The sequence below is a fragment of the Citrus sinensis genome, chromosome 7 (genome assembly GCF_022201045.2).
Source record: "Citrus sinensis cultivar Valencia sweet orange chromosome 7, DVS_A1.0, whole genome shotgun sequence".
In the NCBI taxonomy this organism is placed as follows: Eukaryota; Viridiplantae; Streptophyta; class Magnoliopsida; order Sapindales; family Rutaceae; genus Citrus; species Citrus sinensis.
Window position 1 is genome coordinate 15,594,799 of NC_068562.1, and position 116,353 is coordinate 15,711,151.

At 32.9% G+C, this 116,353-nt stretch overlaps 10 protein-coding genes and 1 long non-coding RNA gene across 24 annotated transcripts; 6 read left to right on the forward strand and 5 right to left on the reverse strand.

Annotated features, from left to right (window-relative positions):
• Window positions 1-6,522: 6,522 nt before the first annotated feature.
• Window positions 6,523-10,417, reverse strand: LOC102622138 (tubby-like protein 8). Of its 2 annotated transcripts, none has more exons than XM_006493392.3 (9): window positions 9,727-10,416; window positions 9,541-9,646; window positions 8,111-8,287; window positions 7,977-8,032; window positions 7,763-7,883; window positions 7,537-7,623; window positions 7,340-7,432; window positions 7,062-7,129; window positions 6,523-6,895 (listed from the first exon to the last, which is right to left on the reverse strand). In XM_006493392.3, exons 1-9 carry the CDS (start codon window positions 10,266-10,268, stop codon window positions 6,820-6,822), a joined length of 1,326 nt encoding a protein of 441 aa, XP_006493455.2. In that variant the 5' UTR covers window positions 10,269-10,416; the 3' UTR covers window positions 6,523-6,819. The 2 variants fall into 2 exon arrangements, with proteins under 2 accessions (XP_006493455.2, XP_006493454.2); XM_006493391.3 differs by having other exon boundaries at window positions 6,574-6,895; window positions 7,537-7,626; window positions 9,727-10,417.
• A 2,223-nt stretch (window positions 10,418-12,640) lies between these two features.
• LOC127898741 (uncharacterized) lies at window positions 12,641-13,840 on the reverse strand. The gene is made up of 3 exons (XM_052431232.1): window positions 13,460-13,840; window positions 13,281-13,338; window positions 12,641-13,175 (listed from the first exon to the last, which is right to left on the reverse strand). Exons 1-3 carry the CDS (start codon window positions 13,684-13,686, stop codon window positions 13,146-13,148), a joined length of 315 nt encoding a protein of 104 aa, XP_052287192.1. The 5' UTR covers window positions 13,687-13,840; the 3' UTR covers window positions 12,641-13,145.
• A 2,764-nt stretch (window positions 13,841-16,604) lies between these two features.
• Window positions 16,605-19,338, forward strand: LOC102621850 (uncharacterized). The gene is made up of 5 exons (XM_006493390.4): window positions 16,605-17,060; window positions 17,370-17,587; window positions 17,753-17,881; window positions 18,798-18,929; window positions 19,017-19,338. The coding sequence occupies exons 1-5, from the start codon at window positions 16,727-16,729 to the stop codon at window positions 19,128-19,130; spliced, it is 927 nt and encodes a 308-aa protein (XP_006493453.2). The 5' UTR covers window positions 16,605-16,726; the 3' UTR covers window positions 19,131-19,338.
• An 894-nt stretch (window positions 19,339-20,232) lies between these two features.
• LOC102621548 (nudix hydrolase 3) lies at window positions 20,233-33,240 on the reverse strand. Its single transcript, XM_006493389.4, has 21 exons — window positions 32,972-33,240; window positions 32,557-32,736; window positions 31,236-31,313; window positions 30,187-30,283; window positions 29,459-29,592; window positions 29,058-29,139; window positions 28,666-28,752; window positions 28,001-28,107; window positions 27,638-27,809; window positions 27,288-27,541; window positions 27,104-27,185; window positions 25,602-25,667; window positions 24,766-24,843; window positions 24,584-24,679; window positions 24,010-24,116; window positions 23,731-23,899; window positions 21,974-22,057; window positions 21,365-21,459; window positions 21,179-21,269; window positions 20,948-21,094; window positions 20,233-20,605 (listed from the first exon to the last, which is right to left on the reverse strand). The coding sequence occupies exons 1-21, from the start codon at window positions 33,049-33,051 to the stop codon at window positions 20,552-20,554; spliced, it is 2,340 nt and encodes a 779-aa protein (XP_006493452.2). The 5' UTR covers window positions 33,052-33,240; the 3' UTR covers window positions 20,233-20,551.
• A 2,135-nt stretch (window positions 33,241-35,375) lies between these two features.
• Window positions 35,376-38,525, reverse strand: LOC102621267 (hypothetical protein). 3 transcript variants are annotated; one of them, XM_025093527.2, is made up of 2 exons: window positions 38,286-38,525; window positions 35,376-36,045 (listed from the first exon to the last, which is right to left on the reverse strand). In XM_025093527.2, the coding sequence occupies exon 2, from the start codon at window positions 35,956-35,958 to the stop codon at window positions 35,674-35,676; it is 285 nt and encodes a 94-aa protein (XP_024949295.1). In that variant the 5' UTR covers window positions 35,959-36,045; window positions 38,286-38,525; the 3' UTR covers window positions 35,376-35,673. The 3 variants fall into 3 exon arrangements, with proteins under 3 accessions (XP_024949295.1, XP_024949294.1, XP_052287170.1); XM_025093526.2 differs by having other exon boundaries at window positions 35,376-36,010; window positions 38,286-38,516; XM_052431210.1 differs by lacking the exon at window positions 38,286-38,525 and adding an exon at window positions 37,187-38,279 and having other exon boundaries at window positions 35,376-36,010.
• Window positions 38,526-46,740: 8,215 nt separating this feature from the next.
• Window positions 46,741-51,144, forward strand: LOC102620987 (uncharacterized). Its single transcript, XM_006493387.3, has 7 exons — window positions 46,741-46,912; window positions 47,166-47,367; window positions 48,131-48,370; window positions 48,571-48,682; window positions 48,836-49,010; window positions 50,113-50,353; window positions 50,699-51,144. Exons 2-7 carry the CDS (start codon window positions 47,184-47,186, stop codon window positions 50,986-50,988), a joined length of 1,242 nt encoding a protein of 413 aa, XP_006493450.2. The 5' UTR covers window positions 46,741-46,912; window positions 47,166-47,183; the 3' UTR covers window positions 50,989-51,144.
• Window positions 51,145-52,410: 1,266 nt separating this feature from the next.
• On the reverse strand, window positions 52,411-57,192 carry LOC102620700 (ubiquitin receptor RAD23b). Its single transcript, XM_006493386.4, has 12 exons — window positions 56,988-57,192; window positions 56,616-56,777; window positions 55,256-55,294; window positions 55,080-55,156; window positions 54,945-55,001; window positions 54,427-54,604; window positions 54,188-54,322; window positions 54,041-54,106; window positions 53,627-53,674; window positions 53,405-53,514; window positions 52,899-52,977; window positions 52,411-52,796 (listed from the first exon to the last, which is right to left on the reverse strand). Exons 1-12 carry the CDS (start codon window positions 57,051-57,053, stop codon window positions 52,680-52,682), a joined length of 1,134 nt encoding a protein of 377 aa, XP_006493449.2. The 5' UTR covers window positions 57,054-57,192; the 3' UTR covers window positions 52,411-52,679.
• An 8,440-nt stretch (window positions 57,193-65,632) lies between these two features.
• LOC102627630 (serine/threonine-protein kinase BLUS1) lies at window positions 65,633-77,628 on the forward strand. 10 transcript variants are annotated; one of them, XM_052431644.1, is made up of 22 exons: window positions 65,633-65,892; window positions 65,995-66,213; window positions 67,490-67,744; window positions 68,720-68,844; window positions 69,003-69,047; window positions 69,142-69,223; window positions 69,314-69,382; window positions 69,474-69,644; window positions 69,738-69,803; window positions 71,256-71,324; window positions 71,408-71,515; window positions 71,631-71,701; window positions 71,929-72,138; window positions 73,512-73,624; window positions 73,776-73,870; window positions 73,953-74,006; window positions 75,719-75,841; window positions 75,931-75,979; window positions 76,061-76,122; window positions 77,000-77,061; window positions 77,181-77,232; window positions 77,305-77,628. In XM_052431644.1, exons 2-22 carry the CDS (start codon window positions 66,055-66,057, stop codon window positions 77,308-77,310), a joined length of 2,046 nt encoding a protein of 681 aa, XP_052287604.1. In that variant the 5' UTR covers window positions 65,633-65,892; window positions 65,995-66,054; the 3' UTR covers window positions 77,311-77,628. The 10 variants fall into 10 exon arrangements, 5 of the variants coding, with proteins under 5 accessions (XP_052287604.1, XP_052287606.1, XP_052287605.1 ...); XM_052431645.1 differs by having other exon boundaries at window positions 65,634-65,892; window positions 73,953-73,991; XM_052431646.1 differs by lacking the exon at window positions 75,719-75,841 and having other exon boundaries at window positions 73,953-73,991.
• An 11,314-nt stretch (window positions 77,629-88,942) lies between these two features.
• On the forward strand, window positions 88,943-91,392 carry LOC102620427 (pentatricopeptide repeat-containing protein At3g46790, chloroplastic). Its single transcript, XM_006493385.3, has one exon. It carries the CDS (start codon window positions 89,148-89,150, stop codon window positions 91,134-91,136), a length of 1,989 nt encoding a protein of 662 aa, XP_006493448.2. The 5' UTR covers window positions 88,943-89,147; the 3' UTR covers window positions 91,137-91,392.
• A 5,094-nt stretch (window positions 91,393-96,486) lies between these two features.
• On the forward strand, window positions 96,487-102,261 carry LOC102620138 (putative glucose-6-phosphate 1-epimerase). The gene is made up of 9 exons (XM_006493384.4): window positions 96,487-96,786; window positions 97,247-97,321; window positions 98,390-98,446; window positions 98,531-98,691; window positions 99,299-99,439; window positions 100,665-100,767; window positions 100,856-100,955; window positions 101,378-101,626; window positions 101,906-102,261. Exons 1-8 carry the CDS (start codon window positions 96,535-96,537, stop codon window positions 101,590-101,592), a joined length of 1,104 nt encoding a protein of 367 aa, XP_006493447.2. The 5' UTR covers window positions 96,487-96,534; the 3' UTR covers window positions 101,593-101,626; window positions 101,906-102,261.
• Window positions 102,262-105,677: 3,416 nt separating this feature from the next.
• On the forward strand, window positions 105,678-108,383 carry LOC102618229 (uncharacterized). Of its 2 annotated transcripts, none has more exons than XR_372928.4 (3): window positions 105,678-106,094; window positions 106,514-106,598; window positions 108,011-108,383. It is a non-coding gene; the product is annotated as an uncharacterized LOC102618229 (long non-coding RNA). The 2 variants fall into 2 exon arrangements; XR_001506932.3 differs by having other exon boundaries at window positions 105,680-106,073.
• The last annotated feature ends 7,970 nt before the right edge of the window (window positions 108,384-116,353 follow it).

Consider the following 116,353-nt stretch of genomic DNA (forward strand, 5'->3'; position numbering starts at 1 on the left):
TTGTGTGGTTGGATGGGGTTAGGGTGTGTGGATTGGAAAAAAAAAATTACTCGGTCTTTTCTTTTAATTGAAGCAAAATTTTGTGAACCAATTTTAAATAAACTAGCATTACTCTTTATTTATCTGTATAAATTTTATGAAATGAAACATTGTAAATCTTGAATCAAAATTAGATTATAATAAACTATATTGAAAAGGGAGATTACTAGTTTCTTCTTTCTTGAAATTAATAAATACTACTTATTCCCTATTATTTTCATGATAGCTAATATCTAACGAAGTGAAAATGTTAAAAATTGAAAAATGAACGAAACAAAGGTTTTTTTAATAATGATGTTTATTAGAATAAGTTTGAATTAACAGCCTAGAGTTTTAGACTTTTTTATATAATAACCCTAAATATCGTGAATTTACTAAAATAGATCTGAAATATTATTTTATAATAAAATTTTCTAAAATAACCGATCTAAATCGATTTATGTTCAATTTTTTATTGAGTTTAGTTCTTATTCGAAAAAACCGAACCAAAACAATCTAAAAAGATTCGTTTATGTTCAGTTTTTTATTGAGTTCAGTTCTTATTCGGTTCTTTTTATAAAATAACCGATTTAAATCGATTCTGCTTAATTTCAATCCGAACCGTGCCCACCCCTAATTAATAAACCAAAAGCACTAATTCGTGGAAAGCAAATGGCCAAAGAAAGACAAACGTAAAAAAAAAAAAAAACAAACAAACAAACAAACAAATGAAGCCAACGCATGCAAACAGAAAAGTTTTTTTTTTTCTTTTGGTGTTAACCTAAAACATGCTTCGAAGCAAAATTAAATCAATCAAAGTTAAACTAATTTTCCAAACAATCCCCCGGCACTGTGCTAAAAATTCATTGTGTAAATTTTAATAAACTCGCAAGTATAGACTAGAGTAACAAAGTCGAACTCACAAAGACTGTCAATTTTTAAGAAAGTAAAATTTTATCTAAACTGATTATAACTCTACCATAGTTGAAAAGAAAATATTTTGTATAAATAGATTTAAACTAAAGATGCAATCAAATTAAAGACAAGTAAATTAATACGAGAATTCAAGATATTAAAGTTACCAGGGTTTCAAAATCTACCAAAGTTTAACTTAATAATTATCTAATTACCAATCAATTTCCAGTTTTAGAGAAAAAATTTGGAACTAATCTATATCTACTCATAAATATAACAATTAAGCCCAATTAAAATTAATTTTGTGTAGGTTCTTTTTCTACTTAATAGCATGATATCTAAGTATCTACGTAAACATATTTAATAACAAAAAGTTAAAATTTTTCCTAATCAATTTGTGTAAATAATTTAATGAAGGACACTGAATCAATGATAATCACATATAAACTTTATAAATCCAAAAATTGATTAAATCAAATATAAATCCTAACAATCAATAATGCATGATAGAATTGGTGAAATGATTTAACAACATTCAGATAATCATGTGAAACAAGAATCATAAACTTTAAAGCACACAAGTAGGGAATTAACTGAATAAAAAAAAATTTATTTCATTGATAAGAGTTTTATCCTTAACTTTAATATAGAAAATTTAATTATACAAAATTAATTTGGAAATAAAAGAGTACATAAAACCAGTCATGAAGATTAATTCAAGCGGTTGGCTCTTCTCTTTTTTTTTTTTTTTTCTTTTTTTGAGGACCTTGCCCTTTAAATTAAAAAATGCCAGAAGGAAAGGCTTTTATTTATCTTTCCCACGCGCGTGCTTATTTGGAAAAGAAATTGATAATGGCCCTGCTTCTATAATGTGCCCGTCAGGTAAAAATCCAGTAACTTCAATTTTTTCCCATCTTAATTATTTTAAGTAATTTTATTCCCTAATCTTTAATTTATATTTTCAAGAAAAGTAAATTAATTAACAAAAACAATTAAATAAAAATAATAATAAATAAACAATTAGAGGTTAAATATGTTAATAAATTATGCTTATCACATGCAGGCCAGCATACACCTATATTAGTTACCAAGGCCATGGTGTGTCAAGCCCTCACGGAACAAGCAATATAACTCATAATGTGGATGACACTGATAATGAATCTAGGCCTAGCCAGTAGCCATGGAGAAGGTCATGGTGTATCAAGCAGTCCTGGAGCAGGCAATGAATTTGTTAATGGGGGAGACAATTATATCGATGAATCAAGGGCAAGCCCTAGAGAGAGCCCGGTTTGTCGAGCCCTATGGGAACTATCAATGCAATTCATAATGAGAAAAACATAGATGATGAATCTGGGCCAAGTCTTGGAGAAGGTCACAATCCACTAAGCCCTTCTTGACGCTTCGGACAAGGATTAAAACACATGCTTAGTACATCTATTTTGTGGTTGAAGTAAATGTTTTCTACTAATACTTAAATTAAAGAATCACTTATTAATTTATTTGTTTCCTTTTTCCTTTTGTTTTTTTTGTTTTTACTCTATTGTTTGGCTTAATTGTAACTTTATCCCTTACACACTCATGTGAGTAGAGTTCGATCTCTAAATCTCTTACTTTTAATACAAGATTTTTACCATCTCAAATAGATTATATATGTCTTTAGTTGTTTATCCAATAACAGAAGTAATTATATTTCTCGTGTGGAGTAATGCTACATACAACATATCTTAAAAATTATTATGAAGGATTCGTTCTATATTATATGTGAAGGGTAGTCCTTATATGAATTATATGCAGAAGAAGTAAGACCACACGATTGAATCCTCAATAATGAATAATTTATTTCAATCTAAAAGCCTTAGGCTTCAATAACTAAAAAAGAAAAAAAAGACTTGGGAGCAGTTTTAGAGAAATAATTTACCTTCCTTCACTTTTTTCACACCATTTCCTTCACTTAATGATCCACCAAGTTAAATACTTGCACTAATCGATTGGCCAATGTCATGTGGCTTTGGAGAGGTACCAAAATTCACAGTTAAATGATTTGATATATATGGTCAAAAAGCTTGCAATAATATATATAGTGATCAGTAAAATAACACTAATGTAATCAGTAACCTTTTTTTTGGGTACAAAAACGAGCCTATCTAAAGGCTAAGCCAAAACAGTGCGAGGGTATGAAACCCCAGTACAATCATGCAGAAGCCATAAATCAGCCCCTGGAGGAGGAGAATTAAAAATGTGCAGACCAACAGGTAAGGATAGAGCAGAGTTTGCCAGGAAGTCAGCTGCAAAATTAGTTTCTCTGTAGGCATGTTTGATCTGCACTTGCCAGCCTCTGTTCAACAGATCCTTGATGCTCCTGATAAGTGATGCATACGCATTTGGCCTAACACTGTCATTAGCCACCAATTGAGTAACGCAAAGACTGTCAACATCAACTTGAAGCTTTCGAATTCCTATATTCCACGCCAAGCATAATCCCTGGTAAAGGCCCCATAGCTCAGCTCCAGTTATGGAACCAACACCAATATTCATGCCAAAACCAATTATCCATTCTCCATCGCAGTTTCGAATTAAGCCCCCAGCACTAGATAAACCAGAACTTTTATGGCTTCCATCTGTATTAAGTTTAAACCATGGCCAGCTTGGGGCCACCCATCCAAAATGTTTTTCAACCTTCATGTCAGCAGGAACAAATAAGCTCTGGTTAATCTTCTGAATTTCCTCAGTACGACACTTAATACCTATCACTATGTGGCTCGTGCTGTTGGTTACACCATTGTGAAGGTTTTGATTACGCCAAAACCAAAGCCTCCAGATTGAAATAAACAGTAACCTTTAGTTTATGCATTAACAGGACTTTAGACATAGCAGCCATAATAAAAAAGTATCGTAAGTACATTTGAAATAAACAAAATTGAGACCCTTGCAAAGCTGCAGTTAGTGTAATAGTGTGTTTTGAGTTTTTGGTAGTTTACAAAATAACTCAAATATTTGTTTGAGCCTGTTATGTCAAAAATCATTTGAAAAGTAAAAAAAAAATTAATTTTAGTGTCAAGGAAATTTTGTTAAAAGTCACTTGTGGTAAAACTACTCGATACTACAGCAGATTTTGAAAGGTAGAAAGAGAGTAACTTTTCAAAATTGAATTTTGAGAATTAATTTTATAATTAATATAATTCTATATATATCCTCACATATATTATAAAAATTTAAAATTATCTTTATTCAAGTAAAATGATTAAATTTAAAGAGATTATTATCATCACCAATTATATTGAGATAAAAAAATCAAGTTAAAATTAATAAAATAAAAATATTTATTTTAGTTATCAATTATCATATATGCATAATAAAAAAAATTATATATACATGTTTTTATAGCAATAATAGTAAAATTTATCGAATACATACATCCACTTTTAAAACTTATAGCACATTTAAAAATAAATTGAGTGAGACTATTTGAACCTATATTTATACTCTTCACACTTATTTTATAATAAAATTTTATATCACAAAAATATCCTCATATATAATTACGAAACCATTCTCTTTCTATTTCTTATCTCTCTTGTATTTGCTTTGTGTGTATATTTCTCATTAAATTGATTTTGGTTAAGGTAGAAGAATGCTATTTCTATTCCATGAAATTATATAATTTATTAATACCTAATTCAATTTTAGATGCTCTTGAAATTAAAAATGGTCTCTTGGTTACCATAAGAAAATCAATTTTTCCTAGAAAGCAATTATGCACAACCGTTCCTTTCCGTTCCAAAATATTTGCCGGTGAACTAATACTTTTCAAGGCGCCAGTTTCATATTTTAAAAATGTTTGCAATTGATCAACTCATTAACTTTCCTGTTGGGGTAAAAAAAAAATTATCAAAATAGTTATCTTTGTAACTTATATCCATTGTTGTATTTGGGAAGATATTTGCTATATTTATTATTTTTTGGGTTAGATTAGGAAGAGAATTTTTCCCCCCCACTCCAAAAGTACTAGAATTTTGGGCAAAATTCTTGCTGGTTGCTGCAATTTCATATTTAGTTTGTACTTTTGTGGAAACATTTTTTTGGAAACAAATGCATAGGAGAAGAAGATGAATGGAGAATGGTTAGTTTTGGAACATGAGAGGGTTTTGTTGAGTAAAAATGGATGTTTTCAATTATAATGATGGAATAAGGTCATCTCCAATGTGACACCAAAACTAACACCAAATCACCTTTTACACCATTTTTGATGTAAAATACTTCTCCAATGTAACACTAAGGCCATCTCCAATGCATAACACCATTTTGGTGTAACACCAACACCAAAAATGTATTTTTTTTTCACACCAAAGTACTATTTCATATCCAACTTATTTACACCAAAAAGAATATTCTTATTTTTATTCCTTTAATTCTCAAGAATTAATTCAATTAACACAATAAATATTACTATTAATATAGATAATTAAGTAATAAGTAATTTTATATCGATTAACAAAAAAATATAGAAAATTATTAAATTTGCATTTAATTAACTAAATTAGTACATTATGAAAATTAAACATTACATTAATATAGAAAAATACAATACAATAACAATAATATTCTAATTATTCGAATTACTAAATTCATCCCATAAATGATCAATTAGTGCATTTCGGAGTGCAATGTGAGCCTCTTTATCCTTGATTTGTTTGTGTCGAGCAAGAAATTCTCGAAATTAATGTTATTGACATTTTATTTTTATTATTAAATTTTGTGTTGAATTTTTTTATTTAAAATATTAGTATAATATTCAAAAATTAAAAAATGAAATTAAAAAATAACAAAAATAATAATAATAACTTAAAATATTATATAAAATAGGACATATATGTAAATAAGATAAAATAATAAGGATATTTGGAACTTTTTTTTCCTAGCACCAAATATGGTGTAATGAATAGTGTTGCACCATATTTGGTGCAACACTATTCATTAGACCATTTTGGTGTTACATTGGAGAAGCATTTCACACCAAAAATTTTACTATTCTTTTTTGTGTAAAATTTGGTGTAAATGAGTTAGAGCTGAAATAGTAATTGGGTGTAAAAAATGTACATTTTTTGTGTTAAGCATTGGAGATGTCCTAAAGAAGAACGGTTTAAAGAGTAAAAATTGGGTTCAAATAGCCTCACCCAAATAAATTTTACTAAATGATTAAATAATTTTCTTCTTGCCGTTACCAGAATTGACCCTTGCTCAAGTCATTAACACAGTCCCACAATATATGATGCCCCATGCACGTCAGACATTAAATTTTAATTTTTTTTTATATACAAAAAGGAATTCAATTGACTTACAGATGTCGCGAAATCAATGATTCACTATCACCTAAGAATATTGTATGATCTTTAAAGTACTAATGATAGTGGATTAAGGTGCTCAAAAACGCAAATCATGATGCTCTTTGGTTTATTTACAATTTCAATACTGGTAACATAAAGTCACATAATTTTACCATGAGTCCAAATGCTTACCATATATCGGCCACTAGGGCTCATTAGATCAATTTTTTGTCTTGTGGGTACCTAAATTGTAAGGCAGTATTCTGTTGGATGAGATGCAAATGAAAAATGAAAAATGAAAAACCGATTATTAAACAACAAAAGTCAATTTCTTGCCGTTTTAGCCTCGGCTAAACACAAAAGGAGGAGTCATTTTTCAGCTCGTTTTAATAGAAGCACCGGCAGCCATGCACCAAGATACAGATAGAAGGCAAAAGCTTGATTTCAGAGTTTGAACTCCAAGAAGGTTGCCATAATTTACTCAAAAGCTTTGTTCCAATGGAATTAGCAGGCAAAATATTGAGTTCAGAGGTTGAACTTGGAGAAGATCACCATAAATTGATCATATTGTGCAACACAGCTTTGAATCAATCGAAGCCAAGCAAATGCTGAATGCTTGGTAACCAGTCAAAGGATATCTGCAGAGGGTAAGATGTATTCTTAGTACTAGTTTTATATTCCCACAGAAATTCATGCATAATTTATTGATATTACCACAGAAGTTCATGCATAATTTATTGTTCATTGCCATGAGCTGTTTGATCAATGTGACTGAGAAATGGTTAATGGTTAGGCTATAGTTACCTGAAATCCATCACATATTTTGACTTCCCCACCCGACCAAGCTGCAAAATCGTCTGCTTCCCATTCTCCTAAGGAAAGCATATAAAGTCAGCCATCACAAACCAAAATCTTTTCTCAATTCACTATATTAGGGCAACCCACTATCTGCAAAAAGATAATTCTTCTATATTCAAGGCCTTGGAAGCCAATATTTTCCACGAGTCCTACTGTATACATGTGTGTAAACATGACTGCATATGTCTGCATGAATGAACTTTAAACAGAAAATTGCAATATACCTCCAGCATAAGCTGAAAATTCTTTACTGAACTTTGGATTCTTAGTCCAGCTCTTCCCCTGTCTCTAAAGTCCAACTCATACTGCTTTGAAATCTGAAGAAGAAAAACAAATAATTTACAATGAAAAAAGAGGAATTTCAAGGAGGAAGAGACAAATGAAGGCTGAAAGACTCTGCTATTGTCTTAATTGAACTTACATTATTATAATGAGGAATCCTCGAAGAAAGCTTGTGAACTTTATCCACTTTTCCCTGCCAATCCTTGGGCAGTCCGTTAATATGTGGCTGCTAACATGGAAGAAAATAGATGCAAGTATCATTCTGACTGGACTTGAGGCTATGGAAAACAGTAGACCAAGGAAACTACTATAAAAATTTTCAATAGTTGTAATCATTTACTTCATGGTTTGACGACTTATGATACCTTAGAATCTGTTGAGCTGATCTGGGTAGTATTATTCTTCAATAGCATGGACTGATGCTTGGGTATATATGCCCGCATACTTCTGTAGCTTCCTGTCCAAGTGGCTATCGTAGGAATGAATCTGTTGAAACAAATTTTTTTTAAAAAAAAAAACTTAGACTATGTGAAAGCAAAAATACACACACAGCACACACACAGTTGGTGATTGGCTTACGTTACAACAGCAAGGAGCGGATTAGATTGCTTTTTAATTGAACTGAGACGGCTACTCTGCAATCAAAATACATGTTAGTAAAATTATTGACAAAATATTCACAATAAAAATACAAAATATTTACAGCATTGAACCTGATCCCTTATAAGGTATTTCGAACCCATGAGATTTGAGGTCACCATCCCAATGAAACTATCATCTGAATTCGACTTTATTCCCCTTGTATTCTGAGCTATTGTAAACTCTGACTTTCCCTTACACCGCTTGTGCTGAGCTACAGCTAGTTTTCTGTTCTGTCGTCCCTGACCTTCCTGCAAAATTTAAATGTTGAGTCAAAAGATCCGAGAAGAAATTGGCTTGTGTAAACTGAAATTGTGCACAATTTATAGCCTTAAATCATTAATTGTAGTTCCTTCAACAGAAAACATTAGTCCATCTATACACTGACAAACACATTGGCAAATGGGTATTGAAGGAGACTAGAGCCTAGGATGAGGCCAAGAAAAATCCAATAAGCCATCAAACTACAAGGTTTACTAAGCCATGGGAACCACAAAATTTAATTAGAACAGAAATTACTCTCATGCGATTACAGCATGTGTACCCCCCCCCCCCCCCCCCCCCCCCCCCCCCATAGAAATGACTGCATCCTGTGGCAACTTGTTTAAACAACAAATTTTTAGCTGGCCATTTCAGTAGTAGATAAAAAAACGAACAACTGGAGTCGTTAAGACACTGATGCCTTCAAGAAGACTGATGAAAAGTGGAAGAGTATCGTCTCAAAGTACACAACTTGCAAATAATTCAAACATCTACCCTAATGACATTTGAATTCATCCTTCAACAATTGAGTAACTTAGATAATAACCTAAAAGAAAAAGAGTCAATATTTTGAATAAACAAGAATGAAAGAATTTAACCATCTCATCAAATGCCTCCAATGAAAGAAAAATCAGTGTAAACCTTAAGAAGGCAGTTAGCATAATATTAAAACATTTTGTAGAAGGAATTAAAGCACCACATATTAAAACATGTGAAACATCATTGCTGGCTTTGAACTGTGGCTCAGTCATATGCATTTCTGGGTGTCAGGTCCATTAGATTTGTTAGCATTGTATTAAGAACTTGGCTTCAACAGTATTTGGTATCAAAAAAAGATGTGTTCCGTATATCACATGAACAAGCATTGGTTCCATTCTACATATCTTCAGTACAAACTATGAAATATGCATCCTATCAGCAGAAAACAGAACAGCAGGCATGCCCTACTGATCATCAAAATAGTCCAATACAAATTAACTTGCTATCATTTATCAATGCTTATTAAGTCATGGTCAATTAACACTCAGTAACCAGAATATCACACCCTAACATCAATTTATGTTAGGTCCTTTAAGTTAAATTCTTCTCCACAAATGCTGTAAAATTCAAACTATATCCAGTAGTGAAAAATCAAAACACAGCAAGTAAATTAAACATCATTATAGCATAAACAGCGACGGTTGCATGCAATTCTTCTAAAAAAATCCAAGATAAAATTATTTACAAATTAGTAAAATCTCACGTAAGTGTAAAGTGAGTAAAGAAAACCCCCATGTGGAGATGCTTCCTTCACAATTACACAAGTACATCTCCCAATGTCCAATGGCAATGGCCTGGACAACAATGCCCTGCAACAACACCACCACCACCAAATCAAGAAAATGGTTTCGTAACCATTAGTAATCAAAAGTGTATTTAAAATGTGTACCTATTAGGAAGTGTAGACCAAGAAGAAGCAGGGGCTGCCTCAGAATCAGAGTAGTCCCAAATATTCAAAGAACTCGAATTCTCAGACTCAGTAGGATCCCAAACTCTGGACCCAAAAGCCTTATCGGGCTCATTCATTTGCATGCAAAACTCAAGAGATGAAGGCTTCAAGATTCTCTCAGTAGATAAAGACTTGAAATGTGAAACCTGTCTGATGGGCACATCAGCACCAGACCACCGGTTCGTGGACAAGGATTTCAGAGCTAACCCATTTTTGGGAGCAGCATTTTCTCTGTCACCCCCATCTTTATTAAAGATACTGTTGTCGATATGCTTATGATTGTTGTTATTATTGTTAACATTCTGCTTCTTGTTTGGCTCTGCATTTTCTTTGTTGTCGCTGAAAACGGCCGACTCTTCTCCTCCTCCTCCAGCTCCACCTTCACAGCAGCTGCGATTGTGTTTTAGTTCAGTGAAGGGATTAACATAGAGGGGATTGTACGAAGATTGATGTGGAACTGTGGGTTTCTTGAAGCCTGTCATTTTGCAGCATGCAAGAGAAGGAAAAATGAAAGGAAACGCAAAGTGTTGCTGTTTTCAACCGTTGGGTTGTTTCCAGGAAACATTTTATATTCTTGGGAAAGATTTAAATTTGCTTCGGGAACTGGTAAATTTTTGTGTTTATATTACTCCCAATTTACAAAGCAATTTGACCCTTCCTATGATTCTGCCACGTCAGTAAAATTATAGGGGAAAAGTAAAAAAAAAAAAAAATTAAGTGAACTAAAACACTGTTATATTAGGGGATCTACTATTACTCATATTATTTTTATCGATTTTTTTTTTTCAAATAGTGGTGTATGGAAAAGTTTCCGATTAAGCATTACGGTACCAATTAGATTTTGCCACGTGCCATCGGTGCTATCGTGGTGGGGCTCACGGACTGTGGGTGTATGACGCGGAGGCGAGATCAGTCAGTAGTTGTTTTGGGTTGGTGCAATTTATGAGACCAAGGTGAGGTGAGTTATTTGAATTTGAAAAGCGCATAGGAAAATGCGTTTGGTGGAACCAACGGTGTCGTTTAGTGTGTTGTTCGAGCTTTGGCCAACGGAAAGACTCACGTGGCCGAGAAGCGGGAACTGTGTTTGATTTGAATACATAACGGTGTCGTTTAGTCCGCGGTTTTAGCTTTGGCTAACGGAATGATTTGTGTGGCCGAGAAGCGGGATCTGTGTTTGATTTGTGTAACTCGTGAGTTGTGAGTTTTGCGGTAATGTATGAATCATGAATATCATAATTACACCTTTTTGTTTTGTTTTTTTTTTCCCCTCACTTTTATCTTTTATCGTTTCGTGGCCGTTAAAAGTCACACACTTTGCAACTACTCGCTTAAAGTGATCTGATCTAGTGCAAACAGCTGTACGCAAGATCAAATACCCTCACTTAATTTTAAAAAAAAATGTGACATTGTCCTCAAAACGTCGACGTTTCCAAACATCCTTTTCGATATTTGGCTGCATCAACAAACCGCTACTCTACACACTGACCACCAACAAAATGCCAAGAGACGATGCAAGCTCTTTCACCAATCTTCAACAACAATTATGTTTTCATGGTCATACAAATTTACCTTAATGCTCCTGTATCTGCCTTTCTCCTCTATCCACCTCATTAATCTCTTTATCTCCCACCCATTCCATAAAGCCATTGGGCAGATTGATCTGTCTCTACATAGTCCCCCCATATACAATCGAATTAAAGAACAACATATGTTGTAAGAATTAAAAAAAAAAAAAAGCAAATAAATAAGGACCTGCGTCTTACTATTAATTAAAAATTTGACTAGAAATATCATTACCATACGTCCAATGATAAGCTAACTGTTGTGTATTCAGTGAATCAAATCAAAGAGGATGAAACGACAGAGTTAGCTTGCGTTTTGTGATGCTCGATAACTTCAGTAAAACGACACTTAAAGACTGCGTTTTATGAAGTAAATGTTTTGCTTGCTACAACGACATACAGTCTTGCCGTTTTGAAGTTAATAGAACACGAGCAGAACACGTGCATACAAAAGGTTGTTAAAGGGCCGTTATTGCACATGGTCCTCACGTGCGTTTCTGGGAAGCCTCTGAGGTGGTTTATAAGCTGTGATGCTCAGCTGGAAACGGTGTGTGTGTTGGTTGAGAGAGAGAGCATTGTAACGAGAGAAAGAAAGCTTGAGACTGAGAGTTTTCTTGTTCCTGTTGAGTGCTTGTTAATCTCTGTAATCAAGTCTTGAAGTCATATCAATGAAGCTGTTAAGTTTGTTCCCCCGTGGATGTAAGTCAGTGCAAATTGACTGAACCACGTTACATAGTTGTGTTCTGTGATTTCTTGATTTCAATTCGTTTCTTTGTTTGTTTCTAAACACAATCCTAGTCTTAGTAATAGGTCATTAATCCATTAAGCTTTCTGGTTGTCTTTGGGAGGCATCTTGATTGATTCTAATCCAAGATCCTTTGGGAAGTGTTCTGTAAAGCTTCTGTTTTCAGCTTATCAGAATCTTCACTAACCTAATTACAGTTATAAGAAACAGATAGATATGCATTACAGTAAGGGAAAAACTGATAAGTTAATAATGAAATCCTCCTTTTTTAAACAAACTTTCTGCCCTCCAATGACGTTCAGTCCTTCACCCGCAACATTCATAATGAATTATGTCATTATTAAATTCAAACATAGATTACACAAAATTGCACAACTGAATCAGGATATACAAATCAAATAGACATAGAGATTTTTCAAACCCATAAAATTAAGATTCATGAAATAATTGGAATGAGTTTTTAGCCACCATTATCTCAAGATTGTTTTCCTTATACCTTGTAATACCCTGAATTAATCTATCAAAGCAAAATACCGTCCAATTCATCTTACTTATACACTTTATATCCTTCAAAGAAAATAAGAATACGTGCAGTAAACAACATAAATATAATTTTAAACTCATGGTCAATTTTGCCTGAATTATACAAAATATCGGTTAATGTCTCAATGTTAATTCCACTAATTTTGCATTAAACTTTAATGTTAATTCCACAAGATGTTGCATTAAACTTTTATAAATATGTGGCTACATGTGACCCATTCTAACCGAAGCAGCATTCCGTCATCCTTCACTCTAATTATGCATCCAAAAATTCAATTGTATTACCCTCCTAGCTGTGTCAATCCTCTAAGCTAATCAACAACATAGTTTTCTCGTCACCCTTCTATAATTGAGCTCAATGAGGTTGCCCAGTCCCATTTCCGAAACAGCTTGTCTTTGTTCATCTGTTAGGTGCGCACCTAGTGAGGAATTTGGCCTCCTCAACTACACTTTTGTCTACTCTACTTAACTAAAATTCGTATTTCTCTTTTTTGTCTGGCGACGAGTTCTTAAAACTCCAACCCTATTTCCTTGCGCACCTGGGGAAGTAAAAAAAAATAAATAAATAAACTAAGTTAAATTTCCAGCTATCTTGTCTCACAAGCATAATAATATTACAAGAATAATTTTCCATTTTTCCTAACCTCTCTTGTACTGCTTGCCGTGCCATCCAAGGCCTTCATCCCACGTACAGCTTCCCCACTAAAATTTTAGAAGAAAGAAACAAAATTCATTAGCCTCACACGACAACAGTCCTCTTGGGAATAAACAATGAAATTTTATTTATCACGAATTGGTTTCTAGGCAGCATCAGCAAACTTACAAGAACGTTACGAATCCATAGTTGCATTGTCTGCCTCCATTTCCTTCAGCATTAAGCACTTCTGAAGATTTGTTACAGCGTTTAGAATCCGTCGTCTTCCGATTACGAATTGCCCCCAACTTCATTCCTGTAATCACAACATTTTGTCCATAATTATGAAGGCAGACAAATGGTATTGATAACGATATATCAAAAGAAAGGCTCCCCCAATCTGCCCTCATTTGCATGAAATAATGGGATAATTTCTTTTTCTAGAATCACAATGGACTTCATTGATAATTTTCTGCCATAATAACATTAGCAACCCACTAAGTAGCAAGTCAGCCAAAACCACCACAACTTAGCACTAAGTCATCCATAGGACAAAATAACTCAACCCAGCACTACTACATATTTCTTCGATATAATTTATTTAATAGCTATAAATATTTATTTAATTTTATAAATTCTTTTCAAAAAATTTTGGTTTCACTTTAAAAAAGAGTGAAGTGAAGAAGACTTGAAGAAAGAGACCATTTCTTTTTTGTTTTATATATTTATTTGGTTTTGTCTGATGTGTTGGGGTTTCCATGGTTGAAAAGAAAACACATTTCACTCCCGAAAGAGTTCAATCTTGATTTCTAGGAAATTCTCACCAAAGTCACTTTCTTTATCACTGGCAGACTCTTGTCCATTCTGTGATAGCATGTTAATGCAAGCATACAACATAATTACATCATCACTCACGTAAGTATCAAAAGGGGCAATCAAAAAAAAAAAAAAAACCTTGAGCAAAATAATATTAAATCAAAGTTTGAGGAATCATATAATACTACACATTCATAATTGAAATAAATTATTTTGTATCCAATTAATGGAAGAAACTACATAAATAATTTTGCATTAAGGAAACGTTTGGGATTGCTTTCCGAAGGCTCAAAAATAATTTTGACAAATTAAAAATTAATTTTAGTATTTGATAAATTTTTTAAAAATCACTTTTGACAAAATCACTCTGTTTTATAATAGATTTTGAAAAGTAAGGAAGAAGTAGTTTTTTAACTGATTTTGATAATCAGTTTTATACTTAATACAATTCTATATATATTCTCATAAATATTATAAAATTTTAAAATTATCCTTAGTAATTAAAATTAAAATCATTAACGTTAAATAAATTATTATTATTACCAATTATGTTGAGATAACAAAATAAAAAATAAAATTAATAATATAAATATTTATTTTAGTTATAAATTGTTATGTATACACAATAAAAATATATTTTTATATGCATGTTTATAAATGTGTAAATAAATTTTATTTAACATTATGACCAATTCAGTTATTTGCATTCTGACAATAGTTTAACGGTAATATTTATCAAACATGACTGCTTTTTAAATTTATAGCAATTTAAAAAATAAATTTTACCAATTGTTTAACTAATTCTTTTCGCAACTGATTATTTCTACATTTCTGCCAAGAATAATTACTTTAAAAGTTATAATATTACCAAATTACCCCTGAGATAATAATTTTTGGTACGTGAGGTCATCACACGCTCTTACTTTACATTCTTTATTATGTGATTGTATTAACTATTAACTAGCTAATTAAAAATCAGAAGAAATTCTACGAAATTCCTCACATTCCTTTTGGGGAAAAAAAAAGAGTGAAGAATTTTTTTTGGTGGTTTTTTTTTTTTTTCCAAAAAGGATGAAGTGGTATGGTATATTCAGAAAATGAGTGGCTATTTTCACTCTGGAAAAACACTAAATGAAACAAAACAAAATTGGCCAAACCGAATCCTCAGCAGATTTTGTGATAGCTAGCATGCTAATAGTGCTATTGCTGGCGTATAACATGCCATGCCTTTTCATACTATCTTCTTGGCCAAAAAAAAAAAAAAGAAAAATAGAAAATGACGTTTTAGTAAGTTAACTAATTAGTTTGAATTTGTAGAAGCCTACAATTGAATATGGCAATAAGATTAAACCACAGACAAGACAATTATGACTCAAATTCAATCCGTATAATAATAATCATGTTAATTTGACCAACTCAAACCCTTTTTTTTTTTTTGTCGTGCCAAAAATTACTAACTTTATCTAAGATAATCTGTTTTTATGTAGAAATTTTATATTTATCAATCAACTATGTAACTTTTCTGTTATTATTTTAACATAAGAGATAAATTAGTTATTTAAAAAAAAAATTCACTTTCTTAGTCGGCTAGCGAGTGGCGATGAACTCATAATCTCATAACAAGGGTCAGTTCAAAGCCCCTGGTACTCTTTTTTTTTTTTTTTTTTTTCTACTCCCCAAGGTCAGTACGGGAGTAGAGATTTTCCACTTCTGTATTCTACAGATTTTTGTGATGGACTATGAATATATGTATCTAGATTTTAATTGAATTAAAATTGTATTTGTGGAGTTGTTATCTAGAAAAGATTCCTTATTTTACCATGATAAGAGAGAAGCTAAAAAAAAAAAAAGACATAAATTAACCGAGTAGTGGTTGCAGCTCTCCCAGTTTTGAGTTCCCTTAAAGGAGGCTCACGTGTCTTTTTAAAATAAAATTTTGGTGGAGATAAATCAATAATATTAGAGATTTTAACATTTGAGTTCCAATACTATTAGTTACTTATATAGTAAATGATAGATTTCATAACTAGTAAAATTACTTAACCACATCCAATAAATAAATATTATATTAGTTGAAACTTAAATTAAGACTTAGATATTGAAATATTTAGCATTACTCGGAGATAAAATATCTCCTCACTTGACAATAAGACGTAATTGGTCATGAAAATATTAGCAAACCTTTGATTATGCATGCCATACATATTAGTAATTCAAAAAACAATTTATCTTGTATTTTAATAAGATAAGGATTTTTCATTAAAAATTACTATCTATTTATAAACAGAAAATTCTTATAATATTGAAGTTAAGGACAAAATAAAATATAAAAAATAGAAATTTTAATGTGATAAATATATTGTTTTAGAGTATATATTTTTTAATTTTTTGTTTTAACTCAGATTTTAATATGGTCAGATCCTTCGTTTGATAATTTTTCATATTTAAAATAACATAAAAAAATTTTAAAAATGAAAAAGTGAAAATGATATGTCAGTTTGCGCGAAGTGTTGGATGTCCATTCGCTGGCAAAGGACCCTCTTCTCTTCCGTACCCTCTCCCTCTAAAACCAACCAACAAAAATGCCCGAAACCAAATCCTCACAACTCACCACCAAACTCGTCAAAAAATTTCACAAACATGCCAGCCAACGCATTAACAAGGCAGCTTAGCTCCACTTCAACTCTTTGGCCTCCACTCAAAAAACCCACTTTTTCCAAACCAAAATTTGCTAAGCCCACGCCTGTTTCTGCATTTGCTATGGCCAGTTTCACAACTACCCAGGTGGCCCCCGCCGCCATCGTTGGCGGTGGACGTGTCGGAACGGCCTTAAAGGAAATGGGTAAGGGTCAGGATTTGTTGGTAAAGCGAGGAGAGCTTGTGCCGCTTGATTTTGAGGGCCCCATATTCGTTTGCACCAGAAATGATGATCTTGAGGCTGTTCTTGAGGCCGCTCCTCGATCAAGATGGAATGGTACCAATTCCTAATTGTAGTACTTCTTTTGTTTGCGGAATATTCGATAGCATTAGTAGCATGTTGTAAATTTAGTAATAAAATGTTGTGCTTTGATGATAACTTTGTATTGGTATTGTATTGCATTGCAGTGTAAGGATCCTATATTGTCTGTAGAGATGCTTTATTTTTGTGTGTTATTCAAGTAGTAAGAGTAATTCTGTTAAATTATTTGGTTTTGTGAATGATTGGAGCTGATGTTTTGAATTTGTTTTTTGGCAATATATTTCAACAATCTGATTGATTGGATGGATGTACACGATCAAGCAGATTTGGTATTTTTCCAGAATGGGATGATAGAACCATGGCTCGAAAGTAAAGGACTAAGGGATGCAAACCAAGTGTTGGCTTATTTTGCTGTATCGAAGCTTGGAGAACGTCCTATTGATGGTAAGACTGATACGAATCCTGAAGGACTGACAGCAGCTTATGGGAAATGGGCTTCTGTAGTTGCTGAAAGATTAAGTGTTGGAGGCCTCTCTTGCAAGGTAAAAAAAGAAAACTCCGTTTCTTTACAAGAGAATTTAGGCTGGAAGTTGAAACTCTCTAGTCAATTGTATGACTAAGGTTGGGAGCTTTAGTTTTTGTTTAAACTTCAAACTATCTTACTTGGTCATTCATTTCTTATATATGATTTATGCAATCTAAACCAGGTTCTTGACAAGGAAGCATTCCAGAAACAAATGTTAGAGAAATTGATATGGATATCAGCATTCATGCTTGTTGGAGCTCGCCATCCTGGTGCAACTGTAGGTGTTGTGGAAAAGGAATACCGCTCTGAGGTGAGAACACCATTATCAAAAGATTGCTATACTTGATTGGTCCACTCACTTTACTTTAAGCTTGTTAAGTGCTTTATTGCGTCTTATGCTTCTTGAAGTGTTGTTAGATTTTTGTTAGTTTCATTTAAAAACATCACAGACTGATGCCGTAGGGGATAATGATGCGAATAGATAGAAAGGAGATTGTACCATGATTCTCTTCTTTTCTTATGTGCATGCACGTGCGTTCTTACAAATGTTCATGCTTAAGAAATTTGGTCTATTATCTTTTTGCTTTATGGGTTCTTTCTAAAAGTAGCACGCCTCTAAGCTATTATGCTTTATGTCAATAATTCTACATTAAGCCTTTATACTAGGATGCTTCATATAGTCAAACTCTTGCATTTGCATAATTGTCATACCTTGTAGCAATTACCTTTTATTGAACACTTTGTTCTTTGTGGCTGACACATAGCATAATTACAGAGAGGTGACATTTGTGTGAAGTATTTGCTCATGTAATATTTCTAGTGGTACTTTTGCCTCGAGAGATGTTGATAGTTACTATGGAGTAAAAGTTTGCTGGACATTAGATGGGGGCAAATGACAGCTTTTAAGGTTGCTAATTGCTTGTGGATAGAGATAACCTTACCTGAGTTGGTATGTGCTTGCTATGATTTGACAGTCACAGTCATGCTTGACCTACAATGCTGCTTAATGTCACTTTCAATAAGGGTTTCTATTTGCTTGGTGGATAGAAATAAGTTAGAAGAGTCAAATTGGTATTTGCTTGCTGTGATTTCATTTGGGCTGCGTTCAAGCTCGGTCACTCGAATTCATGGTCATGCTTGGCCTATTCTGCTGCTTTATGTCACTTTCAGTTTAGTAACTCCAGCTATTATGAATCAAATTAACTGATCAGAAATTGTGCTTTCAGGTTTCTGCTCTCATTGCTGAACTTGCATTGGCAGCTGCTGCGGAGAAAGGAATAACATTTGATCCCGCAATGGAGGACAGATTATGTGCTTATTCACGAGCTGTTGCACACTTCCCAACTGCAGTTAAAGAGGTAAGGGATGTAACTCACAGCAGTAACGTTAATCACACCCGACTTTATGAACTTAAACTCACTGGTAAATTTGCAAAATTTTTGCAGTTTAAATGGAGAAATGGTTGGTTCTATTCTCTCTCTGAGAAGGCGAGTGCAGAAGGGAAACCTGATCCATGCCCCCTACATACAGCATGGCTGAAAGAGATAAAAGTTGTGTAGCAATTTGAATTAGTTTCTGTTTGATATAGATTCTTCCCCTAGAGCTTAGTTATAGCTTCTTCCGAGTAGAGCTGTTTCAAGTACATAGCCCTGGTAGGTTTTTTATGAGTAAAGCTTATAACAAAAGTTGATTAGTAGTCAATCATAATTTACGTGTAAACCAAGTATTATTAAGTTTGTATTATTAGAGTAAGGAAGTAAAGTAGTTGTTAAAATCAAGTGAGGCTATTGTTGATTAAAGTGGCGTGGAATTATATTTTTGGCGTGGAATTATATTTTTTTAACAATGGGCCAATATTACTTATTGAGTGGGACATATTATTTTTGGAAAGCAGTAACCATTACACTTTTAAGGTTTATAGATCATATGCACTAGAAGATAGGTGTGTTCAGAATTTAATATGATCCATTTAATCCGTCGAATCTGTAAAAATTCAATCTATGGATTAGTGAATTGGATTGGATTGCAGATTTAAAAATCTGCTGTCGGTGAATTGGATTGAAAATTTAAAAATCCGTAATCGGTAGATTGGATATGCCTTTATTTTTGTAAATTCGTAAAATTTTGCGAATCTGCCAAAAATAAAAAATAATTATTTAATAAAAAATAAAACTTGCAAGTATAACATTATATTTACTAATAAGTTAAAATATAATTATATTAATACTATATTATATCTTATATGATAATAATATAAAATAAAAATAAGCTTTTTAAGTAGTTAATTTTCATATATAGGTTTAAACGGATGAGTTTTTTATGTTATATTTTAAAGTTTTGAATATATTTTCTAATTTTATTTAAACAATTAATTTATTTAAATCTTATTTAATTTTAAATTTGATCGGTAGTACAATCATTTTTATATTAATTTTTTTATTTAGTTAGTTTGTGGGTAGGACATGATTTAAAAATTTTTAACCCACAAATCAATCCGTAAAATGGTGAATTGAATATGGATTGAGTCAAATCCGCATTCGATCCGCAGGCATATAAATTGGATTTGGATTGAATTTCACCAATTTGTGGATTAAATTGGATTAAAAATTTATATTTCGTAAAATCGTAGATAAGATATGGATTGATGTCCAATCCGCAAAATTCGATCCGCGAACACTCCTACTAGAAGAGTTGTGAGCTTATTCTTCATTATTGTATTAACAAGAATGCAAACCAGTCTGAATCACATCAGTTTGAAAATTACAAAACAAAGAGTTACATTATAAAAACATAAAAAAATAATCATAAGCATTCTGTTGAAATCAAACAAGAAATTATTCAAGCTTTAATGATATACAGATTTTCCTGCCTTTAAAATGATTCAAGCTTTAAGAAGGCATTATTCAACTATCTGCTATTCGATCAGGACTTGATTGGTGAAAAAGTTCCTTTTTAATCATCACATTCCATGTAGTTTCCTTTACTGCAGCAATTTGTTGACTGCAGTGAATGTGGGAGCTATATCCACAGGAACCTGAAGACATAAGAGAATTAATCATGTACTTTAGAATATCAAAGTACGCGAAGAACATGCAACGGAAACTCCAACTTGCAACTACAACATACATTATGCCACCAATTCTAGCAATCAAGAATCAGAACCTACTACAGCACAATTCGATTCTATGCTTTGACTTGATTTTGTTCAGTTTTGGTTTTAAAAAGCGAATCTCAATTGGTTCAGAACCATCCTAAACCAGACCAAATTGGAAATTGAAATAGCTAAATCATGTGTATTTGCAAGAAATATTTCACAGGAGTGCCCTCAGAGGTTCAAGTGCAAGTCAACATGAATAGATAACAGGACAGGTTATACCTGAACGTTCTCCAATTTTTGTAATGCAACTTTTAGTGGCTGTGTCATTGTACAATATTTCTGAAGAAGCAAACTTGCAGCCTCTTTGTCACCTCTTGCCTGTATGGTGAGTATTTCTGTACTCAGGCTTTCGACTGCACCTTCAACCTTTCAAATGAAAAAAAAGCTCATTAGAGGTTTTATTTCTCAGTAAATCCATGAAAGGAGAGGAAATTAATTCAAAGGCTTTACCTTGTCAAAATCAACAGAAAAGGTATCATCTGAATGCAGAATAAAGGCTTCTTTCTCAAACAACCAGTTAAACTGCAGTGCTTGTCCTTTTCTGTCAATAATTATTAGATATAGAATAAGCCGCACAATAATTAGAGAAATTAACACCAAGGAGTGGATTAAAAGAAGTATGAATATCTCCCTTACCCATGAGATTCCTCTAAGCCAAATCGCACTGAACGGAAACACCCCGCCAGGAAAGAGACATACATGGATTTCACCAAACTCTTTGGAAGCAAATCCTGCTCTCCATGGAGGGTGCAGGCAATGAGATAGAAAGGGAAGAAGGACATAGATTATTAGACATTGCACTGACAATATTATGAACAGAATTCGCAAATTATTCATCAGTTTCTGCAACTGTTTCAAAGCTCTCTATCTTGCATACTCTATCTTTACTTGCAAACCTTAAGCCTGGGAGAAAACTGAAAAGGCCAAATAATATGTGAAATCTAAGACGCCCCTCACATGTAAAACTGAATTATACTCACACTGTTGTCAAGTTGATCCATGCACTTAATTAACAACTTAAGACACCTCTTGGTCAACTAGGTCCTTACCATGCTGTGTAGCCAACATTCATGAAAGTTTAAGCATACAGAAAAGGGCCTAACAATGATATTCAAAATCTTAACACATCAATTGATATTTTTTCCTAAGAAATTGCTACATAAATCAATTGGGCATCCTAGTTCTTCATACATCACTAATAGACCTGAAATCATACCACAGTTGAAACGTAGTATTCTTTCTTACCCTGCCGATTAGAAACTTCAGTGCCCAAAGGCCAACAATGTCAGCTTTTGCTTCTTCCATAGCTGAGTGAAGTTCTTGCAGTTCCTGAATCCAAAATATAAGTAAGAGAAATCAGAGAAGATGTTCTTTTATGACTGAAACAATGATGACAAAAAATGGAGAATTCTAAAACGGTCTTCTTAAGGCTATGTCAGGAGTGAACAGAGAAGCAGAAAATGACTTCATATACATTTTGTAGAGAAAGATGACTTTTCTCATAAAGAGAGAGAAAGATCAAATAAAAATATCTCATAAAATGCTAAAAACGAAATCAGCACACCTATAGCAGTAAGTCAAAGAACTACTGAATTTAGACTGGAGCAGTTGCCAGCTCAAGTCTCTCAGTGACTTGCAATTGCAGTGACTATTTTTCTTGGGCATTTAACTTTTCACTTCTCATCATACTGTTTAGAAGAATCCATGCCATTAAAATATAGTACCTCTAAGTCACAGAAATGGAATTTTGGTGCAGTGATGGAGCATTTTCCCTCCAAGTTAAAAGATGTTTAGTTTTTCTAAGAGCTTAGGGCATCTCCAATGTAGCACTAAACTTAACACCAAATCACATTTTACACCATTTTTGGTGTAAAATACTTCTCCAATGTAACACTAAAATCAACACCAAAATGGTGTAATGAATAGTATTGCACCAAATATGGTGCAACACTATTCATTACACCATATTTGGTGCTAGGGAAAAAAAGTCCCAAATATCCTTATTACTTTATCTTATTGACGTATATATCCTATTTTATATAATATTTTAAGTTATTATTATTATTTTTGTTATTTTTTAATTTTTGAATATTATACTAATATTTTAAATAAAAAATATTCAACACAAAAATTAATAATAAAAGTATTCACTAGAGTATTATTGTTATTGTATTGTATTTTTCTATATTATTGTTGTTATTTATTGTTATTGTATTTTTCTATATTAATGTAATGTTTAATTTTCATAATGCACTTATTATTGTTATTGTAATTTTCTATATTAATGTACTGTTTAATTTTCATAATGTACTAATTTAGTTAATTAAATGTAAATTTAATAATTTTCTATATTTTTTTTGTTAATCGATATAAAATTACTTATTACTTAATTATCTATATTAATAGTAATATTTATTGTGTTAATTGAATTAATTCTTGAGAATTAAAGGAAGAAAAAGAAGAATATTCTTTTTGGTGTAAAATTTGGTGTAAATGGGTTGGAGATGAAATAGTAATTTGGTGTGAAAAAGGTACATTTTTAGTGTTGGTGTTACACCAAAATAGTGTTATGCATTGGAGATGGCTTTATGCTGAAGTGATTGGGTTCGTTTGAGTACTCCGTTCGAATAGTAATCTAATTTGAAGAGTTATTATAGCTTAGACCAAACTCTTGAGCACCAGGTAAGAAACTGAATGGACGAGTTTACTCAATTTAGGTAATGTATCCTCCCGCAATAAGAATAGAGAAGGCCAATAAACTCAAATATGGTAGCATTGCTGATGTAATACGACAAGGATAAAGATAAAATATATCTGCATTGCTAAGTATCATTCTATTATAGAAGACAATGTAAAAACATATTGACACATTAAAACTCAGAAATCATAGTATGTGAACCGGACATGAAGTGACAAATATGTAAAGTATGCAGAAAAGTATGTGAACCTGACATGAAGTAACACATATAAAGTATGCAGAAAAGGAAATCAATACAACTAACCAATCTCACTGTAGACTGTCGACCATCTGGAAGTGTGATGCTATGAGGCCCAATACCATGGCAGCACTCATGGCAGATGTTGTGAGTGAAGAAAGAATCAAAATCTACAAGTTCCTGCTGTTCCTTTCTGATACATACATCAGCTATGGGCCGAAGAATATTCTTGAACCTGGATAGAAAACAGTCATATATTTTAAAAGAAGATTCAGATTATAATTTTACCAGAAGAGAACAACTTAAAACATGATAATTAAGAAATTTAAAGGTAATGAATTGTACTTTGCTTCTGAAACATTTTTAAGCATAACCATTGATGTTCCTCGATCTTTTACTATACGCTCATCATTAGGCAAATTGAAAGCAACAGTCTGAGGACCTTTCACATCCTGATGTAAAGTCAAATTCATAAAACTTAGCTATTTACCCAAAAAATAATAAAATGCATGTAAAGAAATACAAAAAATGATACCCGTAAAGATACAGCTGGCAGTAATGTTCTGAACTATATATTCCTTATTATAATAATAGATTGTAATTTGGTTCAAAATCTTAATCCCAATTGACTAGACGATGCAATGACCCGTCTGATCTAGAACTGGTTGGTTCAAATCTAATCCAGATGAACTAATCAGAATAAGATCAGACTCAAATGCAGAAATAAAATATTGGTTGAAAATTTGAGCTTGGGGAGAGCACACGAGTGTGTGTGCACAACACGTGGAGAGGGAGAGCCAGAGAAGGATTCAAAATAATGCTGTTAAAAGATAAAATAACTGAGTGTTTAGATTCCAATCCACTGTTGATCAAGTAGAAGCAATAATCATCATGCGGGTATTTTCTAAAAATTACTCACTCCTGAGTTATAAATAAGCTGAATGACACGAATGGGAGCAGCAATGACATCTTTGGATTTATATGCATTATCCATTGGAAGATTTTGTTCCAAAACCTAGAAAGCAAACAATATCTATTAGCAACAAAATTTTGGTAGTATAGATATGAGAAATTGGTTACAAATTGAACCCATAAAAGCACCTGCAAATTATCACCGAAGAGTTTAACTTGAGCTGTTGCTTTGTCATCCCGAATCCCAATAAACGCTTCAAATGTTGCCTAATATAAATATAATACAACTAATGAGCTACATGTTTGATACAATAGATGTATGAACAGCAGCAAGGATGTACAGTCACAAAGTTTCTTTTCAAATAAATATTCGCACTAGGATGTATGTTATGTAAAAATGAAAATTATAGGAAAGAATACTTCTAGTCAACTTACTCCTAGTCAACTTTCTCCATTTTTATTTCATATAATTTCCATTTTGAACCAAATAAATTTTCAGCTAGAAATCTTAAAAGGCCACAGTCAGCAAATGTTAAAAGTTTTTCTAAACAGTTCAGAGTTATGTGACTAATAATGTAGTAAAAAGACGTTTTTCACATTTCTACCGCCAATTTGGACAGTGCAGTAAGCATAATGCTAATTGCCTCCAATACAAGCTCACTGGTGTACGACAAACCTTCAAACTACACAACAAATTAAACCTGATTCACTGCACGTATTACTACTGCTAAAGAAGACAACACAACCTGTCTCAGCATTGTTCAGAGTTGGTAAAACATCTCAGAAGTTCTAACTGCTGGAAGCTTTTGCAAATTTTCTGCTATTTCATTTATAAGTTGACTATAGCCTGGGTCTTAGCGCTGTTATGAGTTGTTAGTACACCTAACCAAAAAAAAAAAAATCATAAAAAGGTTTGATCTCTCTAATTTCAAGTACAGGTGACCCTTTTTTTTGTAATTTATTTTCTATTCTTGTTGCTTGAAAATCATACACATACACTCCACTGATTCTTTATAAAATTTTACCTTGTACCCAAAAATTGCATCTTCATATGTCTCATAAGGCCCAATGGTGACATCCAACTCAGAATCCTACATCCAACAAGAAAAAGGGCAAATTATATGCCAAGAACTCCAAGTAGCACATTAATAGTGTTTGACAGGAATTATTTGAAGAGGTGGACTCAAAATCTGTAAGTGGGACAAGCAAAAGTATGGCAAATTTTAAACCCAGTATGCTATTGAGCTTATACAATATTGCACAAAGCCCTAGCAAATCATTATATGTAAATTCTGGAAATCTATCTCTCATAGACAGCTTCATTTCCTAACAAAAGCTTGAATTAGAAAATTACAATGGTCTTCCATGTTAAGTAACTACTTTGCCTAAAAGCCTAAGCTCTTAGGTAAAGAGAAAATCGTATTAAGCATTCAAGATCTAGCAGCCCACCTCACTTGCAAAGACTGATATCTAACAAGCTTGTCATGTGGACCAAGCCCATAGAATGATTCAGGACCATTACAACCACAAAGGAATAACAAAAACACTAACAGATATAGAAGGCAGAAGTAGAGCCAAATAACCCAGTACCACAAGAATAGTTTTATTCTATAATTCAGTACCACACAAGAAACACCTAATTCAGTATATAATTAATAATCTGTAAACTAAATGAACATTAAAAAATATTTCCAAAATATTACTAATATTTAGCACACTCTCCTCACTACTATTATTCATTATTTCTTCTGGAAAATATTGCCACCAACAAACACAGCTGATCGTCTTTCTAACTTGCAATATTCTCAGTATGACAACCTATGACTTGATAACCGACTAAGATAGCTAATCTTACGTCTATCTTGTGAAATTAAATTAACCTAGTAAATTCTCCATTTAAGTTGACTAAACCATGATAGCAGAAATGCTAGAAACAATATCTGACACCGTCTATAAATTAATCTTATGGGCAATGCAGTCTCCAAGCTCATCAACTACAAACATATTAATTCTAATTTTCATATTACGCTGCTATAGCTCTTATCATTTATACAAAGCTTCATCAGGTTGGTTGCGCTGAATCCATTATGTCTTGGTCAGTGGTCTACATACTCATTTAGAACTCCAAAGAATTTGATTGAAATAGACTTTCAAAAACATTAAATTTCCTTCTTACATTTTTCTCCCAATCATATTGATAATTAGAATCTCAGAGGAGATTGAGCATGTGCAGTTTCTTATACATGAATATTGGTGTTTGAAGAGAGAAGTGAAGGCTAAGGCAAGAAAAGTCAGTATTAGCCTTTACAATATCCCATGTGCAATTTGTTAACTTCTTCCTACATACAATAACATTCATGCGGTTAAGTTCTATGCCATCCCCCGTCCCCAAGAGCATAAATCAAAAATAAAATAAAATAAAATAAAGTTTTGAGTAGATGCTATTTCCATTGTTTGTCCCAGAATGATATACAGTGTATGATGAATCGTTACATGAATGTAAAACATATGTGTACAGGGTTCTAACCAATTCAATCCAGGCTATGTCCGAGTCATAATAGTTGTTTGAAAGGAAGGCATCGGCCTTACTATGTAGCAACCTCTTCAAACTACAAATGGCCATAAAGATTCAGTAAAAATCAGCTCAAGAACAAAGTCTGGAGATTCAGTAGGAGATGAGCTATCAACAACAAGATGTTCAGTATACATACCTAGGTGAACTGGCCATGTCCCCAGCTTTATGCAATAGTTCAGACGCTCTTGTGAGATAAGAATTATATTCTTCAGAATAAGGGACGCTATACAGGTCATATATGGAGCCAACTGAATGATTTGTTGCATCAACAATATGACCAGATAGTGAAGAGTCTAAATTAAACTCACTCCGTCTCTTGATAACAGTGAAAAAGCTTGTTGCATCTTCCTGTTGCTTTTCTGTTAAGCTGCTCTTCCACAATTCAAATTCCTAGAACATGAGAGAAACTTATGGGTCTCCATAAGATGTGATGCTATTTAAATAGATATTTTGCTTTCAGCACATTATGAACTTCTAATCCATTACCATTTTATCCATGTCTGGAGGGTAAAAATTAGCACCGGGAGGTTTCGGCAAAGGAAATGAAGCTTTGTATTCCAGACCCTTCCACCCATTAACAGGCTTTGTAGCATCAGGAAGTAACTTCACAGCTGAATCTGCGGTGGTCAGAAATGCCTCATTTTCATCAAGGGAGGACCTGTTAGAGAATGGGATTTTTTTTTTTTTAATAAACAGACATCTCCTTTGTGGTACCTTGCTTTGAAAGTAATAAATCCGGTGAAAGCAACAAAAAGATGGGGGTAAACAATATAGGTAGTATATAAACAAATTGTTAAAGGGAGGACATTAGGAAGACAGGAAATTGAAAAGTTTCACTAAAAGACATACCATGGACTCTTATTAATCAAATAGTACATCCATTTTAACTTGTCTAATTCTGATGCATCAGCATGCTCCTTTAACCAATCTCTCAGAACTGGATTGCTGTACCAAACCTGATTTTGGAGGATAAGAAAATTTATGTTAGCTAGATCTTGGATTTACAGAAAACTATCAATACTTGTAGAAAAGACAGTAAATAATTTCTTATATTACATTTCAAAGAAAACATAATTTCAGATGATTTAAAGATATGATTCTGACCATTTTCTGAACATATAGAAATCCAAAGCATACAAGTTGATTAAACTGAAACTCCCTTTTTCACCACATTTAGCATACACTAAAAACAAAATTAAACAGCAAAGTTTTGGTATTTCTTTTTCCCATTTGAGATATGCTAGCTTGTGAATATGCTGTACTAGACCATCCAATATGACTGGAACCCATAAAAAATTACCTACTAATGATAATTCAAAGAAAAAATTCAAACACATTGTTGATCACATATCAAAATCCATTTCAAGATGATATTGCTTCATATGTGCAGCATATATTCATAATGAAGTCTTAAACTGTAGATAGTATTAACGCATAAGAGATTCCCAGTACAATTAAATCCTTGGCAGCTTGTCTGCTAGTGTATCTATTTATTTGAAATGCCTAAATACAACCTGCAGGTAAAAGATCTCATCCATAACAGTTGCAGCCTTGATGACTAAAACCAGAGCCTCCTTGTCAGCATCTGAAAGCCCGGCCAACTGTATAGAGGAAAGAATTCTGAGCTTCAATTTAGTGCATAGATACAGAAAGGAAAATGTACAGAGGAGACAGCTGACTTCAATAAATACAAATCATTGTCAGAAATAACATGTCTCATATGTTTAGGAAATAATGTGAATAAAAGCTATAATTGCCGGTGGTAGAACAAAATCATTAAAACCACAACATTCATGAAAAATTATGCCAAATTGATGGAAATTAAAAGCTCGAAGATCTTAAATTAAACAGATATCATAATGAATAAGGCACCGAAGAATGCCAAGAACACAAGAAAGATGACAACCTCAGCATTGAGGGAAACAGGAGCATATCGGCGGAGTTGCTTTTGTAGAGTCAAACTGCGTTCCATGGTGTTCTCTTTGTACCTACATCAAATTGAGATGAAAAACATGTTGTAAAAAGAAAAAAACATCACTTGAAATTCGGATTCAGTATAGACAACATGACAAGATTCCTTTGTCCTTTGTAGAACAAATGCATAAAAGAACATATATCTGGGCAACCAACAAGCTAGAAAGGAACTTCTTTACGATGGCAGCACTAGACCATGTCATAATTATTATAAAATTCTTATAAGAAGATTAAAAATTCTTCAAAAGGCTGACCATGGAAGGACACCCATGATGCTACAGTGTATTTAAAAAACTAGACAAATGGACTATACCACGGCATTACAGTACATACCTTTGAGAAATAATATTAAAGAGTTGACCATATCCTCCATTTACATCGTAAGGGACAAAACTGGGATCATCCTTGGCAAGCAAGTTTTTGTATTCCTCGTAAGCAATATATTTTACAGCAGAAACTTCCGTTTGCTACCAAAAGCAAAAGCAAAAGCAAAAGCAAAAACATAGTCAGATTCTAAGGCAGGTTGATAACAAGAAGCATATCATGTCAAACAACAGGCCAATTGAGCTTGAACAGACATTTGCTTATTCTAGCATTTCCTCTCAGCTGGCCAGTGAAATATAATAAACAAGCATAAGTTACCACCAATTTACTATTAAAATGAGACCACGACCACTTGATGCAGGGCAAGCCCGCTAGAACTGTTTGGTCTCAAGCAACTGCAACTATGTTGAGGCCTAGCCTATTGCAGGAGATTTACAAAAAGTGAATAAGCTGGCGGGCCTCAAAAACACTCCAGTAGTGTACAATTAAGAGAAGAACATCTCCCAGAATAATTTATCTAGTTTATGAAACCAAACAATTTCAAAAGCTTTCACAAAACCAAAGGCCTCCCGAAATCATACAAAATCAACCAACCCAACCCCCCCCCCCCCCCCAACACTACGATCATTGTAAATATCATTTAACATTAAAGGTCACAATATCACTTTGTTGGACCAACTAAAGCTATGAGCAGTGGGCTGTATGAATAAACTATGTGGAAACATTAAAATCCTCACCTGAAGAGTAAAGGCCTCCAAAGGAATTGGATTTAGAGTCGTCACTAGGTATACATCGGCAAATTCATTGTTAATGAATTTTCCATCATTTATGACACTGCATTCAAATGTAAAAGCAGTTTTAGGTCTTTATAATCAAGATCAACTGGCAACCTATTGAATAAACCCAGCGATACAAAAGTAAATGATGCTAAGAACATTAGGTTTCACAATACGAGAAGCAATACGAACAAAGTAATCACAATGATTCAATCATAAAAGGAAACACGACAAACAGATTTGTCCTTGTACAGACTATGAGATGACAATAAGCAATATATTTTTTGCATATCCTACTTAATTTCTCAATTTATCCGGTTCAAATTTTAGAACTGAAATCATTCAAAATCCTATTACTCCTTTGTTGCAATCAAAATTACACTATTTCTTTCCGTTCAGAGGGAACAAATGGGCCCCTTCTTTTTCTTTTTTTGTGTTGTGTCTGTGCAAGTCTGCAGGTATAAGCAGGAGGCAACCTACATCATTTAAAGTCTGGCACAACTTAAGTATTTTCTTGGCTTTTTGGCATATTTTACTAGTCAAGTACTTATATATGAAAATTTTATTATTATTTCTATTGAAAAAATACGGTATTGTTTGATTAATTTACTTGATCAAAAAGACAGTGTTATCAATTTCAGTTTAATTGCTTCAATTTTAGAACAAAAAGATCATCCTTCAAGTGCTTGTAATCAAAATGCAAACCCAAGCCATGTAAAAGGCTACCTCAATCATTTCACTGGAGATTTCTTTAATTTCGCTTTGTTAAAATAATTACATTGAATTTGAAGAGGATCATGACACATGAAAGATGCTGTTTCAATTTTTCCAGATTTTCCACAAAACAGAACCAATGAGAAAAGGAAACTGCATTACTTTTATGAGTGGAATGGAGGGAAGCTACCAAGATTGATAAGAACAACTGATGGCCATTGGCAAAGCACAATTCATAATCTACTAGACAAAAGAAATTAAACACTGTAAGGATGAGAAGAATTCCAGATACTGACTTCTGTTGAAGAAATGTGAATACGAACTCAAATGCATCCTTTGGAAGGTTAATGCCCAGCTCTTCTTGAAGCTCCCTCCTAAATGCAAACAATACCAAATTTCATCAACAAGCATGATATGTTCAATTTTTAAACCACTACTAAAAGAATGGAACATTGTGCAATCCAACAGCAGTATCAAGTAAGAAAAAAAAGAGAAATGGGAAAAGACATGAGAAAAGAAGGAACGGTGACCTGTGTAACTCATAAAAATGTAAAATTTGTACAATCTATAGATTCAGCTTTACCAACATTCACCATGTACAGCAGCATACTTTCTTACAAAACATACAAATTTAATCAATAATGATCAGAAACAAACTTTACTCATGTTTATCAATTTCATATAAACTTCTACACAGAACATTTATAAAGAAATAAACCAAGCACATGGGATTCGAGGTGACCATTAGATATCACAAGACACATTCCTAACAACAACCTACTATTGTAGGACTTGTATCAGACACTCCGTGGGATATATAACATGGTGGCATATCAGCCACGCTTAACAGCAATGGCAACTTTCACCAATCATAATGAAATAAGGCATCCATCCAGTCAAGCACCCACTTCACATAAGAAATAATTATCTGTTAGATGAGCTTTTTGAAGGACTAATCTTGGATAGCTTACCTGGTAAGAAACCCAATCGATGATAACATGGGATGAGGTAATTCTAAAAAGGAAAGTAATCAGTATATGCTAATTGTGGGTTGAGCGGTTCAACTGACATAGAATCAAAGCTAATTCGACAAAAAGGTCTCATATATGAACCCATGTAATTGGCAATTGTATCTGTTTCTCTCTTCATTTTGTTTGGTTTTGTTTCTGTCTTCTGTTTCTGTGGTATATTAAAGCTTCATCTAATTATTTGGATTGTTACCTAATAGTTGAATATTATGCAGTAACTTAAACACTAAAATTATCTTTCACTCTCTATGCTACACTACACTGATCAGATTATAAACTCTAAATAGAGTAAGACAGGTTCTGATCTACATGGAAAGTTTTCATAATAAGCAAACATGAAATGAACAAATAATTGACAGCTATAAACTATCTATATATCTACTGATCAAGCTATTTGAAGAATCCAATTAGTGGTAGCTTAATAAACAAGTAATCACTTCGTACCATGGATCCAATTAGTGGTAGCTTAATAAACAAGCAAACACTTTGTATCATGAACCAGACGTGCCATTTCAAAAATAGACGGCAAAAACTACAGAAAAGGGTATCCCAGCAAAACTAGCATCAAGACTAGGGGGAGTTTCCTTACTGGGCTGATATAAGCGATGAATCACCAGCGGATATATGGCCAGCACTGGAGATATCCCACATCCCCGGCCATGAATCTTTGAAGTCAGCACGTCGCTGGAGAAGCAGTTCCTGTGTACTCTCAGCAAAAATCCACGCGTTCACAGTTCTATGGTAATCCCCAACTCGATGAACTTCACTCCTACATTTATTAATTAATTAAAAAACCCAAACCATCAATAAAAGTTAGAACCTTAGAAGTGACAAAATTGAACTTCCATTTGATTGGGACTTAAAAGAAGCAATCAATGTTCAATAAAACTATGTCGTTTTTTTTTTTTTTTTAAGTTTGAAATTGATTGATCAAATTCTAGTCATATTAAAAATTAAAAAAAAATTAAAAATTGAAAGCAGTAATAGAATTAAAGTGCACATGCCTGGGCTTAGTGATCCCAGTTTTTTGGCCAGTCATTGTTAGGACGTCGAGATGCTCTTCTTGCACAACACTTTCCGCCATTGCTATGCTGCTTCTGCTGCAAAATGATTTTTTTTTTTTTTCCTGCAAATTCCTCACTTCAAAAGTCTTTTACTTGTCTTTCATTCAACGGTGGCGCTGTCGTTTCGTTGTGCTTAAATTTTTTACGAGGAATTTGTGCCCGATGTGACCCCACAAAAGTTTATTCATGTACATGGACTAGTGCTGCCCTTTCTTCCAAAATTCGAATGTTATGCCCATCTTGATTCCAAATTACTAACCTAACCCCAGTTTGAGGATTTGATAAAGGAGGTAATGATACAGCCACAAACTCTTGTATAAATTTATTTTGTACAAATTGACGTGGCATTAATTCATTGGTTGAATGAAAATATAAATTAATAAAAATAAATCATGTGGGCCAAGTGATATTTAATTCAACAAATCTTATCATGCCACATCAGTTTGTACAAAATAAGTTTATACAAGAGTTTGTGGCTATATCATTACTCTTTGATAAAGATATGGCATCATAATTTAGAAGGATATAATAGTCAAATTATGGGGTCTGGCTACGGTACCACAGTGGTACCGTGCCACTTCTTTTGTTTTTTATGGCTGTGTTATTGTAAAATTTTCATATAACCCCTTCACTCATGTTTATTTAAGCTTTGCTTTACAAATATTAAGTTAATGTCTACTACATCCATATAAATATTTTAATTAGCACCTTGTATTATTTATTATTTATAAATTTTTATGCTATATTATATCTATATCACAATACCCCACTCTTTATAATTTTGAGATTAAATAATTAACAAGGAAAAGAATTGGATCAACCCGAACTTGTAAACCCAACCCGGATTCTGTTTTCATTTCCGGCCACTCCACCAGCCAAGGTTGGTACCGATCGAAAGATCGTGCGACGCCGGTCATCTCCATGTCATCCTTGTAGCAAAAAAAATCGGGTCAAACGGAACCCGCAAACCCGACCCGCATGCCGTTTCCGTTTTCGGCCACTCCACCGGCCAAGGTTGGTACCGATCGGAAGCTCGTGCGATGCCGGTCATCTCCATGCCATCCTTGTCGCCGGAAAGTGTTCGAAAAGCTGTCGATCGAAGCCGTGAAAAGCCGGATCAATTCGCCACCATTTTGCCGGTTTTCGGTGACACCACCACCTGAGTTTTGTTCCCCACAATTCCCTCTGTCTTTTACGACCAGCGACAGCCACCGGAAGAGCTGATTTGCCGTTGATCGGCCATTGAATGATTCACGGGTTTGGGAGAAATTAACTTAATACTTGTTAAATAAAGTTTAAATAAAAATGAATGAAAGGGGTTACATGAAAATTTACAATAACACAGTCATAAAAAACAAAAGAAGTGGCACGGTACCACTGTGGTACCGTAGCCAGATCCCAAATTATGTAGATTGAAAAATGATTTGTCTGTATCATCGTTTCATCAAATACTCTAAGTTTGGGTGGGAACCAAACATCAAATCAGCCAATAATTAATAATTTCAAAAGACTAAATTTATTTTAAATGTGAAACTCAATTTATCATAGTTTTATTTTAGCTGTGAAGCCCCAATTTATTACATTGTCATTTTCATTAGAAGATGATAGTAAATGGGAATGTGTATTGATAAATAGAAAAATGTGATTTTAAATAGAGGTAAATTGAAATTTAAATTGAAAAGTTAAGAATGTTTTTAGAGTTGTGATATTTGGTTCCTCTCTCTTATATCTCATCAGTTCTCATTAATCACTTTTATACTAATACTTATTTTATCTTTACATGAAATGACTTAAAAAGATAAATAATTTTTAAGTGTACCCACATAATAATTTTTATTAATATCTAATATAACTAATCTAATTTCTTTTATCTTTTTAAATTATTATCTCTTCTCAAATATTATATACTCTACTTTTAGTATTATGGAATAAATTTATTTATGGTACCCAATAGAGGATGGTGAAGATTTATCAAATTTTTTTTATAATTATGGGAATAATGAATAAAACCGAAAAAAAAAATAGAGACCGTATAGTGATTATGAGAGTTCTCTTTTCTTTCAAAATTGATTTTATAAGTTTTATACTTTTATTATTATCACTTGATCTTTTATTATTATTCACGAGCCCTCATATTATCTTTCACGAGCCCTCACTTTTCAGTTAACCATATAAAAAATTTAAAACTAATCGTTATCCAAACATATTTGATCTCATTCTGAATTTATTTTTATTATAATTTTTATTTTATTTTCAAACAGCCACCACATAAATCTTTATCCTACTCTTCTCGATCAAACTTTGGTCCTCGATTCCCAGTCACAATAATAAAAGATCCAAGTAATAATAAAAAATCAAATAATAATAAAAAATCTTAATAATATTTGCTTATTCACAAAACAACAAGAATACTTGACTATTTGGCTTGTCCGCCGCAAAAAAAAAAAAATCATTAATATTAATTAATGACAAAGCTTCCAGAACAAATTCTTCTACACATTATGTATACATGCATAAACAGCTTCGAACCCGCTCCCCAAACCACAAGTTACAGAAAACTAAATCATATTCTTGAACTTCCAACCTCTTAAATCTGAAAAATAATTAAAAAAAAGAGAGTAGAATTGTTATTTCTACTATTGCTAGAGAAACTTCAGCTTTCCCTTCGCCACTGAAGCCTTGGCCTGCTCTAAATGACACAGTGCTTTCTCGGTTCCAATTAACCCAGAGCATGATGTGGCTGCCCCTAAAGTGACAGCAAAATAGAGGTAAATAGTACAGAGGAGACCCAAGAGAACCAATGCTGTTAATAGGAAACGATGCCTCTCAGCGAGCGTTGACCAGCTACCGAATTCGTCTTTCGTAAACTGCCTCTTAAATGATGATGACCTACGATGAGGGGACGATAAAACTGTTTCAAGAACCATGGTTTTCACAACACTCTTCCTCAGCCAACTTGCGATCCGCAGCAGTTAGCCTCTGATGAGGGGAAAACAAAAGGCTCAAAATATTGTCTTTTTGACAGAAAGAACATTAACGTTAGAAACCAGGAAGTTTAATTCCAACTCAAGTAGATTAGTTTAGCTGTTACTTATAGCATTAAATAAGTACATCGAAAAGGACAAGCAAAGCAAGCTAGCAACCACAATCAAACATACTGTATCTGATTGCCAAACCCGCAATATCCAAAAGCTACACTTAAGGAACCCAAACAGTATATGGATCATTACCCACTTCAACTTTTACAATTTACTTTGAAAACCAAACAAATAACTGACAATCCAAAACATGTGTTGCTTGTGCCAACAATCCAAGCATCCAAAACCAGTGTTCTAAGTGAGACTAAACAGCAATAAAGCAAAATTAAGAAGAACAAAAGACTCAATTCCCAGAAAAGCTAGTGGGGTAAAAGAGTAAAATGAGTAAAAGGTAATTACCTCCAATAGAGATGTAGAAAAAAAATGACTTAAAGGGTTATAAACTTTTTTGAAGTGTTCAAAATAAAACCTGAAATCAATTCAAATTTTACTAATTTTACGTTTTTGGCTAAATGAAAATGCATTCATTGTTTAAATGAATGGATGAAATTCATAGTGAGAATGAAAGAACAGATGACGAAAAAACTTTATCCTACACCGGGCCCAGCTTCATGGTAGCTAAAGAATGTCAGCTGCTTCTTGAAAGAACAGAAGTTAAGACCACGACACTAATAATCACCAAAAAATCAACAACAAAACACATCAAGAGGCTATGAAGAAAGAAAACCCTAGACAAGTGCAGTTAAGCATTGAGGGATTCACAATTCCAATTCCAATATAAGTAGTCCATAACAGCAACCATAATCAAGCGTAATTTCCAAACAAAATTCGGGAAATGAAAGCTAGTACTGAAATAATCATATGAAAGCATGTAAAGACCTAAGTTTATTAACCAGATTACAAAAAATGGAGATTGTGTACTAAGACTTGTTTAAAACCATGAGAAAGCCCAATAATATTCTACTCAGCAGTGCAATAACATGCTAACGGTATCAAAGGCAAACACGCAATGCAAAATCAGTGTAAAACCAAATAGTTTGCTTATCCAATGAATTGATTATTATGCCAGCACAAAAGAATTCCCAATTTTTTTTTTCTTTTAATGACTCGCAAATACCTCAGCATATGCACCAAATTTGTTATTGAAACTGCAGTTGAACTTCACAAAAACATTCAGTAGTCAGAAAATCTTGTTGCATGTATAGAAGTGAGAAAGCAATTTCAAAATATCCAATACCAGACTGAAAAGAAATGAACCAGTCAAATCGTTCATATGGGAAAACCCTCCATTTGTAGGCAACCCAAGCCAAATATTGTTGAAAATTGGAGCTAGAGGCGACAGGATTAAAGAAAGAAAAAGAGACAGAACACAACAACAGACTCAAATAGTCAAGGCAGGCAATGCACTACCCTTTAAGACTATCTATGTCCCTCAATATTATTAACCTTGTGCAAACTTTGGCATATAGCCAGCATATAATCTAGTGTGCTGCAAGAAGTACTCATATTCTGGAACAACTGCCATAAGAAAACCCAAAACCAACAAAAAGCAGCCACACTCATGGTAAAGGCCCAAATGAATAGAATTACACCCCAGCATCGAGGATTGATGCACAGATGGGATGAACTAGTTTTCGTTTCAGCTAGCCCACCATCTCATGTACATGGGAATCTACATCTTTAGCTTGATTACCCTTGTAGGAGAGTGTTTCTCTATATCAACTGCTTAAGTGGTTCACTTCATTTCATCATAGAATTGAATATTCTGAAATACCCATCTCGCTTCAACTGCAGGTAAAGTATCCTAAAACGGATTTGATCCTGTATTCTCTCTAACCTTCTAGATTCACAAAATGCATTTCCTATGTTGCATCAACACCCGTCAAAGAATCTACAGAATTAACTCTTACCAATGTTAACCAAAAATAAGATCCATTTCCACAAACCAAAGGGGGTTGTTTTTGTTTTCTTGGCTTTTATCCGAATTCCAATCAATTTTGTTAAAATCTAAAGTGGCCTTTTTAACTCATCCTATCACCTGATCACAAATCACTTTCAATCTCCCATTTTCAAAGTTAAAACCAGAAATCAAACAAAATCACAACCCCATTAAAAAATACACAAGCCACAACACAAAAGAAGCAAAACCCAGATCAGAATTTAAAGAACTGAGTCAGATCTGAAAACAAAAAAAAAAAAGGATCAGAGAGACTTACAGAGAAAGAAACGGAGATTGTTAAAAAAAGAAAAAGAAAAAGAATGAACAAATAGACGAGCTGGCCGAGTGAAAATGCTCAATGCTTCTTTATTGAACCCTTCTCTCTAAGATCACGTCTATTATTTAAGGGCTTTGTGTAAATCTCTTCCTTATGTCTCGGCGTGAGAAAGAGTTGATGATGCCGGGGTTAGATCGCCCACGCTGATTATTATGCCGAAAATGGACTGAACATTTTTATTATTATAGTTTTAAGTTTTGTTTTGCGTGCGCTTTCCGTGTGGTATTGCTATGCATGTATGTGTTATGTATGTATGTATGAGTCAACAATAAGACTTTTGGTTCAGACGGGCGAGGAATTTTGGACCTTTTGTGCCAGTTGACGCTTGGCGGCCATCAAAAGCCACCGATACCCAATCCGGCTCTTCTGATTATGGGGTTTACTTTAGATTCTAGAACATCATCATCATCATCATCATCATCATCATCCTATCATAGAATGGATCGTGCTCCTCCCACGTGTCCACCGACTATTTGCTAACACTTTCGCTTTTTCGTTTTTCGACTACTTTGTTTCTGAAGTTGTTTTATTGCACTTCTTAAATTTATGAAACATAAATTTATATGAGAGTGGCTTGTATCATTTGGCTCATTTGTAACATATTAAACATTAATAAGTTTAATATGATACATTTTTAAAAATATGATGACCCATTCGCAGGAGTTCATAACAAAATTTTCTCTCACAAATGTATTGTAAAACGTCATTAAAAAACTCTTCAAATAAAATAAGCGCTAAGTTATTGTTTCAATTCATGATGTAGTGTCAATAACTTTCTCCTAAACGAAAAGCAAGTTATTGTTAATGGCTGAGCATGAGTTATATTATCAAGTGTACACAACACAAAATCAGATCGATAAAGAATTACATCAATGTGAGATCAATGACTAGCAATGTGACAACTGTTACACGACCAGTGACGTGATTCCAAGATTGACAATAGGTGCTGTAAGTTCGATCTGTTGAAAAAATAGCATATCAACATGCTATTTTGAGCACATTTTGAGTGGGTCCAACTTAGCGAAACTGGAAAATCTTGCGAAGTTCGGATTTTACTCCGTAAATACTTCGAAAGTGTATATTTATTTACTAAAAATAGTGTTATGGTGAATGAGAAATTGTCTCTCAAAGTGCACCCTTGGAGTTGAAAATTTGAAAGGAAATGAAGTTTAACCCATAAGAAAAAATAAGTTAAGGGGTTTGTGTTTATATATAGACATTTTCTCATGCATGAGCAAGAATTATAAGGATAAAGGCTCTCTCCACGCGCGTGCGCGGGAGGGGGTGCAAATCCAAGACCGATTTGGTTGAACTTGTGTGCGTACGCGAATGTCAGCCCAAAATCACCCAAGCTTGCATGTCACGTTTTTAATTTCCTTTTAATTTTTTTTTTTGTAACATTTTCACGTTTTTGAATTCAAAGGATTTGTAACAGCTTCACAATTATTTTTTTGCTGTTATACAATTCAATTTTGAAATCAATTGACTGACTTGAATTTAAACAATTCAATTGGCTTTTATAACAATTAAATGACATATATTGAATTCAGAAATTCAATACTATGCTACTGTTACATCCTCACATGTGTATAAAAAAACAGCTTCTTCTTTTGTTTTCACACACAAGAACAACCAGCACACACAGAGCACTTCAAAATTTCTTTCCTCCTTCTGACGTTTTGTTTTTTTATCGAGCTTTGAACGCTGTTGTGGTTCAGTGGAATTATTTGTCTGTGCTTGACGGATAATTCGTACCCGTTGTATCTGGGAAACAATTACCAGCAAACCTAAAGCACTACAGTAAGTGGTAAATCTGTTTTAAGGACACTGTATTACAGGCCTCAGGTTTATTTCCTTTTGATTCGTTTTTTTCTTTCCCCTACTTCTTCATTTCCAGTTGTTGTTCTTACTGTTTTTTCTTCATTTCCAGTTGTTGTTGTTCTTACTGTTTTTTTTAATTCCAGTTGTTTTTTTCCTACTGTTCTTAATTGTTAACTCACTATGTTATTTGTTTTGTTTTAACAATCTTAAAACAGATTTAAGTTGAGATGGCAACTGAAACCAATGATGTGATTCTGATTCTTCCTATTTCAGTTTCTGCTACTGGGCCATATGTTGTGAAAGAACCAACCGCTATGGCTATTCCAGTGAATCATGCGGAAAGGCCAGAAAAATTCAATGGCCAGAATTTCAAACGTTGGTAGCAAAAGATGTTCTTTTACCTGACCACATTAAACCTTGCGAGGTTCTTGACTGAGGATGCTCTAAAACCCAAAGAGGGTGAAACGGATGTTCAAGTTGCTAGTGCAATTGATGCATGGCATCATTCTGATTTTTTATGTAATGAATGACCTTAGTGATTCCTTGTATAATGTATACATAGGAAAGAAAACAGCTAAGGAGTTATGGGAATTCTTAGACAAAAAATATAAAGCTGAGGATATGGGTACCAAAAATTTTTTTGTTGGCTGCTTCCTAGACTATAAAATGGTGGATTCCAAAACTGTAGTAAGTTAAGTACAAGAGCGTCAGATCATATTATCTGAAATCCTTGCAGAATGGATGATGCTAAGTGAAACTTTTCAAGTGGCTGTAATTATTGAAAAATTGCCTCCTGCTTGAAAAGATTTCAAGAGTTATTTGAAGTATAAACGCAAGGAAATGAATATTGAAGAGCTGGTTGTTAAGCTTCGAATTGAGGAAGATAACAGAAATGTAGAAAAAAGGGCTATTTCTGTGGCTAAGGCAAATATTGTTGAACATTGACCTAAAAATAAGAAAAATATAAAATTGGGACCGAAAGGAGGAATCTCCAAGAAGTAAATGAAGTTTTAAGGAAAATATTTTAATTGTGACAAGATGGGTCACAAGGCTTCAGATTACAGATTACCTAAAAAGAAGTGAGAGAGAAATGTGGTGGAAAACATCACTCAATATGTTTCAGACATAAACCTCTCTGCAGTGATTTCAGAAGTGAATCTGGTTGGCTCTAATATGAGAGAATGGTGGATTGATACGGGAGTAACCAGACATGTTTGCTTGGACAGAGGGTTATTCACTTCATTTGAAACAGTTAGCAATGGCGAGAAGTTATTCATGGGGAATTATAATACGTTTGAGATTGAGGGTTAAAGGAAGGTGATTCTGAAGATGACTTCTGGAAAAGAGCTGACTCTGAACGATGTGCTTTATGTGCCAGAAATTCGGAAGAACTTGGTGTCTGGATCGCGGTTGAACAAACATGGCTTCCGAATGGTGTTTGACTCAGATAAGGTAGTTTTGTCAAAGAATGAGATGTGTGTGGGAAAGGGTTATGTTAATGAAGGGCTATATTAAGCGCAATGTAATGACTCTAAAACCAAAAATTAATAATGAAGCTAGTTCTTTTGCTTATTTGCTTAAGTCTTCTAATCTTTGGCATGGTAGATTAGGACATGTTAATTTTAATTCATTGCGTAAATTAATTAACATGAAGCATATTCCCAATTTCCAAATTGATTTGAAACATAAGTGTGAAACTTGTGTTGAGACAAAACTAACTAGGTCATTTTTCAAACAATTAAAACAAACATTGAACCATTTGATTTAATACATAGTGATATTTGTGATTTTAAATCCATTCAAACAAGAGGTGGTAATAAATATTTTATTACCTTCATTGACGATTGCACAAAATATTGCTATGTATATTTGTTGAAAAGTAAAGATGAAGCTTTAGAAAAATTTATTTTCTACAAAAATGAAGTTGAGAATCAACTTAATAGAAAAATTAAAAAAATCAAATAATTAAGGAGTGACCGTGGTGGTGAGTATGTTGTTTCGTTTGAGTCACTATGTGAATAAAGTGGAATCATACATCAAGTCACGTCTCCATATTCACCTCAATATAATGGGATTGCAGAACGAAAGAATCGAACTTTAAAAGAAATGATGAATGCAATGTTGATAAGTTTTGAGTTACCCCAGAATATGTGAGGAGAAATTGTTTTGTCAACTAATTACTTATTAAATACGATACCCCGAAAGTAAGAAGATAAAATGTCGTATGAGCTGTGAAAAGGTAGAACACTTTCTTATAAATTCTTACGAGTATGGAGGTATCTTGCTAAAGTAGTGGTTCCTTTAAATAAAAAAATGAAAATAAGACCAAAAACCGTTGACTGCATTTTTATTGGTTATGAGCAAAACAATAATGTTTATCGATTTCTGGTGAATGGGTCTAAAGTTCCAGATGTCCTCAAAAATACGATAATAGAATCAAGAAATGCATTGTTTTTCGAACATATGTTTCCTTGCAACTCTAGAGTGGAATCGAAAGAACTACGACAACTTCATGAAACAATAATTGAAAACAGTCAAAATGAAGAAAATGATGAAGTTCAAGAAGAAGAAGAACAACAAGAAGTTGAGGTCAGACGTATCAAAAGAAATATAATAGAAAAGTCTTTTGGTCCAGACTTTCTGACGTATTTGCTAGAAAGTGAACCTCAAAGCTTTAAAAAAACTGTAACTTCACCTGAAGGCGCTTTATGAAAAGAAGCCATTAACAGTGAAGTTGAATTCATTTTACAAAATCATACCTGGGAGCTAGTAGATCTTTGTCCAGAATGTAAACTTTTGGGGTATAAGTGGATTTTCAAAAGGAAAATGAAAGCCGATGGATCAATCGATAAATATAAGACTAGACTTGTACTTAAAGGTCATAGGCAACGAGAATGCCTTGATTATTTTGATACTTATTCTCCTATTACGAGAATAAATTCCATTCGGATGATAATAACAATTGCAGCTTTGCACAATTTCGAGATATATCAAATAAATGTAAAGACGGCTTTTCTAAATGGAGATTTAGGTGAAGAAATCTACATGGAGCAGCCTGAAAGTTTTATAGCTCCAAGACAAGAAAAGAAGGTCTATAAATTAGTAAAGTCATTATATGACTTGAAACAAGCACCAAAACAGTGGCATGAAAAATTTAATCATACGATGATCATAAGTGGATTTAAGATCAACGAGTGTGATAAATGTGTTTATGTCAAAAAAACAGAAAATAACTATGTCATTTTATGTTTATATGTTGATACCATGCTCATTGTTGGGAGTGATGATGACATGATTAAATCTACCAAGAATATGTTGAAGTCTAAATTTGACATGAAAGACATAGGTCTTATGGATGTCATTTTGGGGATTAAAATCTCAAGGGCTTCTAATGGGCTTATTTTAAGTCAAATTCATTATGTAGATAAAATTCTTGAAAAATTTAATAAAGATGATAATACCGTGTCTAAAACTCCATTAGATACGAGTATACATCTATCGAAAAATAGAGGAAATGATGTTTCTCAAGTAGAATACGGGAGAATAATAGGCAGTCTAATGAACTTAACACACTGTACCAGATCAGATCTAGCCTATACAGTAAGTAAACTTAGTAGATATATGAGTAATTTAGGAACTGATCATTGGAAAGCTATCGTAAGAGTACTCAGGTATCTTCGATGCACTCGTAATTATGGATTGCACTATACTAGATATCCAGAAGTATTAGAAGGATTTAGTGATGCTAACTGGATATCTGATGTAAAAGATTCAAAAATTTCTAGCAGCTATGTGTTTACACTAGCAGGTGCAGCTGTATCATGGGGGTCTTTTAAACAGACAGTAATTGCCAAATCTATAATGAAATCTAAATTCATTGCATTAGATAAATGTAGTGAAGAAACAAAATGGCTACGCAACTTTTTAGAAGGTATTCCAAAGTGGCCAAAGCCTATGCCTACAATTTGTATTCATTGCGATAGTCAATCAGCTATCGGTAGAGTACAAAGCAATATGTATAATGGTAAGTCTAGATACATACATCGTAGACATAATACCATTAGACAATTTACTTCAACTGGAGTTATTTCTATTGACTATGTACGGTCAAAAGATAATATTGCGGATCCGCTAACCAAAGGATTAAATAGAGAGCTAGTAAAAAAATCATCGAGAGGAATGTGATTAAAACTCATAGAATGATTAGTCAATAACGAAGGAAAACCCAACCTAGTTGACTGGAGATCTCAAGATCTAGGTTCAATGGGACAACCTAATTGTTAAAGACTAAAATTAGATCACTGTGAGGGTTATTCTCTTGAGAGGATTACCTCATTAACCATTCCTATGATGAAACAATGATGCCCGTGAGAAATAAGGTTGAGCTAGGCTCTTAATGATTCTTACGCGTTGGAAATTCGAGCGGAGTAACGCGGGTTACTCTTAATTAAGATATCACTTATGTGAGAGAGAAGTAGGGCCGCTTCAAAGGGAGTTGTTAGAGGTTCAACTCTTAGAAACTCTTGTATAACCAGGTAGATGTTCAAGGTCAAAACGAACATAACTATGAGAACTCAACAGTGTTAGGAGAAATACCTATGTGTTGTATATGATCGTTTACACTAACGGCAGAACAGTTCAAGGACATCACATCTACTGATCAGCCAGTAAAGTAAATATACTATCACAAGGAAATGTTCAAAGGATAAGACTTACCTATCATGTGCTAGGTATCGATCCAATAAACTCGATCATTAAGGTCAAAAATAGTTTTGATGTCAAAATTTAGTGGTTTTCTATTTTATTGCCAATTTTCATTCATGTGAGGGATTGTCAAAAAAATAGCATATCAACATGCTATTTTGAGGGCACATTTTGAATGGGTCCCATTTAGCGAAAGTGGAAAATCTTGTAAAGTTCGGGTTCTACTCCGTGAATACTTCAAAAATGTATATTTATTTACTCAAAATGGTGCTAGGGTGAATGAAAAATTGTCTCTCAAAGTGCACCCTTGGAGTTGAAAATTTGAAAGAAAATGAGATTTATCCCACAAGAGAAAAATAAGACAAGGGGTTTGTATTTATATATAGACACTTACTCATTCATGAGCAAGAATTATAAGGATAGATATTCTCTCCACACGCGCGTGCGCAGGGGGTGCAAATCTAAGATCAATTTGGTTGAACTCGTGTGCGCCCGCGCGTCCTGCCTACGCGAATGTCAGCCCAAAATCACCCAAGCTTGCATGGCACATTTTTAATTTCCTTTAAAAAAAATTTTTTGTAACAGTTTCACGTTTTTGAATTCAAATGATTTGTAACAGTTTCGCAATTGTTTTTGGGCTGTTATACAATTCAATTTTGAAATCAATTGACTGACTTGAATTTAAACAATTCAATTGGTTGTTATAACAATTAAATGGCATATATTGAATTCGAAAATTCAATACTATGCTACTGTTACATCCTCACATGTGTATAAGAAAACAACTTCTTCTTTTGTTTTCACACACAAGAACAACCAGCACACACAGAGCACTTCAAAATTTCTTTCCTCCTTCTGACGTTCTGTTTTTTATAGAGCTTTGAACGCTGTTGTGGTTCGCTGGAATTATTTGTCAGTGCTTGACAGATAATTCATACCCATTGTATCTGGGAAACAGTTACCAGCAAACTTAAAGCACTACAGTAGGTGGTAAATCTGTTTTAAGGACACTACATTACATGCCTCAGGTTTATTTCCTTTTGATTCATTATTTTCTTTCCCCTGCTTCTTCATTTCTAGTTGTTGTTCTTACTGTTTTTCCTTCATTTCCAGTTGTTGTTCTTACTATTTCTTTTAATTCCAGTTGTTTTTTTCCTATTGTTCTTAATTGTTAACTCACTGTTTTATTTGTTTTATTTTAACACGATCTTAGGGTGATACTATTTCGATTGTGCTCCTGGGTGGCTTTTGATTAAAGAATTTGATGATTTGAGTTTTAATTATGACAAATTGGGAATTTGGAGATTTTGGTAAGTATATTTTAGAGAGTTTTGAGAGTAATACTCTAATTTTCAACCCTCGTTTGAGAATCAAACTCCCATTAATGATTTCCAAATGGATGTAAGGGTCCATCAATTTGATTTTCATTCTCACTATTAAATTTGTAAATAAACACATGACTTATTCTAATTACATAATTTTCATTCTCATTCTCTTTTAGTAAACACACTAGAAGACTCCTAATAGATCCATATTGTAATATCTATAAGTTAGAAACACCAAAAAAAAAAAAAACAACTTAAAATTTTATATAACCTTAAAAAAAAAATTCTTTTCAATCTTTCAAAATTTGTCAAAATATCTTATTTTTACAAGCGAAATCTCATTTGAAGCGAATAAAACAATCCAAAACAAAATGGGCTTTGCCCAAACCAAAGCGTGCGCACGCTGCAAAAAAAAAAAATTAGTACATCCTGTTAGAAACAATATGGGCTGCTGAATGCTATTACTGTATACACACTAACCCATGTTTTTTTTTTTTTAATCAGGAACGGGTAAAAAGATCAACGACAAAGATCCGCTCCAAGCCCAGAAACTTCATTAACCGAACCGCAGGCGATAAAACAAGTTTCCTTGACTAGCTCTTTCTTCCTTCTTCGTCGTCTCGCGGTCTCTCCTAATATTCTTCGCTTAGCGCTTGCGATCATCGCCTTTTCTATTTCACTTTCCCTTTCTCCTTCAAATTCAATCAAATATCCCAGGTAAAAAATAAAAAAAATTAAATACCTCTTTCAAGTTCTCGCTAATTTCTCTTGATTTTCAAGATTTTATAATTCAATTTCATTTTCTCTCTTCGCCAATCCGATAACCTAGTTATAGTTCTCACTATTTCTCATTTACTTTGTTCGAATTACTATCCGTGCACGTCATCGTTACTTATTAATCTAATTAATAATCACAATTTATTTATTTATTTATTTTTGTATAGTTGATTGTGTTCGGTGGTTGTTTCAGTTTGTGAGAGAAGAGAAGATGTGGGCGGCGTCTTGTCTTGCGTCGTGCTGTGCGGCGTGCGCGTGTGACGCGTGCCGCTCGGCTGTGTCGGGGATCAGCAGGAGGTCAGCTAGGATTGCTTACTGCGGGCTGTTTGCTCTCTCTCTGATCGTTTCGTGGATTCTTCGTGAAGTCGCCGCTCCGCTCATGGAGAAGCTCCCTTGTAAGCAAATTTAGCTGTCTTTGTATGTTTTGTTATATTTCCTTTTGAGTAATTTTAATTAGGTTCCTTTGTCATGTGTATTGTTGTTAATCTACATGGCTGTTATCAAATTTTCAATGATGTGGCTTTTGATTCATAGCTATTATATCGTGAAAGCTGGTAGTTTACTAAACACTTTAACACAGGTGCTTTCTAAAGTAAGCAGAACTATAGCCGTTAAAAATGACTTTATTATTCGTGTTGATTGCAACATAAGATTTTTTTTTTTTAAAAAAAAATCAAATTAAAACATACACTTTTTGGATCTGCACTCTAATTTGGAAAATAGAAGGAGGTTTCTTGAAAATGAAAGCGAGTTGTAGGTCGAATAAGCCCTGATGCAATGTTGAAACAATGTTAAACCCAATAGCCTATTTTTATAGGTAGGGCCTAAGATTGTTGTCTTCTAAGCTCTTATCAATTCTTCATCTTTAGTATAATTTACAGTGTCTTATTATTAAAAAAAAAAATGTTTGGTGAATTTTCTCTGTGTAGCACATGCAAATAATGGTACGACGAAATGTCTATCGATGGGTGAGGAGTTTCGTTCTTTCTACCAATGTGGTTTGGTTCAAGGATTATTGGATGCCTAACTTCTTTTTATTCCTAATGAAGTCAGAGTTACACTGCATTCATTAAAGTCAAATGAGTTTTCGGATGACATAAAACTGGCGGTGGCTAATCTAGTCATGAAAATTGAATCTTATACTTGTTATTGATGCAGGGATTAATCATTTTCATAAGACACCTAGCAGGGAGTGGTTTGAAACTGATGCTGTGCTGCGAGTTAGCTTGGGAAATTTTCTCTTTTTCACTATTTTGTCAATTTTAATGGTTGGTGTGAAAAATCAGAAAGATCCCCGTGATAGCTTGCACCATGGTGGATGGATGATGAAAATTATTTGTTGGTGCCTTCTGGTGATCTTTATGTTTTTCCTTCCAAATGAGATTGTCAGCTTCTATGGTAAGTGATATTTATATTCTGTCTATGGATTCAATTAACACTTTTGACTAGGGGTTATGATAGTGCACATGCTGTTTATAAAAGTAAAGGTTGATCATCGTCCAAAATTGAAATAATAAATCTGATTGTCGATCCAGTTCTTCATCTTATACTAAATCATTTTTCATTTGAAGCTGATCATTTTATTTTTATGCTCGCAGAGTCAATATCAAAGTTTGGCTCGGGTTTGTTTCTTCTTGTTCAAGTTGTCCTTTTATTGGACTTTGTTCACAGATGGAATGAGACGTGGGTTGGATATGATGAGCAGTTCTGGTTAGTTTGACAATTCTTATAGTATTATCCTATTCTCTCTCTTTCTATTCCTTTTTCATTTATTTGTCTTGTTTTGGTGACAACCTGTACTTTCTTCAGCTGACTTTCTGAATTTCATTTAATTTTTTGGTTATTTCACCCTTTGTTTTATAGGTATGTTGCCCTATTGGTTGTTTCTCTTGTTTGTTACGTGCTGACATTTGGCTTCTCGGGACTTCTTTTCCATTGGTTCACACCATCAGGGCAGGATTGTGGGCTCAATACATTCTTCATTGTTATGACCTTGATTCTTGCATTTATCTTCGCTGTAGTTGCTCTACATCCCGCTGTAAGTTCGCATTTCCCATCATACCAGAGATTATTATCTCTAATTTATTCGCATTGTTTTATACATATGAATGTTCTATTTAGTATGAATAAAATGTGATAAAGGCTTAATTGGGAAGTCTCTGCATCCTAAAGGGATTACATTCTTATTGAGCTGTGTTGTTTTTGGTTTTGGGCTGTTTCTGATCTGTGTAGATTTTTTAGTGTTTTGTTTACATTGGGACTTCTCGTCCTTGTTTTTGTGGATTTGTAGTCCCATCAATCCTTGCACATCTCTCTTTTATTTTTATATAAAGTCTTTTGTTTATTAGCCAAAAAATAATAATAATTAAAAAAATAAAAAAGCAGTGGTGATAAGTTGGTTGAAAATGATTATGACAGGAGAAGGAAGACTGTTGACTCCCAACGTTGTTGTTAACAGTTAGTCCTTTGATAATGAAAATGTTACTGCTTCCAAGTAGTCTAGAATATCATCTTACTAATTGTTAACCCCAGCCTAAAAAGGAAATGAAATCTATATATGAGTATCATTTTTTGTTTTGCTTAGTTTTTGCAGACGAAGACCGTTAGACCTTATTGCAGGTAATGGATAATTCAAGCATTATCCATTTAATATTTTCAGGCCAACAGCAGGTTTTTTATATGCTGTAGATGTAGTATATGTGTGACAGGAGTTTTGAAGTTGTATAAAACGAGATTTAGTGTATGGTTCATAGTTTTGTCATGGCAATGATTTCCGCTCATGTGAAGAATAACCTTTATTATAACTTCCATGGTAAGAAAATCCTACGTTGTATGAGAATCCTAGTACAACTTGTTTGATCTCTTGTGTTGATTAAACCTAGGTGGGTGTTTTTAAAAGGACAGCAATTATATGATTCTGTTCTGATCTGCGACTGCTCTTACAGTTAATTCAGGGAGTACCTCCTTAGTTTCTTGCCACTGACATATATGTGTTTGTCGTATAGACTAGTTGTTTGTTTACTTGCACATGTTTCTTAAATGTTTATATAGGCAATTGCATAATATATGGGGTATACTTCTTGTTCAGATAAGGACCTTGACTTTCCTTATCTCATTATTGGCATTTTAATGCAAAACAGGTGGGTGGCAGCGTTTTGCCTGCTTCAGTAATATCTCTTTACTGCATGTACCTCTGTTACAGTGGACTTTCAAGTGAACCAAGAGATTATGAATGCAATGGTCTCCACAGGCATTCTAAAGCTGTCTCTACTGGCAGCCTTACCTTGGGCCTGATTACCACTGTCCTATCAGTAGTATATTCTGCAGTGCGTGCTGGATCTTCTACAACTCTGCTTTCACCACCAAGTTCACCTCGTGCAGGTTAGTGTTGAAAAATTTTGTAATTACTAAGCAGAGTCTTGGATGTGGAATTCTTTCACTCAGCATCCCCCCAAAAAAAAAGGTCCAGAGTACTCAATTCTGTGTCTTTTCCTTGTACCTTTTGATCCGGAATGTTTTTGTATGATTAGTGGACCTGATCATGAGGTTCTATGCGTTCTTTTCTTTTCCTCTCCTCCCCCCCCCCCCCCCCCCCCCCCCCTTTTTTCCTTCTAGAAAGGTGATGCTAGTAAGTGAATGCAATAAGCCTTCTGAAGCTCATATTCTGACTACAGGATGAGCCATCGTTTCTTGGTTTGAATCTAACACCCAGATTTCCTGTTGTAGGTGGCGGGAAGCCTCTGCTTCCAATGGACAAGGCCGATGAGGTAGAAGAAAAGGAAAAGGCCAAGCCAGTCACATATTCATATGCTTTCTTCCACATTATTTTCTCTCTGGCCAGCATGTATTCTGCAATGCTTCTAACTGGGTGGTCAACCTCTGTCGGGGAGAGTGGGAAGCTAGTTGACGTGGGTTGGCCATCTGTCTGGGTTAGGATTCTGACCGGGTGGGCAACTGCAGCTCTCTACATGTGGTCACTGGTTGCTCCAATTCTGTTCCCGGACAGGGAGTTCTGAATTCCAAAAATGTTTTAAATACCCCTATATATATTGTGCATGTGTGATGCAGCTCCCTAACGGTTAAGCGTATACTGTTTGGAATGCTTGCTTATCATAAAATTGTAAAAATGTTGTCTATCCTAAGTTGTATGAATTGAATTGCTTTCAAAGTTACTCGATGGAGTGAGGCTATTGGCGCTTCTCTAATTTCGTCAAATAACTCGATTATGCACACCTGATAAAAAATTTTAGTATTTTACAAACATAAAACTACTTTTACAAACCATAATTCTAACGTTACCCTCCTTTCCCTCGTTTCTCTGGATGAACTTTTATTTTTGACAGTCCTCTCAATCCCTCCATTTCTCAATCTTATTGCATAACTAATGGATGAATTCACTTTGGTTCTCTTCACGGCATGCAACTTGGCGATCAAAGGGGAACTTTTAACCAGACGTGATCCCCACCACAAAACTGTGTTGATTCAACGAATGCTTCTGTTGAACAAAAATAATTTGACATATAAGTAATATAAGTCTTAATAAACTAATACCCGTTATAAAATACAATCTCGATTAAATAATAAATTTTTTCAATCCCTACTTGGAGTGTGCTAAATTATAATTTAATTATTTAATAAATTTTTCTTGCCCATCAATTTCTCGTTCCATTATAAGATCATCTACAAATATTCAAGTCATATTTATGGATAATTAAATGTCCAATGATATTGGTTGTTGGGCAAAATTAATCCCATATTTACTTTATGGGTGTATTATCATATTTTGTATCAAATGATAATATATAATATTGATTACGTTAATGTAGCTATGTCGCATGCACTTTTTTAAATATTTATTAAAAAACACTTAATATACAATAGATATTTAAAATATTTTAAGAAAATCTGTATTTGTAATGGTTGGAATATAAGAATAATTATTATCCTACAAAAACATATATTGCAATTTTGATGTTAAAATTTTTGTATCTCTTGGCGTATATTTTTATCTTGGAAAAGTACCTCTCCTTACATCATTAGATAAATATATTTTCAGTTTTTTCTTAAAATTAAAAAAAAAAAAAGATTTAAGCACAAAATGAAATTTATCTCCACTCTTTTAATTGTTAATGCAATTCACTTGATGAATTATTCCTAACAGCAACAGATCAATTTGAAAATATGAATGATGAAAACCAAATAAATAAATAAACAAATACAATATGAATAAAGGCCATATTGAAAAGAATTATTAACCATTTAACATACATAAACATATTTATCAATTCAATTAATTTACATAACATATTTATCAATCCAAATAATTTAAATCAATTGGACCTTTAACGGGGTGGCCACAGGCATAAGTTGATTTAATCAATAAAGCAGGTTGGAGGGAAGGAAAAGACGATTTCTATTTAACAAATGCTCAAAATTGATTTTTCCTAATTCATCATAATCACATTTCATAACTTTTGATCAATATTCAATCAAAACCATATCCAAGTAAGATGGTGATAAAGATCCATCTAAATCCGAAAACTATAAATTAATTACCAGGCTTTATCGTCGGACTCAATTAATTAATAAATCCAGACACTACTCAAGTAAAGATGCCCAGGAAAAAAAATTAGAAATTTATCTATAAAAAAAGAAAAAGAAAAAGAAATCAAAACTATGAAGCCGATGGGAAATTATGTTCATCGGCTCAATCCTCGAAATCTCCAGCATTTTCCAATAGGTAGTTAGCTGCCAATTCCTCGTTACGATCACATGCCAAAAACGCCTCAATGACAAGGGCTCTATCGAACCCCATTGCTTCAAGCTGTAAGTAGGAGAAAAATATAGTTAGCCTACAAGTAAAAGAACATAGAACAGAATTTTTATCAGAAACAACCCAAACACAGAAAAGGAACAATGTACATACTCGTTGGATAGCTTCCTGTTCGGCTGGGGTAACATTAATTGCATGAGGCATGTCTTGCTCAGGCTGATCAAACATATCTCTGAAAAAATAATGAAAATTTACATGTCCCATTATTTTCAAAGTCTTGGGTCAGTAAGAATAAATATACATCTTCCCACATAAAAGCAAGGTAGATTCCTAATAAATCTCAAGCAAAGTAGATCCATAGATTAAATACATTGTCTAGGAACAAGGCGGCAAAATTTCAAATCTTTAAGGAAACAAACTAAATCCCCAATATCATATTGGCACAACTTCACGAGCAGTTAAAAAATTTACTTCCATCCAATCATAATTAAAGCAGAAGTGGAACAAAATAAATGCTATTTAAGCCAATACTAATATCTCATAAATATGGTGACGAGACAAGGATTATGATTAAAGCAGTAGTGAAACTTGCAGAAAGTCCAAGGAAGTCTTATTAGGGATTTTTTAGAATTTAACTAGCATGGCTATAGTGTACTTACCCTTCAGAACCATCAACAGGCTCATTTATTAACTGAAGGAACTCTGTCTGGTGCTCTTGGATTAATCTTAATAACTGAGGGTTCTGTTTTCCAAGCTCCTGAAGCATGGGCTGTAACAGAAGCAACAGTTTAAGCTCCAAGACACATTGAAAACCACCAAAATGTAACAGATTAATATGAAAGGGTGGAAAAGATAAAAAAAAGGGAAAAAGTTGTTAAGACCTGCAAAATTTGCGGATTTGATTGCACCATTGAACGCAATGCTTGAAACTGAAAAGCAAACAAAGACACAAAAACTAAGCATTAGAGGCAGAAAAGAGTTTCAACAAAAAATACAAGGCACCAATCAAGTAGATCTTAAACATCACTATTTGGCATTAAGTAAAATCCAACAGCAATGCAATACCTAAGAAACAATTTTTGTAAATGTACTCTTACTCCCATTTTGCCTACATTATTCATGCCCATTGTTAAAGGGATCAAAGCCAATACACATCAGTTCTAGGACAGTGCTTGATATATGAATCCTAATATAAATTGATTTGAGCATATCCAGTCAAAGCAAACCCAATAATGAAAATGACAAAAGTGTCACTGAAAAAGAAACAGCAATTGACAGCACAAGAGGGACCACACCTGTTGATTGTTTCTGAGGAAGTCAAGAGATCCAAGTCCGCCAGCAGGAGCACCTGAAAGGGTCTCCTGAAAAGCATTCAAACTCATGTGAAATCAGATGTCCATGAGCTAATAAACCACGAAAGTCATCCTAAAACCAAATTTTACCTGAGGAAACATGTTCAAGGGAGATGAATTGGGTACTCCAGAGACTGGTGCAGCTCCTGCTGCACCAGTTTCAGCTGCCTGACTTGCAGGAAAATGAGCCACTGGGACAGCAACTTCAGCTGTTTCTGGAATTCCCTGAAGGTCAAAACATTATAGCGACGAAATCTACTTGTTAACACAATGATAATACCTAAAACTACAAAAGGAAACAAAAGCAAATTTTTGGAGGTTATACGTACAGAGTATAAGTAATCCACTGCACGCTCTGGGTTATTATAAGCGGCTTGAAGTGCACGAGTAACTGTTTCTTTGTCCCAGGTTCCACCACCCATATCCATTATTTGTTGAATGGTCTGCTCAAGATCATTACCAGCAACTAAATTTGAAGCAGCTTGACCGTAGGTGTCACTATTTGCACTGTATCAAAATTAGAATAACGTGTTAGCTAATTAGTAATATTCTGAACAATTACCAATACAAAAATGTGCAAAGAAAAAAGTTTAAGTATCTCAAGTGACAGATGGCAAATTGACAGGGATAATCCTCTACCCTGCCCTGCCCACAGCAGAAAATCCACCCCCATTCCCCACTTATAAACCTTATGAGGGAAGCCCCTATTCCACTATTTCTGTTCCATATAGGAAACTATTTATCCATCCTAGCCCAGACCACCCAGACAGACCTCAAAAAGGAAAAATATAATAGCACTGAATGAGAAAAAAGAAAAGAACATCTATGAAATTGGTAGAGCCCGTACTTAGCTGCTGTCACATTAGAGGTCACATTGGAGGCTGGTATGCTAGGGGTCGGAGCCCTGCAACAACATTAGAAACATATCTAAGATGAATCCAGCCAAGATACACAAAATGAAATAAAAGTGACGCAAACTCACGGTGGCGGTACAGATGCTTCCTGTGGAGGAGTAGAATTAGAGCTTGGTGCCGTTGTTGGTGGAGTAGTATGAGCAGGCTGAAGTAATCAAATGAAAAAAGTAGTTTATTAGATGAAGGAAAGACTAAAGAGAGGAAGATTGTGTCCAGCAACAGTAAGCATAAGCAATAAGAATACCTGAGCAGAGGAAGCCCCAGCCGAGCCTAGTGTTTTACTCTGAAAAAGTAACAAAAAAGACAAACAGCATGAGTTAAACAGTGTGAAAAGGAGTTAAGAGTATGACAAGGTATTAAGTTATGTCACTGCTGCACAAAAGCCAAATGGTAACGGCACGTAAATGTTCCCAAACAGAACCCCAAACTAGGCTAATAATATAACTGATATTACCACAAAATTCAAAGGATGATACATCAATAATTATTGCATTCCAAATATGCTACAGGTTCAAAATTCCTAGAACTAACCCAAAGTCATGGTAGGGTAGCTTTCCTTTTCTTGTTGGACTTATCTCAGATATGATATGATGATTAAGGTGCCTTGCACCACCCCCATTCTGCCCAATCCTATCCATTTGTCAAATTAAGAGGATAAATAGTTAAAATAGTACTATAATAAAATAAACTCTATAGCATGGAACAACCAACATGCAAACATCAGCTGGAATATTGGCGGTCCTACACGTAATTAAAGAAAATAGATCACACTGTTTCATATTGAGAAACTGCACGAACTTATCCTAGATGTCACTATTTTCTTCTACTTCATGTGCTGGTAACGTCAATTTTTAATCTCAAGCTTGATGAAACCAAAATAGAAATTACTATGAGGTTGATATCCGAATTGAAGGAAAGGAAAGGAGATACATCTCAATCCCTTGTGGTGCATTACCAACCACCGTGTCCAACAATTGTCAACATGATGAATATCTAGCTAATTCTGCCCTTTGAAACAAGATTTCATCAATTTAAGTTAATCTAGGGTGGGTCCACATAATGATTATTGAACTACCTTTAAGGTAAATGTAGAATATCAATTTAAATTAACCGGACAAAAACAGCAATCATTGCATCAGAAAGCCATTTTTATGTTACATCAATGCTTCTCCTTCATTGCGAATTCTTTACACTTGCCAGCAAGAGAACATTGAAGTGACACTGGTTTTGTAATACACTCAAGTAATTCTCTTAATTATTTCTTTTTAACAAAAACGTGTAAGCACTAACTAAAACTAAGGGGGAAAAAAATCAAAGCGCAACAACAATGGTACAGCAGGGTTTCCTAATATATTCAAAGTAGTTCTCTAAACTATTATTCAACCAACATGTGTAAGCACTAACCAAAACTAAAAACTAAAAAATCAAGTAAAATCTTAGGCACGTAAAATGTAAAATTTATGGCTATGAAACAAGACAAGACAAGACAAGCCAAAACTAGTAAGATAAGCATACCATCCACCTTCCCAATATATACCAAGTCTTAAACAAAACAATTCAATGAAGAAACCACGAAATGCATCGATGTACAAGAACTATTTTACCTTGCTGAGCATGACAACGAGAAAACCATCTTCAGAGACCTTATTATCAGCTAGAGTAGTCTCATCTTTCAAGACCTTCCCATTGTGAATCAACAGCTGTTGCCCACATGGGTAATTGTCTTTTCCTTGCACATCTTCTATATTCTTCTTCACAGCCATAACCTTTAAAAAAAATTTCACTCAATCACAATTCATTCATCACTGAACAACACATTATTAACAGTTTCTAATCACATAAAATCCACATAATTATCATAATTAACATATCATTGTTTCACTAATCCCTACAGAAACAAAAAGCAGCCAGTTCCCTATACATTCGAATTGAAAAAAACGTGTCTTTAAAATTTTGTTATAGAAAAAGAGACAGACCGTATCGGAGGGCTGAACCCTAATCTCGAAATGGCTGCCTTTGAGAGTCTTAACGGTGAGCTTCATTTCGATGAATTAGGTCGAAGAAAGGGATCGAAACGACAGCGTTTTTTGAATTTATGGCGGAGAAGAAGAGAGCCCTAGACAAACGCTTTACGAGTTTTTGAGGAAACGACAGTGTCTCAGAGGAAGTAAGAGTCGGCTCATTATATATATATATATATATATATGCTCTAAAAAGTATGATTTATATAAATATAAACACGCACATATGCGGTAAAAAGTATGATCAAATCTTCTAATTTAGGAAATGGAACTAAAAATAAATGGAGTGGGACTATTGATTTTATTACCTATTTGGATTTATATTAATTTTCAAATGTTTTATTTATTAGTAATAATTGATTGATGGTTTTTTTAAGGCAAATTTTGGTATTATAATTACGACTTTTTGACTTTGTTGTTATAAAATTTCAAAAGTATGTTATGTGTACGGTTGCTCTTCAACTTCTTATTCCATGCCGAGTTTGGATTCTTATAGGATTACTAAAGAGTTGAATTTAGAAGATTTTGAGTATGGATCAAAGATTGAGCAAAAATATTTTTTTGTAAGGTTTGATTCATTTCTTGATGGCTTTAAAAGTTATAACAATATATACATCTCAATTTCTTGTTGGCCACTCCAACTTTGTACATCATGTGATGAGTTAATAGAGAGAAGGCGGTCTAATAACAGGAGCACCCAAGGGTCATTATAAAATCACATTTAGTTTTGAATAACCAGAGTAGCCATTCAATTTACAAGGTAGGTTGCGGTTTCAAAGGCTTCCCACTAGAATTTTTTAGGCTTTCCTACTTGAGCTAAGGGGGCTAATCTTGATTTCCACCAAGTGCCTGCGGTTTCTTTTAGGCATTTCAATGTGAAGTGTAAAAGCATGAATGTCTATAGATTATCCCCTTTTTTTCTTTAGATAGCCCTTTATAGATCTATATTCTCCACCCGAATCGGTTTGTACGCACTTAAACTTTAAATTTCAAACAATTTTTAATTTCAATTTGTTTAGTGAAACGGATGAATGTATATGTGGTTTCTAATTTCTATTTCAAGGGAAACAACCAGGTGCACCTAGAGCAATCATCCATTATGCTTAGATAATGGTTTAAAAATTTGCTAACGGTGTTCTTTCTCAGATCATTTAAGGGCTCGCTTATGGTTTTTACTAAGTTGACAAAAGGGATACAAAATTTGGGAGACTCAGTTTTATTAATTTTCTCCGAGGAATCAAGGGTGATTTTCCATACATATTTTCATTCGGGTGACCAAATTTTCCATGCAGGATATTCATCTTGTTTATTGACTCTGTAGACTCTCATAAGACAATGTTATTAGCATATGCAAATAAAGACTCGATCGGCGTAGACACCTCATGCTTCATATCAACATATATCTTGTTCTCAATCTCTCCTTGTAGCTTCAAATGAGCTCATTTGTCTGTCATAATCTGCACGGGGATTGATTCCTCGGTCTTTGGTGTTGGATAGCGAAAGAGGCGAGCCTGTGAAGGCTCCTACTAAAGTGGGAAACAAGGTAGTACTTCTGAGGCTAAGGCTATGGCTGCTTTGAAATATCATAGTGAATAATGTTGTTTTTGCAGTTGTTTTTATGGTTGCTGTCGTGACAAAAACTCCTTTCTTTTTTTCTTTTTTTTTGGTTATATTACTTAAGACAATCTATTATATATGTTTCTTCATTTTGAAGCCAAATGTTATTCTTTGAAAAAATAAAAAATTAAAAAGAATGTATGCTGAAGCATTGCAATATTTACATTCACAGATAATATAACAAAAGCCATTTATGATTTAACGAATCATAAATGTGCTAAAATTATCCGTCATTAATTATCTTCCAATCTTAATCTTATATGATTGCTGCATTTGTCTTATCCTGATCAAAATGAGTAACGTATTTTCCAATGATTAATAATCATGAACAAGCTAAAATCTATGAAGAAACTTGTGGTTTATTATTTTATTTCATTTAATACAGGTGAAAATTGAAAATTGCTGCCCATAATGCTCAAACCGAAATTGCATAAACGAATCAAAACCGACCCAAAATGGAATATTTCAGTTCAATTCGGTTCGGTTCAATATTTTATTTTGGATTCTGTTCATAAGATGTGGAACCAATAGATTTCAGAACTGAATCGAACCGAACCGAACCGAAAACTGTCCACCCGTAAATCAAAACTAGGTATGCATCAACTATTGAACTTCTCTAGAGGTGATTGTAGTTGCAATGGCATCATGATGTCTATCAAGTCCTTTTAAATTCTGTAAATATTTTTGCAAAGTTTGCTTCATTTCTTGATGGCTTTACAAGTTATATTCTTCCCAATATGTACATATTTCTTACTAATTACTCCAACTGTGAGCATCATGTGATAAGCTAATTGGGACAAGGCAGTCTGATTGTACTCTCTGCAAATTTTATTATGCTTGCTTGTTCCCCAAACTTGTATGCACTTTGCTCATCTACTGTCACTCTTTGATAGTTACCGTACAGCATCGTTTCCATATTAATTTCCTCCAAAAGTGTGATTCATGTACACTATTTTCAGCTTAAAGAATTGATATCAGGGTTTACCACATTTGTTAATGCTGGTGATGAGAAAGTTAAGGATGAGCCTTATACATTGTTGGAGGAGAAGCTAGCACCATTTGTAAAGTACTATAATGCTTTAGCTTGGTGGAAGATGTATACTAATACTGCATTGTTATATCGAATTGCCATTAATATTTTCAGTTACCATTGTTGCTTCCAAATCGGCTTTCAATAATAGTTGTTGATTTGTAAGCTCATATCACTAAATTTCATTCAAGCACATTGAAGGCTTTGATATATCGGATACGTACTACTACGATCTATATTTTAACATGTTTATATATTTTTATCTATTTAACTTAACGAAATTTTGATTTTCTTTCTGTGTGTCATTTGATTTTGAGATCTACCACTTTTGGCATGTGTCATTTGATTTTGAGATGATGAAACGGATGTAAAAGCTGAAGTTGAGGTATATGGTTTTAATTATTTAAGAACATGCTTGTATTCTTATTTTGATACAAATTTCATGTATTATTAATTTAGTTTACAAAATCATCAAAAGTTGGAATTTAAAAATAGAAATGAATATAATTGGGGATGGGGCCCCCCCATTTCAAACAGCAATCTTTAAAGATATTCCTGATCATTGAGCTACAAATAACAAATTTTGGGTATGGAAGTGGATTAGAGATCACTTCAAGTTCGCCCTTAAGTTTCTAAATATTCTTTCTTGATCTAACTACAACGAATGGACTTTTTTTCTTTTTATATATAAAATATGGTAACTCAACCCCCATAAAATTTTTTGTTCTCCATATTTTTATTTGACTTGTTTTGACAATATTATCGTACAAATCTTAAATTTAAGCTATTTTTTTTTAATTTTTTTTTAGTATTTATTGACATCTTCCGATTAAAAGGACACATTTTATATATAGTACATTAGCCATAACGCCCATATTACATAAGTTCCTTCCCATATTGCCATCCCTTAATCTCATCTCTCCATTCTGGCATTCTTTTCCCACTTTAATAGCAATAAAAAGAATAAAACAAGTCATTTAATTCAGTCGGGTAACTCTTGCACATTAATGAGCTGACTCACTTAACCAATAATAGGTCGTTTTAATGTTTGTGCACCACTAAACCAAGGCAACATTATATCTTGCACATGAAATCACTATCATTCCCTTCATTCTTAAGCATCATATTTAATCCATTTATAAACTGCATCATGTTGTCACATTCCACCTTTTTTTTTTAATTGAATTGTAGGATAAGTTACTAAAAGAATGAATAAGTTTGCTTCTTCTTTTTTTTTTTTAGTTTTTTTTTTTTTCATAATCTTGAAGTAAATCATTAGCATTCCGAGTTTTGATCTCGACATCCAGAAATCTCTATTGACAGACACAAGGTTCAAGTCCTCCGAGAGTGAGCATCAAAGAGGTTGATATTCTTTTAAATATTTAAAAAAAAAATCTAATCCCTTTGGAAGTTAGACATTAAAATTACGTTTTCTTGAAGTTGAAATATCAGTAAATTCATTAACAAAAGTGATTTTTTTTTAATGTATCAAACAATTCATGTCGTTGGTTAAAAATAGAAATTTAGAAGTAAAAGTAAAACTGTCTTCTTCAATTATGTCATAGAAACAGAAAAAAAAAAAGAAAAGAAAAAGAAATGTCGTGTTATTTACACGTTAAATCTTCAAGATGAAGAGGCCAGAGTTAACGTATTTTCAACCTACAAGCAATCACTCAAAACCACTCGACCTCCATTTGACTCTCATATTATTATAATTTTTACACTAAGCTGACACCTAAAGCAACTTTTATAAGAAGCAATTATTATGAATAAACTATATATATAATTTTTTTTAACTCTAATTAATAATCTTCATCGATCTTTCTTTTAGAAGATCATACGTTAGGTATTAGATGAATTATGGTGAGTGGAACCTTCATCATGATTCCCACATACCCACTTATCATGATAATGTTAAAAATTTCACCCAAAAAAAAATTTAACTTTATTTTTTAACATGAATTTGAATTTTTTTAAAAGAAATTTTTGAAAATGTGAAACCTACGCATGTATATATTCACATACTGTAAAATGTAAATTTGAATTAATTATTTGCAATTATAAATAAAAGGTGAAAGAAATAAGAAATCTAATTTAATGTTTTTGTTTTTTAGCATATTGAAGCTTGTCGTTGTTTTGGACAAAGGTTGCGTTTATTTTTTTATCTGAAATCTGAATAAAACTTTTAACTAAAATTTGAATAAGTTTGAATGAAAATATTTGAATGACATGTTTGTTTGTTTTTTTTTCAACATCTGAAAAGAGAATTTTAAGAGTTAGTAGTTTGACATAAATATCATTTTAAGTGGTGCATATATTTGTTCTTCACAATTTATAATTTTCATAAGTTGATTAGTTTGGTAGCATTAAAAAAAAAATACTATCATTGTTGATCTTACTTTAATTTTGTAATAAAAGATGTAAATATAACATCAACTTTTATTATAAAGTTAACACTGTTGTTTTATTTTTGATTCATCACAATAAACATAATTTGATTTGTTCAATAATTCAGTTTAATTAATGTTATCATGTGAATAAAAATTTAAAGCAATTAGAAAAAACTTCAAGAATAATACAAAAATATTAGATTTATACATAATATTGGAAATACGTGAATTGTTAAGGGTATTTTTGAGATTTGAAATCAAAATTTTCTATTTAAACTTCAAACTTAAGATAAAAGTGGACTTTTTATATTCAGATAAAATTAGATGACAATAAGTGATAAGTTAAAAAAAAACCTAAAATAAATAAATGTCTGAAAAAAAGTTAAATTCACACTTCAGACTAAAAAACAAACAACACCGAAACTATGGTGCCCTAGGGACATCCTGCCCCCAATTTTAACTAATTGCACCATAATCTTTCTTGTTAATTAGAAATTAAAAATATAAGAGGCTTTAAAATTTTAAAACATAAATCTTATTTGTTTTCATTAGTCACACTTGGATCCTAGACTGTAATTGATCATTATGAAATTTTTGACTGGTCATATATTAATATTATTGATAAATTAATATATGTTTATTAAATATTTAAATTATTTATTATAAGTAGGCTTTTTTTAACTAAAATGTTTTTTAATCATTTAATCATATAAACTAAGGGTATAATTATATTTTTATAAGGTGAAAGTGATTAATAGTTAAATTAATAAAAAAATCTAATAAATAAGGACGGACTAATGATTTTTTAAAATATTGAGAGTAGATTAGCAGCAAATACTAATTTATTTGGTTTACAGTGAGTTACTAATATAACTAAATGTCAATTTAAAGACAAGTTATTTTAACCAATAAATTACATCAAATGCTAAAAATTTAAAACAATCTGGACTTATGCATCAAAGTATTAAAAATCTGTCTTTTTTTTAATTTGGAAGCAAAAGCAAGGACTGTTAAGTTAATAACCCAGTAAATCATGCAATCCATTTAACAAGTTCTATACCATATGAAATGGTTAATAATAGTTATTAAGAAAATGACAAAATGTGGGTCATGGTGTCTAGAGATGGTAATTTTTTTTGTTGGGATAGAATCTCGCAGAATATCTTCTCGTTTGATATGTGATTAAAATATAGTTTTACATTTCAAATTAAAGTGGGATGTGATAAAGATAAAAAATAACTTCTACCTTTATTTGTAGGATGAGAGGGGGATTAATTATAAAATCTCATCTCATCTTGTATATCCTATTAATAATATAATTTTAAAACTAAATTATTAATTATTCTATAATTTTAACTTAAGTAACGTTCAATGTTGAAACCTAAAGGCTAAAATTAAATAATAAAAGTAATATAATTAGAAAGTGAAGAGTCATCTAAAAGTCATAATTGAAATTAAGTTTTTTATATTTTTTATATAAGCTAGTTATTGTCCAAATCTATAACTTTTGAAATGTAAGTATTAATTTTAATGTGCAATGAAAGCAAACAAGTAATTAAAAAATATTATCACAAAATTGTATTCAAACATGCATGTAATCAAAATAAAACTATTATTTAATTATTCTACTTTGTATTTATTTAAGATTTTTGCTATATTAAATTATGATAATCCTTAAAAGAAAAAATATCAAAATTTATTTATTTACATTTAGGACCATTCATGATAATGGGATGAGACGGGATATTTAATGGGGATATATTAAGACAAAATTTTGTCCCAAAAAAATGCCAACCCAATTTTTTTTTTTTTTTTTGGTTTTCTTTTCTTATAACTCATTATTGGTAATAGTTGAAATATAATTTCTTTTAAAAAATATGGACATCTATGCGGGAAAAGGAATGCTTATAAAAGTATTTCTTTCTTACAAAAAAAAAAGTTTGTTTTACAAAATCACTCTGTGCACAAGTGGAATTTATTAACTAAAACTAAGGTGATGATAGATAAGTGAACTCATAAATGTTGAAATTGTGATAAAACTTAAAAAAAATTGTCACAGTGATACCAATTTTAGTTTTTGATGGCTAAATATTTCGTAATAAGTCATTCTAAATTTAATTCATATTAAATATTAGAAAAAATAAATTATGCGATCCTAAGTAAGGTTCACCCGCCACCGATCCACCTAGTTTTATTTATTTGTTATTCATTTTTATATTGAAAAATCTGATTATAAGTTACGATAAACATAATTTAGGAAATCTCTTTCTTTGACAAATAATAAATGTCTTAATAAAAGCAGTACTTATAACGAATGAATTGATTACGTAATAATTTTCATCGACTTATTAATTCGTCTCAATCAGGTCACGGGCGGAAAACATTAATTCGTTAGTTTCAGGTGGTTCGTGCCTTCGTGGCATTTCCTAAAACGAGTAAAAGTAAATAATATCATAAATTTGATACCAACAAAGAAATAATTTGTTTAATTTAGTAAAAAAAAGAGAAAGAAGAGAGCCATAATTAGAAAAAAAATTCGACAAAATAACCTATCCATAATTAGAAAAAAAAATCGACAAAATAACCTATCCATTTATATATTTTTTCAATTTACCTATCATTTAAATTTCGATTTATTTTGAACGAGCCTCACTAATGATTAAATTTATATGAAGTATGATGACACGTTTTTTTGTCAATTTTTGGAATAATTTTATTATTTAACTTATAACAAAATTTAGATAATAAAAAATTAAAAAAAAACATAACTAACAAGCCTGTTATATATGTTAATATGTTATTGTTGCATACATTTTTTTTTTTTGAAAAGCATTGTTGCATACATAAAAGTATGATAACACTTTTTGTTTTTCTCAATTTTGTGAGTATCATTTAATTGAAATGATAAAATCTCTTATGTTAAAAATAAGAGGTCTAGCCTTCTGCTGTTGGAAGAGAGATTATTGGTCTAAATAATGATAAAAAAACTTATTATTTTTTGACTATCTTAACAATTATAATATGTCAAATGACTGTAAGAAATATGATAGTCTATTATTTTATTACTATCTCTTTATAAAACCTATCAATTTATTACATGTTCGTTAGTATAATTTGTTGACCAATTAATTGACTAATAAAATATGAATTTTGCTCTTTATATGCTTTTTTTTTGGTCAAAAAATAGCACACAAAATATTAAAATATTATAAATTCAAAATATAAAGTGGCTAAAAACAATCCCTATAAGCTTATAAATGTAATAGTTAATACCTCTACTTGTGTAGTTTTTCTTTTTTTCAAAGGTAGGATTAATATTTTATTAATTAACTAATTACTAATGGAAATATATTAAAACAATACTTTTTGTAAAGATTTATTAAATAATCAAATAATAATAACCCTAAAAAGAAAAGAAAAGAAAACGAAACTTTGAAGTAACGTCAGGGGAGGTAGTGTAATTCTGGTCAGAAATTTTACCCAAAGTGTTAATAAGTAAAAGTTTAGGGGAGATCTCTAAAAATAACCCTATAGTACAAGAGCAAGCAGTATATACAGCACAGACGATGATGAAGGGAGAGAAAGAAAAAAAAAACACGAGTGGCGGGATTCCTGCATGCAAACGTCTCTGCTTGCCGAGCGGCGATCCTCTAGCCTCTCTTTTCTCTCTCTCTCTCTCACGAGATATCGGAGAGACAACGCAAACCTTCTCACTCTCCTTCATTCATTCATTCATTTGCCTCGCTTTCTTCACATTTTCATTTTTCTTTTTTTCTTTTCCTCTCTCTGTCTCTCTCTCCGCATTATGTCCTCAACATTCATTGTAAGACTCTCTCTCTTATTTCCTGTTTTTTCAATAATTTATTTAATTTTTAAAGTTCATTTAATTTATTATTATTATTATTATTTGTTTGGTTGAATTAAGGATATTTGAGTTAAAATTCGTCGAAGATTTTTTTTTTATAAAAGAAAAAAATAAAGGAAAATGGACAAGAAGAAGTATCCGATTGGAGCGGAGCATTACACGCTGTACGAGGAGGTAGGGCAAGGCGTGAGCGCCTCTGTTCATCGAGCTCTTTGTATTCCTTTCAACGAGATTGTCGCCGTCAAGATTCTTGATTTCGAACGTGACAATAGCGATCTGGTAAATTTACGATGAATTTTGTTTTTGATAAATAAATGTTTTCGAATCAGCTTTACTTTAATGCAATTTAATTGTTATTTATTTATTATTATTATTTTTTTGGTGTTATGGTGACTGGCGACGACTGATACATTTTTTTTTCGAAAATTATATAGCTGTAGCTGACAGTTTGTACGGTGTCGTTTTAGAGAGATTCTGTGGTTTGTGGAATAAAGAGAATGAATTGTCCCTTTTTTTTTATTGTACGTAAAAGTAATGGAAATTGACATAGTAGCATAAAATTTTGTTTGAAAATAACGATAAAAGTTAATTTAAAAATTAAAAAGTCATATCAGACCTTTTTTTTTTTCTTTTTTCTAATTTATTTTTTGGAAAGTATGTAGCGTCTGATACTCTGAGAGCGTAGAATATAGGAAATCACTATTTTCATTTAATTTATTTCAGCTTGCTGCTTGAGATTAATGTGATGGAAGCAGAATTTATAGCTGAAGGTGAAAAGTTATAGCATGAATATTAATTTTCGAAAATTGGTTATAAGCAATTGAAGGTAAGACGGGATTAATTTGAAAATTTTTCAGAAGACTTAAAATTTTTTGAAATGATATACAACAAATTGTGATATTTCTAATTTCTTTGATTGCTTTGTTAAGTATACAAAGATTTGTAGAAGGATTTATTTATGTTTAATGGACATCTTTTTAAAGGACATTTGCTGTTAAAAAGTGAAGTGGCTGTTTAATTAGTTTACCAGACCATTCTGTTTGACACCAGTCTAATTAGCTATTATGGTAGCTCTGGTTTTTGAAAGAGTGAAACTATTGCCTTGGGTGGTGTTCTTGTTTGGCTTTGTTATATTGATATGGATTGGATTTGTTTAAATTTTTATTGGTCAGTAGAGTTCGTATCTATTATTTTGAATGAGTTCAATGAGGAAAATTGAGTTTGGAGATGAAAATTAATGCTATGTTAACTTTTTTATAAACTTTTTGAATTCTATGATTTTAAGTTTCAACTGGCAGGTGTTTCATTGCCCATGTTTAACTGATTTCCCTGTCCAAGAAAATGAATTTTTATGTAAACTGCTATTTGAAGAAATATATAAGTGTTTCCATTTTCATCAGATATTGGAAATTGTATAGCAGAAGCCTTTCTGTAAATCTTAATGTTTGGAATTACCATCAAAAGTTTTAAAATGGGTTCTGGCTTTTTTAATGCATGATTAGTTCATTATCTTGAAGGTTTTGTTGAAGACATTTTTTTTATTTTATCTCCTCAGAGTAACATATCTCGTGAAGCTCAGACAATGATCTTGGTTGACCATCCTAATGTGCTTAAATCACATTGCTCGTTTGTTAGTGACCACAATCTGTGGGTGGTTATGCCGTTTATGTCTGGTGGTTCCTGTCTTCACATACTGAAGGCTGCATATCCAGATGGTTTTGAGGAGGTGGTTATCGCAACAATTCTACGTGAGGTTTTGAAGGGTTTAGACTATCTTCATCATCATGGCCACATACACCGAGATGTCAAAGTGAGCATATGTTTTCTCATTATATCTTGAAGGTTATCCAAGTGAAGATTTGCATGTGCCTCTGTAGCATGCAGGCTATAATGTTTACATTTACCCTTAGTTGCATTATGAGGCATAATTTGAAACTTTTGTGTTAATTTTCTTTGCTGATATGAGTTCTCTTTAATTGCGAGACTTTGTGTTATTCGTTGCTTCTTACGTATACATATATTTATATATGTGTGTCTGCATTCACACCCCACCGGAGATGAAATTTTATCAGAAGATAAGAAGTAAACTTCAAAGATGAATATGGAGATATGACATTGGAGAGGCTTGGTGAACCTGAAAGATAGGAGTCATACTTTTAGGGAAGAGAAAGGAATGACTGTTTCTTTTCTAAGGATGGCGAGTAATGTGTTGTGGGATCTGTGATTTATGAGGTCACTAAATCTCTAGGGTCAAACTTCGGGAAAAGATCACTGCAGCTATTTCTTGCATCCAATGTGTATTATTATCCATACTGCCCATCATTTGCATTATTATCTGAACTACCCTGTCTACCAACCTAAAAATCAACCAAAAATAAAAATGTTCAAATCAAGAATTTGAAAAGTTCGTTTGTCTGCCAGCATAAATATTGGCTAACTGCATATGTCATAATAAAGGGAAAAACCTTGGTAATCATAGGACACAGAGCAAAAGAATCTATAAAAGAACAAGAAGTCTTTACCTCGGCTAGGCTATAAGTCAACAGTCGGACTGAGTGGAGAGGAGGAGAAAATCATAAATCATCCATATACATAGTCAATATGGATACAATTTCTGATCTATTGCAGCATGCTAACACGACTTGCTTGCACAAAAGCTTGATTAATTTATCATGTTGTAAACTCTCTTAGCTTTTATTGGATATAATTGATTTTGCATTCTTTATACATTTGTTAGTTTCTGTTTAGTTATTGGCAATGATTTCCTATTCTCTGTTTCTAATAGTCTGGGAATATCCTCATCGATGTGCGTGGTGCAATCAAGCTAGGAGATTTTGGTGTTTCTGCTTGCCTTTTTGATTCTGGTGATAGACAACGGATGAGGAATACATTTGTGGGAACACCTTGTTGGTGAGCTTTTACTATCAAGTGCTCAAACAGATTTATCAGATACTAACAGTGGCAGAGACTGTATTTTCAAAGTCAGAAACATTTTTGTCAAACACTTAGATGTTAGCCAATTTTATTGTGTTTTCGATAAATAAAAATTTGTTCTCTCTATTTCACAGGATGGCACCTGAGGTTATGGAGCAGTTGCATGGTTATGACTTCAAGTCAGTCTTTTTTTTTTTTTTCCCAAAAGAATTGAATTCACTTCATACTCAGTAGATGGCTTGATGTTGATGTATGTTTGACACTTCCCTGCAGGGCTGATATCTGGTCTTTTGGTATAACCGCATTAGAGCTCGCCCATGGCCATGCTCCTTTCTCAAAATATCCTCCTATGAAGGTGCATATTTTATATAACGTAAATGCTATTCTTAACATTTTTAATGAGAACCCAGCTTATAATAACCTCAAACACATCTAATAATGCTAGGTACTGCTTATGACATTGCAAAATGCGCCCCCTGGCCTTGATTATGAAAGAGATAGGAAATTTTCTAAGGTATGCTCTGAGAAATCAAGCATCATTGACACTTCATTTTTAGTTATATTGCAAAATGCGTTCTTTATACCTTTCCTTTGTCTCTTTCAAGTCTTTTAAGCAGATGATTGCCAGTTGCTTGGTGAAAGATCCTTCAAAAAGGCCTTCAGCAAAAAAGTTGTTAAAACATTCATTTTTCAAGCAAGCTAGGTCAAATGAGTATATAGCACGGACACTTTTGGAGGGGTTGCCTGCTCTTGGTGATCGTATTAAAGCATTGAAGGTTAGCACGTTACTCCCTCTAGTGTAGTTTAATTTGTATGCTGTAGTTATGTCTGCACTATATTCTTATAAGTATTGAGATTTTGAATCACAGAAAAAGGAAGAAGATATGCTTGCACAGAAGAAAATGCCAGATGGGCAGAAAGAGGAAATATCACAGGTTGGACCATTTCTTTCAGTGGAAAATCTAAAATATTTTGATTTTTTTAAAAAAATATGCTCCAGTTCTATATTGTTTCTACCCTTTCATTCACTTTACTGCCGCAATTTCCTTTGGTCAATATTGGATTTTGTTTGCCAGTCTTCCAAACATCTAATTGCCCTTTCAGCATCTATGATTAATTCGAATCAGTTCTGCATCTATGATGAATTTGAATCAAATCTTAAACAAAATAATTTGAGTTGCTTTGAATGACTTTCGATGTTATAACTTTTATTTATTCAATAACGAATTTGACAAATTGTTGTTTTTAGCTATAACATTTGGCAAAGGACTGGGGATTCTAATTGAGGCTACACCTTGTTCTAAATTGCAACAGAGGAATGTCATCAGGCAATCCTTTGATCTTGCCTGATTCTGGCACTTGCCTCTGTTATATGACTGCAGAAATTGATTGCATCCAACTTAGCTTTATGAGTCTAGAGCCGAGTGCTATCCTGAATTATGGCAAAAGACAGCTTTCCTAGAGAATTATTCTTGCCTTAGTTTGATGACATCTTTCTTATATATAACTAAAACATTTAGGTTGTATCTGGACTGTTTGTATTTAAGGAAATGACCTTTTTTTGGGGGACATTTTTATATGAAACAAGAAGTCTGAATAGTCTATACTAAAATTAGTTCGAATGAGTTGATCCATGCATATCTAAAGTTTGAAGTCATGGTCATTTTGGGTAACTAGAGTGTTTTTGAACATATGAAAATGTTGTATCCCTCATTACAAGATAATGGCTGAGGATATGGTACTTTGGTTGCTTGATCCATGAAAGCGCATCAACTCTAAGTGTGAAAGTCCCCAGTAAAAACATTAGGACGGTTGAAGAGGTGTATAGAAATTTAATGAAAGCGACAGCAGTTTATGTGTCAGGCTTTTACAAAGGGTTGTGCAAGTAATTATTGAGCAGATAAGCTGTTAACCTTTTGTATTTCCCTATTCTTCAGCAATTACGTATTGTTTGAAAATTTTCTTTGATCAAGGAAGAAACAACATGGTTCCTGGTGTTTGCTGTAACTATGGGCTTGAATTGATAAATTTGTCTTGATAGAGTGATTTTGGCGGTTGGTTTAGTACTGTGGTGTTGTAGAAAAAAAGCTTTAACTGTGAAACAATAATTGAAAGTGCTTACTAAATATTACTTTTAGATAGTGATTTCGAAAAAAATAGTAAAGATATTATAAAGTTTTCATCATACAATTAAAATTAAATTATCTTAGCTTCCAATCTATAGCTGTAAGTGTTTACCAAACACTTTAGAGGTGTAAAGGTATAGCTGCCTAACAGCAATTCCTAATGCACCTTGGGTTTGGCTGCAATTTCGTATTTCTTCCTAAAGTATCATGCTTAGCAATACCTAGTAGCTACAATTAACATGTTCTTATGGTTATATCTAGAATGAATATAAGCGAGGGATTAGTGGCTGGAATTTCAATCTTGAAGATGTGAAGGCTCAGGCTTCCCTGGTATATGACAAAGGTCCATTTTCTTTGTGAATAATTTTGGCAGTGATGTGTTTTTAGAAATTGATATCACCATTCTCTATCAGATCCAAGATGAGGACATGATATCTGAGAGCAATCATGGAGGGAGCTCGAGTACTTTGTCTTCCCTTGAAATGCAAGGAAAGCAATCAGAATGCCAAGTCACAGTTCTGGTATATCATTGGATTTGGTGCTTTGTAGTGGGTGATAGGCCTTTTATTATTATTTTATTTATTTCTGAATTTTCTTCAGTTTCTTTATGTTTAGTAACGATTTGGAATTTCACAGGATGATAATGATCTGATGCAGAATCAGTTGCCTCCTCATATACTCGTTGAGTCTACAATGAATATTACAAAGTATATACTTTTGACATAACTTTCTTACATTTGACAGTTACATATATTTTTCATTGTTGATTTATTTACAGAAAGTCAGCATAATAAAGAAGAGCAGTGCTTGTGCTAGGAGAAAGTTGAATGATTATATTTTACATCTGAGTATGTTAGGTCCTTGCCGGAGCTAAGGCTTCGTCTAGTTGACCTAATCTAATTGAATGTAGTTAAAGTAATGTTTTATTTTGCAGACTTAGGTGTGATAAATCTGATGATGATTCAAGTGTTGCTAGTCCATGTTTTGAGCAATACACTCAACTGAGTTCTCCCTGTCATGATGATCGCAATCAGAATAATCCAAGTGAAAAACCTTCTTTAGAAGGTACTGCTATTCCTTCTCATCAAAGAGCAGGAAGCACCGCATTATCGGAAAGTATTATTGCTCCTGTTAACAAAGAGAGGTTTGCCACTTGATGATCTATGTATTTATTTCAAACATTTTGTTAGTTAAAATGGTTTTCTTAGACTGCCTGGAGGTTTTCATGTCACATTATATTGCTTGGGGAAGGCAAGAAGCTACTTGCCATAGCACTACTTGACAAAGTATTTGGTCTTGTATAAACATAATTATAAGTGCCAATTTCCTATGCTATTTTTCATTTTTATCTTTATCATCAATAAGAGATCTAAAAAATTGACTAAGCGACATTCATATTTATTTAGAAATAGTGTAACATGCATTCATCTCATGAAAATTTAGAAAAAGTGGGGTGAAAAAAAAGCCTCACCTATCTAATATCTAAAAGGAAACTATGGCAAGTACACTTGCCTTTACTCTAGTTTTGTTGTATATGTTACAAAGCTATTTCTGTTGTCTGTTGGGGCTTCACCTTCTAGTAAATTTCATAGTTCTTATGAGGATTTTGTGGCTGTTTCATGTATGTTCTTTATTATTGCTTTGATTATTTTTAATGCGTTTAATCTAGTATTTTTCCTCTGGTCAGAGGTAGCCTGCACCTCTCTTTATATCTTCTTTTTCTGGATTAACAAATTAGTCTGTTTCCTATCAAATAGATACTTGATAGTAGGGGTAGGCATTTGGTTCGGTTCAGTCCGAACCGAACCAAACCAAACCATATTATGACAATTTGGTTCGGTTTGGTTCGTAGTAAAAAACTAAATGGTTCAGAAATTCTGAACCATTTGGTTTTTTATTTGGTTCGGTTCAAAACCGAACTAAATTACCGAATCAAATGGTTCAAGAAAAAATTAAAATTAAAATTAAAATTAAAAAATAGTTCATAATTTATCTTTTTTATTTTTGTTTGTTAATTAATACATGATATTATATATATCATAGCATACACTTTATTTTATTATTGAACTTTGTTATTTTAATTTATTATTGTTAGATTTAATTATATTGGTTATTATTTATGGATTTCTAGATTGTTTTTGGAATTTATTATGTTAATTTACTATTGTTAAATTTTATTATGTTGTTTATTGTTTGCTAATTTATAGACTCAAGATTATTGTTGTATTAATAGTGTATTATTATATTATATTTTTTTATTGAATAATGAATATATAGGATAAAATCAAACCGAACCGAACCGAACCAAATTATAGAACCAAACCGAACCAAATTAATTTGGTTTGGTTCGGTTCGGTTCTATAATTTGGTTCGCATTTGGTTCATAAATTCAAGAACCATTTGGTTTCAGTTTGGTTCGGTTCAGGGGCTGAACCGAACCAAACTGAATAGTGCCCACCCCTACTTGATAGAATGTATGCTGATAGAAGTGTTTTGTTATGTTTGTGGAATTTATAGTGATAAGTTGCAAAATCAGCTTCAAAATAATTCATGTTGTGATGGAGCAACAACTGCTTCAGCAGGGGATGATGCAGCTAGTGAAATTCCTTCAAAAGTGTCTAAATCATCAGGCAAGTCCTCGTATCTTTATTCTATTCAAGCTTCTTCTTTTTAAGGCATGTAGATTCGTTGATTTCTAAGTTGATTGCCATTGATCACTTTGCTCTTGATATTTCAAGGAAATCTCTGCTTTTCTATCTAATTTAAGTGTCACTGTGGCAGCAAACAGTGATGAACTTGATGAGAAAGCAAAGCCACCAGTTATTCAGCAAAAGGGACGTTTTAAGGTTACATCTGAGAATGTATGCTTGGAAAAGGTGACTTAGATTCTGATCCTGATGCCTTCTTCTCTTATTCGGACTGGACATCAATTGATCTTTTTTTTTTTTTTTCCCCCAGGTGGTTCCTCCTACACTACAAAAGAGCCACAGCATGCAGGTTCGTAGTTCTGAGGTCAGCACGTATGTGCCAAAATATTTATTAACTCTTTTTTTTTTTTTTTTTGAAATTTCTTGAGAGCTTGATCATAGATAGTCAATTCTCTTTTAGTAAATTTGTGAGATAAACATACATTTTGCATCAACATTTTCTTTTCCTCCCTTCTCTCCTTGGAATGGAATATATACCAGGACTAAAAGAGTGGTTAGTCGTGGTCATTTGTTTATGGATGACATGCTAGTTAATTGCGTACATCAAACAAGATATACTGAATAACTGTGTGGTTATTTCTCTTTACCTTGAACATTAAGGGTTGTTTGTTTTTTTGACTTGATGACTTAATGACTTAATTGGCTTAGTTACAATCAGTTAAGTCATTAAGTCCGTTTGTTTTTTTAACTTAATGAAAATTTTCAATCATTAAGTCATTGGGCCAATTTTTTTTAGCTTTTTACTTAATTTAAAAAGTCTGAAATATCATTAAAAGATATTCTTCGAAATATCCTTATCTAATTAATTAATTTTCATCCTTACCCAAATAAAATTTAATAATTAACATTATTACCTATCTCTATAACTTGTGATATAATAGAGTGGTAGACTGCTATTGTTTTTATCTTTTTATTTTCTTCAAATTAGCATTATTTATCTTCATAATCTTTTGTGAATATTTTTCATATAAAAACATCATGAATTACAATAATATTGATTAACAGACATCAATTTAGGATACAAAGTGTTGTATTCAATTGAACATGATTTATGATATAATAATATATTATCGTATTTAAGTTCTTTGAGATTATTATTTATTTGTCATTTATAATCTAAAAGGGCACAAATGTACAAATACTAGTTTTTAGATTTTTTTAAGTTAAAAAAAAAACAACTTAATATTTATTTTCAGCAATTCAAAAAAAAAATATCATTCAGATTCAGACATTTAGTTCAATTTAGAATTCACACTAATTTAGGTCTATTGAGATTTCAGACAAAAAGTAAATGCCACCTAAATAACGGGATCTCTCTTATTTTTGAAGTTGCTTCAACTTATGCTGTATTTCCATGTCTAAATGTCGACAATTCGGACTACGAAAACTTATATATTTTTTTTTAAATTTTCAAACTGCCTTACCTAGAGAAAGGAATGCATAAACACAGATTTAGAGAAAGGAATGCATAAACACAGATTTAGAGAAAGGAATGCATAAACACAGATTTAGGTTTATATGCAACATTGCTAGAAAATCCTTAAGAAGGTTTCCCTGAAAACATTTTAACAGGGGGAATTCTCTCTTTTCTTGCTTCCTCCACCATTATGTTCACTGTGTCCTTGTTCTTTTACAAATGAATATACAAGTGGGTGTAAGCATCTTGTTGGCATTGTCTGCTTCAGTGCATTAGGATTTTGTCCCACATTTTCTTTTCTAGGTGAGGTTTCTCACAAAACTTTCCTTTCATGGAAAGGCTTCTAATGCACCTGCAGGTTTGATTCCAGTCAGTTGCATCACCTTCTAGTTCTTTCCTTTTAAATATTGGGAGAACTAAGTTTTCTATCCAATCAGTACAAAAAGTGAATACATTCAACCATGTCAAGCGTGTCTAGGAGAAATGCTTTAAGCATGTTCTAGGAAAACGAAGTCTCTATCCATCTATGATTGTTAATAGATGATCTATATAATTTATCTATTTACTGATTGTCTTATAGCAAGTTATGGGTTGTGTAGGTCCTTTCCCAATCTCCTGCAATATCTTCACCAGTACCATCTGATACTGTGCTATCAAATCTTTCTGGCAATTCTCTCTTCCCAATGTTGTGTAATGTTTTACAGACAAATATTCTTCAAAGGGTATGATTTAGCCATGTAGCTTTAAACTTTATGCATATTTATGGCTTCTGAAGTTTCATTTTTCTTTTTTGCCATGTTGTTCTCAACAGGAGAGTATTCTGAATCTGATGAAGCAAGTCTCTGTTGGAGACTGTACAGGTGCAAGCCATAAATGCTCCTCAGATTTTTCTCCTTTTTGTTCAAATGAGATGATCTTACCTTGTTTTTCTTGTCACTCAGCTAACCGTTTGGTTGATGGAGGTGGCACACCAGCAAATACGGTTACCACAGAGAAATCTTTGGTATGTAACTGCTCGACTTTCTGGTTTTGTTGATTTAGCTTTTCTCCTAACCCATCTTCATGTGACTTCAATATTCTTCCTTGCGTTTAAACCCTTCTAACATAAGAAGTCCCTGAATATGTCATCAAATAATGGAATAATTTGAAAACCAATATGTATTTTAATTGGAAGCTTGGGCTTCAAGTATGCACGTATTCAAATTCTTAGTTGGGTAAATATTTAGCTAAATTGATTTGGGGTACATGTGCTGCTATCAGCTATAAAATTAAAATAGGAAGAATCTGTAGCTTATTGGAAAAGTCAAGAGTTTCAGGTTTATGCCAAGGTAAATACTGAACCAATGAATGTCTGTGGTTCTTCTGGCTAAAACATACGGATATTATGGAACTTAATAAAGGGATATTCTCAATTGTTCTTAAAATTGCGGGCAAAAATAACAATGCAATGTAATTATCAAAGTCAGCAGATAGGAATGAGTGTTATGTACTCGAATTTAGGGCAATGATGTTGTTTAGTCATACTTGGACACTGCCCCAAAGTTCAGACCTGTGTAATATCATCTGGGTTTGTTTGGCACATGGAATAGAGCATCTTTGTGCCTGAAAGACTGGGCGGTTAGGATACTTTTGGGACATAAACAAAGTTTTTGTTCAGAAAGCTCATTATAGAAGGTTACACTCACTGATGATAGTGCCCTTTTGCTTCTAATTTATATCGATTATGGATATGCAATAATTCAAACCGCATTAGATTCAGTTCCCCCTTTCTAATTCTCTACTGAGATCTTGTAAACGTAGAACTTACATGAATAAACTCAGTTACTTTTTATTGGTATGTAATTTGAAGTTAGTAAACAATTTATTTCATATTATTGCAGCTAGAAGCAGCTCATGACAGGGAGAAGGATTTGCTTCACGAAATAACTGATTTGCAATGGAGGTAAAATTTGATGTAATGTACATGCACAAACATATATGCTTTATCAAGCACAGACAAGCACAGACACAAAGGGTACTTTCAAAGTGCTAACCTGCAGAATATTGGCTTGCCATATTTAGGCTCATGTGTGCCCAAGACGAGCTCCAAAAGTATAAAACAGAAAATCCTCAGGTTACTTTTTGACACACTTGCCCTTTTACTCATTCTGGCTTCTAAATGTAGATTCTAACATATCATTTTCAGGTATGATACTGTTTCAAACCGCTACCTCAATCATCGTAGATCAAATTATTAAGTTTTATGATAATGACGGAAGTAAAGTAAAAAAAAAAAAAAAGGGTTCAAGAGACATCAGTAGCGGATTGTTATTTGTATAATAGGTTTGTATCAATTTGTAGTAGGAGTAAGGAAATTAATGATTAGTGATCCCCGCGAGGTGCGCGCATATTCTTTCACGATACTATTACTGTACATGAATTTTATATTGTATTGTCTAGCTCAGGAATTTGTAAATGTACTTATAACTTAAAGAAGGCATATTTTTTGCTTGCCTGTGATGCAATATAATTTTTATTTTGGGATATTATCATTTTCCCACCAAAATTATTCGACACATTATGTCAGTACTACGGTTTGGTAAAGACATCATTTTACTACTAAATGTTTAAATTGTTAGTATTTTTCCACCATTTCATTAAAACTTAGTTAATATTTAACGGAAAATGCATAAAAAATCAATTTTACCCCTAGAGCGTAAAAGATGATTTTATCCTTTAAAAAGAAAGAACAATAAAAGACGATTTAATTACAAAATTACTCCCAAAAGAGGACATTGCTGCGAGAGTGAGAGAGATATGGGTCAATGACAGTGAGCGAGAGAGGGCGGAGATGGAATAAGAAACGAGAGAGGGGGTTGATTTCGATTTCTAGGGCTTTCATGTCCAAATTGCTTGTTTTTTTACAATTGCAAAACACAACGTTTTGACTTAGCATGAGATGTTCAAAATGCCCTTATGATGTCAACATAATTTTTATTTAGTTAACGAAATGGTGGGAAAATACTAACAGTTTAAACATTTAGTGGTAAAATGATGTTTTTACTAAACTGTAGTACTGACATGATGTGTAAGAATAACTTTGGTGGGAAAATGATAATATCCTTTTTTATTTTTTATTTATATAATTTAAACCTGTTTAAATATATAATTTGAATGCATCGCACAGAATAATTATTATATTGCTTTTTTTATTTACTTTAAATGTGATTAGTTTTACGGTCTTTGGATTTTGATCTTAGTCAATTTTGATGTGAATGTGATTCCATGGAAAGAATAGTTCAAAAAGAGTATCGTCTCATATGTGGTTCATATTTTTACAACTCCTCTTTATGCATAATCAATTCACACGTTTATACATACATCATGTTGAGCTCCTTTTCTATCAGTTTGAGGCGGCTTTTTGGATGATTTCATACTACGCAATAGCAAAGGCTCATAAAAAGAGGGATCATCCTGGCTATAGTTTATTACGGTGCTATCAGTTGCACCGATTAACTGTAATAAATTTTTCGTTGTTTGTTGGTAACAATTTTAATTTTGCAGTCACTACATCAGCATTATATGTAACGTTTTTTTCGTGATAGACAAGTAGAATATTTATAAACTGCATTATTAATAACAAATAGTTATTACCGATAACGCCAAAAGGGTGCAAATACAAGAGCAACTGATACTCATTCACTTGCTTGAAATTTCCCACGATAGGCTCCACCGCAGCCGTACACATGGCTATAAATTGCTTGAGATATACCATTCTTAATACAATGTATGTATCTATTATTATTATTATTTTTTCTCTGAAGTTGTTACAATCCACATATATAATAAAATTTGTGGTCTATTAAGAGTTGAAATTCATTTATTTATATCACCGTCTAAAGATCCATCAAGAATAGTTAAGAAATATGCGAATTTTATGCCATTATACTATTGAATTATATGTCTTAATAACCTTTTCGGATTATAACAAAATTCAAAATCTTGAATTGGAACATTTCTAGTGTATATGCATGTGTGCGTGAGATAATTGTAGCGTTTAGACCTCTAAAAATATATATTTCGAAATAAGGACATATTTTGTCCATTTATATCAAGTAGGTCTAGTAATTGATAACCCTATGAAAATGACCAAATTATCCTTATAATATTTAGTTTTGAGTTCACCGTCACAATGGATAAGCATGTAACTCCACCATTGGATATTAGATTTTCAGAGTGTGTGTGTATATATATGTATATATACATGTATGTATGTATGTATATGTGTGTATATATATATAAACCACTAGGGATTTGGAACCTACTCAATTCAGAGGGAGAAACTATGTCCTTACTTAAGATACTATTATAAAAAAAAAATAAAAAAGACATGGATTTTATTTGCCAGTAAATCTAACTTGTGCATTTGCAAAATTTTCCTGTTGTAATTAACCACATACGTTGATTTTATTTTTTTTTTAGCATTAATGAATAATTATCTGATAATTAATTGGAATATTTGAACTGCTGGGATTGGTGGGCCGGCATGATCTTCGGGCCACCGATGAAGGGATGATTTTGAAAAGGAATTATGAATTGGAAATTGTCTGTCATATATATATATACATAGAGCTTTAAGATAATTGGAAGAATAAAAAAAAAAAAAAGATACTCAACTTATTTTGTTTCCTTAATAATATTATCAAAATTCCAGGATTTAAATTAGTGGTTTGAATAAAGACAATTCTAAAGATCTCTCAGAATTTTTTTATCCACATTTCCTTTTTGCAATGGATTGCAAAATCCTTCGCACGAAGCTCTATTAAATTTAGCAGCATGCATGTGAAGTACCTGTAAATGATTCAATGCATGAAGAAGAAACTTGATGGTTACAATACTTCACCACAAATTGCATGCAAGCTATATATTTTGAGTCATATATAGCTTGCATGCAAACAATAACTTCACCTTCCACGAAATTAATTAAGGTTTCTTTTACTTCTTTCAGTGGGACACAAAGAGCACAATGTCTCATTCTCGATATTGGTTTATCTAATCTATTCTAAAATTTTTCCTCTAAGTTGTTTTGGGTGTTCTCTCTCTTTTCTACTTTCCTAGACATATATATATATATATATAGTAGTTTTTTTGTTAGGGATTTTAAAATGCGGGAAAGTCTGGAAAAACTTTAAAACTGCACGACTTTAAAGGCTTGTAGTTTTAAGCGTTTAAAACCATACGGTTTTAAAGGTTTCCCGCACTTTAAAATTCCGAACTGGAACATTTTTTTTTCTCTCTCTCTCTCTCTATATATAGATATATAAAACAATTGATTCTAACTTGTCCTCACTAGCAGCTATCTTACCAAGAACTCTAAACCCCGTTAAAATGGCTGAACTAATGGACTACAAAGAGACCATTTCAACCAAGTCCATACCCCTCTTATTCATATTAATACTATCCTTCATTAGACAAATAAAGCTACATGTATGTGCCAACAAACTAGTTTGTAGTGCCTTGCCTCCAAAAAGATAAATAACACTCCTCATTGTCAATATTTCTACCTTCTTAAGATGTTTTTCTTCCATAGTTTGAAAACCCACTTTAACATAGTAGCAGTAACCATATAAAAGGCTACAAAACCTAATGAAGTGACTATAGATAAGAAATCATAATCTCATCTACTTAAGTAAAATCATAACCCTTAGCTAAACAATTGAAATAGTCATTATAGTAATATGACACTGAAAAACTAACCCATGAGATCACCCATTTCCATAATATTTCTACATTCTTAGCTTAGAGACGACGCCACTACTAACATGTTGTCTAGGGCAGTAAAAAGAAAGCAGAAAATAATATGTAATATGTAATGTGCCTTTCTGCATATATTAGGGTTTAAGGTCTAACTTTTTACTATGGCTGGGTGACTTGACATATGATGGTGCATGAGATAACTTAGGGGTGTTATAGCCTCGACTGTATATGGTAGGGTAAGGTAGGCTACGTACCTGGGGTTAGGGATGGCAATTTTCGGGTCCGGGTTTGGCCGTTCCAGATCCGAACCCGAACACAAATTTCTCATTACCGGACCCGCATCGAATCTGATTTTTTTCAATCTGGGTCCGATTCGGATTCAACCCGAAAAATTCGGGTTTCAGGATTTCGGGTTTTGAACCCGGATTGCTTTACTTAAGTTGCTGACTTGCTGGAAAAAGGAAAACAAAAAGAACACAAACATCATAACCAGATTGCTTTAGTTTAGTTCAACAAAATTTCAAATACAAAACATATAACTTATCCAGGTTCTAAAACAAATACAACACAATATAGATTCTAAAATTCAAAGTTTTAAAGTAATAAACATCCACAAATACAAATCCATAACATAATTCTACAATTTAAAGTTCAAATTTCAAACCATTAGTGTTAAAGACTAAACTCTGAATCGTCTACTTCATTTGACTGTTGCTTACTCATCCAACTTTCATCAATCAAATGCTCAGCATAAAGTATTGCTTCCTCTGGAATTCCATCTACAAAAAATGTGTAAATCATAAACATAATGAACAAGACAACTAATTAGTGATAAATTGATAATACGAACAATACAACAAATAATTTGATTCTAATAAATAATTTTTTCATACTTTTAGGTTTTGTTCAAGTCAAAACCAATTTTGAGTACACATCAATGCCTCCACTGTGGATGGGTGAAGTCTACTGCGATGAGGGCTCAAATGTTTACCTCCAGTGCTAAAAGCGGACTCTGAAGCAACTGTTGATATAGGAATGGCCAAAAAGTCCCTTGCGATCTTTGCAAGTATAGGATATTTGTCTTGATTATCTTTCCACCATGACAAAATGTCAAATTGACTAGTTGAAGGCAAAGTACTCTCCTCAAGATAAATCTCTAATTCTGATTTGGAATGAGTATTCTGTGTGTTTTCATTTCTAAATAATGCCCACTTATCAGTCATTTCATCCAAATCTAAGTCCAACATAATAGAATCCCCTCCTGTAGCAGCTTGAGAATTAGCACCATTAAACCCCCCCCCCCCACTTGAATTTGATAGATACTTTACTTTATACTCATGCACTAAATCAACAAATAACTTACGCACTCTTTCAAATTTGGATTCAACTTTTTTCCCATATATTTTAGGAAATAAAAAGTTAATTAGTAACATTTTACGCCTAAGATTTAACATAGTCCCCACTGCAAGAACTTTATGAATAACATCCCAATACTTTTCATACTTCGCAATCATCCTAGTGGCCATATTTTTTATCCCCTCAATTGGTGATTGAAACCATGCATTCATTGACAATCTAATTTCACAAATCTTGGCGAAAGATAAATTAGATGTCGGATATCGTGTCCCCGAAAAAAGTTCTATCAACTTATAAAAGCTTTTTAGATACTCACACATAAGCTTTGACAAATTCCACTCTGACTCACTAGGTAAAGATGTATAATTTCTCTCACGTTCCTTTAAATGATCAAATACATATTTATACAATAATGCAATACTAAGCATCAAGTAAGTGGAGTTCCATCTAATTTTACAATCAAGTACCAAGTTTTTGGTTTCCTTAATACCTAATTGTTTTTTTGCATTCTCAAAATTTTCAACTAGCTGGTGTTGTTGTCTAATAATGAACATTATCTCTAATTTTCTCAACTCCCTTTTGTATCACAGATAAACCATCTCTAGGTCATGTCAATATATAAGCACAACAACGCATATGAAAGAATTTGCCACCCATAATCATTAAGTTAGTAGAAAATTTCCCCAACAACAAGGCAATCATAAAATCATTTGTAGCACAATTATCAGCAGTTATAGTGGACAACTTTCTATCTATATTCCAATCCATCAAACAATCATATAACTCATTACACATTACCTCAGCACTATGTGGAGCTAGCACATATATAAACCTAACAATGTGAAAAAATAATTAAAATAATTAGACAAGACATTAATTTATGTTTAAACAAAATTTTTTTTTCAAGAATATTACCTCATAATACGACTTCGCAACACCCATGAGCTATCAATGTAATGTGCCGTAATAACCATGTATCCTTTTTTTGTTACTAGTAGTCTACATATTTGTAGTAATTGCGATTCTACTCTCACAAGCTTCCAAAATACCCATTGTCTTTTTCTTTTCAACATCATAAAGCTTTAAAATTTCAGCTTTGATGATGTTTCTATTAATAGTCTCAATAGAAGGTTGGAGTAGCTTCAAAAAGTCATAAAACCCAACGTACTCAACAAATGCCAAGGGGAGCTCATGTAGTACAATCATTCTAGCCACAAAAAGCTTTACTGTAACTATATCTCATTTTGATTTAGAACTACAATTACTAAGTGAAATGGTTTCATCACCTTTAGAAGAAAAAGATAGGTGCATTTGATGTACATTCTTGAATGACCTTCTAGGACAACGTTTAGCATGGTTTATTAAGTGATTAGTACCCCTCAAATAATGTCCTTGCATAACTAACCCATAATAATTGCAAATCGCCTGAACTTCCTCACTCAACTTAACTTTTTTGAAATGATTCCAAGCATCAGAAACTACTCTACCACCACCACCTCATTTTTGTGAAGTGACATGATTAGTATCATCCCTACGACCACGACTACTCCCTTGAACTGCTGCTGTTGAATTTGGTTCTAATTCAACAGTTGTATTATTATTATTTTCTGATTCTGTCCTAACTCTCACACAAACACTTTCATCACTTTTTTCACATGCATCCAAGTCGATTATTTGTTCATTTTCCATATCAATTTTTCACTCTACAAAAATTATGTCAAGACATAATTAATTCCAGCAACTTCTTCCAATTTATATGCTATGTTTAACCGTAAAAGCTATAAATATTTTAGAGATACCATTTCTATTCTATTAACAACAACAATAAAAATTAATTCAAAAATAAATAAACTATAAATAATAAAATTGAAGCATAACATAGTATAGATATTAAAAATCATAGAGTTTAGCTATTAAAGTAACAAAGTATGGATATTAAAACTGCAAACAGAGCAAAACATAACATAAATTGCAAACACAGTCTAATTAAATTGTGAAGACAGTATAATCAGAGCATTACAACACATAAATTACAAAGACAATATAATTAAATTCCAAAGAGAGTATAATCAGAGCATAACAGCACGTAAATTGTAAAGACAAGATAATTAAATTGCAAAGAGGGAATAATCAAAGCGTAATAAAGCATCAATTGTAAAGAGAAAAGACGAGACTCACAAATATTCACAGCGGTAGCTTAAGTATATGCTGATGAACACAGAACACAGCCGCGATATCCACCCCCTTTTGCCGGTCGCGACAGAGTGAGAGATGAGATGAGTGATGCTGATGCTGATGAGTGATGAAACGAACACAACTGCACAGTGAAGGTGATAACAGCCACGCTACAAAGGATCTGGTATGAAGAAGAGAAATTACAAGAGAGTTGAAGAGAGAGTGAGAGAGATTGAGAGAAGAACGGATGAGAGAATGAGCGAAGAGAAATTGCAGTAGAGTTGAAGAGAGTGAAAGATCGAGAGAAGAATGAGTGAGAGTTTGAGAGAGATTGACAAAGGAACGAATGAGAGATTGAGAGGGCTAAGGTTTTTTTTAAAATTTTTCTATTTATATTTAATAATTTCTAAAAAAATTAATATTAAAATAAATAATATCAGGATCTGGGTTCGAGTTCACCTGAACCCGGATTCGGACCGAAAATATGCGGGTTTTGAAAAACTGATCTGGATTCCGCATAAAAATTGTTTTGGTGCGGGTTGAACCCGGACCGAATTTTTCGGGTTTAGTCCGGGTTTGGTTGCCATCCCTACCCGGGGTACCTTTGGTTGACCTCCATTTCCCTAGGCTTCTCTTTACTTTTCATGACCTTCACCTTGTCTTCCAACCTCTTAAGTGGCATTTTTTGTCCTGTCAATTTGTTACAAAGCTCCAGAGTAGCTTCTCTATATGATAAAAAGCAATGTCTGCTAGTGACCATGTGCGTCGGTCTGCAACAATTCTTATTGGAAATAGCTTACATAATCGGCTAGAGATTCTTACTTTGCTTGTTTGATAAAAACAAGTTTGGAAAATGCCTTATATTTAGAGGAAACATAATAAAATTCATGAACAAATTCCATTAACAACTGGTTTAACGAGAATACGCTGCCTGGCTTCAAAGATCTAAAGCGTGACTTGCCAGGTTATGTGAGGGTGTGTGAGAGCATTTTACACATAGCGTTCTCCTCAATATCTTTAATAAGCATCTAATCTCAATATAAACTCAACGTGCTCAAATAGATTAGTGGTACCCAAATACTAGGGTATTTGAGGGATGTTCAATGTCTCTGAGAGAGCTGTTGTTTGAATATCCAAGGTGAATAACAAGTTATACACTATTGGCGTTGGAGCACTAACATTATTCTTTTCGGGGAGGAACTTTACTTGAATTTTCAAATATTCCTTTTTTGCAAGAACTTGTAATATGTCCCAAGTGCACCTGAGGATGTCGCAGTCATTGGAAAAGACCTTTTGGCATCAAGCTTGTGTCAGAGATCATTGCCAGTTCGTTTTGTATACTTATTGGTACCCTGGCTATTACGCGGATTAAAACTTGGATTGGATATATGATTTGTTCCTTAGCTTGCTTCCTTCGAGTATCTCTAAGTGTAGGATGATTTATTTTTTTAGCTCGCGTTGTTAAAGTATCTTGAAATATTGGGAGGACTTTTAGTTCTAGTACCTAAGAACCCACAATTCGAAGGATCGTATAGACGAGATCTTTAAAATGTCATTGAGAAATAGGCTCTTCACCTTGGTGGATAATATTACATAGTTTAACTAACTTGCCCTTGTTAAGCCTAATTGTTCTCATTTTTGAATCTTTGAGATAGTTGCTGCTTCATTCCACTATCTTTTTCGCATCTTGCATCATATCATTGGAGAGTATGCCAAATTTTGTGCAAACATACTCAACGACTAGTTTGGCAAACACTGAGGAGGCTTTTATATGCTCCTACCTAAACGACGCTAATTATTTTAACTAGATTTTGGGCGAAGAGTAGCTAAACATAATAAATTTATAAATTAAAGGAGTAGTGATACATAAAGTAGCCAAGGTGAATTGTTTGTTTGCACTTTCCTTGGAGCTTGAGAAATAGTGGAAATGATAAAGTTTGGGTCAAGCTATGATCTAGAGAAAAGTAATGCTGAGAGCTTATTTTATCTTGCAAAAATAGAGAAAACAAGTTAGAGATGGATCCAACGGTGGCTGGTGACCAAACTCTAATGCTTAAATAAGTTTTGGGGCTATTTCAATGTTAAGAGCTTGCTAACTCTTTACAATGGTGGCAGCTATGTTAACATACATATTTCCATAATATTGATTTTGATGATAACAAATTGGATTAACAATGTTGGAGTCTTTAAAACTAATTAAATTTAGGCCGTGTGAAGTTTTTTAGACAAGGATAAGATTATGGAAATAAATGGATAACCGTTAATCCCTAATCAGCAAATTGTTTTTCTTAAGAAAGTTTTATAATTTTGATTTTGAAAGGTATTGATGAATTATTTATTAGAAAATGATAATATGATAAATTCCAAAGAGCAAATTCTTTGGAACCCGTGAACTATTTACTGAAAATGGTTAACTGGTAAATTTGAAAGCGCAACTTAACTTAAAATGGTAAACCGATTACTGAAAACGGTTACCTGATATCTCTTTGCAGGGTTACTGGAATTAATCGACAAATCGATTACTAGTAAACCGTAAGCTGACTTTAAGCATATTAGCTTCTGAAATTTTAATGGTAAACCAAAAACTCCAAACGATGAACCGATTATTCAAATTTCAGCATAACAGTAACTTGGACAAGGTCAAAATGGTGATTCGACAACAGTTAAACAATGATCCAATTATGCTCAGAAAGTCAACAACAACTAGTTTTCTCCTTCAACTATATAAAGGCTCAATCAAATTCAAATTATAGCGGATTCTACAATCATCATTGGGCTTGTTATTGTGTATTCAACATCTCTTGTGCTTAAAACTAAATAGATCACACTTTGGGATTTCATTTGAAAACTCATGCATTGTGTGAAAGAAAATTTTGTACATTCTTCACTTCAACATCAAATTAAGTGTTTGAGAGTGTGAGAAACACTTCGGTTAAGAGATTTGGAACAACTTCTTGTTGTAAAGGTTGATTGGCACCTTAAAACTCAATTGTAAAGATTTTGAAGTCATATGGTGTAAGGCTTGATTAATGAAATCCTCAAGCCCAATGAGCTTGGAGGCGTGGATGTAGGCGGTGTTTGCCGAACCACATAAAAATCTCGTGTTAGAATCTCTTTTCCTTCCCTCTTTACATTTTGATTGTTTATATTTATTTGTTTGTTATTTGCTTAATTTTATTAGATATTTGTATGGAATTTTGATTTAATTACTTTATAATTTTTAGAAAACCCAATTCACCATTCTCTTGGGTTACTTAGCCAATATTTTAAGGTATAAGTTAAAGAAGAGCCTTTGCCGTATGTTGTATACGTTATGCTTAGAATGACTTAGTTAGATAGAGAAAACCAAAGTGTTTTTATATAGAGTGCCCTAATGATATTCTTATCACCATGCCACCTGGCATAATTCTATTGGTGTTCTTTGCTACCTCAATAAGGATATTTCTATCTTTTTGCACATATGATCGTTTGGACCCTTTGGAGCATGCTTGGAGAATAATTTAGCGCATCATTTACACAATTTGTCCACACCTACATGTGTTGGACTCTACTGGCTGGTCCAACATACTCCTGTAGAGACTGTTCTCTAGTGGCTGACAGATTAGATAATGCCAAATGGTCCGGACTATTTTGGTGGGCTGTTTTTGGCTTTTTGCAGGCATGGCAGCTTGTTATTTCCTTTTATTTTTAGCAAAATATCTACTCATTGGTTCCTCATTTCAACTAAGGAATCAATATTCTTTTGGTGATATGATACTTCACGTGCCTGATATTTTGGACATTTTTCCTTACTTTTCTATCACTGTACTATGAAATCAACAAAATATTTTGATCCCTAGTATACTCAGTTTGAGTTAGCTTTCTCTCAATGACTTTTTCCATCATTAAGTGATATTGACACGTGGCATTCTATTGTTAATCTTTCATTTCATCTCCAAACTACTACTACTACTAAGAAATGTGTGCTAACTAGGGATGATAAAAAGGTGCAACTCGATCTTTGACTTCTAAATTAATTTTTAAAATTAAAAAAAATAATACTTAAAAGTTAAAACACACACATCACACACGTGGTTACAACTTACTCCACTAACATTTTTCTCTATTTCATAGTAGTTTAGTATTTCGTATTTGATTTATTTGCTTGTTAATTTGGTTAGGTTGTTATATATTTTATTATAATTAAAACTAAATAAAAATAATTTACTAAATACTTTACAACCAAATTTGACATAAGAATAAAACAATAATAATACAATATTATTAATAAAGAATGAAGAATTTGATTCCTATTCTAAAAGTATATAAACATTAAAAAATAAAATACAGAAATTATAATCAGATTCAAATAAAGCTTGAGTCAGAGCATGATCCAATAAAGGTCGGGTTAGGCCCAACCCTTAATTTGAAGGATCAGACTTTTTTTTTTGGGTTTTGTGTTGGGGGGGGGGGGGGGGGGCAGACTTTTTTTAAACTAACATCTTTCATTTTAATCATGAGGGTAGGCTAGACTAGCCTATTGTTAAAGCTTAAAGAGATATATCCATCCATATCATTATTTGGGCAGATAAAGTATACCCCTTTTTGTAGAACAAATAGAATGGTGAGCATGGCAAAGCAAAGTGCATTCTCTCATTGAGAGAACAACCTACAGAGCCTTTGTAAGATTGAGACTTGAGAGCGGCTAGGCCAACTAAAATTGCAGCAACACTTATATATATAAACTCGCTGTTTACGCAACAAAACATCAAAAGCAAACTCATGTGGGCTCTTCAATCTCCCCAAACTCCTCAATTACTCCGCTCTCCCTACCACACCAACTCTATCGCTCATCTCCCTCCAAAACCATCCTCAGTTTGTTGCTGCGTGTCCTTAAACTCCTCAACCACTCCCACTTCATTATCAAGCAGAAACAAAAACGAACTAATTCAATCTCTATGCAAACAGGGCAACCTCAAGCAAGCCCTCGATGTCCTCTCCAGCGAGCCGAACCCGACCCAGCACACTTACGAGCTCCTCCTCCTCTCTTGCGCCCACCACAACTCCTTATCCGACGCCCTAAACGTTCACTGCCACCTTACTGATAATGGGTTTGACCAGGACCCGTTCTTGGTGACCAAACTTATTAATGTTTACAGCCATTTTGACTCCGTCGATGATGCACGCCATGTGTTTGATAAAACGCGGAGAAGAACTATTTATGTCTGGAATGCGCTGTTTCGTGCGCTCACGTTGGCGGGGCGTGGGGAGGAGGTGTTGGAGTTGTATCGGAGAATGAATGGGACTGGGACTGGGATTCGGTCTGATAGGTTTACTTATACTTATGTGCTTAAGGCATGTGTCGCGTCGAGTTGCGGCTTTTCGTTATTGAAACATGGGAAGGAGATTCATGCGAGTGTATTGCGACATGGGTATAATGGGATTGTGCATATTATGACTACTTTGATTGATATGTATGCGAGGTTTGGGTGTGTGATGTATGCTGGTTTCGTTTTCAGTCAGATGGCTGTGAAAAATGTGGTCTCTTGGAGTGCTATGATTGCTTGTTATGCTAGAAATGGGATGGCTTTTGAGGCGTTGGAGCTTTTTCGTGAAATGATAATGGAGTCTCACGATTTATGTCCGAATTCAGTGACTATGGTTAGTGTGCTTCAAGCTTGCGCGGCTCTTGCTGCTTTAGAACAAGGGAAGATGATACATGGGTACATATTAAGGAGGGGTCTTGATTCTATTTTGCCTGTTGTAAGTGCATTGGTGACAATGTATGCGAGATGTGGAAAGCTTGAATTAGGTCAATGTGTTTTTGATCATATGGATAAGAGGGATGTCGTTTCTTGGAATTCTTTAATTTCAAGCTATGGGGTTCATGGATATGGAGGGAAAGCAATTCAAATTTTTAAAGAGATGATTTATCATGGAGTTTCACCGAGTCCTATATCTTTTGTTAGTGTTTTGGGAGCTTGCAGTCATGCAGGGCTTGTTGAGGAGGGGAAGATGTTATTTGAATCTATGCGTAAAGAGCATATGGTACGTCCTAGCGTGGAGCATTATGCTTGTATGGTAGATCTTCTTGGTCGTGCTAATAAGTTAGAAGAAGCAGCCAAGATTATAGAAGATTTGAGAATTGAACCGGGACCTAAGGTTTGGGGTTCATTGCTTGGATCGTGTCGGATTCATTGTAATGTTGAGCTTGCTGAGAGAGCAAGCAAAAGGCTTTTTGAGCTTGAGCCTACAAATGCAGGGAATTATGTACTTCTAGCTGATGTATATGCAGCAGCTGATATGTGGGATGAGGTAAAAAGAGTGAAAAGGCTTCTTGAAGCAAGGGGTCTGCAGAAAGTCCCAGGTCGAAGTAGGATTGAAGTTAAGAGGAAAATGTACTCATTTGTGTCCGTTGATGAGTTCAACCCGCAGTTTGAACAGCTGCATGCACTGTTAATCAATCTGTCAGCCGAGATGAAGGAGAAGGGCTATGTGCCACAAACCAAAGTTGTGCTTTACGACCTTGATGCAGAAGAAAAGGAACGTATTGTATTAGGCCATAGCGAAAAACTAGCAGTTGCTTTTGGACTCATAAACACTAGCAAAGGGGAGACAATTCGGATCACAAAGAACTTGAGGTTATGTGAGGATTGCCATTCTTTTACAAAATTCATTTCCAAGTTTGCCAATAAAGAGATTCTGGTTCGCGATGTTAACCGGTTTCACCATTTCCATAATGGTGTTTGCTCATGTGGGGATTATTGGTAGTTCAAAATGCCGCTTGCAATACTCAATCCTGATTGTTTTTCCTTTCTTTTGAAATAACAAAGAGATAACACAGAATTTTGAGGATGTACAGTACTCACATTGTTTAAACAATAATATACATGTATCTTGTAATGGTTATGTATTTGTTGTACGCTACTATGCTTGTACCATTTATTTTAATAGGACAGGCCAATTACATCTGGCTCTATTAAATTTGAAGCTGAATTCAAATTTATTTGTATTTATTTTGGTTCAATGATATGCTAATGCTAGAGAATCATTACGATTTAATATAATTTTTCCAAATTGATATTTTAAAAATAAATCAATGAAGAGAGGATTTATAGATGTTTTTTATTATTTTTTTTAAGGATAAATCAGAAACGAACTTTTGTCAAAAACAAAAATAAAATGAAGTGACCGTTTCCCCAATATCTATCACTAGGGTGTTTTTGAAAAACAAAAAAGCTCAACGTTTTGTTTCTGTTTCCTCTTCATCTTTTAGACCTCAAGCCCTAAGCAGTCTCTGCTCTTATAGTTTCCCATCCTCAGCGCTTGGTGAGTGTTAATTTTTTTTTCCTATTCATTCTGTAATTTTCTATATTTTTTCAGTATTAATTTTATTTATCATTCCTTTCCATTAATCGTATTGAACTTTTATTCGATGTACAAGCATAATGCTGAATATAATAGGGGTTCATGTTAAGACCTAAACGGAGTTGAAAGATGAAATTGCTCTTACACATTCAGAGGCAGAGTTTGATTCATTTGCAGCCTAAAGTTTCTGCGGGAGTTATCTCTTATTGTTGTAAGCTCAGAATTAAAAGATGTTGTTCCACATTCTCTTGGGGAGAAACACGCAATTACACCCACGTCACTTTGGTCACAACCTTTCGCAATCACTAAGTGTCCAAACTTATGAAAGATATTTGAGGGCACTCGTAGGCGATGTTAATCGCAAATTCTAGCCAAATTTAACCCAAAGAAAGAAATGCAAACTGGTTTAGCTGATGCAATGGGGATTTTTTTTTTGCAGTGGTCGGCATGGATTTGTGGTGGCAATTATGGGTGTAGAGAGCATTGGGACAGGGCTGATTCGAGATGGGATTGGGTTTGTGACTTTTCCGGTAAGATGCCAGTGTATTGTCTTCAGACCCTTTAGAGGGGAAATCTTGGGAGCTGCTGTTACTATGGTGAACAAGGTAGCATTTTTCAATGCGTGCTATGAAGTTTAAGATGCAATTCTCTTGAGGATGTTTATGTTGTGACTGTTTGGAATTTCGGCAAATGGGATTTTTAGCTGAAGCTGGGGCTGTTCAAATTTTTTTGGTGTCGAACCATGTAAGATGTTTTTATTTTTGGTTCAAACTTCAGTGATTGACATACATCTACTGATTCCTTTTAGATTTAATGTTTTACATAGAGATCTTTGCGGTGACAGCTGCGTATCCCGCATCTTCTTTCTGTGTGTCTACACTCTCGTGACAAAGAACTTCAGGAATTAGGCTCCATTTGTACTGCTTTTATGAGTAGAGCTTTTACTATGAAAATTGTAATTGTTTAGTTGTCAATGATAGTTTTTATTACAATTATAAAATTATTTTAGTAGACAAATATTTTAAAGTAGTGTTATCAAAGGAATGAAAAAAATATTGTTAAATAAGTAAAACATATTTTAGATATTTTAACATTTTAAAAATACTTTTCGATATCTACTCCCAAAAGTTCAAAATTTGAGCTTTTACTGGTAAAGGCAAAAAAAACTCATTTAATCTACAAAAAGCTCTACTCAGAAAATAACTAAACAATAACAAAAATTTTCAAAAGAGTTTGTGCGATTAAACAAGCACTTATGACTATTTGACAAATTATATCAAACAGTTACTTGGATTAGAAATTTTTTAATTTTATATTTCATTGTTGTAGAAAAAACAAGCATCCATTTGCCATGGCTAAAAGACTTTCTTCAATGCAGAAACCTCTACTAAGTCTTTCCTTTTAGGTGCTCATATGGTAGAGCGGTCATTTTGCATGCAAGAGGCATTGGGATCCAATAAAAAATTATAATTTATTATGATTTCTAACATCTGTATTAATACAATTTTGATGTGTTTTAGTTGATACCTGATGACATGGAACTCCAGACTGGAGATTTACCAAATTATACCACCTCTGATGGATCAGTATGTATCAGTTTCTAACTAATATCTGAAAGGAAAAAATTAGTTACCATCAATTTTCTAGTCGCACAAATGTAAGCTAGAATTGCTTCTTCCAGGTTAAGATTCAAAAGGACTGTTAGTTACGGTTGAAGATAATTGGGACTCGAGTGGATGCTACTGAAATTGTAAGCACGCAATCCAATGAACCTAACTCATTCAAATTCTCTTCTCATAATTTTCAAATACAAACCATTTCTTCAGCCTGATTTCTTCATTTGGGTTTCCTATAACTCAAGATATTACATATTTCCTTGTTCATTTCTGCTAATTCTTTGGATCCACTTGTGTAGGTACAGTTTGAAATTTCCTCAATCTTGATACTTATTTAATGTGGTTCATGCCCAAAATAAGATTTGACTTCTTTTAGTTGGGGATCCTGTTACTTATGGAGCAAAAGATACAAAATCCCAAAATATTAACACACCTATGTGTGACTGAACATTATTCATCTTTCTGGTAGTGGAGTTCATGAGCATACATAAGTATAAATAGTCTATATATTTGATAGTTTAATCATTTACCTTGCTGCATATTTTATCTTTGTTCCTTTTGCATTTCTGCATTGGCTCCATAAAGGGTGATTTCTTGGGTGTAATTAATTATCCTACAACGCTTTAGTGGGGTTTTCTCTATGACATTTTTTGCCATGGGTGGAGGATCTCAGTTGCAGATTAAGGTGGAATGAGAAGACCGTTTTGCTCAAATTTGAGATTCTGTCTTTGCATAAAACCCAAAGTTCCGTGTACTCATTTTTAGATGTCAATACAAATTTCGTGCATTTTTAGTGGCATTTGGTGCCAAATGACACCTACATTTCTGAAATTGCATTAATGCATGTCAATCAGATGAACTTGGTAAACTGATGCTCATCTTCTGCCCTCATTTGGAAAGTTTATGAATCAGCAGCCTAGACTTTTCTAAGATCATTTTAGTTCTTTGTTCATTGTTCTTTATAACTGCAACAAATTTCGGATATCTCAAAGCATGTTTAAGTACACAAGAAAATTGTTTGTGCAATGCCCTGTGTTTTGAGCTTATGCTTTTATTTTTATTCATCCAGACCAAAGCACAAAAGATCAGAAACTGCTCCTTATGAAGCAAGCAATTACAATTACAATCAATTTTGTGCTCAACTCATTTCCTGTTAGGAAAAAGCATGGCGAGAAGTAGAAAAACAAAGAGCAGATAAGCACCCTGTAGAGGCTATGTGACGAGAGCTCGACAAAGGACTATTTGTAGGTTCTGGCAGCAGTCCCATGTATCCCGAATCGCCGGGCAGTCTCATGTATGGCAATGTGGGTGATTCACTAAACCAAGAATCTGCCATTGTTGATTGCCCAGCGGCAGCAGATCTGTGTTGAATAATGACCCTGTAAACAAAAGGAATGATGCCCTCCATTTGTTTGTGTGTGTGTGTGTGAAAGAGAGATTTGGCAGCAAAGCATAATAATGGAGAAGGGGTTTGGTAAAATATCCGTTTCTTCCCGCCTAAAATGAGAGCTCACTTCCACCTGAAGGCACATTTCAAAAGACTTACCAAATTAGATCAATTAATCAACTTTTTTTTTTACATTTTAAACGTCTTTTTCATGCTATTTGGGCCACATTGTTGTTTAGGGGTGGGCACGGTTCGGTTCGAAATTAAGTAGAACCAATTTAAATCGGTTATTTTATAAAAAGAACCGAATAAGAACCAAACTCAATAAGAACCGAACTCAAACGGTTCTTTTTGGATCGATTCGGTTCGGTTCGGTTTTTTTGGTTCTGGGCCTATTGGGCTTATTTTGAATTTTTAATTTTTTAGTCCATTGGGCCTCATCAATGTAAAAAAAATTTTAACAATTAATTTATCTTAATTTTATTACAAATATTAACAATAAATACAAAATATTCAAAACACATTTTATCACTAATATCTTACTAACTATTATTAAGATACTCCCAAAATATGAAATATTAAAATTTCAAAATACATAACCAAACTCCAATACTCCATCTATATAAACATAATCATAATGTTATAAAGAGAAATAACACATGTTTGATTTGAATAAAATTATTAACACATGTTTGATTTGAATAAAATCAAAAAATAATTCGGTTTTTCGGTTCGGTTTTTCAGTTCAGCTAAGTGAACCGAATACTGAACCGACATTTCGATTTTTTTTACAAACGGTATATTCAATTTTTTAAAAAAATAAAAACCGAACCGAATTAGAAAAAACCGTCGATTCGGTTCGGTTTTTTTAACACTACGGTTTTTTTACCCACCCCTATTGTTGTTATACGTTCGTTATTTGTAACTATCATAAGTCACACTCACACATGTTAATGGGATCAATTTATATTTGGATAATATTTGGGTCGGTGAATTTTGTTACGACTAATAAATTTAACATAAAAATTTAAGTTTTGAGTTGGTCAAATTTAATACAAGTGCAAACGGGTAGTATTTATGACACTAGCTTATTGGTTATTGATTATGTTTGTGGTCGGGTTTTAATTATATGATCTGTCAATTTGTTTATGACATAATTATTTAATGAGCAATTGTATCGAGTTAATCCACTACTCGTATAAAGTTGAAGACTTTTTTGATATTTGGAAAGAAAATAAGAAAATATTTGAAATTTAATAAAAACGTGACTAATAACAATATATTGATTTGATGTGATTGATTATTTAATTAAGTATCATTTTTAATTGTTTTAGAAAGTATGTATATATTGTTTAATAATTTATAATAAATAGGTCAAACTCGCATGTTATGTATGTCCCATTATTTTTATATAATTTTTATTCACCCCTGTATTTTAAATTTTTTTTATTATGACCCCGCTATTAGCCTTCCCATTTTTACTAATATAATGCTAAAAGTATTTTATATATATATATATATATTAATATTATTCTTGCTGTTTTTATGGCGTAATGTTTTTATTTATTAATTAGTTTTATTAGATTATCAGTTTGACAGAGTTTCCTTCAAGTGGAGTTATCTCTAATTATAAAATTCAAAAAAATTGAAAAACTTATTTAAAGATATTAATAATTTAATGATTAATAAAAAATTTCAAAGAAAAAAAAGTGAGTTATAAAAAAAGTGTAGAAAAGAGGAAAAGCGAAAAAGAAAGGGTTATCCAAAAGGCAAAAAGAAAAAAAAAGCGCAAAATCTAATGAAAAAAATAATAAACAAAGGCTTCTCTCTCTCGCTATCCCCATCCGGTTCGGGTATAAAACCCGGCGCGCGATTCGATTCATCAATTTCGGTTCGATCCAGTACCACCTCCACCGCCACGTCCACCGCCTCCGCCGCCGAAACTAACATGAATTCTCCTTGCCGGGAGAAGCTCTTCGTGGAGCATTGTAAAGGCGTTAACGGCCTCGAAAAAGTCGTTTTGCGCGAAGTTCGCGGCTGTTCCGCTGAGGTCTAGCTTACCGCTTACCAATCTCTCTCGTATTTATTCATATATTCTTAAATTTTAATCCAATTTATTAAAATTTCATTTTCGTTTCCACTAGATCTGAATTAACTGTTTGTTTGTTTGTTTGCGTGTGTTGATAGTTAATATCATTTTTAATATTGCATGTAGAAAATAGAAATTATTTTATATGTTAAACGTAAAATATACATAAATTTAAAAAATAATTTTTATCCTATTGAATATGAAAAAATTTGTGAAGAAGATGAGTATAATGCCAAATGTAACAGTTACCAATTACACTGCAGTCATGTACATAATTAGATTGAACGTTGATTGGATTGAAGAAAGTCTCTAAGTCTGAGGTAGCCAATAATTTGTTTTATTGATCCGGTTGATCACCTCTGATTGTTATGCTTGATTCTTTTTAGTTTTATTCATTTTAAACATTTTGATTTGACTACAGATATATCTCTATGGGGGACAAGTAATATCTTGGAAGAACGAGTATGGGGAAGAATTGCTTTTTCTTAGTAGCAAGGTACGGCATTAATTAACTTGTTTTTCTATTGTAAGAACCTTTTCAATAAAGGACCACATTAATTAATTTATTCGTTTGTTTTACTCTCCTTTTGTTGTAAGAATATGCAATTTTAAGAGCCAAAAGTGAAACTAAAACTCTATCTTGACCTAGTAGTTGTGCTAGTGATTGCCTGTGTTATGTAAATTGGCATGAGTGCTGAGCTTCTAACATGTACACTGGGTTCTGACATGTATAAACGAAAACAAATTGATGAGAGAAGGACGCACCTGCATACACACAGTGCATGTGTGCATATTATCATGTGTAAAACTGTAGGCATGTAAAAACATGAAAATTGGTGAATTTAGAGACACTACAGGATTTGAAGTAGTAATCATTTGTAATGTATGAGAGCTGGTGGCGAGTTTCCTGAAATTGTCAAACCTAAATAAAAGGCCAGATTGAGTAAAATGAATTCTTTTTTGCTAGCTAGGAGGGACTTGAGAGACTACGTAAAAGGAACACATATTTGAGAGCTATATGGCACTGAAAGATTCATGTATTAAAGTATTGGAAAAAAAAGCAAAACCAACGGAGGGTACCAGCTGCCAACTACAAAATTTCACTTGTAAAATTTGTGTGTCAAAGATTCTGCTTCCCGTTATCTGCTTTTTTTTTTTCTCGTTATTTTTGTTTTCTTCTCTACTTACATGGAGAGGAATTTAATACTTTATGTTAATGTGTGCACTTGCAATCTTTGTCAAAGTGTCCAGGAAGCCCTATTTATAATTTTTATGCATCCTTGAAGGGGGGTTTGAAAAATTTTCCTTACTAATGTATGTGGACACAGCTTTATATTACACAACCCTAAACTCTATGTATCTATCTCATGCTTAAGCATGTGTGTGACTACTAAAATTTATTTGACATCTGATGCTAATATTGCAGTCTGCTTCTTAGTATTCTGATCACTTTTGTAGGCAGTAATGATGCTTTCAGATCAAACTTGTATTCTGAGCTTTCCTCATTAGCAGGGTTTCCACCTTTATTTTTCTGATTTGTAAAATTAATTTCTGCTTTTTGCAGGCCACTTTTAAGCATCCAAAGCCAATTCGTGGAGGTATACCAATATGTTTCCCTCAAGTATGTGCTTCACTTTGCTAAGCTATTATTCTGATTCCATTTTTATTTGTTTCTTTCTGAAATACATTTTTTTGATGTATGCAGTTTGCAAATCACGGTTCCCTTGAAAAACATGGATTTGCAAGAAGCAGGGTATGGAGCATTGATCCTGATCCCCCACCATTTTCCGCAAATAGCTCCAGCCAGGCCTGTGTTGATTTAATCCTTAAACACTCTGAAGAAGAAGTTAAGATCTGGCCTCACAGGTGCATGACTCTAATTTGGCGGTTACTGGTCAATTCAGTTTGAATGTTTGACTGGTCAATTCCTTTAGTCCTTTTAATTCGGAAGTAAGTCAGCAGCATAGAGAATAAAGTTCGTCTTTGGGGTTCTGTTGCAAAAGATTTTCAAGATAGTTGTTCTTTTTTACTTTTGGCTTCGAAGGGGTTTTGAGACAGTTGTAAGTGAACAATAGAACAGTTTTACAGGAGGGGTTAGGGTTTGTTTTTTATTTCAATGCAAGATATTTTTTTTTTTTTGATTTTGTAGTTTTTGTATTCATACAACTTTGGGTTTTTGCTTCTCATTTTTCACTTTGCACATTAATATACTTTATTTTTCTGTCTCTTATTAAAAAAATAATATAACAGTGATAAATAAAAAGAGTAAGTTTCATCTTTTTCTTATTTGTGGCTAAGGATTTTAAGTTTAGGGAATAGATCTTATTAGATTGAGCTAAGAGTTTGTTATAACATGTTAACAGCTTGATTGTGTACATCTGATGTCTGAAGTGAAATGCATATCTGTATATTTTCGCTTTCTGTATCTTTTTTTTGAGTCCACCAATGTGTATTAAATGATAACTATTTGCAGATATGAGTTTCGTCTAAGGATAACTCTTGGACCTGGCGGGGATTTGATGTTGACATCCCGTATCAGAAACACAAACACTGATGGAAAATCATTTGCGTTCACATTTGCCTATCACACCTATTTTGCTGTTTCTGATATCAGGTTCTCTAGTGAGATCTTTCTTTAGCTAATCTTCTGAACTCTTGTCTAACTTTTGAATTTTTCGAGTATTTGTTAATGATTTTCATCCTGATTGAAACTGTTATTTACATTCTATCATATACTTTGTTTGCAAAAAATGACTGTTGGCACATCAATAAGTGTTAAAACAATTGTCAGATACTAGTACACCTGCTGGAATTGTGTTCTGTATCATATATATAACAGTCTTTGTAAAGAAGTTTTATATTTTTGTTATTTATCAGAGACTTTATCTTATCATGATGAAAATGAGCCCTGCAATTTTGGTCTAATTTATTTTTTATAGCAAGTAAAATTGGAGTTTCTGCCAGAAAACTGATATTTTATTTTGTTGGCAGTAGTACATGTACAAATGTTGGTTGCTCAGTCATCCTAATAGAATGCTGGTGGGAAAGGGGATGTGCCTGTATTTGATTGTTATGAACTGTATTTACTGTGATGAATTATTTACCCTTCTTAATGGTTAATTATTATTTCTCTTTGATATCTCGATATATCTGATAAAATTTGTGGGAGATCAAAAAGTCAGGGAAGAAGTCATCAAACCTACGAAGTGATGGTATTTATACTTTTTGACCCAAAGAAATGCTAAATATAGAGAAAAACTCAAATTAATAATCAATTTCAGAATGATGGGTTTGGGAAAGCATCAAGACACGAGGAGCTTAATTATTACTTATTTTAAGCCTTAAATGGAAAAATGGATTGAAAGTAACATTATTTGGGCATCTTTAGACATATTATTATATTCGATGGTATGATTGTTGGGGAAGACTCTACTAAAACATATGTGCAATATAAATATGAAATTTTAGGAAGAAAAATGATTTTGTGGGAAATGGGAGAGAAACGTGTCTTACAGGTAACCATAAGTGATACGGATGGAGATAGTGGCCAGGGAGAGCTGCCAAAAAAGTTGTAAATTTCTCTAATTATTAACTTTCCATAATATCCTTTTCTCAGAAAATAATTCCTTGAATAATAATTTGCTATTTAAGGGCTTTGATGAAATTAAAATTTCAAAATTTATCTTTGAAAATCATGCGAGGGCATTTGTAAATTGTAGTAGATGTGACCCAAAGTTTGTGGATAAAGTTTTGTTCGACTAATGGTGTATTCTTCACTAACCTAATTTTCCTGTTTTATATTTCATTGTCTCCTTTTTTTGGGGGGTTTCTTGTTTTAGTGAAGTGCGAGTAGAAGGATTGGAGACGCTTGATTATCTGGACAACTTGAAGGATAAAGAGCGATTCACCGAACAAGGAGATGCAATAACATTTGAATCAGAAGTTAGTGTCTGCTCTAATGTGGATGACAGTAGTATTGCAATATATGTTTCTTCTATCTTTAACTATAATAATTTCTTTCATGGTAAAGGTAGACAAAGTATATCTGAGTACACCTACAAAAATAGCTATTCTAGATCATGAGAGGAAACGGACTTTCGTATTGCGGAAGGATGGACTTCCAGATGCGGGTGAGTTAGCCATGACTATGTTGTTCATTTGCCTTTTAGTTTTCTATTTCTATGTTAATGCATACAAATATCATCATTGTGAGGAGATAGAACATTTTATATTTAGAAGGGGGGGTACATTGCAATGCACATTGGTATCATATATTCTTCTTATGTTGGCCTCTGGTTAGTGTTTCTGCAAACAGTAATCCATTCATGGGTGGGAAAGGGTCATCATTTGTAACACAATTTAAAAAAAAAAAAAAAAAAAGAGAGATTATGCTTGATGTTTGAAGCCATATCTAATTCTGATGATAACGATTCTAGTTGTAAAATTTTTGTACCAAGTGAATATAGATCATTACATGTTTCAATATATTGGCACGGCATTGCAAAACACAATTGCATGTATTGTTCATAATCATAATTATCTGCCGCTGCAGTGGTCTGGAATCCTTGGGATAAGAAAGCAAAGGCAATGGCTGATTTTGGCGATGATGAATACAAACATATGCTGTGTGTAGAGGCTGCTTGTGTGGAAAAGCCCATTATATTGAAACCTGGCGAGGAGTGGAGAGGAAGACAGGAGATATCTGCTGTTCCTTCCAGTTATTGTAGTGGACAACTTGACCCCAAAAAAGTATTCCAAAGTGATTAAAAGATGAGGTCTTAGCGGTGCATCATACCTACAGGTACTTAAAACCTATAGCATACTAGTACTTAAAATCTATAATATAACGATTAAGCATTTTATTGGTTGCATTTATTGTTGTATGAAAGGGAGCAAATATTATGAAAAATTAGGTACACGTGTCGGTGTTGTATCAGGAACTGAAAATAACAAGTAATTTATACGTTCCACTAGTGAAATGATGATTCTTGAATTCTTGGATTGGACATCTTTTACATCTCTTGATTTTCGGATAATCTTGAAAATTGATCTTTGCAAATTTCTCTCAATCTTCTTGTAGGTACTCGATTGGCTTCGTGCATCTGGTGCTGTCAGTGGATTCTTGCCCAGATTTTTCTGAAGGGCAGAATTTGAGGGAAAGTGAAAAAACAGGCGATTAAAAAGAGGCCATTAGTATTTTTTTGGTAAATTTCTTGCCCTTAGGAAGAAGGAGAATGAGAAGAACAGAAGCATTAAGCTCTTAGGTTTTATATTCCTTTTTGGCTTTTTGGAATTATTGAAATTGAAAAATATCTTCATTCATTTTAGGAAATCCCTTGTCAGTATAGTTTCCCGAAAATGATGAAATATTGAAATTTACTTCGGATGAAGCCCCATAAAAGAAGCATGATAATGAAAATCCATTTTTGGTCCAAATGTATATTTTTCTTTCCAATTTTGCTCAGTTATTTCGGAGCAAATTAAACTTGCCTAACTATCATTTGTGGGGTGTTTTTCTTTCTTTTGTCCATGTATTCCAGAAATATTAAAACTCAAAATGAAAATATTTTTGTAGTCACCATAATATCATTATCATTGCAACAAACTTTGAGTCACTGCGAAAAAATATCTAGAGAGCATTAATCAAGTAATTAACATCAATGGTGCAAGTTGTACAAATTAGAATTTATGTAGCCAAAGCGGCAAAAGCTACAAGCAAACCATAAATCTCAGATAAACAAGTAAAAGTTGCCGGTGCTGCTGAATTGTCACGAACAAGATGTAATTAGCAGTAGCTAATGATTTATGAGTCATTTTAGTGCCAATTACAGCAAGGAAGGCCAATAGCTGACAATAATATGGAGTAACCAAAACTTGTCAACTAATATGTCTACGAAAGCAATCGGCTTCTTCACTTAAGTTCTCATACTAACTCTTGCGAGCATGTGGAAGAAACAGCCAGAATACACTACATGAGATTTTCATCCTTGACAAACTATATCAAATATCAATGCAATAGCTGACCATTCGAGTAATCCCAATTTCAAAAAAGGAAAATGATTCCGGAACACACATAATATCTGGTACTAAAATTTTATCACCTTTTTGAAAAACTCCCAACAGCTATCCTTTTAGAGGAGTTCTGTCATCAGCATGCCTCGAACCAGGCTCCACCCTTGTTAATGATCACACAGTAGCATGCCGTATCATTTTACAACGTCTGCATGAAAAGTTTAACCCTTAACGACGTTCTCCAAAGCAGATTTTTGCTTTGATAATCTTGCTACCACCTCAACATTTACTACCATAATCATTTTTCGTCGACTTTTCGGAAGAAAATGATGGAAGCAAGTCCAAACATTCACGATATTTTTCATTCTCCGCCAGTAAGTCTACGAGTGTTCATCTGGCATCACATTTCTCTCATCCATTTTATGAAGTAGTTCGACCACCTTTGGAGCATCATTCTTTTTTTAAGAAACCATTCATAAGGGTGTTGAATGTGACAACATCTGGAGCACAACCATTTTCCTCCATACTTAACAACAAATCAGTTGCCTTTTCCATTCGCCCTTCTTTACAAAGGGGACGAATCAGAATGCTGTACGTTACAACATCTGGCGCTAGACCTTTATGATATAATTTGTGGAGCAACTCCCAAGCAACATCGAGTCTCCTTGATTTACAAAAATCCGTGAATAAGAGAATTGAAAATGTCAACAGAAAGTTCACGATTTTTGCTCTCTAAAGAGCGAAATAATTCCATTGCCTTCCAAACATGACCATTCTTGCAAAGCCCAACAATGACAATGTTATAATATGTCAATGTATTAGGTACAACATTACATTAGTTTCATCTCAGCAAATAATTTTTCAGCTTCTCCAACCCTCCCCATTTGAAAAAGGCCGGTTAACAAGGTGCTATAGGTATTCAAAATCATATCACGATAAAGATTCATGGCTTCCTCAACATTTGAATTCTTGCAATACCCACCTATCAAGACATTGTAGCTATAATAATTAGCCATACACCTTGGTTTGATTCATATACACATATTGTTATACTTACTAAAAGAGGAAAAAAGTCCATATATCTTTTTTTTTTTTTAGCCCTGACAATAATTGGCCAGTTTTTTTTTTTTTTTTTTACTTTTTTGCCTATAATTATTAGTAGCCAACTAATATTGGACTCTAAAAAAAAAAACAAAAACAAAGAAGTATAAGGGCAAGTGTACAAAAGGGTAGATGGGATAAGAACACTACTACTACAATTAAACTGTTTTATAAGAGAACTAATCAAGGATAAAGATGATAATAATATTAGATTTCTTTCTTTGAAAGGACAATTTTATATATGGATGAAAACAACTAGCCAATTAAAGTATAGTTTTCTTTCTTTTGAGTATAGATAGAGTTATAAACTCTTTATGATGTGGTATATATAATTCAATTGGTTGGATTAAATAGTTCTTGGTCCACATAATTTATTTTTAATATTTTCTATTTTCATACAACCAATAAATTTAGGCCACATGACCCACATCAGTTTATACAAAATAAACTTATACAAGAATTTGCAACTCTATCATCACTTTTTTTTAGGAGGTTATGTAATAGTATGTACATGAATAATGTGTCTTATTAATTAAATTTTTATTTTTGAGAATAAAAAAATTATACATATATAGAATTAAGATATAAAAATTTGCATATTCATTTGATACAATGAGAGATGTCATTATAAATAATATAAAAATTAATACTTATTATACAAAACGATGTTGTAATGACACACATCAATTATAAATAAAAAAAATTTGCTTCTTAATTTTGTAAGCGTAGTACTACAGCTAAGAATTGAACACTTATTAGTTAGCAATATGAGATTCGCAATATTAGCATTTTTTTTGTGCACTATTATTGTTGTTTAGAGAACTTATGAATGGACACAAATAACAAAACACTCCAAAATCATTTATTGAATTCTAAAATAATACTGCACATATGCACTAATATAAGTATCTTAAACATGAAAATTTAAGTAGTTATTTGATTATGAAATTGTATCGCGGAATTGATCAAGTACAAGTAGGGGGGCATTTCTCGCAGCAAATCAAGTCTCCTTCATAAATTTGATGGGAGAGACTTGATTTGTTACGAGGAATTTCCCTTATTTCCACCAAATTGCACTACTACAAAAATGCTAAATAATGACCCATATGTTATGACCGTTATTTTTAATAACCGTCATTAAAAATATTTAATGACGGTTCTTAGAAAAACCGTCATAATATCTAACATTTATAATGACGGTTCTATTATAGAACCGTCATTAAATATTATGTTAAAATATATTTTTATTTTTAATGACGGTTATTTATAAAAACGGTCATTAAAAGTTAGAAATTTATAATGACGGTTCTATAATAGAACCGTCATTAAATATTATGTTAAAATATATTTTTATTTTTAATGACGGTTATTTATAAAAACGGTCATTAAAAGTTAGAAATTTACAATGACGGTTTTGTTACATAACCGTCATTAAATATATAGTATTACTTTTAATGACGGTTATTTATAAAAACAGTCATTGTAAATTTTAAATTTTTAATGACAGCTCTGTTATATAACCGTCATTAAATGTCAATCTTAATTTTAATGACCGTTATTTATAAAAATAGTCATTAAAAATTCAAAATTTATCATGACGATTTTATTATATAACTGTCATTAAATATTCAACTATTACTTTTAATGACGGTTTTATTTAACAACCGTCATTAAAACATCTATTACTTTTAATGACGGTTTTTAGATAAAACCGTCATTAAAAGTCACAACTACAAAATTATATTTAGTCTGCAAACGGTGAGTTTTGAGAGTTTATGAACTCAAAATTTTCTCCGAGTGTTCACAAACTTATCACTCTCGACTCTTCGAACTCATCGAAATCGATCTCCAACAACCAGATACCGAAGGCCGAATTTATTGTCGTTCTTACGTTGTCGAAACCTATATCGCTAGTCCTATCCCTTGTCAACATCTTTTTCACTTGACCTAGTTGCTATTGTTGAAAACGATCAAAACCCTAGCCGCCATTATTTTGGAGTTTTCATTTGAATCGTATCCATTGTTGCTGTCGCACCAGAGTTTCACTTTCCGTAGCTTTTGTTGCTACCTTCAGTGAGAATAATGGCGTAGTTGCCTGAAAAGCCATAGCTCGGTTGCTGTTGCTTCTACACTTGGTAAATCTTCACAGATTTCTGGTAATATTTTTTGTTTTGTGGGTGCGTTTTGATTTGGGTATTCTAGTGCTTGTCAATTTGCAGGGGGTTTTGAATTATGAAATTTAAATTTTTGTCAATTTTGAGCCTTAATTGTTGAGGGTTTGTTCAATAAAAATCAAAATTATTAGTAACTACCAGTTCTTTTTTTTTTTTTCTTTTGATTTAAGGTATGCAAATTATTGTTTTCGACTTTGTTTCAATTGGGTACTCTTGCGTGATCTCTTTTCTCTTTTCCGTGGGGGGGGGGGGGGGGGGGGTTTAAATTTTGGATTTTCTTGTTTAGAGGTACGTGGGGAAATTGTTTAAATCTTTTCAAATGCGATTTCCCTCTTTCTTTTTCCTAAACTAGTTTCCTCACAATTTGTAATTTCCTTTATCTAATCATTTAATTTCTGTAGGCTTTTGTTGATTTGATCAGAGATGCGTAAAACGCGAGCTGCGGGTCCATTCGATGATACCTGACACAGTCTCTGCCTGAGTTGGGTATGGCTTTGTTAATTTGATTTGTTGTATTTAGGAGTTGGATTTAATTTTGTGGTGGTAGCATTCTGTTGAAAATTAATATGATGTCAACTACCCATTTTTTGGGTCTTGCATTTTTGTTGATTATATAGTCAATTTGGATGACTGTACTGGATCCTTGGTCTTTAATATTTTACAGTTTTCTTACATTTATTCTTACTTTGCTTCTATCAAGGAAATTGCTAGGTTTGTACACAAATCTAAGTAGATAATGTAGAAAAATTGTTTAAACATCTTAAATGTAATGGGATCAATGATTTAAATTGAGCATATGCGCTGTATTTGTAGCTAATAAAATTGTAGATGATTTATATATATAGTGAAAATGAACAATGGGTAAGATTCAAAGATGGAGGAGCGAATGGGAAAAATTGTTGAGGTTATCAAGTACAAGGATTTGGATGATTACTTGAGGTTGGTCAATATTACTTTGAAGTTTAATAAAAGGTTGAGTAGCAAAATATGTTCATGTTGATTATTATAATACTCAACTATTTTGCTTGTAGTAGGCTTCTTTGATTGGAAAAAAAAAAAGAAAAAAAAGTAGTGTGTTAACATTGTTCTCTACATGCTATAATGCAGGGCTGCCTATGAGGAATTTAATTTGCAGATACAATTAGACTAGTATTTTTTAGAGATACAAGCTAGGGGAGATGAGATAAAGATGGTATTCTATGGGGCTTTGAGTATCCTCTAGCTCTTTTATTTAAAGTGCTCTCTCAACTTATAAATCTTTGAATTTGAAAAAAAAAATAGATGTACAACATATAGATGATGTGTTGATAAATTATTATGCAGCCAAATAAAAATATATTGATTTGTCTTTTGGGAACATTATTTATTGTGAAAGCTGAAATGATTTCACTTCAATTTCACAAGTTTTGAATGATATTGAGTGGCCAGAGCAATTACCCATGGACTATTCTTCAAAACCTTAAAGTCTTAGTACAAATTTGTTTGATTATATTAAAGTTCAAGAAGAGTCCACCTGAAAAATCATTCTTGCCAATACATTATCCTCATTCTGTTCCGGATTGTAATCTCTAATAAAAAAGATAGCTCCGTGAGCAAAAGCTCCTGTCATGATGAATCACCCCTGTTCCTATAACCGTAAGCTGCCTTTATTGTTCTTCACCTCAAACAATATTATTCTTATTTTACTTTTGCTACTGGCTGTCATATTTTATTCTTGAGCTGCTAAATTGTTTTAATAGAAAAAATTATGAATTTGAACAGGTCGAGCCTGATTCTAGGAGGAGGGAAGATTTGGATGTTAGTGACCACTTTTTATTTTTTAACTTTATTGTAGATTTGACTTGATTTGAATTAATTTGATTTATGACTAAATGAATGCTTTTGGGCTTAATTTGCAGCTTGATTGATGGGAAATGTTCTCCCATTGAACCCAAGTCTCCTGCTATGATTAGGGCAGAAAAGGTTCAGTCCAATCTGGAGCTTCAGTTCCCTAGTTTTGCCAAATCTATGGTTTAGATCACATGTTGGTTGAAGACTTGCCAAATCTATGATTAGGGCAGAAAAGGTTCTCCCATTGTGCCAATCTTGTTGGTTGCTCGTAAATTCATTAGTAGATATTAAAGAGTTGCAAGAATTTTGATGTGAAAGCTAACTGGTATATATTGTTAAAGTTTAATTATTGTTAAAGCATTTTGTAGAGCTATCTTTTTGTATATGAAACATTTGTTAAAAGTTAATTGTAAAGAGCTTGAAAGGAAATTAGAATTAAAATAGGGGCTTGGAATGGTTTTAAAATTGTCATATTTATTTTTTTAAAAAATCAACAACAAAGATGACGGTTATTTGAAAAAAACTATCATTAAATGTAGTGTTCTCCAACAAAGATGACTGTTCTTTTTTAAAACCGTCATTAAATGTTATTTCAATATTTAATGACGGTTTTTAAAATAAACCGTCATTAAATATTAACTTTTAATGACGGTTTTGTTATAACAACCGTCATTAAAAGTTATATTTGATGACGGTTTTCTAAATAACCGTCATTAAATATCACTTTTTAATGACGGTTTAATACCAAAACCGTCATTAAAAACCAATAGAAATTGACCAATAATGACGGTTAAAAAAATTAACTGTCATTATAAATAGACTTTTTATGACGGTTTATGAACCGTCATAAAAAGTATGCTCCTTTTAATGTCACGGCCTAAGATGACGGTTTTAAAACCGTCATCTTATGTCTTTTAAAACCGTCATTATTGACTCATTTTGTAGTAGTGTTGCATGGACATTGACTCCCCCCCCCCAACAGCTTCTAATTAATTAAGAAGATAAAGTGAAAATCTTTGTTAAGAACTTTAAAAACAGAAAATTAATAGCGATTTGGCAGCATTAGATTTTTAAAATTACATTTTTATTTATAACAATTGGCCAATGCCTGAAACCTACCATTATAAATTTATAATGCCCATAAGTTTTTTCATATGTTAAAATGGCCTTTTTCGTTAGAATTTCAAATTAATGAACTGAGCTCATTACGAAAACTAGATCTTGTTTTCAAAAAATCATGTTTATATACGTCCTTTTATAAATATAACACAATAAAAAATTCATATATAATCATCAATATAGAGCTAGAAAATGAAGATACGTAACCGAGTTATAGAATATTCAAAAAGTTCAAGACTTAAAACTCTTTAAGTACTTCTTGAGGTTATTATACCTTTATGAGTAATAATAGAGTTATAAATTTTTGTACAAACCATAATGACATAACTAGATATTGGTTGAATCAAAATATTCAGAAATCTACATAAATTATTTTAACTAATGTAGTTGTTCCACATCAATTAGTTATCAATTGATTGAATCAAAATATTTAGAAACCCACAAAAATTATTTTAACTAATGTAGTTGTGCCACATCAATTAGTGCATACAAAAATTTGTGATTTATCACTATTCTTACATAAGATGTTAAATCTTATCATATATTTTTGTTTTTAAAGGAAAAGAATTGCCAAAATTGGATTCAACACTTTTGAAGAAATATATTTCAAATTCAATGCAACAAAGATAAATAGACTTGCATTCAATTTTCATGTTGTTGCCCCGTGTCTCTCTCTTTTGCATCTACTCTCTATATATTCTTCTTACTCATCTACTCATTTTCTTGCACCTTTTCTCTCTCATTTGTCTAATTCCCTCTTACCTATTCTCATTATCCACCTTCTAGCCGTTTGCAATCTAAATAAAAATTTCTTTGACGACCAAGCTTATATATTAAGAACCTTCATTGCTATCAAATAATTTCTTCATTTTTTATTTTTCATTAAAGAACTTCTTTTTTAAAATATTATAAATATAATATATTTAAATGTATATATAAAATAATATAGACTTGATAGATGAAATGAATGAGATACAGAGAGCGTCTTGTATACTTAAGTTAAGAACTTGTTACTAGGGGTGGGCAAAACCGAACCGGACCCCAAAACAATTCGGCTCGGTTTGGTTTTTTTTTATTTAAAAAACCGAATATAGAAATACCGAACTGAACCATTTGGTTCAGTTTGGTTCGATTTTCGGATCAAACTTTAAAAAACCCAAACCGAACCAATAATATCATTTGAGTCCCTCTCTTTTATAAAATTTTAGTATGACCCAATATTTAGATAATATTTGCATATAGAAATTATGTTATGGCCTAACATGTTTTGCAAACTTTTCAAAAGGGTCCTTGACCAAAAGTCAACAAGGCAAGATAACATTTTGATCCCTATGTTTTTGATAAGTTATATTATGATGCAAGAACTTATTTTATTTTATTTACGTTTTGAGCCAAAGGTTTTGATATTAAAAACAATGACAAGGATCCTGAAAATTATTCAGTTTAGTCCAAATTTTGCAATTTTTTTTCTTATACAAATTTGTAAAAACAATTTTGTTGTTGATTATAGATTGATTATAGTAGGCATTGAGTGAAAGTTAAGATAAACCGAAAAACCAATTTGTTAATTCGATTCGTTAAGTGAATCGTTATCGAAAAACCAAAACCAAACCAAAAAATCGAAACCGAACCGAACTGAACTATCGGTTCCTGTTCAGTTTTTATTTTTTTTAAAAACCGAACGGATTTTTTGAATTTAGGACTCGAACTGAACCGAAACTGAAAATTTATCCCGAAATTGAACCGAACTGATGCCCACCCCTACTTGTTATTGATAAGAATACCTCGACTTCTACGATAGGATTAACTGAATCAAATAGTAGCTGCTTGATAACTTTTTCAGCAACAATTTTTCATGTTCAAATTGTAAAGAAGGCACTTCCCCTTTGAGTATTTTGTTTGATCGTTAATCCAACATGATTGGATCCTTAATCCAAAACTGGGCTTATATATGAATAATTATGTGTTGCAGATGGTCATATAAGGTTAAACTCAATTAAAAGTGATCTATTAAGGTTTACGATAATATAAGCCTTATTGTATCTAATAGGGTGTGAGTTTTTAATGTGTAGATATTTAAGGATAATTTTTATTTTTATGATGGGATGAAATAGGAATACCTAAGAACATTCATGTTATATAACCCATCACCTATAACCCAGGAACATTCATGTTATATCACCAAGAATTAATAAGAAAATTATGCGGAAGCATACCTGAATCCATAATGCTTAATTGCCCTTTGGAGTTGTATGATTGGCCTTTTAGATCAACACGTTCTTCTACTAGAGAGTCCTTTAATTCTCTCTACTTCTCTCTCTGATGATTGGATGTCAGAGGAGAATAGAATGATACGTTTGACCTGAGGACCATAACCACTTATATAGACAACTTTTGGGACATTATCGGATCTTCGTTAACCCCAGTTGGTTTGCCATTCTGACTTGTGCCAATAACTGTTATACTAAAATTTGAATTGTGGTATCATTGTTTGAAGTTGTTGGTTTTCTTTTTAATTCCAGAGAGTTCCCTGACCGAAGTCGACTTGTTGTTTTTGCATAACAATTAGCTTTTTAATTCCAGAAGCTCACTGTTCGAAGTCGGCTTGCTGTTTTATGAATATCAATTTGCTGTTTTCAGATAAATTCCTACTTGGAATTTATCAGTTAGTCGTCTTCTCATAAACAGTTGACTGTTAATTTTCAAAAGCTGTTAATAACTTAACCATATGTTATCGATTTGCCGTTTTAAACTTAACGGTTATTTGTTTGTTTTCAAAACTTTAATCTTGTCCAAAACATTATACAACCTAAGAAATCTAACCAATTTAAAGACTTCATTATTTTTAATCTTGTTTGCTATCATCAAAATCAATATTATAGATATATTTATGTGAACAATCTCCTCTTTTTTTATGATGACAAACCTTACATACATTTATATTGCAAATAATTAAAAAAAACTATTAGCTCCCCCTAGATATAAGCTCCCCCTAGGTATTTTATAAGTTTTAAAAGTACCAAAATAACAAGTTCAATTGCAACTCTTAAAAAAATAAATAAATAACAAGTTCAGAGTTCAAATACATTCTTCTCCCTCTTCATCATTAAAAAGAAAATTCAGTGTTGAGGGGAAAGAGATGCAGTGAAAAGAGAAAAAATTTTACCCATGTTGTCCAAATTGAAATTTCGGTAGAACCTCGCTCTAGCAATAAGCATTATCTCAGGAAACACATTAACAACATTATACCTAAATAATCAAATCATAGAGAACAACAAATCAAAATCATCACCAAACCATCACACAAATCAACCATATAATCAAATATCAACCATCAAAGCATGAGTCACTCAATCAAAAATAGCCAACCACACACACACATATATCTCAAAATATATAACAAAAGCAAGGTGTCATAACAAAATAAACATAATGATGCATAAAAGATGTCTGTGTGAAATCTAAATACAGAAACTAAATATGGACTATTGCAGATGATATGATGAAGAAGATGGGGGAAAAACGCCACGAGCAGTGAAGATGCCCTACTTGCCATCCAGAAGTTGTTGATGTTGATCAAGGATATGCTCCTGATGAAGATAGAAGGCAGTGAACGGAGACTGAAGCTGCCGCTGCTTGGAAAATGTGCAAACTTCACCAAGCAACTGTTGCACAATGCCCTCAAAAAGTGGAGGCTCATCAGTATCCATGCCATGTCCCTTATGTTCCTCTGGCTCCTCAATTTATGCTGCTGCAGCTTGACCTGGCACATGAGGTCTAGCTCTTAGTTTAAAATCAGGCAATTGATCAGCGGGATAGACATCATTAAGAACTCGATCATCCCCTGAAGCTACAAGGGTGTTCTGGTTCTCAGATAAAGTTATCTTAGCCCACTCCCCGTTCTTCCTATAAAAGACTATCCTTATAATGGCCTCCCTTCTCAACTTCTTAGTCTCTATATAGATTGGCTCAATTAAAGGCACTCTAAAATGTCTCAAAGTCTTAGTAATGACACTGCCATATGGGAGTAACTTGTTCCTTACCCCAGGTGTACTCAACATACGTCTCATAACCACATGCCCAAGGTTAACTAGTTGATGTCGGAGGTACAATCTAACAACCAAACATCCAAACGAGTAACATCATCAACATGTCCTTTCTTAGGAGTAACTACGTGCTGAAGGATGCTATGACGTACTCAAACCTGTAGGGGTAAGAGTTAGGAACAGAAGAGAATGTGGCAATTATCATCAGAAAGGTTGTTACGCCTACAAATGTTCCTAACCGCATTAACATGGAGAAAATCGTTGAACATAAGTTCTTTTATGGAAGTACATATCTCTATACCCTCACTCTCAGTTCCTAAAATCAAATTCAAATGCCCCACATCGAACTCAATAGGCAACCCTCTAATATTGATAATTAGGGCAATTATCCACCGACCACCTGTTTTTTCATGCTTTTCCAAAAATACACATATCTTTCTTCTTTTGGCTGATTTCCACTTGAAGCTATATATTTTTTTTTTTGCGCGTGTCCACTTTCGTCTACATGCTATTATAACTTTGCTAACATCATGAGGGTAAATTTTTCATTTTACCTAAACATGAAAAATGAGTTCGTTTACGCACTAGTAATCTAAGACTAGGCTTCAGATCGGATTCGGATCCAATCCGAAAATCCAATTAAATTGCACAATTAAAAAATTAAAATATAAATACAAATAATATTTTCCGTTTAAGTTACATATATTTTATTTTATTTTTGAAAATAATTCAGTTTGTTTTGTAATCTTTTTTTTTTGTCATTTAGCTAAAGTCAAATAATCATTTTATGTTTTGGGGTAAAATTGTCATTTAAGTAATATTCTATTAATTTCTTTAATAGAGTTAAGACAACAGTGGACAACTGAAACACTTTGTAACTTTAAGTAGAAATTAGCCAAAAAAATATAAGATTTGTGTATTTTTTAAAAAGCCTGAAAAATCAAGTGGTCAGTAAATAATTACCTTTAATAATTATCTTGTCTAGCCTAGTTGCCAAAAATTCCATATTCAAGTAGAATACTCTAACTAGGTTAGAATATACCCTCTCCTCAATTCTCAAGGCCTCTTCCCGAGGTTCCAACAACTCTTTTATACTACTACCACACAAAACTAGCTCCTCAAGGTCATCCAAATCGACAAAGTAAAAATATGTTACCTTGTGTTTCATAAAGCAGGTTTGGAACGGTTTAATCATAGAATAATAGGCAAATGGTTCTTTCGAACTTTGAGACCTCCCTGGGAGGCGTTTGATTCCTCCTTGCCGCTTGTTATCATCTTGTTCCAGCCTTGAAAACTCTATCCTGGCCATAGATACACAAATGGGGGGTTTTGGGAAATTTGGTGTTTTGAGAGAAAATGAATTGATGAAAATGTAAATGAAAAGTATAACAAACAATATAGGTGCTCAATTTAAAAAAAATGGGTGAAATACTTGGTCAATTTTGAAGAGGTTCGGTTAATAATGGAGTTTCAAATTGGGAATTTTTTATTTTGGGTTTGAAATGATGTTTTGATTGGATAAAAATGTTCCTACAGTGATTAGAAATGATGGTATGGCTTTAAGTTGGCAAGAAAACACAAGGAAATAAAGGATTTTAGAGACGAAAAACACAGCCACCGTGGTCTAGAGAAGAAACGGTGAAGGGTTTGTTATAAATGAAGAAGAAAACCTAGAACTATTCTAGTATCACGTGATAACGGTGAACCATTTTCTATAAACGGTTAATCGATAATTTCTAGTAATCACTTAACACGTAATTGAATTGCCGTTTATACGAATTAGTTAACATTATAAAACAAAATGTTTCCTTTACTCAAACAATCATCTATTTATCCTAATCGGTTATCTGTTAACATAAACAACCTTTCTGTTTTTAATCAAGTAAACCGTTATCCTCAATCGGTTAATCGATAACTTGTAGTTTTCATTTCCCAAGTTTCTATTTTTAAACGGTAAACCATTTATTTACAAATGGCTATCCGCTTATGTTAACAGTAATCTCGCACATTTATTTTGATTTTTGGCTAATAATTGTTCCATTCCAAGGTTATTTCAATAACTCAAAACGTCTTAAAGGCCATTTTTAATGTGCGATTCATGAATGCATGTATAAGCATACAGATTTTCAAAATCAATCAATAAAAACAACCATACAAACACAACACATAACCTCAAAATAATATATAGACAAGTTAATGTGCAAATTTCACTATCCCAAGTTCATGTCGAATTATGATAAATTAATCCTCATTAAGGAGTTTTGCAAAGATATCTATAAGTTGTTTTTTGGTTAAAACGAAATCTAATACTATTTCATTTTCTTAACATGGTCTCTCAAGAAATGATGTATAATCTCTATATGTTTGGTCTACAATATTAAATATGATTCTTTGGAAGATTTATAACACTTGTATTGTCACATATGATAGGTATATGATCAAGATTAATTCCATAGTCTCTAAGGATTTGTTTTATCTAAATGGCTTGTGCGCAACAACTACTAGTAGCAACACACTCAGCCTCGATGGTTAAAAGTATAACTGAGTCTTGTTTCTTACTAAACCAAAAGATAAGTGAATGACCCAGAAAGTGACACGTATCACTAGTACTTTTTCTATCAACTTTGTAACCAACAAAATCAGCATCTGAATAATAAGTTAAATCTATGAAAGTCCATCTAGGATACCAAAGACCTAAATCAATTGTCTCACTCAAATAATGAAAAATTCTTTTAACAAAAAAGTAAATGAGATTCCTTGGAAGATGATTGAAATCTTACACATAAACATACACTAAACATGATATCAGCCTACGAGCAGTCAAGAAAAGTAAAGAGCCAATCATAACTCGTAAAGTTTTAACATCAACTTTTGTACCTTTTTCATCTTTGTCAAGCTTGATTGTTGAGCTCATTGGAGTGCTTTTAGCCTTTTCATTTTCAAATCCGAATCTTTTGAATAAATCTATCAAATATTTGGCTTGATTAATAAAGATTTCTTCTTCATTTTGTTTTATTTGTAGTCCAAGCAAATATTTCAATTCTCCTATCAGGCTCATCTCAAATTCTTTGTTCATACAAGAGGAAAATCTTTTACATAAAAGCTCATTAGTAGAACAAAAGATAATATCAACAATATAAATTTGAATAATGAGTATATCTTCATTCTTATGCTTAATAAAAAGTGTAGTATTTGCTTTTCCCATTGAAAAACTATTTTCCAAAAGAATTCAACTAAGCCTTTCAT

Excerpts from the sequence above, each read along its gene's own strand:
- LOC102622138 (XM_006493391.3), bottom strand. The coding sequence starts at position 10,268 with ATGACAGGCTTCAAGAAACCCACAGTTCCACATCAATCTTCGTACAAT. Across the intron at positions 8,288-9,540 it reads TTTACTCACTTTACACTTAC|GAAGGTCAGGGACGACAGAA; the intron begins GTGAGATTTTAC and ends TAAATTTTGCAG. Across the intron at positions 7,130-7,339 it reads ATTTTCAGCTTATGCTGGAG|GAGAATGGGAAGCAGACGAT; the intron begins GTATATTGCAAT and ends TGCTTTCCTTAG.
- LOC127898741 (XM_052431232.1), bottom strand. The coding sequence starts at position 13,686 with ATGCAAATGAGGGCAGATTGGGGGAGCCTTTCTTTTGATATATCGTTA. Across the intron at positions 13,339-13,459 it reads TATGGATTCGTAACGTTCTT|TGGGGAAGCTGTACGTGGGA; the intron begins GTAAGTTTGCTG and ends CTAAAATTTTAG. Across the intron at positions 13,176-13,280 it reads CGGCAAGCAGTACAAGAGAG|GTGCGCAAGGAAATAGGGTT; the intron begins GTTAGGAAAAAT and ends TTACTTCCCCAG.
- LOC102621850 (XM_006493390.4), top strand. The coding sequence starts at position 16,727 with ATGCCAGCCAACGCATTAACAAGGCAGCTTAGCTCCACTTCAACTCTT. Across the intron at positions 17,588-17,752 it reads TTGGAGGCCTCTCTTGCAAG|GTTCTTGACAAGGAAGCATT; the intron begins GTAAAAAAAGAA and ends AATCTAAACCAG. Across the intron at positions 17,882-18,797 it reads AAAAGGAATACCGCTCTGAG|GTTTCTGCTCTCATTGCTGA; the intron begins GTGAGAACACCA and ends TTGTGCTTTCAG.
- LOC102621548 (XM_006493389.4), bottom strand. The coding sequence starts at position 33,051 with ATGGCGGAAAGTGTTGTGCAAGAAGAGCATCTCGACGTCCTAACAATG. Across the intron at positions 30,284-31,235 it reads TTCACATTTCTTCAACAGAA|TGTCATAAATGATGGAAAAT; the intron begins GTCAGTATCTGG and ends ATTTGAATGCAG. Across the intron at positions 27,542-27,637 it reads CTCCAGACATGGATAAAATG|GAATTTGAATTGTGGAAGAG; the intron begins GTAATGGATTAG and ends CTCATGTTCTAG.
- LOC102621267 (XM_025093527.2), bottom strand. The coding sequence starts at position 35,958 with ATGGTTCTTGAAACAGTTTTATCGTCCCCTCATCGTAGGTCATCATCA.
- LOC102620987 (XM_006493387.3), top strand. The coding sequence starts at position 47,184 with ATGTGGGCGGCGTCTTGTCTTGCGTCGTGCTGTGCGGCGTGCGCGTGT. Across the intron at positions 48,371-48,570 it reads TGAGATTGTCAGCTTCTATG|AGTCAATATCAAAGTTTGGC; the intron begins GTAAGTGATATT and ends TTATGCTCGCAG. Across the intron at positions 50,354-50,698 it reads ACCAAGTTCACCTCGTGCAG|GTGGCGGGAAGCCTCTGCTT; the intron begins GTTAGTGTTGAA and ends TTCCTGTTGTAG.
- LOC102620700 (XM_006493386.4), bottom strand. The coding sequence starts at position 57,053 with ATGAAGCTCACCGTTAAGACTCTCAAAGGCAGCCATTTCGAGATTAGG. Across the intron at positions 54,605-54,944 it reads TCTAATGTGACAGCAGCTAA|TGCAAATAGTGACACCTACG; the intron begins GTACGGGCTCTA and ends ATTTTGATACAG. Across the intron at positions 54,107-54,187 it reads CCTTGAACATGTTTCCTCAG|GAGACCCTTTCAGGTGCTCC; the intron begins GTAAAATTTGGT and ends AATGCTTTTCAG.
- LOC102627630 (XM_052431644.1), top strand. The coding sequence starts at position 66,055 with ATGGACAAGAAGAAGTATCCGATTGGAGCGGAGCATTACACGCTGTAC. Across the intron at positions 73,871-73,952 it reads AGAATGTATGCTTGGAAAAG|GTGGTTCCTCCTACACTACA; the intron begins GTGACTTAGATT and ends TTTTTCCCCCAG. Across the intron at positions 75,980-76,060 it reads CTCTGTTGGAGACTGTACAG|CTAACCGTTTGGTTGATGGA; the intron begins GTGCAAGCCATA and ends CTTGTCACTCAG.
- LOC102620427 (XM_006493385.3), top strand. The coding sequence starts at position 89,148 with ATGTGGGCTCTTCAATCTCCCCAAACTCCTCAATTACTCCGCTCTCCC.
- LOC102620138 (XM_006493384.4), top strand. The coding sequence starts at position 96,535 with ATGAAAAAAATAATAAACAAAGGCTTCTCTCTCTCGCTATCCCCATCC. Across the intron at positions 96,787-97,246 it reads TTCGCGGCTGTTCCGCTGAG|ATATATCTCTATGGGGGACA; the intron begins GTCTAGCTTACC and ends ATTTGACTACAG. Across the intron at positions 100,768-100,855 it reads CAATAACATTTGAATCAGAA|GTAGACAAAGTATATCTGAG; the intron begins GTTAGTGTCTGC and ends TTCATGGTAAAG.